Source organism: Ranitomeya variabilis, chromosome 1 (assembly GCF_051348905.1).
Source record: "Ranitomeya variabilis isolate aRanVar5 chromosome 1, aRanVar5.hap1, whole genome shotgun sequence".
Taxonomy (NCBI): Eukaryota; Metazoa; Chordata; class Amphibia; order Anura; family Dendrobatidae; genus Ranitomeya; species Ranitomeya variabilis.
This window is the reverse complement of record NC_135232.1, coordinates 718,572,596-718,716,774: the sequence shown is the minus strand read 5'-3', so window position 1 is coordinate 718,716,774 and position 144,179 is coordinate 718,572,596. Positions and strand designations below refer to the sequence as shown.

The window sequence follows — 144,179 nt, the reverse complement described above, 5'->3', positions numbered from 1 at the left end:
CTCTATCCTGGAGACCGTGTTACCTTCACTCGGCATTAGGGAGACAAAGTGTGGTACGCTCTGCACATCCACAAGTGTGTACTAAAGGTCACTAAACTGCCAGCTCGTGACCTTGAATTACCACCCCAAGTAGCTCAGCCATTGCTACTAGCGGCTCCATATTACCCATCATCGCCCCCACCTGGCCAGGTGACCCCTGCACCTGTCACCATGTGCACAAAGGCCACACAGACCACCATCAGACAGACCTCAGTGGGCACACAGACGCCTATTCAGAGTGTGGACTCCTTGTATGTACTGCGTGGGGATCACCCAAATCCACATGTGCTGCCATGGAAACTACCACAGCCCAAGTAAAATACGCCCAACTTGAAAATGACTGTACATAGTTAACTTATCTCTTTTGCTGCAAGTTCCCAAAATGATTGTTACCATTACAAGTTCATGGAACCCGACCAGGGTTTCTGCTTAAAGGGGTCCCCTGTTAAAAGGGATCCTATGTTTTGCACAAGTTGCCTTCTTGATTAAAGAAACGTGAATCATGAACTGTGCATGATCAAAACTTTGCTTGTAAATAGTTTGAACCTTCTTAAAGGTGCTTCCTACTGGTTTTACAAAGAAGTTTTAAAAAAGACTGCTAACGTTACTGTGAAAGTTGCTTTGTTTTCCAGAGACCTGAAGAAAAAGCCGTCCGGCGTGGCAGGATTCCAGGTCTGGATACACCCTTTGTAGCCTGCCCAAGAGCAATGTTGGGGGTTAATGACGGGTCCCTTGCATCTTTGCTGCTGTTCTAGAGTTAATGATTGACATGAATATTAATTGCACTAGCTCAGTATTAAAAGAAAAAGGACTTGAATACTGTTTGCGCCCTTAAAGGGAATGTTCGCTTGTTGCATTTTCCTAAAGTGATAATGTTTGAAAGTTAGATAACGTTGCATTTTATATAGCAGTTAGTACATATATTAGTAAGCTAGTATAGTGAACCAGAGTGAATTGAGACTTTGATAGTAGTAATGCACTTTTGAATAAAATGAAGATGATGCAGTGAACCCGTAGGGGTTAGTCGAAAGTTTTGCACTTGAAGAAGAGTAAAGATAAAATTCTTGTTTTGCACTTTGAAGCTTTAAGATAGTATACCCGTAGGGGGTAATAGAATTTCATAGTTAGTTATTGTATTGTTTTCTATTCCCAAAAGTACGCATACCATGTAAATATGTTCTGCAACGTTCAAGTGTTCTCACCTCCCATAAAGGGAAGCTCTAGTTTATATTGTATTAATATAGTATTAATTTGTTTACTTGTTAAATAGCATTTCAAAAATTGTTTGTCTTTTTTCTAATTTGTATTGTTGTTCTTCATTTCCCAGTCCGGGAGTACTGGATTTAACGGGGGGAAATGTGGCGCCCCAGGGTCCTGGTCGTCACAGTAATGTCGCTTTCCTCACGGGGAGAGCATGGCGTGACGTTAGGATGCAAGAAAGGATAACTGTAACCAGGTACCACAAATATGTAACACATTCACACTCCAGGCCACCAGGGGGAACTTTTGATCCTATTTACTAGGTGACCCCCATTTATATATAACTGGTAGTCTGTAGGGAATGTTAGAAAGTTCCAGACAGCAGTCTGAGGAGGACAGAGGGTTTACGGAGCTGTGCATGCCCCCAGAGCAGCAGCTCCCAGAAAGAGACATGTTAGAAGGCAGAATTGCAGCGAGCGTGCAGGAAAGCAGAGCACAGGAGAGGATATCAGAAGGGGACCAGCCCTGAGCAGGCTGCCTCCTTCTGAGGTGCAGAACACCGGTAGCTGGAATACCGAGGTTGTAAGGAAATCCACGCCTTACATCAGAGACCGGCAGGACCGCTAATTTCACGTTACCTGACCACACCAACACCCAGGAGGCACGGTGACACCCCGCAGAGCCGGGTCATCTAAGAGACCCTATAAACAGGCTCAAATCACCAGTCATACGGGTTTTGTCCTATCCTAACCGGGGGACAGAGAGAAAGAGATAACATCTGTGAGGACCTTATGTGAAGCTTCAAGCAGTAAGGGACTACACCACTACAGCGCAAAGGAAAGCTTTTACTTTCCACCTGGATAAGGGGACTCTGGACTTGCCTCCAAACCGGCTGGACCCTACCTGCTCTGTGGTCCAGTGCTCTGGACTGTGGCTGCCGGTCTTCAGTAAACAAGGTAAAGAGACTGCAAGCCTGTGTCCTCGTTCCTTACTGCACCCCTAACCACAGTGGGAAGCCCTGGGGACATACTTCACCTGTGGGAGTTATGCTATCTATCTGCCATAACATCACCCCAGAGGACCCCTTAAAGCAGCGTCGGTCACCTTGACCCAATACCACAGGTGGCATCACGAACATAAACTTTATTCCCTTTAAAGACCTTCCCCTTTTACATGGGCGCCCAGGGCCAGGGACCAGGTCGCAGCCACCGTGACATCCACCTGTGAACGCCGGACCCAGTACCGAGTACCCCACGGTACTGGCGGGTGACTCATACATACATTACATTACTGATCCTGAGTTACATCCTGTATCACTGTGTACATACATTACATTACTGATAGTGTACTGATCCTGAGTTTTATCCTGTATTATTCTCCAGAGCTGCACTCACTATTCTGCTGGAGCATACACTGTGTGCATACATTACATTACTAATCCTGAGTTCCATCCTGTATTATACTCCAGAGCTGCACTCACTATTCTGCTGGTGCAGTCGTTGGGTACATACATTACTGATAGTGTACTGATCCTGAGTTATATCCTGTATTATTCTCCAGAGCTGCACTCACTATTCTGCTGGAGCATCCACTGTGTACATACATTACATTAATAATCCTGAGTTCCCTCCTGTATTATACTCCAGAGCTGCACTCACTATTCTGCTGGTGCAGTCACTAGGTACATACATTACATTACTGATCCTGAGTTACATCTTGTATTATTCTCCAGAGCTGCACTCACTATTCTACTGGTGCAGTCACTGTGTACATACATTACTGATCCTGAGTTACAGCCTGTATTATACTCCAGAGCTGCACTCACTATTCTACTGGTGCAGTCACTGTGTACATACATTACTTATCCTGTACTGATCCTGAGTTACCTCCTGTATTATACTCCCGAGCTGCACTCACTATTCTGCTGGTGCAGTCACTGTGTACATACATTACATTACTAATCCTGAGTTCCATCCTGTTTTGTACTCCAGAGCTGCACTCCCTAGTCAGCTGGTGCAGTCACTGTGTACATACATTATATTACTGATAGTGTACTGATCCTGAGTTATATCTTGTATTGTTCTCCAGAGCTGCACTCACTATTCTGCTGGAGCATCCACTGTGTACATACATTACATTATTAATCCTGAGTGACCTTGTTTATTATATTTTAGAGCTGCAATCACTGTGTACATACATTACTTTACTGATCCTGTACTGATCCTGAGTAACATCCTGTATTATTCTCCAGAGCTGCACTCACTATTCTGCTGGTGCCGTCACTGTGTACATACGTTACTGATCCTGAGTTACATCCTGTGTTATACTCCAAAGCTGCACTCACTACACTCACCGGCCACTTTATTAGGTACACCATGCTAGTAACGGGTTGGACCCCCTTTTGCCTTCAGAACTGCCTCAATTCTTCGTGGCATAGATTCAACAAGGTGCTGGAAGCATTCCTCAGAGATTTTGGTCCATATTGACATGATGGCATCACACAGTTGCCGCAGATTTGTCGGCTGCACATCCCAAAGATGCTCCATACAAGGCAGGATGGATCCATGCTTTCATGTTGTTTACGCCAAATTCTGACCCTACCATCCGAATGTCGCAGCAGAAATCGAGACTCATCAGACCAAGCAACGTTTTTCCAATCTTCTACTGTCCAATTTCGATGAGCTTGTACAAATTGTAGCCTCAGTTTCCTGTTCTTAGCTGAAAGGAGTGGTACCCGGTGTGGTCTTCTGCTGCTGTAGCCCATCTGCCTCAAAGTTCGACGCACTGTGCGTTCAGAGATGCTCTTAGGCCTACCTTGGTTGTAACGGGTGGCGATTTGAGTCACTGTTGCCTTTCTATCAGCTCGAACCAGTCTGCCCATTCTCCTCTGACCTCTGGCATCAACAAGGCATTTCCGCCCACAGAACTGCCGCTCACTGGATTTTTTTTCTTTTTCGGACCATTCTCTGTAAACCCTAGAGATGGTTGTGCGTGAAAATCCCAGTAGATCAGCAGTTTCTGAAATACTCAGACCAGCCCTTCTGGCACCAACAACCATGCCACGTTCAAAGGCACTCAAATCACCTTTCTTCCCCATACTGATGCTCGGTTTGAACTGCAGGAGATTGTCTTGACCATGTCTACATGCCTAAATGCACTGAGTTGCCGCCATGTGATTGGCTGATTAGAAATTAAGTGTTAACAAGAAGTTGGACAGGTGTACCTAATAAAGTGGCCGGTGAGTGTATAGTGCTGGTTGAGTGAGTCACTGTGTACATGTAATACCCCTGGAAGCCGGCTGTTACAGTGGTGTCGCTTTCCTATTGGGGAGGGTGATGCCATGCCTGGAAGTGAGGAGGATCCCTTTAACAGGTGCTACATATATGCAACATGTTCTGACTCCAGGCCAGAAGGAGAATCTCTAGATCCGTTCAGGGGAGCTTCCCTAGATATATATTCTGGCTTGGAGGAGGAGTTAGTGAGTTGGTGTCAGACAGACAGTGGGAGGAGAGAGAGGAGCTGGGGCCGTGCAGCCATGTGGTGCTGCAGCTACAGGCTAGAGAGGAGAAGCAGACAGCGTTGTATCTGTAGAACGTACTAGAGGGGAGAAGCACAGGAGAATTAAGGAGCTGGAAGGAAGCTGCGACTGAGCTCCTTCCAGGCTGAAGTGCAGGAACCGGGCACCAGGAGCCCGAGGCTGTGTGGAACTGTTTGTCCCGTAGCAGAAACCGGAGGGCAGAAGATTCTAAGTCATCTGTCCGCACCCACACCCGAAGGTACAGCAACATACACAGCCTGGAGTCATCTTGGAGACACCTGTAAAAAGGTTCGCGTTGCCTACCATGCGGGTAATGTCTTAGGACAGGGAAAGAGAGGACCTTGTGTGGAGCCTTAGGCAGCAAGGGGCTCACTTTAAGGCACAAGAAGGAAGGCTTACAACCTCAGCTGGAAAGGGGGATCCATAATTGCTTCCAGGCCGACTGGATCTCACCAACACCTGTTAGGCCGGTTTCACACGTCAGTGATTCCGGTACGTGAGGTGACAGTTTCCTCACGTACCGGAGACACTGACACACGTATACCCATAAAAATCAATGCATCTGTGCAGATGTCATTGATTTTTTGCGGATCGTGTCTCCGTGTGCCAAACACGGAGACATGTCAGTGTTCGTGGGAGCGCACGTTTTACACGGACCCAATAGAGTCAATGGGTCCGCGTAAAACACGGACCTCACACGGACATTCTCCGTCTGGGGTCCGTGTGCGTGCCGGAGACAGCGCTACAGTAAGCGCTGTCCCCCCCACATGGTGCTGAAGCCGGTATTCATATCTTCCCTGTAGCAGCGTTTGCTATAGAGAAAATATGAAGAATAGTGTTAAAAATAAAGATCCATGTGTCCGCCGCCCCCCCACCCCCTGTGCGCCCCCCCGCTGGTCAGAAAATACTTACCCGCTCCCTCGCTCCTTCCTGGTCTGGCCGCGCCTCCTACTGTATGCGGTCACGTGGGGCCGATCATTTACAATCATGAATAGTCGGCTCCGCCCCTATGGGAGGTGGAGCCACATATTCATGACTGTAAATGATCGGGCCCATGTGACCGCATGCAGGAGAAGCCGCGGCCAGACCAGGAAGCAGCGAGGGAGGCGGGTAAGTATTTTCTGACCAGCGGGGGGGCGCACAGGGGGTGGGGGGGCGGCGGACACCTAAATCTTTATTTTTAACACTATTCTTCATATTTTCTCTGCAGCAAACGCTACTGCAGAGAGGATATGAATCGCAGCTTCAGCACCATGCAGAGTGGGTACCACACGCTCCGTGTGGTACCCACTCGCCATACGGGCGGCACACGTGTCCCGCTCGTATGGCCTCCGTGAGTTCCCAGGCACACGGACACGGATAACTCCGGTACCGATTTATTCCGGTACCGGAATTATCTGGACGTGTGGGACAGCCCTTACCGGTACCCTGGACTGTGGGCGTGAATCACCTGTAAACAGGTAAAGAGACTGCAACCTTGTGTCCTCTGATTATTTCTGGCACCACACTATATCTGCCAAATAAAACGGGAGCACTGGGGACCCAGCTTGACCTGTGAGAAGCCCTACCATCCATGCATGCAGCATTGTCATCACTCCCCAGAGGACCCCTTTAAGCAGTGTTGGTCATCCCTGACCGAAAACCACAGGTGGCGTCACAAACATTCTTATTTCTAATAACCCCTTTAAAGACCTTCCCTTTAATTTGGACACCCAGAACCACGGACCGGGTCGCTGCCATCGTGACCACCCCTTTAATGACGACAGGACCAGGTACCGAGTACCCCTAGGCCCTGGCGGGCGCTACATACATACATTACATTACTGATCCTGAGATACATCCTGTATTATACTCCAGAGCTGCACTCACTATTCTACTGGCACAATCAACATGTACATACATTACACTGATAATCTGGACTCTGCTACTTTGTTTCGCTTTTTCCATATGAATCATGAATTTGCGATACAACTCTAACTTCCCATCAGGATGTGTCGGTGTGGGCTGTGACCACAGAGATGAGCGCTGACTCTCTGTACGTGACAGTCCTCATATGTCCATCTGTCAGGACTGTGACAAGATCTCATTCCTTCCTCACTCGCAGATGAGGAGATTTCATTACTCGCTGTCGCTCCGGTCATCAGACGCTTCTCTATTTGCTTATTCAAATTATGTTACCCTGGAAACCGTGAGGAAGGGAAAAAAGTGGAGATTTACCCAATTGTATAAAATGCACTGCACAGGTGAATGTGACCCAGGTGGAGGAGCGATGTTCTGCAGAACTGTAGAGGTCAGTGGTGTAATAATCACTATATATCACTATGTATCTGTCAGGAGGTGGAGGAGCGATGCTCTGCAGATCTGTAGAGGTCAGTGGTGTAATACTCTGCAGGATATATCACTATATGTCAGGAGGTGGAGGAGCGAAGTTCTGCAGATCTGTAGAGGTCAGTGGTGTAATAATCTGCAGGATATATCACTATGTATCTGTCAGGAGGTGGAGGAGCGATGTTCTGCAGATCTGTAGAGGTCAGTGGTGTAATAATCTGCAGAATATATCACTGTAGCTGTCAGGAGGTGGAGGAGCGATGTTCTGCAGATCTGTAGAGGTTAGTGGTGTAATAATCTGCAGGATATATCACTGTAGCTGTCAGGAGGTGGAGGAGCGATGTTCTGCAGAGGTCAGTGGTGTAATAATCTGCAGGATATATCACTATGTATCTGTCAGGAGGTGGAGGAGCGATGTTCTGCAGATCTGTAGAGGTCAGTGGTGTAATAATCTGCCGGATATATCACTATGTATCTGTCAGGACGTGGAGGAGCGATGTTCTGCAGATCTGCAGAGGTCAGTGGTGTAATAATCTGCAGGATATATCACTATGTATCTGTCAGGATGTGGAGGAGCGATGTTCTGCAGATCTGTAGAGGTCAGTGGTGTAATAATCTGCAGGACATATCACTATGTATCTGTCAGGAGGTGGAGGAGCGATGTTCTGCAGAGCTGTAGAGGTCAGTGGTATAATAATCTGCAGGATATATCACTATGTATCTGTCAGGAGGTAGAGGAGCGAAGTTCTGCAGATCTGTAGAGGTCAGTGGTGTAATAATCTGCAGGATATATCACTATGTATCTGTCAGGAGGTGGAGGAGCGAAGTTCGCCAGATCTGTAGAGGTCAGTGGTGTAATAATCTGCAGGATATCTCACTATATATCTGTCAGGAGGTGGAGGAGCAATGTTCTGCAGAGCTGTAGAGGTTAGTGGTGTAATAATCTGCAGGATATATCACTATGTATCTGTCAGGAGGTGGAGGAGCAATGTTCTGCAGAGCTGTAGAGGTTAGTGGTGTAATAATCTGCAGGATATATCACTATGTATCTGTCAGGAGGTGGAGGAGCGATGCTCTGCAGATCTGTAGAGGTCAGTGGTGTAATAATCTGCAGGATATCTCACTATGTATCTGTCAGGAGGTGGAGGAGCGATGCTCTGCAGATCTGTAGAGGTCAGTGGTGTAATAATCTGCAGGATATATCACTATATATCTGTCAGGAGGTGGAGGAGCGATGTTCTGCAGAACTGTAGAGGTCAGTGATGTAATAATCTGCAGGATATATCACTATGTATCTGTCAGGAGGTGGAGGAGCGATGTTCTGCAGATCTGTAGAGGTCAGTGATGTAATAATCTGCAGGATATATCACTATGTATCTGTCAGGAGGTGGAGGAGCGATGTTCTGCAGAACTGTAGAGGTCAGTGGTGTAATAATCTGCAGGCTATATCACTATGTATCTGTCAGGAGGTGGAGGAGCGATGTTCTGCAGATCTGTAGAGGTCAGTGATGTAATAATCTGCAGGATATATCAGTATGTATCTGTCAGGAGGTGGAGGAGCAATGTTCTGCAGATCTGTAGAGGTCAGTGATGTAATAATCTGCAGGATATATCACTATGTAGCAGTTGGTGCCCCTGACAGATTTGCTGTGTGATACATTAGGTGCAAGTAGTTTGTTCCATTCTGTATGTCAGCACTTCTCTGCTGCTGATGATGATGGTGGTCGTGAGGCGGCTCAGACCTGTGAGTGATCCAGGTGAACACCATTAATTGAACCAGAGGCATAGCTAGGGTTTTGGTTCAGGGGGTGAAGCTTCTGAGTGGGCCCCTAACCAGGTAACCTTGAATACAGCTGGGTGATGCACCCTAATAGTGGAGGAGAACCTCAGCAGATGACCGCGCTGTTACTGAAGATAATCTCTATAAAGACCAACATGGATATTACCGCCATGTGGTCAGTGGTAGATACCAGTCCTACAGAACATATAAGGCTACGTTCACATTTGCGGTCGGCGCCGCAGCGTCGGGCGCCGCAGCGTCGCCGCATGCGTCATGCGCCCCTATATTTAACATGGGGGCGCATGGACATGCGTCGCACTTGCGTTTTGCGCCGCATGCGTCCCTGCGGCGCCCGCGTCCGGGCGCAGAGGACGCAGCAAGTTGCATTTTTGCTGCGTCCAAAATCAATGAAAAAAAGGACGCATGCGGCGCAAAACGCAGCGTTGTGCATGCGTTTTGCTGCGTTTTGGTTTGCGTTGTGCATTGCGGCGCCGACGCTGCGGCGCACAACGCAAATGTGAACGTAGCCTAACAGATCACTGCACAGTTACAGATGGTGACTTACCGCTGGCATTCTTTCTGATGGAATCGTTCACTTTTCCCGTCTTTTCCATCTGGCCCAGACCGACATGACAACTTCTTCCAGCAACGACTCACCTGCAGAGAATACAACAAAGACACGTTTCACTTCTCATATTCCATCCCCATCACCATCTATTCCCAACCTGCACAAACTCCTCATCCTGCTGATACCCCAATACTGAGCCGCTGCTGCCGTATGTGTCCTTATTACTGCACCCGATACCCCAATACTGAGCCGCTGCTGCCGTATGTGTCCCTATTACTGCACCTGATACCCAAATACTGAGCCAGTGCTGCCGTATGTGTCCTTATTACTGCACCCGATACCCCAATACTGAGCCGCTGCTGCTGTATGTGTCCCTATTACTGCCCCTGATACCCAATACTGAGCCGCTGCTGCCGTATGTGTCCCTATTACTGCCCCTGATACCCAATACTGAGCCGCTGCTGCCGTATGTGTCCCTATTACTGCCCCTGATACCCAAATACCGAGCCGCTTCTGCCGTATGTGTCCCTATGACTGCACCTGATACCCCAATACTGAGCCGCTGCTGCCGTATGTGTCCCTCTTACTGCCCGATACCCCAATACTGAGCCGCTGCTGCCGTATGTGTCCCTCTTACTGCCCGATACCCCAATGCTGAGCCGCTGCTGCCGTATGTGTCCCTATTACTGCCCCTGATACTCCAATACTGAGCCGCTGCTGCCGTATGTGTCCTTATTACTGGACCCGATACCCCAATACTGAGCCGCTACCGCCGTATGTGTCCCTATTACTGCACCTGATACCCCAATATTGAGCCACTGCTTCCGTATGTGTCCCTATTACTGCACCTGATACCCCAATACTGAGCCGCTGCTGCCCTATGTGTCCCTATTACTGCACCTGCTGTGTGGTTCTGTGTGCCCTCTAAATTCTAAAGCAACCCTCTATAATATAGTAATGTCGGGTGCAAGTGCTCTAGAAAACAGTGCCATATTTTGCCCCCTAGAAAGTAATAATGCCCTCTGTGTGCTCCTTTTATAGTCACAGTAACCTGAGTTCCCCTATAACAATAAGTGCCCACTTTACATTTAATAATGTCCAGAGTCTCCTTCCTGCCTATACACGGCATGATGCTCTTATACACAGTATAATGCCCCTTCAATGAATAGTACCACCCACACAGTATACGGACGCCTAAGTAGCCTCCAAACTGTTTGATGGCACCAACACTGTATGATGGCCCCTTCACTGTAATCCCCACACTGTACGATGGCCCTCCTCACTGTAATCTTCACACTGTATGATGCCCCCCTAGATAGCCTCCATATAGTATAATGCACTCCCCATAAGCCTCCATATAGTATAATGCACTCCCCATAAGCCTCCATATAGTAAAATGCACACCCCATAGGCCTACTCTATATTGTATAATATACCCCCATAGGCAGACTTTATAGCACAAGGCAGCACCCCATAGGCAGACCCTGTAGTATAAGGCAGCACCCCACAGGCAGACCCTGTAGTATAAGACAGCACCCCATAGGCAGACCCTGTAGTATAAGGCAGCACCTCCATAGGCAGACCCTGTAGTATAAGGCAGCACCCCCATAGGCAGACCCTGTAGTATAAGGCAGCACCCCCATAGGCTGACCCTGTAGTATAAGGCAGCATCCCACAGGCAGACCCTGTAGTATAAGACAGCACCCTCATAGGCAGACCCTGTAGTACAAGACAGCAACCCTATAGGCAGACCCTATATTGTAAGGCAGCACCCCATAAGCAGACCCTGTAGTATAAGGCAGCACCCCATAGGCAGACCCTTTAGTATAAGGTAGCACGCCCATAGGCTGACCCTGTAACATAAAGCAGCTCCTCATAGGCAGACCCTGTATTATAAGGCAGCACCCCACAGGCTGACCCTGTAGTATAAGACAGCACCCCCATAGGCAGACTCTGTAATCTAAGGCAGCACCCACATAGGCAGACCCTGTAGTGTAAGGCAGCACCCCATAGGCAGACCCTATAGTATAAGGCAGCACTCCCATAGGCAGACCCTGTAGTATAAGGCAGCACCCCCATAGGCAGACCATGTAATATAAGGCAGCCCCCATAAAAAATAAATACTCACCTCTCTTCTTCCTGGTTCCTCTGCAGCTCTGAGCGCCGCTCATCTCCTGACAGCGTGAGATGATTAGTGATGACATTGCGCCCATTGTTAGTGTCTACGTTGGTGACGTCAGATGCTGACGAGGGATGATGGGAGAAGGAGCATAGTGCTCCTTCAACCATCAATCCGATCAGCTGTATTGGCTAAATGCCAGTACAGCTGACCTTGCGATGATGGGTGGGGGGCCCACTGCTGGCATCGGGGCCCCCCGCCTGCTCAAGGGCCCCATAGCGGCCAGGTGGCAGAGCAAGGAGATCGATTCTCCCTGCTCTACTGCAGAATGTAACTGTATCGGCGAGCTGCGTGTGCCGACAGTTACAGTAGCGTAGCTCCGGGTGGGCCTCCTCAGAGCGCCGGGCCCTGGGCGACCGCCTTCTCTGCCTTGCCCCCGGTAGCTACGCTACTGAATTAAGCTAATCATGCAATTGCGCTCTCATGAGCCAAAGATCATCTCCGGGGCGTCTCTGCTCGTTTCTGGAGGGTCGGAAGATGATTCTATAAATGCCAGCTCTTATAGTGTGTAATCAGCATGCCGGAGTGCCCACCCGTGCATTCGTGTGCCAAAACGCCCCATAGGGACACCGCAGTGAGCAGGGAGGATATTAATAGGTGCAGAAAGAACAACGACAGAAAAGTGCAGATTATCTGTTTTATGTCACATCCGACAAATACTGATAAGTTTATGATCACAAAAGAAATCCTAAAATGTGTAACCCTGGATTATAATACAGTCAGAAATACGGACAGTCAGTGATCATACAAGGATCCGATCACTATATAGGGTTACAGCTGTATCCAGGAGAAGCACTGCTCCTTCACACAATATGATGCCCCCACTGTGCTCCTTCACACGGTATGATGCCCCCACTGTGCTCCTTCACACAGTATAATGCCCCCACTGTGCTCCTTCACACGATATGATGCCCCCACTGTGCTCCTTCACATAGTATGATGCCACCACTGTGCTCCTTCACATAGTATGATGCCACCACTGTGCTCCTTCACACGATATAATGCCCCCACTGTGCTCCTTCACACGATATGATGCCCCCACTGTGCTCCTTCACATAGTATGATGCCACCACTGTACTCCTTCACACGGTATGATGACCCCACTGCGCTCCTTCACGCAGTATTATGACCCCACTGTGCTCCTTCACACAGTATGATGACCCCATTGTGTTCCTTCGCACATTATGATGCCACCACTGTGCTCCTTCACACAGTATGATGCCCCCACTGTGCTCCTTCACACAGTATGATGCCCCCACTGTGCTCCTTCACACGATATGATGCCACCACTGTACTCCTTCACACGGTATGATGACCCCACTGCGCTCCTTCACGCAGTATTATGACCCCACTGTGCTCCTTCACACAGTATGATGACCCCATTGTGTTCCTTCGCACATTATGATGCCACCACTGTGCTCCTTCACACAGTATGATGCCCCCACTGTGCTCCTTCACATAGTATGATGCCACCACTGTGCTTCTTCACACGATATGATGCCCCCACTGTGCTCCTTCACATAGTATGATGCCACCACTGTGCTCCTTCACACGGTATGATGCCCCCACTGTGATCCTTCACACGGTATGATGCCCCCACTGTGCTCCTTCACACAGTATGATGCCACCACTGTGCTCCTTCACACAGTATGATGACCCCACTGCGCTCCTTCACACAGTATGATGACCCCACTGCGCTCCTTCACGCAGTATGATGACCCCACTGTGCTCCTTCACACAGTATGATGACCCCATTGTGTTCCTTCGCACATTATGATGCCACCACTGTGCTCCTTCACACAGTATGATGCCCCCACTGTTCTCCTTCACACGGTATGATGCCCCCACTGTGCTCCTTCACACGGTATGATGCCGCCACTGTGCTCCTTCACACGGTATGATGACCCCACTGTGCACCTTCACATGGTATGATGACCCCACTGTGCACCTTCACATGGTATGATGACCCCACTGTACACCTTCACACATTGTGATGACCTCACTGTGTTCCTTCACACAGTATGATGACCCCACTGTGCACCTTCACACAGTATGATGACCCCACTGTGCACCTTCACACATTATGTTTGATGCCCCTGTACATGATGCTGCCTTGTGTTGTATCTGCCCCTCCTGGGACAGCGGCACAGTTTTCCAAATCCGGGAATGTCCTGCTGGATGGATTCGGGGCGGATGGGGTGTACGGCGTCATCAATGGCATCTGCAGTTTTCAGGTAATTTATCACTAGAGCTGTTTCCTAATGTTGAGCCTTCAGGGGTCTATGTTGCTACCTTCTAATAGATCTGCTCAGCTCTGCCTATAAAGTAAGTGACCCCTGCAGTATGGAGCCGGTACTCTGCGCCCTGTCACTTTCATCAGACTCGTTTCATCTTCTATTACACACTCCCGTCCTGTTTGTGGCTTTTCCTCTGAAATTCTAGATTGTATTTTTTTCAGTTTTTCCCTTTGTGGATTTTTCTCTGCTGTGTCATAAACCGCTCACATTTGTCTCTTTCATCTCGCATCGCCCACTCATATGTGCTGGAAAGTAACCCCTGCCTGGCCATCACCCACCCTGACATTCCCAAGTGGGTCCCCCCTGCACTGTCTGGGGGGGCGGTTCCTATCCAGTCGCATACACAGTCCACAGAGTCATAATCGTGGAAACAAATTTGTTACAAAGTAGCAACAGAGAGCAACATCTTTCTCAAAGAAAGAAGAGCAGAATGTGGAGCTCGGACAGCCGAACATGTGCAAGGATGGTAGACATCACACCCGAACCCAGGGTCCGAGAGGCCCGAATGACCCTGTCCTACAGAAGATAACAAAAGTTAATAAAGAACCCGTGGACGATGGGGAGATTCTACTTTGGTGTCTTGGATATATCCCAGCATGAGAAGATGACCTGTCACTATAAGTTGCTAAGTTGCCAGGTTTTGCTCTTAATCAACATTTTTATTTATTTTTTCATCCACCATATGGTCCAGAGATATGGGCTTTATTATGTTGTGGAATTTTTTTTAATGGTCTTTACCAAAGGGGTGGTGCTCGTAGGATAACTATGTAACACAGCCTAAGGCCACTATAATACTGTCCCCCTATGTACAAGAATATAGCTACTATAATGCTGTCCCCTAGGTACAAGAATATAACTACTATTATACTGCCCCTATGTACAAGAATGTAACTACTATAATACTGCTCCTATGTACAAGAATATAACGTCTATAATACTGCCACCTATGTACAAGAATATAACTACTGTAATACTGCCCCCTATGAACAAGAAAACAACTACTATAGTATTGCCCCTATGTAAAATAATATAACTACTATAATACTGCTCCTATGTACAAGAATATCACTAATATAATACTGCCCCTATGTACAAGAATATAATACTGCTCCTATGTACAAGAATATAATTACTATAATACTGCCCCATGTACAAAAATATAATTACTAAAATACTGCTCCCTATGTACTGGAATATAACTACTATAATACTGCTCCTCTGTACAAGAATATAACTACTATAATCAGCGTTGGTCTGGAGCACATTGGGCGCACCAGAGAAAATTATTCTTGGGGCCCACTATATAGCTACATATAAATAAATACAAGACCACCAATTATGTGGTAAAACACGCTAATATCAGCGTATAATATAAGGTATTACACATCTTAATAGAATATAATGTAGCGCCCTCATAGAATGTAATGCAGCCCCCTCATAGAATATAAAGTAGCCCCCCTCATAGAATATAATGTAGCCTCCCTCATTGAATATAATGCAGCCCCCCTCATGAAATATAATGTAGCCCCCCTCACAGAATATAATGCAGCACCCTCATAGAATATAGTGCAGCCCCCCTCATAGGATATAATGCATCACCCCACAAAATATAATGCAACCTCCTCATAAGGTATAATGCAGCCCCCTATAGAATATAATGCAGCACCCTCAAAGGGTATGATTCAGCCCCCCTCATATAGTATAATGCAGCCCCTCCACAGAATATAACGTAGTCCCCTCAGAGTATAATGCAACCCCCTCATAAGGTTTAATGCAGCCCCCATAGAATATATTGTAGCCCCCTCATAGGGCATATTGCAGCCCCCCTCATATAATATGATGTAGCTCCCCCAGAATATAACATATCCCCTGAGAGAATAATGCAGCCCCCACACAGAATATATTGCAGTCCCCCACAGAATATAATGTAGCCCCCTTAAAGTATAACACAGCCCCCCTCATAGGGTATAATGCAACTCCCCTCATAGGGTATAATGCAGCCCCCTCCACCTCCATCATTGTCCTCGTCACCACCTCCATCATTGCCTTCTCAATCACTACCCCTATCATTACCCTTTCCACCACCTCCATCATTGCTTTCTCCCATACCATCCCCATCATTTCCCATTCCACCACCTCCATCATTGCCTCCTCCCTCACTACCATTGTCCTTTCCACCACAACCATCATTGACTTTTCCCCCACCACCCCATTATTTCCTATTCCACCACCAACATTGCCTTCTACCCCACCATCCCCATCACTGCTCTCTCCTTCACCCATATCATTGCCAATCTCTCTAATACACACATCTCCAATACACACACAGTACCACACACACACACACACACACACACACACACACACACACACACACACACACACACACACACACACACAGCACCACACCACATACACGCACGCAGGCAGTCAGATACCTTAACTCTCTGCATGCTCCCTATGTACAAGAATATAGCTATTATCATACTGCTACTATGTACAAGAATATAACTACTATAATACTACCCCCATGTACAGGATGTTACTGATGCTACCAGTACAGTGTCTTTGCCCTTGAGGTATATTAATATTTATATTGTGTTGGGGGAATCATTCCATTTCTAGTGGAACCAGGATGAAATACGAAAAGGTTAGTTGAGCAGCAGAGAAGAAAACATTTTAGGTCATTTACTGTTTTACTGAGCAGAACAATATTATTGACCTTGAGCGAGGACGTCTCTGCATCTTGTTTGTTGCGTTTGACACCGTGAAAAACAACAATCCTCATATTTCTCCATCTTCCACACTCAGTTTATGGTAGCAGAATATAACTGCTGCCAAATAAACATAACCTGAGTGATGTGAAAATTTGAGCAATAATGAAACATACAGGTGCTTCTCACAAAATTAGAATATCATCAAAAAGTTAATTTATTTCAGTTCAATACAAAAAGTGAATCTCATATATTCTATAGAGTCATTACAGACAGAGTGATCTATTTCAATTGTTGATTTCTGTTAATGTTGATGATTATGGCTTACAGCCAATGAAAACCCAAAAGTCTTTATCTTATTAAATTAGAATAATTAACAATAAACACCTGCAAAGGCTTCCTAAGTGTTTAAAAAGGTCACTTAGTCTGTTTAAGTAGCTCCACAATCATGGGGAAGACTGCTGACTTGACAGATGTCCAGAAGACAGTAATTGACACACTCCACAAGTAGGGTAAGCCACAAAAGATAATTGCTAAAGAAGCTGGCTGTTCACAGAGTGCTGTATCCAAGCATATTAATGGAAAGTTGAGTGGAAGGAAAAAGTGTGGTAGAAAAAGGTGCACAAGCAACCGGAATAACCGCAGCCTTGAAAAGGATCGTTAAGAAAAGGCCATTCAAAAATTTGGGGGGATTCACAAGGAGTGGACTGCTGCTGGAGTCATTGCTTCAAGAGCCACCACACACAGAGGTATCCAGGACATGTGTCACATTCTTTGTGTCAAGCAACTCATGACCAATAGACACCGCCAGAAGCGTCTTACCTGGGCCAAGGAAAAAAAGAAAAGAACTGGACTGTTGCTCAGTGGTCCAAGGTGTTTTCAGATGAAAGTAAATTTTGCATTGCATTTGGAAATCAAGGTCCCAGAGTCTGGAGGAAGAGTGGAGAAGCCACAATCCAAGCTGCTTGAGGTCTAGTGTGAAGATTCCACAATCAGTGATGGTTTGGGAGCCATGTCATCTGCTGGTATAGGTCCACTGTGTTTTATCAAGACTAAGGGTACCGTCACACATTGAAATTTTCATCGCTGCGACGGCACGATTCGTGACGTCGCAGCGTCGTATAATCATCGCTCCAGCGTCGTAGACTGCGGTCACACGTTGCAATCACGGCGCTGGAGCGATGCCGAAGTCCCCGGGTAACCAGGGTAAACATCGGGTAAGGGCCGCGCTTAGTAACCCAATGTTTACCCTGGTTACCAGCGTAAACGTAAAAAAACAAACCGTACATACTCACCCGTCGGTGTCCTTCAGGTCCCTTGCCGTCTGCTTCCTGCTCTGAGTGCAGCCGTACAGTGAGAGCAGAGCGCAGCACCGCTGTGATCTGCTCTCACTTTCCGGCCGGCACTCAGAACAGGAAGCAGACGGCAAGGGACCTGAAGGACACCGACGGGTGAGTATGTACTGTTTGTTTTTTTTACGTTTACGCTTGTAACCAGGGTAAACATCGGGTTACTAAGCGCGGCCCTGCGCTTAGTTACCCGATGTTTACCCTGGTTACAAGCGAAGACATCGCCGGATCGCTGTCACACACAACGATCCAGCGATGTCAGCGGGTGATCAAGCGACGAAAGAAAGTTCCAAACGATCTGCTACGACATACGATTCTCAGCAGGGTGTCTGATCGCAGTAGCGTGTCAGACACAGCGATATCGTAACGATATCGCTAGAACGTCACGAATCGTAACGTCGTAGCGATGGAAATTTCAATGTGTGACGGTACCCTAATGTCAGCGCAGCCATCTATCAGGAAATTTTAGAGCACTTCATGCTTCCCTCTGCCGACAAGCATTTTGGAGATGGAAATGTCATTCTCCAGCAGGACTTGGCACCTGTCCACACTGCCAAAAGTACCAATACCTGGTTTACAAACAACAGTATAACTGTGCTTGATTGGCCAGCAAACTCGCCTGACCTTCTAGGGAACCTGTCACCCCCAAAATCGAAGGTGAGCTAAGACCACCAGCATCAGGGGCTTATCTACAGCATGCTGCAGATAAGCCCCCAATGTATCCTGAAAGATGAGAAAAAGAGGTTAGATTACACTCACCCAGGGGTGGTCCCGCTGCGGTCCGGGTCCGATGGGCGTCGCGGTCCGGGGCCTCCCATTTTCTTACGATGACGTCCTCTTCTTGTATTCATGCTGCGGCTCCGGCACAGGCGTACTTTGTCTGCCCTGCTGATGGCAGAGCAAAGTACTGCAGTGCGCAGGCGCCGGGAAAGGTCAGAGAGGACCAGCGCCTTCGCACTGTAGTACTTTCCTCTGCCCTCAGCAGGGCAGACAAAGTACGCCTGCGCCAGAGCCGCAGCGTGAATACAAGAAGAGGACGTCATCGTAAAAAGATGGGAAGCCCCGGACCGCGACGCCCATCGGACCCAGACCGCAGCGGAACCGCCCCTGGGCGAGTATAATCTAACCTCTTTTTCTCATCTTTCAGGATACATCGGGGGTTTATCTACAGCATTACAGAATGCTGTAGATAAGCCCCTGATGCTGGTGGGCTTAGCTCATCTTCGATTTTGTGGGTGACAGGTTCCCTTTAACCCCATAGAGAATCTATGGGGTATTGTCAAGAGGAAGATGAGAGACACCAGACCCAACAATGCAGATGAGCTGAAGGCTGCTATCGAAGCAACCTGGGCTTCCATAACCCCTCAGCAGTGCCACTGGCTGATCGCCTCCATGCCACGCCACATTGATGCAGTAATTGATGCAAAAGGAGCCCCGGCCAAGTATTGAGTGCATTCACTGAACATACATTTCAGTAGGCCAATATTTTGGATTTTAAAATCATTTACTATCTAATTTACTGAGATAATTACTTTTGGGTTTTCATTGGCTTTAAGCCATAATCATCAACATTAACAGAAATGAACACTTGAAATGGATCACTCCGTTTGTAATGACTCTTTATAATATACTAGATGGTGGCCCGATTCGAACGCATTGGGTATTCTAGAATATGCCTGTCCACGTAGTATATTGCCCAGCCACGTAGTATATTGCCCAGCCACGTAGTATATTGCCCAGTCACGTAGTAAATTGCCCAGTCATGTAGTATATTGCCCAGCGACATAGTATATTGCCCAGTCACGTAGTATATTGCCCAGCTACGTAGTATATTGCCCAGTCACATAGTATATTGCCCAGTCACATAGTATATTGCCCAGAGATGTAGTATACAGCACACACACGTAGTATACTGCCCATAAAATACTAACAGCACTGATAGAGTAAATAAGATGAATGCTACTGTGTCCTGAGGTCGCAGCATGTCTGCCGTGCACACCGTGCAGCCTGGAGATGCCGCCAGGGGCGGAGCGTTCCCAGACACGTGCTCCACACCGGGGGTCCCGGGATAACACGGCCGTGCTTCCCCGTGCTGGATGAGAGGAGCGCCCCCTGCCGGCGGCTGCTGGCAGTGGAGGCTCCAGTTCAGCACATGTAGTGCTCTTACCGTTACCAGAGCGTGTATTCCTTCGCAGAAGATGGCGGGACTGAGGCCGGTGCTACAGCCGCGGCCAGCATGACGGTGCCCTTGGCCGAGAGGTACATAGAGCACCCGGTCTGCCCCAGGGACACCGTGCAGGGCATCGCTCTCAAGTACGGGGTGACGGTAAGCAGGGGACGGTCCTGGGAGGCTGAAGGCGGTGTGCCAGGCTGGTGGGAGTGTGGAGCCCACCACCTGAGCTGTTTGCGGGCAGGAGACTGGCACTGCCAGGGTCTGCGGGGGGAGACCGGAGGGGAGTATTCAGGCGGCGGGCAGTGACTGCAGGGGAGTAGGGAGGGACTAATGAGACTGTGGCCGTCGCTGATTGGTCGCGGCAGCCATGACAGGCAGCTGGCGCGACCAATCAGCGACTTCATGGATTCCATGACAGACAGAGGCCTTGACCAATGAATATCCGGGACAGACAGACGGAAGTACCCCTTAGACAATTATATATATAGATGAGCTTCACTTTTTGTATTGAAAAACTGAAATAAACTTTTTGGTGATCTCTCAAAATCTAATTTTGTGAGAAGCACCTGTGGCACCCCAGGAGTTTGGGTACCACAGTAGTGCTGCCTTCTTCTCGGGGAGGGTAGTGTTATGCCTGGAAACAAGAGGGATCTCTTTGGCAGATAAATCACACACACAACACCTTCTGAATCCAGGCCAGGAGGGGGAGCTCAAAACCAGGTTTTAGGGCAGCTTCCCTGAATAAAGATCCTGGTCTGGAGGAGCTAGTTTAGTCTGGAGCAGACAGTGACAGGAAAGGAGCACAGAGGAGAGAATAGGGCTCAAGGAGGCTGCAAGTGGGCCTCCAAGGAGCCAGAGTGAAGAGACTGGGCAACGGGAGCCCGAGGCTGAGGAGAGCTGCAAGCCCCATAGCAGAACCGGAGAGCACAGAACTACACGTATATTGCCCAAATTAAGCCTGTGGTACAGCAGCATTCTGGAGCCTGGAGTCACCGTGCAGAGTCCCCAGAAGGAACGGCTCAAGCTGCCTACCATAGAGGTACCTGTCCCAGGACAGGGGAAAAAATCAGGACCTTGTTAGGACATTTCACGCAGTAAGGGACTTATAGCGAGCGCAAAGTGGAAGGCTCCCAACCTGACTTGCCAAGGGGATTTCACTTGTTTCGGGCCTGCCTGGACACCTAATGTACTTGTTGCCGGTACCCTGGACTGAGGCCTGTTACATCTTCAGTAAACCAGGTAAAGACTGCAATGCTGTGTCCTTTACTTATTGACTGGCATACACCATCATCGCCATACACCTTGGAAGCCCTGGGGCCCATGCTTCACCTGTGAGAAGCGTCACCATCATTGCTGCAACAATATCCCCCAGAGGACCCCTTTAAAGCAGCGTCGGTCCCCCTATTGACTGAACTCCACAGGTGGCATCATGACAGACTTTATCACAATTCCCTTTAAAGACCTTTTACAGAGTCCCAGGGCCACAGACCGGGTCGCAGCCACCGTGACATCCCCTTTAATAGCGACAGGACCCGGTGCTGAGTACCCCGCTGCCCTGGTGGGCGATTCACACCTGTATATGTAATTATAAAATCTTCAAAACAGAGCAAGCCGGACTCAATAATAAGTGGGGTCCACACTCCTTATACTACAGCACCAACTCCCCATTTATCACTGCTGACAACCCTCCCGTAGCTGCTGTGTGAGGTTGTCACAGCCCAGCTTTAGGATCAGTGGGGAGGATACTGGTGGATTATTGATATTTATTGATGTGAATCGTTGGTGTGACGGTGTGATATGGTGTGTTGGGTATCATTGTGTTCATATTTTTACTGAGTTTAGGAGTGTTGTCTTATTTTTCTGTATCATTCTGTGTATTCCTTGTCTTGTATAGAGTCTTATCTTACAAAAGGTCCGATTATTGAATTAGCTCAGTTACCATGTGCAGCCTGAATGTGTCCATGCCTCTTGATGAACCCCTGCTGACATTTCCTGATTGTCCATTCATGACCCCTCTGCTCTCCAAATGCAGCAAATCACCCCCTGTAGTGCCTTGATCTCTGAGGCACAGTCCCTAGGTCTGGGGAGCCTGAAAACCATTGAATCTGTCTGCCTACCCTGGATATATGTGCTTGAGGAGGACATGAGACTAGTACATACAGGCTCGGACTGGCCCACCGGAGAACCGGAGGATCCTCCGGTGGGCCCAGGCACTGACACCTGCTGGCAGGGCCCCCACTGCTCCAGGGCCCCCTCCGGCCGCCCGCCCTCCTTGAAGACGATACTCACCCTTCTCCAGCGATGGTCTCGGCGTCTGCACTGCAGCTCGTCCTGCTTGTGAGGTCACGTGGTACCGCTCATTAAGGTAATGAATATGCGCATATTCATGACCCTAATGACAGTATCACATGACCGCACAAGCAGGAAGAAGATGCTGCGCCACAGCCGGAAGTCGGGACAGAGCGCGAGGGATGTCGGCACGGGCCGGCCGTGCAGTGTGTGGGACAGGTGAGTATGACTATGAGGGACAGGGGGACTGGGGAATGAAGGAGGACATAAGCCGGCGCGCTGTGCAAGATGGGAGCGGGTGCGAGGGGGGGTGGAGAGAGATAAGCCATGCATGCGTGGAGGGGGGGTAATAGTCTGGGGCAGATTGCTGGGGGCAGTGCTGGACACTGGGGCAGATTGCTGGACACACTGGGGGCAATGCTGTACACTGGGGGCAATGCTGTACACTGGGGCAGATTGCTGGACACACTGGGGCAGATTGCTGGACACACTGGGGGCAGTGCTGGACACACTGGGGGCAGTGCTGGACACTGGGGCAGATTGCTGGACACACTGGGGGCAGTGTTGGACACTGGGGCAGATTGCTGGACACACTGGGGGCAGTGCTGGACACTGGGGCAGATTGCTGGACACACTGGGGGCAGTGCTGGGCATACTGGGGCAGATTGCTGGACACACTGGGGGCAGTGCTGGACATACTGGGGCAGATTGCTGGGCACACTGGGGCAGATTGCTGGGCACACTGGGGCAGATTGCTGGGCACACTGGGGGCAGTGCTGGACACACTGGGGGCAGTGCTGGACATACTGGGGCAGTGCTAGACATACTGGGGCAGTGCTGGACATACTGGGGCAGTGCTGGACACTGGGGCAGATTGCTGGACACACTGGGGCAGATTGCTGGACACACTGGGGCAGATTGCTGGACACTGGGGCAGATTGCTGGACACACTGGGGGCAGTGCTGGACACTGGGGCAGATTGCTGGACACACTGGGGGCAGTGCTGGACACACTGGGGGCAGTGCTGGACATACTGGGGCAGATTGCTGGACAACCTGGGGGTAATATGCTTGACATACTGGGGAAGATTGCTGGACACACTGTCTGGGGGCAATATGCTGGACACACTGGGGGCAATATGCTGGACACACTGGGGGCAATATGCTGGACACACTGGGGCAGATTGCTGGACACACTGGGGGCAGGACTGGAGGCATGGGCAGAATGTAGACACGGGGCAGAATGAAAGACATGGGGCAGGATCGGATCATGGGGCAGGATGGATACGATGGAGACAGATGGGGCAGGATGGGGAGATCATATGGTGTAGAATGGATAGTCATGAGGGCAGGATGCGAGAACATATGGCTGACGCCAGGAATGAGATAAACGGGGCCAGGATGGGGAATATTATTACCATAGGGGCTAATTAAGGGATATTATTACTGCAGTGATGTATTTATTTTATTTTTTGAGGACACTGTTTTAAATGGGGGGGGCGGTCCTGTTAGTGTGCAGAGTGACACTATATCGCCTCTGTTTCTTCATGTGGTGTAATGTAGAAGTTGTGAAAAATTAAGTAATGTGTTCTGCAAGCGGAGCTCGAGATAACTGTTATTTCCTGCAGAAATGAGTCCTGGCTGGAAGAAATGATGGCGGTCTGTGCTGGATGAAAGATGAAGGACTTCACCTAGAGACGTCACTGGTGAGTCAGTGTTACCTATACACTGACACTATACACTGTATACTATATACAGAGGTCCTGTGTATAATATCACCAGTGATCTCTGTATTACCTCTACACAGACACTGCATACTAAGTACAGGTCTCCTGTGTATAATGTCACTTAGGGTATGTTTCCACTGTCAGGATGGCCGGCGGTATTGCCGCAGCAGCGAAGCCGCTCGGCGCTAAGCCCCGCCCCCTTTCTGGGACGCGATCATGCCGGATGTGTTAACTCTTCACATCCGGGATGATCGCTCTCTCCCATAGCGCCCTGTGATATGCCTTGCGGGGACACTGCGTCCCCGCAAGGTGTACGGATCTGAAAAGACGCGCAGCATGTCCGTAGTCGCAGGGCCGCCGCGTGCGGGTTTCCACGCATAGTGGAGACGGGATTTCATAAAATCCCCTCCACTATGCTGGAACATCTGGACGTTGCTTGTTTGACGCTGCAGCTCTGCGCAGCGTCAAACAAGCAGCGTTTCCTGACCGTGGAAACATACCCTTAGGCTGCCGTCACACATTCAGTATTTGGTCTGTAATTTACATCAGTATTTGTAAGCCAAAACCAGGAGTGGGTGATAAATACAGAAGTGGTGCATATGTTTCTGTTATACTTTGCCTCTGATTGTTCCACTCCTGGTTTTGGCTTACAAATCCTGATGTAAAATACTGACCAAATACTGCTAGTGTGACGGCTGCCTTATGGTGATAGTATTGTGTTTTGGGTTTTTTTTTATTTCTGATCAGTATTGTAGTATTCAGTCACTATGTGGTGGTAATATGTGGTCTGGAAATGGTGTTGTGGTATTTGTCCCTTGTATGTGCTATTTGGTCACCAAGTGGTGGTAATATGTGGTCTTGACATGGTGCGGTGGTATTTGTCCCTTGTATGTAGTATTATTCGGTCACTATGTGGTCTGGTCATGGTGTGGTGGTATTTCTTCCTGTATGTGGTATTATTGGTCTTGGTATAGTGGATTGTGTTGTGTATGGCGGTCATTTGTTCTCTCTGATATTAATTAGGAGAAGATTCTTTATTTCCATTAGAGTTTTAATGCTTTGTACACAGCGGCGGAGATGCACTTACAGGGGTTTCCTGTGGAAAAAAGTAATCACCTCTCCACAGGATAATTGATAACGTATTGATTGGTGGGGGTCTGACTGCTTGGACCCATTCAGCAAAATGTGGAACTTTTTATCCCCATTAGACTGGAGTGGCATGTCCGACTAGATCACTGATCCATTCATTCACTCTGTGGCTGCACTTGTTTTTTTCTGGAAGCCCCAAAGAGAATGAATGGAGCTGCGGTCAGAAATCCCACCTGCCGCTGCATTTTAAAATAGTGATAAAAGTGTCCTGTCAGGGATAAAACTTCCCCATTCTTCCGATCGGTGCAGTTTCTAATAGTCGGATCTAAGCGATCACCTATCCTGTGGAGCCCATGGATCGGTGATAACTTGTTTTAACCAAGAACCCCATTAATGTAAACTACCGTAATTATACATCCCAGTTATTGGGGCACACGGTAGATGTGCAGCAGCCGCCGGTGTTTTACAGCCGATGGTCCACTATAATGACAGATATTTGCATATAGCTGTAGGGTGGGCCCCTAGAGTCCATTCCTCTGGTGGGCCCCAGACACCCCAGTCCGACGCTGAGTACATAGATCTTTTGTAGGATGCTGATGCTAAGGCCAACACCCCAGAGAGACTTGGAGAAATCCCGATTGCCCTGGAAAATACTGAATACTGCTGGAGGATTGTGACTCTCTTCTCCCGGGGCATTTATCCCGTTACTGGACTGTATCCGTGTTCTTAGAATATTTTATCCTCTGTGTGGTGGACTGCTTTATGGACCTTTCGGTTTGCATGTAATAATGGTTGTTGGGACTAGTCGCTCATGTCTCGCTCTGTTGATTGTGTGATATCGGTGTAGGACACCATGACAGTTGGGTTATTATCTTATAATATTACACATTTCTGCACAGTTCCCCTCATTGTTTGGCACCCGGGAGGTTAATGACAACACGGAGCGATCTGTTGTCAGCAAAATTGGGCGGGTGTCTAATAATTAGCAAATAATGTGCTATTAGCGTCTCTCGCGCGTTTTCGCCATTGAAGATACAAGTAATTAGTTGGTTATTTAGCAGCTATTAAGAGGTGTTAATTGGCATCGCTGTGCAGATCAGCGGCTTTTATACAAACAAGTGGAAAACCTTTCACTGACAACACAAAGCAGCTCGACCCTGGCGGGGGCCGGGGCTCTAGGAGATATACTTCTAGAGCAAACACTCAGCCTGCCACCTTGTCCCTACTTACAAATCAAGGAAATAGAACTACACTGGATTATGCACGAAAATCATTGACAGATATTGCTCCAAATGCCTGTGCTTGGTTTGAGCAGTCGTTCTGTGCTGACGGAGTCCATGTAAATTGTAGGCTGTTAGCGCTCATTTTCTGGCACATTACACATCCAGCGCTCTGATCTAAAGACATGTGCCCCAATGTCTAGGAGAAAGTGGTACTACATCATCACCAGACCTTGGCAACCTCTCCAACTGCTCCCCACATCCCATCCGTATCCTCATCACATCACCTCAGACTAGTGTTCCCACCATGTCCCATCCGTATCCTCCCCGCATCCCAACACATAGTCTCTGCATCCCACCATGTCCCATCCGTATCCTCACCATGTTCCAAACACATAGTCTCAGTGTCCCCACCATGTACCATCCGTATCCTCACCGCATCGTGACCACATAGTCTCTAAGTCCACTCCATGTCCCATCCATATCCTCACCGCATCCCAACACAGTCTCTTCATCCCACCATGTCCCATCCGTATCCTCACTGCGTCCCGACCACATGGCCTCTGTGTCCCACCATGTCCCATCCGTATCCTCACCGCATCCAACACATAGTCTCTGCATCCCACCATGTCCCATCCGTATCCTCACCATGTTCCAAACACATAGTCTCAGTGTCCCCACCATGTACCATCCGTATCCTCACCACATCTTGACCACATAGTCTCTGCATCCACTCCATGTCCCATTCATATCCTCACCGCATCCCGACCACATAGTCTCTGCGTCTCACCATGTCCCATCCGTATCCTGACCATATATTCTCTTCATCCCCACCATGTCCCATCCGTATCCTCACCGCATCCGTCCCGACCACATAGTCTCCATGTATCCACCATATCCCATCCATATCCTTACCATGTCCCACCCGCATCCTCACTGCATCCCATCCGCCCCACCATGTCCCGATCATGTCCCATCCGTATCCTCATCACAACCACATCGTCTCCTCTTCCACATCATGACCCATTGGCATCCAAACCACGTCCCACCCATATCCTAACGACATCGTGTCTACGTTCCCATCATGTGCTATCCGTAACCTCATCGCATCCCCACCATATTGTCTACTTATCCCCAACACATCCCACCCCCATCCCCACCACTTACAACCCCCTCCATCCGTACTTCTCCTCCCCAGATGTCTGTACACACGGCTAATACGTTTCCATAGACACCTGGTGATTTCAGATTCAGAAAGTTCCACGTGAATCATCTTCTTCATTGCCGCAGTTTATTTTCATCTTTTAACATTTCATTGACTTTAATCTGATGCCAAAAAGGTCAAATGTTTATTTTTGCCTCTTGCAAGAATCAGCAGCTCCATATCTGCTGCGTAGTCACTGCACGTGGCCGACCCATTCATCTCCTGCATGTATATAGCGGCCATGTATTCTGCAGCGCTGTACAGAGTAGGGAAAACGCTCTCATCACACCTGTCCCAACAGCTCTCCATCTAATTTTCCCCGCTCAGGCCCCAACACCAGATCATTTTATACAGCAGCAAGAAACCTGAGCACCTGAGATTATGCAGCAATTTACAAAAGCTTTAAGGAAGATGTGAAAAAAATGCAGCAATGTAAAAAGAAAAGAGAAATGTAAGTGTCATTAGTATCTGGTGACCAAACCATCACCTCCATCATCAGTATCTGGTGACTGCCCGTCATCTCCATCATCAGTATCTGGTGACTGCCAGCCGCCTCCTCATCAGTATTTGGTGACCACCCCTCACCTCCATCATCAATATCTGGTGACCGCCCGTCATCGCCATCATCAGTATCTAGTGATCGTCCGTCACCTCCTCATCAGTATCTGGTGACCGCCCCTCACCTCCATCATGAATATCTAGTGACCGCCTGTCACCTCCTTCATCAGTAGCTTGTGACCGCCCTTCTCCATCATCAGTATCTGGTGACTGCCTGCTGCCTCCATCATCAGTATCTGGTGACCCCCGTCACTGCCATCATCAGTATCTGGTGACTGCCCGTTGCCTCCATCATCAGTATCTGGTGACTTCCCTTCGCCTCCATCATCAGTATCTGGTGACTGTGGAATGTCCGGCAGGGCCGTGGGGTACTCGGTACTGGGTCCGGTACTTGAAGGGATATGTCATGGAGGCGGCGACCTGGTCCGTGGCCCTGGGCGCCCAAGTAAAAGGGACGTTCTTTAAAGGGGTTTGTGAAATAATAAAAGTTCGTGATGCCACCTGTGGTACTCGGTCAGGGGTGATCGATGCTGCTTAAAGGGGTCATCTGGGGTGGTGTTATGGCCGCAGGGATGGTATGGCTTCCCACAGGTGAAGCTGGGTCCCCAGGGCTCCCAATGTGTTTGGCAAGGATCGTGTGGTGCCGGAAAATAAACGGAGGACACAGAGTTGAAGTCTCTTTACCTGGTTTACTGATAGTAGACAGCCACAGTCCAGGGTACCGAATCACAGGTGCTGATATGGTCCGGCCATCTTGGACGCGAGTCTGGAATCCCCCTAACCAGGTGGGGTTGGAAGCCTTCCCTCTAGAGCTGTAGTGTTGTAGTCCTTTGCTGCCTTCACACAAGGTTCTCACTTTTTCTCTCTGTCCCCCTTGTTGGTAGGACACTACCCATACAACAGGTAACTTGAGCCTTTTTACAGGATCTCTATCACGACCCGGGCTCTATCTGCTACTGTGTCCTTGGGTGTTAATGGTGGACAGATGGCTTGAAGTCCAGCCATCTGCCGATTTCTGCCGTGGGGCAGAGAGTTACCCCCACAACCTCGGTCTTCCGGCTACTGGTATCTGCACTCAGCGTGGAGGAAGCTCAGTCGCAGCTTCTCTCCAGCTCTTAACTCTCCTTTGCTCCTTTTCCTCATTCACACTCAGTCTTCCTGACTCTCTCTGTCTCTCTCACAGACTGACTGTGCTCTGTCCCTCTGACAGACTCCTCTACTTTCCCTCCAGCCATAATATATCATAATATATAGGGGAGCAACTCACAAACTGGATCAGAGCTCCCTCTTCTGGCCCGGAGTAATGACATGTTGTATGTTTGTGAATACCTGATAAAAGCATTCCTTCCTCGCTTCCAATCAAGACATCACTCTCCCCGTGTGGAAAGCAATGCCACTGCAACAACCAGGAACCTAGGGTGTTACAACTGCCCTTCACCTCCATCATCAGTATCTGGTGACCGCCCATCATCTCCATTATCAGTATCTGGTGACTGCCCTTCGCCTCCATCATCAGTATCTTGTGACTAGATCTGTGGTAGTGGTACATAATCACATCTGGGGGTTTTAGCGCCAGGATTTTCGGCCTTGGGAAACCAGAGAAATGTATCAACCCCAATTTTTAAATTCTCATAGTTGTGTTCATTGTGTCTAGGCGTGATGACTGGAAACGTGACGTCACATTATTCCGCGAGGAGTTTCCTGTTGGAATATATGGCAAAGTAGAATCATATTTTTGCGTCCATCTATCCATGCATACAATGAGCCAGGAGGAGGGGGTGCAGGGTGTGGATGAGACCCCTTATTATATCGCCTCCATTTGCGATTAGTAGATCTGTCATCATTCCTGCTGTGATCTTCTCTGGAAAGAATTGCCCCTGATATAAATATAGAAAGCTTTTCCGCTTAGATTTCTTTGATTTATACGGTTTTGCTTTGTGTCTTTATTATTTCATCTTTTTGTAACTTTTTAAAGCTCTGTATTCTTCTGTTCTAAGCTACATATAGAATAGAACACGTTTTTTCCTTGCTGCACTAAATCGTACCCACAACCCTGAAGAGGGAAAGTATATTCTGCTTCTTTTACCCTGTGCGCCAGAAAGCAAACAGCAGACCTGTTACTAAGTGTCACCCAGGGCAGGCATCTCACAGCCTACCAAATCAGCAAGATGTCTGGGGCGGATGTGGGGTCCTGGCAGCGGATGTGGGGTCCTGGCCGTGGGTGTGGGGTTCTGGTTATGGATGTGTGACTGGGGGGTGTGGGGTCCTGGCTGCGGGATGTGGGGTCCTGGCTGCTCCAGTGTTTTTTTTGGTTGAATCTCTGACAGACCGCTGCTTACGTTCTGGAGAATAAAATAATTGGCAGTCCGACACCAGACATCCTGGACCCTTTTATCCTCAAACATCTGGGGGGAGTCAGGAGGCCCCCATACATGAGACTGTCAGCCGATAGCGGTGGGCTTGATCTAAGCTCGTCTAATGTGTATTGGGGTCTTAACTCCTCTCCTATCAGGCCACAGACTTCTCTTTGCACAAGCCATACCTGCTGTACAATAAACTACCTCCTAGTGCCGCACAGGCAGGTGTTTACTTGTATTTCACTACACAATTGAGTGCCGCTACATGCTGCACAGGCTTCTTTATCTGCTGTATAACAGATTGCCTCTCCAAACTACAAAGGTTTTACACATACACCCTTATAACATTGCCATCTCTACTCTGTTGCACATTTATGCTGCACAGACTTGTTTCTCTGCATTATAATGCACTGCCTCCTTTTGCTTTGTGGATTTATTTTATCTGCTCTATAAGACATTGTCTCTCCATGCTATATACATTCATTTTATCTGCTCTATGATGCACTGCCTCTTTGTGCTGCACAGACTTGTTTTATCTTTTGTACAATACACTCTTCATTCTGCAGACACGTTCTCTGCTCTACAGTAGACTGCCTCTCTTTACTGCACATTTTTTTTGCTGAATAATATACTGTTTCACCTTACAGCACAGACTTGTTTTCTTTTTTTTTGTGAACAATATATCGCGTTTTCATGTTACCGACTTATTTTTCTCCACTCTATAACAGACTGTCCCTCCATACTGCACAGGCTTTTTCATCTGCTCTTTAATGCACTGCTCCTTCATGCTGCACAGACTGAGTGTAATGAATAGAGCCCTTGTCCCAGTGTCCACCAGTGTTGGTGACCCTCCTTCCTGCCTTTAGCCGCCCCAGAGGACGCTTACCGATCCCCCGGCCAGGCACACGCTCTATTGTGTTCACACTAATTAAGATTCTCATAAAGATGATGGGATGAAATGTGGCTGTTTACACAGGAAACGAGATGTTAATCAACATTTCACTGCAGACGCGGGCGTGATGACTGAATTGTTTATTGGGCGATATAAAGCGCCAGCGTTTATCACCGCTACATTGTTACCAGCCGCACGCTTTACCGCCATCGCTGCAAATTCTTCATTCAAATATATAATGATGATGTGGACGTTTATTGGCAAAATAGCTGGGAGTGAGCGATGGCGGGTGTAGCGCAGTCCTGGCAGTGACGGGGGGACTGCCAGCCCCGCAGATATGCAGAACGGCGGGATATAAAGACATTAAATGACGCTATCAATAAAAGCGGAAAACATGGAGACTAATCCCATATAACTAAGCTCTGACGGATCATCGGCCGCAGGCGCCCGCATAATGTAATCCGCAGATAGATCGTCCGTGATCACCGCTCCATCACTAGCAGCCGCTATACCACCCCCATCATCCATTCAAGGGGTATTCACACCATAGGAAATTATGCTGATATACACCATCCCTTTATGGGGTCCAGTCCAGGTGGTGTAGAGCTATGACCCAGCTAAAGTGTATGGGGCCAATGTGTCTGAAAAATATCACCAGCACCGCTGCCCCTTCATTTTGGGGGTCCAAGACCTCAGACAGTCACTCATCCTGATGTCATATAAAAGGGAATATCCCTTTAATCCCACCATTAACTGCTGTCCAATGACAGGAATATACTTCTTAATATACCTCATAAGTCTCCAACCAACACCCCCTCCATCTTGACCCCAAGAAATATGTGTCCCACAAACTAGTTCACCCCACAGGAGGACAATGCCCGTTTGGCCCTAATTTCTATCAATGGGGCCAATCTAATGGGGCCCCTCTGTGTGACCTCCATAGACGCAGGAGCTGCCCCTGTGCCATGTGGAGCTTTAGCTCAGCGCCCTCTGGTGCTGACATGGACACTGTTTGTACAACATGATGAACCTTTGTTTCTTTTTTACTGATACATTGTATGCACCATTAATACAGTGTTGCAGGGCGCCCTCCCCGATCCTGCCCCTTACTCACTGCTGCTGCCCGATCCCACAGGTTACTAAAATGTTTACTTTACATGTAGAATTAGAGCTCGGGTCAAACACTCCTTAAATATCTGCAAAGTTTCAAACTTTCTAAAATTCCATTTTTCAGATGTCAAAGACACATATGGAACGAATTCATCGTGTGACGGCGGTAAGAGAGCAGGAGATACGTGAGAGTCCCCACTATGTTACTGCTGTCACTCTGCGAGACATCTGCTGATACATCATCCATCATGGTGGAAGCTGTCAATAGTCCGCCATACAGTCCCCAGACAGGAGGCTCCATCCATGTCAGACGTCACATGCGATGCGCGCTATCCTCCACTCTATGGCGGTGGTGGAAATAGTAGTTATATCCCCTCTTATGCCCCCGACTGTGAAAGACAAGAAAAGCGACACGCAGCGCAGCAGCAATTTATATTGTACTCTGAGCCCGTCCCCAATCTCCCCCCCCCCCATACTGCGTATACCCCAACCAGAAATATTCTCCTAGTGAAGCCCACACAGTACAGTAATGCCATGGCCCCCCACACAGTATAATGACCCTGCAATCCACCACAGAATATGATGCCCACAGTGCCCCCACATAGTATGAGGCCCTCAGTGCCCCCACATAGTATGAGGCCCTCAGTGCCCCCACATAGTATGAGGCCCTCAGTGCCCTCAACATAGTATGCCACCTCAGCGCCCCCCACATAGTATGCCACCTCAGCGCGCCCACATAGTATGATGCCACCTCAGCACCCCCCACATAGTATGCCACCTCAGCGCCCCCCACATAGTATGATGCCACCTCAGCACCCCCCACATAGTATGATGCCACCTCAGCGCTCCCCACATAGTATGCCACCTAAGCACCCCCCACATAGTATGATGCCACCTCAGCGCCCCCCCACATAGTATGCCACCTCAGCGCCCCCCACATAGTGTGATGCCACCTCAGCGCCCCCCACATAGTGTGATGCCACCTCAGCGCCCCCCACATAGTATGATGCCACCTCAGCGCCCCCCCACATATACTATGATTCCCCTTACACAGTATTTATGGACTCCATAGGCCCACACACATTGTAAAGCCCCCATAGACACACACAGTTTGATGGCCACAGTGCTTCCATATAGTAGGATACCCTCACAGTATAATGTCCCTGCAATCCCCCCACGCATAATGCTCCGCATTCCACCAACAAGTATGATAGCCACAGTGCCCTACACACAGAATGATGGCCACAGTGCTCCCCACATAGTATGATGCTGCGGCGCCCCAGCGTCCTGGTCGTTGCAGTATTGTCGCTCTTCCACCAGGGGGAGTGATGTTACATCTGATTGTACTAAAGGAGTTCACCTGACCAGGTATCACAGTCACACACTACAATTCACACTCTAGTCCACCAGGGGGAGCAAAGGTTCTATCTACTAGGCCACTCCTCACACACGGGTAAAACTGATGGGTTGGATAGGAAGTCAGACAGAAAGCTACCTGGGTTTGACCCAGAGAGGACCTGTCAGGCAGACGGGGAAAGGAGGAACATCTGAGCTGCAGACAGAGGGTCCCTGTCAGGGGTGGGATCCTGACAGAGGCCAAGTACGAGATAGAACGTTACGGAGCTGCACCTGCACTTCATTGCGGCAGCATCCTAAGAAAGGACACGAAGCGAAGTATATTGTGGAGAGTGAGAAACGAAGTCACAGCACAAGGAGATAATACCGGGAGGAGTCCTGCCCCGAGATCGGCAGCCTCCTTCCGAGGCGCGTAGCCGGTGGCCGGAACACCGAGGGAGTAATAGGCTCTACGCATTACTTCAGAGACCGGCAGGACAGTCAATTCCAAGTTGGCTGCCCGACCTTAATACCTATGAAGACAACGGAGGCAAATTGTGGGAGAGGGGCGTCTCTAGGGTCCCTATACATCAGAAACATCCACGAAAGTTGTGAGGACTATCCCGTGGTGCTCAGCAGGGAGGTACTATAACACACAGGCGCTAGTAGGAAGGCTACTGATTTCCACCTGCAAAGGGAACTCTGGATGTGCCTTCGGACTGGCCAAACTCTGCCAGCCCTGTTAGCAGTGCTCTGGATTGTGGACGCTGAAGTCTACAGTAAAAGGCAAAGAGACTGCAACCTTTGTGTCCTCGTTATTCATTGCGCCTTACGACGTCCACCATCACCACCTACACATCTGGGAAGCCCTGGGGATATACTTCACCTGTGGGAAGGTACACCATCTAGCTGCCATTCCATCACCCCAGCGGACCCCTAGCAGCGTCGGTCACCCTGACCGAATACCACAGGTGGCGTCACGAACACCATACAAACAACTACACCTTTAATTGGGCGCCCCTTAGAAGGGCCACGGACCGGGTCGGGCTACCGTGACATCCCCAGAACTGAGAGAGACAGACCCGGTACCGAGTACCCCACTGCCCTTCGCCTGGGGGCGATCCAATGCCATCACAGTGCTCCCCACATAGTATGATGGCCACATTGCTCCCCACATAGTATGATGGCCACAGTGCTCCCCACATAGTATGATGCCATCACACACAGTATGATGGACCCCACTGGCCCCACACAGTGTAATGCCCCCATAGACACCCCACACTATTATGCCCCCATACAAGCATCCCATTTGCCAGAGTATCTCCTCTGATTGGGAGCCACTCTCCGCTGCCAGTCACCTGACCTAATGGTCTCTGCAGATCTACAATGGGTCCCCAACTTGGGTGGTGGAGCAGGGATCTGTCGGCTCCTTCTCCACCATGACATACAGCTGTGTCTGACCATACTGGTACAGCTGAAGCTGTGACATTTCCCCTTGGAAAGCTCCCCAAATATTTGGGACTTTTAGGGCACCCTGACAGATTTACACCCACTTCACCAGGAGAGGTAGAGCAATAGTGAACTATCATTACGCCATTGACGATCTGCATGGCACCTGGCAGAATTGTGAATGCAGCTCTGGATGTGACTAGAGCATAATAGCTGGAACAGCTGTATCTGTGGCTGCTGTGCGGTGCAGGTATATGCAGTCTTTGGGCGGTGGATTCAAAGTCCCTTCTCCATGGACTTGGCCCTTGACTGAACCCTCCTGGCAGACAAGCCTCAGGCATTGGAGGGTCCCGTCCTGCCCTCTGCCCTGTACATTCCTCCAGAAGTTTAGTATTTCATGGAGGTCCTGGGCTGTGAAAAGATCTCATCTTTCTTACAAATGTCTCTGAGGTTCCAGTGTGACTTCTCACAACACTGAGCTCTGGTACATGGGAGCGACAGGTTATGGGCCCCCAGGGGATCCCGGCTCAGATTTAGGTCCCCGGACCCCTCACCTTCATTCTGGTCTTTATCAGTTTGCAGACTGAAGCCATCATGCTGAGATAATAGGGGGCAGGTTGTGGCCGGGATCTGGTCAACGGCCCCCAGAATTCCCTGAAAAGACAATACATGATAAAGAGCACCCACCCAGGGGACCCTGTGTACATGTCCCCAGTTATCGCACCTGTGGAAAATGTGAGGGTCTGGATCTCATAGTGTGAATCTCTTGGGCCATGATTGACGCCTGCAGGTTCTGGGGTCCAGGTTCACTACATCTGAGACCCCCAAAATTAAAACCACTGGAAACCCATTGTAATACCCCCACATTGCCGCCAATGCAGAAACCCAAATCTGCTGCACTGGTGGATATACAGTCAATGCCGAAAATGTTGGCAACCTTGACATTGATCCAAAATTAAATATTTCTCCCAGAACATTATTACAGTTCCCCATGTTTTGTTATACACATGTTTATTTCCTCTGTATGTATTGGAACAACATAAAAACTAATGAGAAAAAAGGCAAATTAGACATAAATTCCCACAAACCCCCAAAATAGGCCGGACTAAATTGTTGGCACCCTCAGCCTAATATTTGGTTGTGCCCGTTATAATAAATCGCTTCCTATAACCATCCACAAGCTTCTTACTCCTCTCAGCTGGGATCTTGGATGACTCTTCTTACAAACTTCTCCAGGTCTCTCATATGTGAAGGCGCCTTCTCCCAACAGCAATTGTAAGATCTCTCCACAGATGATTAGTGGGATTTAGATTCGGACTCGGTGCCACTTCACAACTCTCCAGTGCTTTGTTTCCATCCATTTCTGGTGGCTTCTTGAAGTATGTTTGGGGTCATTGTCCTGCCGGAAGACCCATGACCTATGACGCAAGCCCAGCTTTCTGACAATGGCCACTACATTGCCACCCAAAATCCTTTGGTAATCTTCAGATTTCATGATGCCTTGCAAACAGTCAAGGCACCCATTGCCAGAGGCAGCAAACGATCCCCAAAATATCTGTGACCCTCCACCATATCTGACTGTAGGTACTGTGTTCTTTTCTTTGTAACCTTGAGATTTTAGAGATTTTTGAATCATTTTGGTTCTCAAGTCCTCAGACAGTTCTCTTCTCCTCTTTTAGTGGAGAATCATATGTAGTGTGACACACACACACAATGCAAAAATTGAGGCAACGTCTCCCCTTTTTATCCGGTTTCAGGTATTCATATTGCTCACACTTGATACTTGTCACAGGTGAGTGTGAACCAGCATCACATGCTTGAAACAAAGTTGTTTACCCACAATTTTGGAAACGTGCCAACAATTTTGTCTGGTCCGTTTTTGAGTTTTGTGTGAAATTATGTCCAATTTTTTCAGTTTTTTGTGCTGTTCCAATGCACACAAAGGAAATGTCCAGATGTCATCTTCCACGGATACTGAGGGAGCTGAGCTCAGTAATTGACAGAACCCTGTATCTCATATTCTTGACATTACAATATTACAGGATAATCTGAATAACATGTCTGATGGGCAATGCACCGAGAACAGAGTAATCCTATTGCTGCATATATTTTAGATGGGAGAATACTCAGGATTACAGAACAGGAGACGGACGGGGGATTCTGGTTACAAGAAAGCTGAGCAGCAGCACTCAATGTCAGGAAGCAGCTGCAAAAGCAAACAAGATTTTAGGGTGTATAAAAAGAGATAAAATCCCGGAGGCCTCTCCTATATTACACAGGATGGAGGCCTCTCCGATATTACACGGGACGGAGGCCTCTCCTATATTACACGGGATTGAGGCCTCTCCTATATTACACAGGATGGAGGCCTCTACTATATTACATGGGATGGACATCTCTCCTATATTACACAAGATGGAGGCCTCTCCTATATTACACGGGATTGAGGCCTATCCTATATTACACAGGATGGAGGCCTCTACTATATTACACGGGATGGACATCTCTACTATATTACACAGGATGGAGGCCTCTCCTATATTACACGGGATGGACGTCTCTCTTATATTACACAGGATGGTGGCCTCTGCTATATTACACAGGATGGAGGCCACTGCTATGTTACATGGGATTGAGGCCTCTCCTATATTACACAGGATGGAGGCCTCTACTATATTACATGGGATGGACATCTCTCCTATATTACACAAGATGGAGGCCTCTCCTATATTACACGGGATTGAGGCCTCTCCTATATTACACGGGATGGACTTCTCTCTTATATTACACAGGATGGAGGCCTCTGCTATATTACACAGGATGGAGGCCTCTGCTATATTACACAGGATGGAGGCCACTGCTATATTACATGGGATTGAGGCCTCTCCTATATAACACGGAATGGAGGCCTCTCCAATATTACACAGGATAGAGGCCTCTACTATATTACACGGGATGGACATCTCTCCTATATTACACAGGATGGAGGCCTCTCCTATATTACACGGGATGGACATCTCTCCTATATTACACAGGATGGAGGCCTCTCCTATATTACACGAGATGGAGGCCTCTCCTATATTACACGGGATGGAGGCCTCTCATATGATGAAAGGTTAGAAAAGTTGGGCTTCTTCAGTGTAGAAAAAAGATGCCTCAAAGGGATCTCATTTATATGTATAAATATATGTGTGGCTAGTACAGAGGATGGCACAGGACTCATTCCTTCCAAGGACCATACTAAGGACCAGGGGGCACTCATTACGTGTGGAAGAAAGGTGATTCCGGCAGCTATATAGGAAAGGGTTCTTTACAGTTAGAGCAGTCAGACTGTGGAATGCCGACCACAAGAGACAGTAATGGCTGAAACTATAACAGCTTTCATACAAGGGCCGGATGATTTCCTCATTACACAGAACATTGTCAGTTGTAGTTAAATTAGTGACAAAATGTACAATTGGTGGAGAAAGGTGGAACCCGATGGACCGGGGGCTTTTTCCAGCCTATGTAACTATGAAATAAATATGTATAACAAAATATGTGTAATTGCAATAATTCTCCGGTAGAAACGCTTCATTCTCTGTAACCACTTTGGGCGTGCCACAAGTAGGTAGGGAGCCATTATGGAGCCGCTGTCCTCTGATGATGTCACTGCAGTGATGATGTCATCAGGGCCGTTGACCCCATTAGTGGCTCATGGGGCCGTGGACGAGGCGGACAGGTTTATTCTTGGCTCAGCACACGTTTTATTACAGATGGAAGTAATGTCCTCTCCTGCTGGATGGAGACCCCCGCCTCGCCTGTGCAGGCAGATAACGCAGCGCACGGCTCCATGCACGGCCCTGTCATTAGGCCTCCATTACTGGGGATTGCTGGAGCAGAGAAGATTTGTGTGTAATTTGCTCCGGCCGAGGGTAATGAGGGCGTCCATTAGCCGCAGCTCGTTCCTTACACCTCGCTGCCGACTACAGAGGTTGCCATTTTCCAGGAAAAGTAAAAACATTTAGAAATTAAATTCCTAATTGTGTGGATATTTGGTCATTAGTGTCTGCGTGATATTAACCCCATCACTGACCCAGGCTGGCGCACAAGCGGACGACAACCTATCGAGGCTCTGCCTGCTCTTCTGCCATCTCCGCTCCTGTCCTTGACATTTTCCATTTATTATCTCCCCCTATAAACTTTTAAGAGCCGTCATGTTGTGAACAGCACAGCCCACTGCAGATGTAATGTCTATATTCACGCCATCGATTTAACGCAGCCGAGGTCAGAGCTGGATTATTTCTGGAGCACAGTACGTTATTACACTCAGTCCTCGGGCTCGTCCGCCCCTCGCAAGACACCACGTATTTCCAGAACTCCGGAGCATGGCTATTTCTGCACAGGGAATCATCTCATGGGTAACTAAAGGCGGAAAATGCTTGATTATAACCGCAGATATGTACAACTGAAGGAGGACCCAGAACACGGGGTACAGGACATAAGATCCTTTCTGCAGCCACCACTAGGGGGAGCTCCCTGTATACAGAAATACATGATAAGATTCTGTCTGCAGCCACCACTAGGGGGAGCTCCCTGTATACAGAGATATATGATAAGATCCTGCCTGGAGCCACCACTAGGGGGAGCTTCCTTTATACATAGATACATGATAAGATTCTGTCTGCAGCCATCACTGGGGGGGGGGGGGGGCTCCCTGTATACAGAGATACATGATAAGATTCTGTCTGCTGCCACCACTAGGGGGAGCTCCCTATAAACAGAGATACATGATAAGATCCTGCCTGTAGTCACCACTAGGGGGAGCTCCCTGTATACAGAGATATATGATAAGATCCTGTCTGCAGCCACCCCTAGGGGGAGATCCCTGTATACAGAGCTACATGATAAGATTCTGTCTGCAGCCACCACTAGGGGGAGCTCCCTGTATACAGAGATATATGATAAGATCCTGCCTGCAGCCACCACTAGGAGGAGCTCCCTGTATACAGAGATACATGATAAGATCCTGTCTGCAGCCATCACTGGGGGGGGGGGGGGGGGGGCTCCCTGTATACAGAGATACATGATAAGATTCTGTCTGCTGCCACCACTAGGGGGAGCTCCCTATAAACAGAGATACATGATAAGATCCTGCCTGTAGTCACCACTAGGGGGAGCTCCCTGTATACAGAGATATATGATAAGATCCTGTCTGCAGCCACCCCTAGGGGGAGATCCCTGTATACAGAGCTACATGATAAGATCCTGTCTGCAGCCCACCACTGGGGGGAGCTCCCTATATACAGAGATACATGAGATCCTATATAAGATTCTGCAGCCACCACTAGGAGGAGCTCCCTGTATACAGAGATACATGATAAGATTCTGTTTGCAGTCACCACTAGGAGGAACTTTCTGTAAATAGAGATACATGATAAGATCCTGTCTGCAGCCACCACTAGGGGGAGCTTCCTGTATATAGAGATACATGGTAAGATTCTGACAGCAGCCACTACTAGGGGGAGCTCCCTGTATAAGAGATACATAATAAGACCCTGTCTGCAGTCATCAGTAGGGGGAACTCCCTGTATAAGAGATACATAATAAGACCCTGTCTGCAGTCATCAGTAGGAGGAGATCTCTGTATATAGAGATACATTATAAGATCATGTCTGCAGCCACCACTAGGGGGAGCTCCCTGTATACAGAGATACATTATAAGATCCTGTCTGCAGTCACCACTAGGGGGAGCTCCCTGTATACAGAGATACATGAAAAGATCTTGTCTGCAGCCACCACCAGTGGGAGCTCCTTGCATACAGAATTACATGATAAGGTTCTGTCTGCAGCCACCACTAAGGGCAGCTCCCTGTATACAGAGATACATGATAAGACTCTGTCTTCAGCCACCACTAGGGGGAGCTCCCTGTATACAGAGATACATGATGAGATTCTGTCTACAGTCACCACTAGGGGAGCTCCCTGTATATAGAGATACATGGTGAGACTCTGTCTGCAGTCACCACTAGGGGGAGCTCCCTGTATACAGAGATACATGATGAGATTCTGTCTACAGTCACCACTAGGGGAGCTCCCTGTATATAGAGATACATGGTGAGATTCTGTCTGCAGCCACCACTAGGGGGAGCTCCCTGTATACAGAGATACATGATGAGATTCTGTCTACAGTCACCACTAGGGGAGCTCCCTGTATATAGAGATACATGGTGAGACTCTGTCTGCAGCCACCACTAGGGGGAGCTCCCTGTATACAGAGATACATGATGAGATTCTGTCTACAGTCACCACTAGGGGAGCTCCCTGTATATAGAGATACATGGTGAGATTCTTTCTGCAGCCACCACTAGGGGGAGCTCCCTGTATACAGAGATACATGATAAGATCCTGTCTACAGTCACCACTAGGGGAGCTCCCTGTATATAGAGATACATGGTGAGATTCTTTCTGCAGCCACCACTAGGGGGAGCTCCCTGTATACATTATAATAATGCGCAGTTTGCCTTCTCTGTGTGGTCACTGACTACATTACAAGTGCAGATATATAGTCCCATCAGTCCCTTTGGTCTCTTGCTCATCCTGGGGAAGTTTTTTGTGGGTTTTATAACTGAATGAATATGACGTCCCTATCCCTTTTGCTCCATGTTCTGTCCCATGGTGCAGAAGACATTTTTTCGCTTTTCTCCTTTGTTCCTTACCAAGGGAAACAGAGAAGTTGGGGTGTTGTGGACGGGAGGTGACGACGGGCTGTGAGTGCTGGTTCTGTGTTCAGCGGTAATCTGCGGAGACGGCTCCGGCTGACTGCGGAGCAGGGTACATGTGTTCTGACTTAGTGCCCGCACAGCGGATGCTTTGATATTTCTGATTGATTGGTTTCTGCAATCTGTAGATATCTAGTCCAACATGGGGGAAGGGGAGACATGAAATAGACTTGGCTGAGGAGGCAGCACTGCTGTCCATGCGAGTAACATCACGGCTCATACTCCAGTCACATCCAGAGCTGCAGCTACAGTTTTGCTGCTTTGTTAGCTCTCAGGTTGCCCGTTTCATGTGTTTTGCTGCCTCTTGGTAATTTATTACTTCTATGAGGCAGACCCTGGTCAGAGCGTCATCAGAAGTGCAGGATGCGAGGCCTTGACGTGACCTCATATTATACAACCCCTGGCAAAAATTATGGAATCACCGGCCTTGGAGGATGTTCATTCAGTTGTTTAATTTTGTAGAAAAAAAGCAGATCACAGACATGGCACAAAACTAAAGTCATTTCAAATGGCAACTTTCTGGCTTTAAGAAACACTAAAAGAAATCAAGAACAAAAAATGTGGTAGTCAGTAATGGTTACTTTTTTTAATCAAGCATAGGGGGAAAATGATGGAATCATGAAAAACAAACAAACAAAACTATTTTTTGCCAGGGGTTGTACGTACACCTGACCTGGTACAATCTGATGATACAAGATGCAGGATGTCCTAACATGCTGCATGTACGAGCAGATGACGCAATGCTGTGTCTTTCTTTTCGTATTTCCCCTCCTTTTTACACTTGATAACTTTCTGACTGTATAGAATGTTGGGAGTTGTGGTCGCCGCTCCAGCCGCTGTACTCAGATGCCCGGGATATCTATTAGCGGCTGGCAGGATTCTCCACAGTACAAGTGATTTGCCGCCTCGGCTCCTGCACTAAACACATCCAGATGTTACTTTGATTTGTACATCACACTTTGCAATCAGAGACGGATAAAACGCTAAAAACTCCGGCTTTAAATCTCAGCCTCCCACTCCCATCTTTTGTCTCCGCCATGAGCAGCGCTCACCGGTATTTTTGGTGTCGGTGTCTATTAATAGAAAGAGACCTGAAACGACACGATCCTCAGCGTTCACCTCCTCCGTCCGTGATGGTAAAATGCCGCAGCCGTTCTCTTTCATTCAATGAATCAAATAATAACCGGCCCCGTGAAATATCTCAGATTGGCATGACATGTGCCACCGAAAGAAATCATGTGCCACCAACTGGTCTCTGATAAACTTCTGCCACCTATTTGACAATGAAGATATTATATCCTATCAGCTACAAAATGACATCATGTGCCACAAACTAGAAAATGATGTGCCACCACCTAGTGAATGGAGACATTCTGTGCCTCCACCTAATGAATGGGGACATCATGTTCCACCACCTAGTGAATGGGGACATCATGTGCCACTACCTAGTGAATGGGGACATCATGTGCCACTACCTAGTGAATGGGGACATCATGTGCCTCCACCTAGTGAATGAGGACATCATGTGCCACTACCTAATGAATGGGGACATCATGTTCCACCACCTAGTGAATGGGGACATCATGTGCCACTACCTAGTGAATGGGGACATCATGTGCCACTACCTAGTGAATGGTGACATCATGTGCCTCCACCTAGTGAATGAGGACATCATGTGCCACTACCTAGTGAATGGGGACATCATGTACCTCCACCTAGTGAATGAGGACATCATGTGCCACTACCTAGTGAATGGGGACATCATGTGCCTCCACCTAGTGAATGAGGACATCATGTGCCACTACCAAATGAATGGGGACATCATGTTCCACCACCTAGTGAATGGGGACATCATGTGCCACTACCTAGTGAATGGGGACATCATGTGCCACTACCTAGTGAATGGGGACATCATGTGCCTCCACCTAGTGAATGAGGACATCATGTGCCACTACCTAGTGAATGGGGACATCATGTACCTCCACCTAGTGAATGAGGACATCATGTGCCACTACCTAGTGAATGGGGACATCATGTGCCTCCACCTAGTGAATGAGGACATCATGTGCCACTACCTAGTGAATGGGGACATCATGTACCTCCACCTAGTGAATGAGGACATCATGTGCCACTACCTAGTGAATGGGGACATCATGTGCCTCCACCTAGTGAATGAGGACATCATGTGCCACTACCTAGTCAATGGGGACATCATGTGCCTCCACCTAGTGAATGAGGACATCATGTGCCACTACCTAATGAATGGGGACATCATGTTCCACCACCTAGTGAATAGGGACATCATGTGCCACTACCTAGTGAATGGGGACATCATGTGCCACTACCTAGTGAATGGGGACATCATGTGCCTCCACCTAGTGAATGAGGACATCATGTGCCACTACCTAGTGAATGGGGACATCATGTACCTCCACCTAGTGAATGAGGACATCATGTGCCACTACCTAGTGAATGGGGACATCATGTGCCTCCACCTAATGAATGGGGACATCATGTTCCACCATCTAGTGAATGGGGACATCATGTGCCTCCACCTAGTGAATGAGGACATCATGTGCCACTACCTAGTGAATGGGGACATCATGTGCCTCCACCTAATGAATGGGGACATCATGTTCCACCATCTAGTGAATGGGGACATCATGTGCCTCCACCTACTGAATGAGGACATCATGTGCCACTACCTAGTGAATGGGGACATCATGTGCCTCCACCTAGTGAATGAGGACATCATGTGCCACTACCTAGTGAATGGGGACATCATGTGCCTCCACCTAGTGAATGAGGACATCATGTGCCACTACCTAGTGAATGGGGACATCATGTGCCTCCACCTAATGAATGGGGACATCATGTTCCACCATCTAGTGAATGGGGACATCATGTTCCTCCACCTAGTGAATGGAGACATTATGTGCCACCACCTAGTCACAGGAGACATCAGTATTCCCCATGCTCAGCATAGATAGGTGATAAATTTGGGGTCTGTGGACTGGAACCACCTCAAACGCTCGGATGTTTTGGCATTTCCAATTGAGTTACATGGAGCGGAGCCAGGAGTGCCTATTGTTTAACCCTCACTTTAGAATTTGCCTTATTTAATGGCCAGCCATATTTTCTGGGCCGTGGTCCCCATTCAAAAAGCCATCACAGTAGTTGGCCCCTTCACCCTATAGCTCACTGGTAAATGTTATTCATAGGAAGTCTCCTCACTAGATACATTCCATAGATATTTATCTTCTACTTTACAATCCTTGTCTAGAAGTTCATAAACTATTACAAAACTCAATCAGTATAAAACATACAAAGTAACAAAGCTCCTGTGGATGGGGCCAGATTGACAGGACCTCCCATGGATCAGGTCCGGTCGCCCCCGTCTGTGGACAGTTCTGGACCTCCTACTTCGGAGTTAATTCTGTTTTCACAGTGATGATTCGAGTTCTTCGCTCGCTACAAACGACTTCCCTAATAATACCCCACTAGTGACGCCCGTGTCAGCTCACCCTCACTTTAATTTACTTTTTGAAAAATATTTTTGTTAATAGCATTTGGTGGAGGGTCTGAGCAGAGGTGAAATAACAAGGTTCATAAGGAATAATTAGTTAATTGGTTTCCCCCCATTAAACCTATGACCCATCTTCTGAGAGCTTCGCAATGTTAGCCTATTAAAGGCGCAGCAAAAGCCTAAACACCAGGTGGGCTCCCCGCCATTAAATCCCACATCCGCCTCATCCATCATCCGCCAGTGCTTCCCTCTCCTGATACATGCCATTGACCCCGAGGTCAGAGATTTCTCCACCTTGCTCCAATCCACTTAGCAGAGAGTCCCCTGTGCACGATACAATCAAAGTGGAGAATTAGAGAGGAGACAACCTCCACCCACTAATGTACCGCAGCGTCCCCATCCACAGCCACTGCAGTCCTATGTAAATAATGATTCACAACAAAAGTACAAAGTAAAGGCTGATACTTTGTAGACGTTCTTTGTGAACTAATCTCTATCCTGCCCTAGATTTGTTACAATGTATAAGTGAAGGTAACAATGTATCATGTCACAGAGGATAGCGATACATTGTAGGAAACAATAAGGGAGAAGTGTTGTGCGCTTCCCCTGCAGATCTGATCCCCTCCACGATGGCTTCCCCCGCACGCTTCCACCGCCTGCTCCACTGCCCTCCCCTCTGTGGCTTCCACCACCTGCTCCACTGCCCTCCCCTCTGTGGCTTCCACCGCCTGCTCCACTACCCTCCCCTCTGCGGCGGCTTCCACCACCGGCTCCACTCCCCTCCGCAGTGGCTTCACCCCCGCCCGCTCCACTCCCCTCCCCTCTGTGGGGGCTTCCACCACGGCTTCACTTCCCTCCACGTCGGCTTCCATCGCCCGCTCCACTCCCCTCCGTGGCGACTTCCACCGCCCACTCCACTGCCCTCCCCGGTGACTTTCCCTGGCTGCTCCCCTTTCCTCCCCAGCAGCCTCCCCCACCCGCTCCACTCCCCTCTGTGGGGGCTTCCACCACCGGCTAAACTCCCCTCCACAGCGACTTCCATAACCCGCTCCACTCTCCTCCGCGGCAATTTCCCACCAACTCCACTGCCCTCCCCGGTGACTTCCCCTGGCCACTCCCATTCACTCCCCGATGCCTTCCCCCAGCCGCTCCCCTTCCCTCCACAGCGGCTTCCCCCACCCGCTCCACTGCCCTCCCCAGTGACTTTCCCCGGCCACCCCCTTCCCTCCCCGGCAGCTCCCCCAGCCGCTCCCCTTCCCTCCCAGGCAGCTTCCCTCAGCCGCACCCCTTCCCTCCCCGGCGGCTTCTCCTGCCCGCTCCACTGCCCTCCATGGTGACTTCCCTCAGCTGCTCCCCTTCCCTCCCTGGCGGCTTCTCCTGCCCACTCCACTGCCCTCCACGGTGACTTTCCCCCGCTGCTCCCCTTCCCACCCCGGTGGCTTCTCCTGCCCGCTCCACTGCCCTCCCCGGTGACTTTCCCCCGCTGCTCCCCTTCCCTCCCCGGCAGCTTCTCCTGCCTGCTCCACTCCACTGCCCTCCCCGGTGACTTTCCCCCGTTGCTCCCCTTCACACCACGGCGGCTTCTCCTGCCCGCACCACTGCCCTCCCCGGTGACTTCCCCCGGCTGCTCCCCTTCCCTCCCCGGCGGCTTCTCCTGCCTGCTCCACTGCCCTCCCTGGTGACTTCCCCGACTGCTCCCCTTCACTCCCCGGCTTCCCCCACATGGGAGCTGTGTATATGAAGCAAATGATTCTCCATTGTTTGGCTTAGGGCTCCTGCAGACGAGAGTATAAATCGGACATTTGCGGACAAATTTCTATTACATACCTTAGGAAACTATTTGATATTGTACATTTTTTATGTAGCCGTATAATAACTGATCACACACACTCAGACGTAAAAAAAAGTACCCAAAGATGAAAATTAGAAATGAGAAACATTCAAGTTTTCTGGATGAAACCTGGGCAATTTCTTATACTCTGGTCTGCAGCCGCTCTTCAAAACATTAAGCCCTTTAAACTTAATTTATATAGGACTGACTGTTGCCTGTGGCATAGAGCTTGAGTGCAGCTTTGGAGTATAATACAGGATGTAACTCATGATCAGTAATGTAACGTATGTACACAGCGACAGCACCAGCAGAATAGTGAGTGCAGCTCTGGGGTATAATACAGGAGGTAACTCAGGATCAGTAGTGTAATGTATGTACACAGTGACTGCACCAGCAGAAGAGTGAGTGCAGCTCTGGAGTATAATATAGGATATAACTCAGGATCAACAATGTAATGCATGTACACTGCAGCGCCCCAGAGTCCTGGTCGTTGCAGTACTGATGCTCCGCCGCTAAGGGGGGCTATAGTACGTCTCATGACACTGAAGGAGTTCACCTGACCAGGTATCACAGACACCAATACACTTCACAGTCTGGCCTCCAGGGGGAGCTAGGGCTAGTATTCATTAGGCCACTCCTCACAATCTGGTAAAACTGGCGGTTGGATAGGAAGTTAGTGAGAAGCTGACTGGGTTGGAACCAGGCAACATCCTGTGGCAGAGGGTGTTGCAGGGGAAGATTCAGGGGGGTCCCTGTCAGGGGTGGGATTCTGACAGAGGCCTAGCGAACAGAAAGAACGTTACGGGACCGCGCCTGCACTTAATCGCGGCGGTACCCCAAGAAAGGACAAGAAGCGAGGTTTATTGTGCTGAGTGAGAAACGAGATCAACGCAACAAGGAGAAACACCAGTAGGAGTCGTGCTGTAAGACGAGGCAACATCCTACTGAGGCGCGCAGCCGGTGGCCGGAACGCCGAGGAAGTATAGAGCTCCAGGCCTAACTTCAAACCTACGGCAGGACAGTCAGTTATAGGTGGGCTGTCTCACCCAAATCACCTAAGAAGACATAGGGGGCAACAACAGGAGAGGGGCGACACTAGGGTCCAGGAAGAGCTCCGAGCCTACCCGTCATATGGGTGCGTCCTAGCCATATCATCTGGGGGACGAAGAAGAACATCATAATCGAGTTGTGAGGGAACTTCAGAAACAGACACAACAGTTGTGGGGACTATCCCGTAAGCACAGCAGGGGAGGACCGCAACACACAAGCGCTAGAAGGAAGGCACAGATTTCCACCTGCAAAGGAAACTCTGGAGGTGCCATCGGACCGGCCCGACTTGCGCAGCCCGGTTAACCGTATTCCGGACTGAGGATCCTGAAGCCTTCAGTAAAGAGGTAAAGAGACTGCAACCTGGTGTCCTCGTTATTTACTGCGACCTGCACCGCACCATAACATCATCACCACCCACACCTTTCATTGGGCGCCCCTCAGCAGGGTCACGGACCGGGTTTAGCCACCGTGACAACCCCAGAGCAGAGACTCAGAGGCCCGGTACCGGGTACCCCTCGGCCCTGCGGCAGTGGGGGCGCTACATACACAGTGACTGCACCAGCAGAATAGTGCGTGCAGCTCTGGAGCATACCTCCCAACCGTCCCGATTTCAGCGTGACAGTCCCGCTTTGGCACCGGGGTCCCGCTGTCCCGCTTCGGGCATTTAAAATCCCGAATTTGCGGCCGCCGGTGAAGCCCCGCCCACTTCCGGGACGTAGAGAGAGCCCGATTAGGACTCCCGCACTCCGGGCGGGGTCAGGAAGGAGTGACGTAAGCGGCCGGCATGATCTATTGTCTGGTCATGCTGCTGCATCACTCCTGATCGTTTCCGGAGGTCTTGGTGGCGGGCAGCCCGTGCAGTAAGCAAAGTGCGGTGGAAGATTCTGGAGGCGGCGGAGAGGTGAGTAATGGGGAGGGGGGTCGGCAGCATACGCCACTGCACATGAGCCCTTAGATGCAGACACATTGTGTTCTGCAAGTTAGAATGATATCGAGAGATCTAACATAAGATAATGTTTCTGCTATTCCTAGTTGATCCCTTTTTTTGGTATGATATAAGGTCAGTAGTTAGAATATGTTCACATTAATTGAAGTAGGTGGAGTGTGGGATGGGTGTGGCCAGGGGTGGGGTTATGAGGGTGGGCGGGGCTTGGTTGTCCCTCTTTCCGTTCCTGTAAAGTTGGGAGGTATGCTGGAGTATAACTCAGGAGGTAACTCAGGATCAGTACAGGATCAGTAATGTAATGTATGTACACAGTGACTGTAGCAGCAGAATAGTGTGTACAGCTCTGGAGTATAATACAGGATGTAACTCAGGATCAGTAATGTAATGTATGTACACAGCGACTGCACCAGACTAGTGAATGCAGCTCTGGGGTATAATGCAGGATGTAACTCAGGATCAGTACAGGATCAGTAATGTAATGTATGTACACAGTGACTACACCAGCAGAATAGTGAGTGCAGCTCTGGAGTATAATATAGGAGGTAACTCAGGATCAGTACAGGATCAGTAATGTAATGTATGTACACAGTGACTGTAGCAGCAGAATAGTGAGTACAGCTCTGGGGTATAATGCAGGATGTAACTCAGGATCAGTACAAGATCAGTAATGTAATGTATGTACACAGTGACTGTAGCAGCAGAATAGTGAGTACAGCTCTGGAGTATAATACAGGATGTAACTCCGGATCAGTAACGTAATGTATGTACACAGTGACTGCACCAGCAGAATAATGAGGGCAGCTCTGGAGTATAATACAGGAGGTTACTCCGGATCAGTAATGTAATGTATGTACACAGTGACTGCAGCAGCTGAATAGTGAATGCAGCTTTGGATTATAATACAGGATGTAACTCAGGATCAGTAATGTATGTTCACAGTGACTGCACCAGCAGAATAGGGAGTGCAGCTCTGGGGTATAATACAGGATGTAACTCAGGATCAGTAATGTGATGTATGTACACAGTGACTGCACCAACAGAATAGTGAATGCAGCTCTGGATTATAATACAGGATGTAACTCAGGATCAGTAATGACATGTATGTTCACAGTAACTGCATCAGCAGAACAGTGAGTGCAGCTCTGGAGTATAATACAGGATGCAACTCAGGATCAGTAATGTAATGTATATATACAGTGACTGCACCAGCAGAATAGTGAGTGCAGCTCTGGGGTATAATACAGGAAGTAACTCAAGATCTGTACAGGATCAGTAATGTAATGTATGTACACAGTGACTGCACCAGCAGAATAGTGAGTGCAGCTCTGGAGTATAATACAGGAGGTAACTCAGGATCAGTAATGTGATGTATGTACACAGTGAAAGCAACCAGCAGAATAGTGAGTGCAGCTCTGGAGTATAATACAGGATGTAACTCCGGATCAGTAATGTAATGTATGTACACAGTGACTGCACAGCAGGAAGAGGTGGAGCCTGCTTGCCGTGTGCTCTGTGTGCTGCATAGAGAGAGCTCCTGGGAAGGGAGGTAAACTTTTTCATCCAGGACTTTTTTGTCTGCCCCCTTCCCAGGAAAGAAGGCTCATTTTGGGACTGGCCTCCGGGGCTGGGCCCCCGGCTCCCGCCTCCCGGTCCAAGCCGGCAGGGGGTGGGAGGACTCCAACTCCGGCTAGGGCCACAAGATCTGGCCAAGGATCAGGCAAGGGATCCAGCATGAAGACCCGTAGGACCCCTGAGGCCGCGGCGGCTCCTTCCCCCGGAGGTAGGCCGAGTACGAGCAGGGGTGCTGCAGCGGTGCCCCTTGGTTGGGGTACTAAGGCGGCTAGAGAATCCGCCGTGGTCTATGGTTCACGTATCCATGCGCACCTCTGCGAGTATGAGGACGCCTCAAGGAAGCTAAAATCCCTCTGGGGGGAGTTGAGGGTAGCTAAGGACAGGTCTGACAGGGCCTCCGGCAATAGGAAGGCCGAGCTATCCGCCGCGGTCAAGAAGATAAAACAATCCATACAAGACCTGGAAAGCCGGAGGTGTGAGATCCTGGATGGCAGCGGGCCCTTCCGTGAAAAGCTGGAGAACGACGACCGGTTCAGAGCCATGACCGGTGGGGCTCCGGAGGGGTCACGGAGCTCCAGCCAGGTGGTGGAGGAGGATGATGAGGAATGCGAGGAGGAGGTCGCGCCCTACCCACCGCCTGGTGGCCTGGTAAGAGATCTCCAGGCATCGCATAGCGGGATAGCCCCCGAGCAGGTGGCTCTCCCGTCAGATTCTGGCCCTTCAGGGGACAGCGGGAGCGAGGGGGAGGATGAGGATGGTGGTAGTAGCAGCGAGGGGGGCTGCCTCGTCATGCAGCAGATCCGGCAGATCGAGTCCCCGGTCCGTTTTAACCAGCTGAGGTTCGGGGATGAGATCTGTGAGGACGAGGCAACCAGGAGGGGGATGAAGAGAAAGGCAAAGAAAAGTAAGAAGAAAACATCTACTGTAGAGAAATATGTGTATGTCCCCCTCTCTGGGGCCCCCCGATCCCGCTGTGCGGCACCCGCTACCCACCCCGGCTCGGACTCTGTTGTGGGTCCGCAGCGGGGGAGCGGGGAGATTACAGGCCATGACACGCAGGGCGCTGCCTCTGTTTCTGGTAACGGAGGGGGTAGTGATGTGTCTGATATGGAGCATGGTGTGGAAGGTGGCCCAGAGGTGGGCAAGAGAGTGGCAGCCGGGACCGCATCTCCGGCGGTGAGCGCTGGGGTGTCCGGGTCCCCCACTTACGGATCCGCTAAATCTGGATCGCTTCTGGGGTCCCAGGCACCTAGTAAAGTAAAGGGGGAGGGGCCTGCGGCTTCGGCATTACAGGCTCATAAAAAGAAAATGGTGGGGCCTCCCCTGGCGGGGTCTGCGGTGAAGTCGGGGTCTCCTGCATTGGGGGCACCGCCGCTGGTGGATGATGAGGGGGAGTGGCCTAGCCTGGGGCCAGCCGCTGGAGTTGCTGTGGCCAGGCTGTTTGTGGCCCAGGGTGTGGTGGTGGGGGGTGCTGTGCCTCAGGGGACTGGTACCGCTGGGGGGATTCCTGGGGGTGGATCCAGCTCTGGGTCGGCTCTGGGGGTCCCGCTGCGGCCGGTCTCAGGGGGCGTGGCCTCCTCGGCACCCGCTGCCCATGTAGGAGCAGCTTTGGAAAGCTCTGCTGTGCGGCTGAAGGCTGGGGGCGTGGCTTCCCAACGAAAAGAAAAAAAAATGGTCTTAGCCAGCAATGGAGCAGGGACTGCAGCAGACAGCAGCAAGGGCGCCTGCCTGGTGGGGTCCCCTGAGTCTGGGGGCTTACCTGTGGTGGGGGCTCCGGTGACAAGGCAGGATGGAGCTGGAGGTGGGTCTGCACCTGGCTTCCTACCTGCCAGTGAGGGAGGAGACTCTGTGCCTGCTATGGTGGAAAGTCAGGCTGTGCTGCATAAGTCCTATGGCAGCAGGACTCTTAAAGAGACAGCAGCGCTGTGTGTGTCAAACCCCCCAGCAGGGAAGATGCCACCAGTAGGTGGCGGTAGCAGTGAACCTGGAAATACCCAAAAGGTGAGGCAAAATAAAACTGACCCCAGTGTGCATGTGAGTGAGAGTGGGGTGACTGATGGAGTGGATGAGGAGGGTGCGGGTATGGAAGTGTCTATGGTTGAGGATGCGAGTGGCAGTGCGTCTAAGGTGGCAAGTGTGAGTACGGTGTCTGATGGTAGTGGGAGAAGGGGGGAGGGGGCCGGTCCATCTGCCCCCCCAGCCACAGGTTCTCGGAGTTATTCGGGGGTGGTGGCTGGAGCCCCGGGGTCTAGTCAGGGGGTTTCCTCGCCTCTGGACCTCAGGGATAGCGTTTTGCGGCGCCGCTTCCTGGAGGCCCTCAAAAAGGGAGAACGGACGATCGAAGTAGAGGGAAGAGTGGTGGACTTGGCCTTTTGGCTGGATAGACACGGCCAGGCTGCCTTCCAAGATAAAAGGGAAGGGGAAACGGTTTGGTCCCTCCCGACAGCCGGGCAGGGGGTGGCCAGGCGGAATGTGGTCCGTCTTCGGTGGAGGGGCAGTGAAGCGTGCCCGCCAAGGGCGAGGGTTGTGGAGCTCCTTCTGAAGATGGACTTCAGGGCGACGGACATCTTTGCCCTGATTCATCCGTTTGGCACCTCCTTCTTCGATGTCAGTTTTGTTCGGCCAGAGGGCTTGGAGCTTTTCTGGTCGAATTTCGAACTGGCAAAGGGGGAGCCCGGCTGGCGAGACTTTGCCGTGCAGGCGGTGTCTCGCCAAAATAGTGTAAAGAGGGTGACCGTTCTGACAAGTAACGAGTCACTCTCTGGGGTCGACATAATGACGTGGCTTTCCCGTTATGGGGAAGTCACCGAGGTCCCTAAAAAAAATAGGGACGAGTTTGGCATTTGGTCAGGGGGCTGGACCTTCATGGTAAAGTTGAAGGTTTCAGGAGGTACGGTCACCCACATCCCTTCCTCAGCATTTCTGGGGAGGGACAGAATCCAGATCTTCTACCAGGGGCAACCGAAGGTCTGCCACAGGTGCGGTGATCCCCGCCACTTCAGCGCAGGCTGCAAGGTACAGAAATGTGCCTTGTGTGGCGGGGTAGGCCATCTTGCCGCGGCCTGTGGTGACATTAGGTGTCACCTGTGTGGTGACCTTGGTCACCCGTATAGCCGCTGCCCCCGTTCCTTTTCCAGCACCATCTCTGGCCCGGCAGGGGGGAGCCAAGGGGGGGTCCCCGGTGGTGCAACTTCTGCTGTGGCTGAGGGTGGAGGCATGAGGGGAGCTGAGGGGTCGGTGAGGAAAGGCGAGGCTGGTACATCTGCCCACCAGTGGCAACAGGTGAGGAGCCGTAAGGGCAGGGGGCAGGATAAGCCTCAGGCAACTGGGGTGATGACTGCCCCCACCCTGGAGACGGCAGCCGAAGCCTCTGAGGCCCTGGGGGAGAAGGCGGTGAGCGAGGAGATCCGGAGGATGGAGAGGGAGGAGTTGGCTGCTTCTGATAACTCTTCCCAGTATGAAAGTCTGGATGAAGAGGTGGTGGAGCAGCCTAAAAAAACGGGTGACAATCGTACCAGTAAGAGTCGGAAGAAGAGGAAGAACAAGGCTAAAAAATCTAAGCCCCCCCCCCTGGCCACTGGGGTGCCTACGGAAGGGCTCGCTGACTCCCCTCTGATCCCCCTCTCCAATCGGTTCCAAGCCCTCGATGACTCTGCTGTGTCGGAGGTCGGGGGTGAGGGGCCGGTCGCAACATCTGGGGTGCCTTCGGGGAGTGGTGAGGTCTGTCCTCCGGGGGATTCACACTCCTCTGGAGGGGGGACTACCTCGGGGTCCAGGGGCAAGGAATCTATTTCTGGGAAATCCAGTGCTATAAAGGAGGATATGGACACCTCGGTATCTTTAAAGAGGAGGGGTGAGTCGGGCTCCTCCTCAGAAGGGGAGAGGAAAACAGGGGGTACGGTTAAAAAACAGGCCATCTAACTCAATCACCCATGATGGCGGAACCTACCCCGTTGACTCTGGCGTCGATTAATGTCGCCAGCATAAAGTCAGATACGGCTAGATTTACGGCCTTTGATTTTTTCACCCGGGTTGAGGCTGATATTTTATTTTTGCAGGAGACCAGACTAACGGACCTGGGGTCCATCTACAAAGCAAAGAGGGAATGGAGGAGTGGGCCCTCATACTGGTCTCTTGCGGCCGAGCCGTATAGCGGGGTAGCGGTCCTTTTTAAGACCGTGGAGGTGGAATGCAGACGGGTGATCGAGGTAGAAATGGGGAGATGTTTGGTCCTTGACGTCTTCATGAGGGGACAGGAGCTTCGGCTCATCAATATCTATGGCCCACAATCCAAGTGGGACCGTAAATGTCTCTTCCTGAGGATCAAGCCCTATCTTTTTACGAGCCGGCAGGTGGTCTTCGGTGGGGATTTTAATACTGTAACCAGACTCCGTGATAGGGGAGGCCCCGGAGACCGGCTGGCTTATGATAGCGTAGCCTTGAATAGCATAGTAAGCGAAGCTCGCCTGGTGGATGTCCACATCCGGCACACCCCAGGTCACGAGGGTTTCACCTTTTTTAGGGGAAGCAGTAGGTCTAGGATAGATAGGTTTTTTTTAAAGGAGGAAGCCGTCTCTTCTGCAGTGTCCGCTGTTGAGGTGGAGTTCTCCGATCACTGTTTCATTTTCTTTACTTTGAATGTTACAGAGACCCCCCGGATGGGGAGAGGCCTATGGAAGCTGAATTCGTCCCTTCTGGAAGAGGCGGAAGTAAGACAGTCCTTTGAGGAATTTCTTCAGAGCCAGGTACCTCTCTTGGGTCTTTGTAGCAGTAAGTCTGAGTGGTGGGAGATCTTCAAAAGAAGGATCGCAGGGTTCTTCCGTCAGCTCTCGAGCCTCAGAGGCCTGAACAGGTACCGCCTGTATCGGGAGCTGGGGAGGAAACTCGAGCAGCTCGTCTCGACTGGAGGGGACCGAGAGGAAATCTCCAGGGTGAAGACCTTGCTCAAGGGGTGCCAGTATGATAGGCACACATCCTTGGTTTTTGAGAGGGATTTCGGGAGGTACCGCTCGCCCGACCCTTACAGAAACTGCAGGTTGTCAGTGAATTGTAAGATGGTGAGAGGACTGATTGACAGTACGGGGTCCCTGAACAGATCCAAATCAGGGATCCTGGAGGTGGTCAGATCCTTCTACTTGCACCTCTTGGGGAGGAGGGATCCTGATCGGGATGAGATGTCGGCTTTCCTGACTGAAACCATCCCTGAGCCAGGGGATGACCCCTCTCTTCATGTTTTGGCAGAAGCAATCAGGGAAGAGGAAGTGAGACGGGCGATTGATGGGCTCCGGCCCAAAAAGTCGCCCGGTCCGGATGGCTTAACATCCGAGTTCTACAAGACTTTTAGGGACTCTTTGGTCCCCCTCTTGACTGAGGTTTTTAATGAGTGCCTCTCCTCGGGCATTCTACCCAGTTCAATGAGGAAGTCAGCCCTGATTATCCTGTCAAAGGGTAAAGACTCGTCCCGTATTGAGAATTGGCGTCCCATAGCGCTTCTCAATACGGACCGAAAGGTTCTGGCAAAGGTGCTTTTTAATCGGCTGGTGCAGTTTGCGCCCCGGCTCCTTTCGGGGGCCCAGCACTGCTCTGTTCCAGGCCGCAGTACATTTAGTGCTGTGCTCGGTGTCCGGGAGGCAGTGGAGCAGGGCAGGGCAGGTCACTGGAAGGGGTACTTGCTGTCCTTAGACCAGGCGAAGGCCTTTGACCGGGTTAACCATGAGTACCTCTGGTCCGTCCTTCTGAGGTATGGTCTGCCTGGGAGGTTTGTTGATTGGTTGAGAGTTTTATACAATGGGGCAGAGACTTTTCCGCTCGTGAACGGTTGGGTCGGACACCCTTTTGAGGTGAGGTCTGGTGTCCGCCAGGGCTGTCCTCTGAGCCCGCTGTTATACGTGTTTGCGATCGACCCCCTTTTAAGGAGGGTGGAGCGTGGACCGTTGGTGGGAGTCAGGATGGACCAGGCGGAGCCAGAGGCCGCCTTGAGGGTAGTGGCGTACGCTGATGATGTTTCCCTTTTTGTATCCTCGAGAGAGGAGGCAGATTGGGTGATGTCTGAGGTTGAACGCTACTCGGTGGCATCCGGTTCCATGATCAACCGGGACAAGTGTGAGAGTCTCTGGCTGGGAGGGGGAGATCCAAGTTTTGATCTCCCGGACACCCTTCCAGGGCCTCAGGCCACAGCAAAAATATTAGGCATCAGTTTCGGCCCCGGGGGACTATCCCCAGCAAAACTGGGAGGGCAGACTTAAGATTGCCGCCCAGAAGGTGGATCAGTGGAAGGGTTGGTCTTTGACCCTAAGGGAAAGGGTTAGTCTTGCCAAGGGCTATTTGCTTCCTTTGCTAATATATTTGGGCAGCGTCTGCATCTTGCCAGAGCCTCTTTGGACACGGGTCTACAGCCTGTTTTTCCAATTGTTATGGGGAAATAGGCTGAACCTAATCAAGAGGGAGGTCACGTACCGCACGAGGAGACTAGGAGGGTTGGGTATGGTCAACCCAGTGGTGTTTCTAGTAAACACCTTTCTTAAGGCAAACATCGCCAACCTCTGGTCAGAGAGGGCTCCTCTGTGGGTATTCTCCTGTAGGGGGTGGTTTCGGCCTTTCTTCCAGGAATGGGAGACAGGAGGGCAGGTAAAGGACCTTCGAACACCTCATGGGCATCTTCCGGCTTATGCTACCCCGGTTCTGAAGGTGATCCGTCGGTGGGGTCTGGGAGTGTGGGAGATCAGGACCATGTCGAGAAGGTTACTTGACAATAGGGTCCTGTTGACCCACTTTCAGAAGCCCCTGGCGCTCAGGGATTGCCCAAGCTGGGATCTGGAGGTAGGGCTCGGGTTATTGAACTCTAAGCAGATCCCCTTGAAGTTTTGGGACTTGGCTTGGCGCTGCTTCCATGGGAAGCTGTATGTGAGGGACAACCTGAAGTGCAGATGCTCTGATGACCGGGATTGTCCCCGCGAAGAGTGTGGCGGTATGCTTGAAAGCATGGAGCATTTCCTGCTTCGGTGTCCCTTTAATACAGAGGTCTACAGCAGGGTGGGTGCTTCCATTGGCTGGCCTAGGCTGGCAGGCCTTTCCTATGCGGAGTGGGCCTATGGGGCATTCAGGTCCCTTGGTGGCCGAGATCGGGGCACTGTTTTCTTAGTTAGTTTAGTAACTAGGTTCCACACGTGGAATGCACGGTGTCTAGTGTCTACTCAGCGGAAAGTCCTCCCCAGGGAAGAGGTGATTAGGAACATCCTGGGTGACCTGGCAAAAGTGCGCTTGCTGGAGTTTGAGAGGCTGGGTGCAGGGAGGGCCTCTCTTCTTTGGAGGGGTTTCTCCTTTAATGTGCCCTAGGGAGAGTTAGGTTCTGTGTGCCTGTGATAGGGTTGAGTTAGTCTTTTTTATCTTTTTATCTTTATTTTGTAGGGTCAGATAGATGTGTAGGGACAGGGAGGGACAGATAGGGACAGTCTTTAGGGACAGGTAGTTAGTATTAGGTTGGTAGTGAGGGTCAGTGAGGGACAGGTAGGGGCAGGTAGGGAGAGATTGGTAGGGCTATAGGGACAGGATTTTCTCTTTTGTGTTGTTAGGGAGGGTCAGGGTGATGTGCGGTAGATTAGGGTGAGAGCCTCTATGGTCTCCAGTTCCTGGTGGTGGGCTGTAACCCTCACTTATAGATTTTTGTTTTGTAATTGGTAACCCGGGTATAGGGCTTGCAAGCATTGAACTTGGGCCTGTTCTTTGGTCATGGTTAAGGTGTGTATTGGTTATTATTATGTTATTATTGATTATATGTTATTATAAGGTTGTATATATGTTACATGTGTACTATGATGCGTGTAGGGGGGATTTAGTTTAGGTGGGGTGGGGGGTTTCTTGGGGGGTGGGGAGATGGGTTTTGGAGAATGGACGTCCGGCGGGATGCCAAGAAGAGGAAAAAAGGGCCATAAACTTCTGTGGACCTTGTTGTATAGTGAAGGCCACAAACTTTCGTGGGACCTTGTGTGATAGGCCACAAACTCTCGTGGGACCTGGTGTGATAGGCCACAAACTTTCGTGGGACCTTTGGGGGAATGGTGGTGGTTTAGTTTAGGAGGTTAAAAAAAAAAAAAAAAAAAAAATAATAATATATGATTAAGTTTTGGCCAGGTGGCCTATTTGCTTTCTTTAGGGCAGTTGGCCGACTTTTGTTTATTTTTCTAGGGATGAATGCATGGGTATGTGTGTATGAGGGAAAAAGGTACAAGGGGAGAGGAAAAAGGATATAGGTTGAGGTCTCTTCCCTTGCTGGGGGTATTAATGAAATGGAGGAACATTTTGTTTGTATAAATATGCTGGACATTGGACTTTTGGGGACTGTGAATAATTTGTTTTGTTATTGAGTTTGTCTGTAAGCTTTGCCTGTAAGTTTTGTTTTGTACTTTTATAATAAAAAAGAGATACAGGAAGTAACTCAAGATCTGTACAGGATCAGTAATGTAATGTATGTACACAGTGACTGCACCAGCAGAATAGTGAGTGCAGCTCTGGAGTATAATACAGGAGGTAACTCAGGATCAGTAATGTGATGTATGTACACAGTGAAAGCAACCAGCAGAATAGTGAGTGCAGCTCTGGAGTATAATACAGGATGTAACTCCGGATCAGTAATGTAATGTATGTACACAGTGACTCCATCAGCAGAATAGTGAGTGCAGCTCTGGAGTATAATACAGGATGTAACTCCGGATCAGTAATGTAATATATGTACACAGTGACTGCACCAGCAGAATAGTGAGTGCAGCCCTGGAGTATAATACAGGATGTAGCTCAGGATCAGTAATGTAATGTATGTACACAGTGACAGCACCAGCAGAATAGTGAGTGCAGCTCTGGAGTATAATACAGGATGTATCTCCGGATCAGTAATGTAATGTATGTACACAGTGACTGCACCAGCAGAATAGTGAGTGCAGCCCTGGAGTATAATACAGGATGTAGCTCAGGATCAGTAATGTAATGTATGTACACAGTGACAGCACCAGCAGAATAGTGAGTGCAGCTCTGGAGTATAATACAGGATGTAACTCCGGATCAGTAATGTAATGTATGTACACAGTGAAAGCAACCAGCAGAATAGTGAGGAGAGCTCTGAAGTATAATACAGGATGTAACTCCGGATCAGTAATGTAATATATGTACACAGTGACTGCACCAGCAGAATAGTGAGTGCAGCCCTGGAGTATAATACAGGATGTAGCTCAGGATCAGTAATGTAATGTATGTACACAGTGACAGCACCAGCAGAATAGTGAGTGCAGCTCTGGAGTATAATACAGGATGTAACTCCGGATCAGTAATGTAATGTATGTACACAGTGACCGTACAGCAGAATAGTGAGTGCAGCTCTGGGGTATAATACAGGAGGTAACTCAGGATCAGTAATGTAATGTATGGACACAGTGACCGTACAGTAATGGCTGGAGCAGGGCCGCCCAACCCCCTCAACCAAGGCCTGAGCGGAGGCCAGCATGACAGGGGGTTGGAGGTGGGTATTTAGGGTAATTGGGAGGAGGAACTAAGGATGGGGGGTTATATGGGGTAGTTAGGGGTGGGGCCTGTCAGTTCCCGCTCTTCAAGCCCCCGGAGCATATCTCCTACCATGTCGGCGTTGAACCGGGTCTTGGAGAGCCTCAGGGCAGCGGCTGCTGTACACCCTGATGGCTGGCTGGAGGCGCAGGTGGCAGGAATCCTCAGCGGGAGCACGGTGGCGACAGCGGCGTCCCCGCCAGAGCGGCGTGCGCGGAGATGCAGGCCCCCGGAAAGATTGTCCCCAGATATGGCTCCCAGGGCCTCCCGCAGGCGCAGGAGCCCCTCCAGGGACCCTCCAGGCCGGGCGCCGGTGAGTACTGTTGCCAGCAGGCCCCGGCCTGGGAGGAATCCTACCGCCGGGCAGGCCTCATCGGCGGCTGCTGGGCCTCAGTCTCGCGCTAGAAGGGGGGCGGAGCCAGCGCGCGCCGGGCAGCGAGGGAGGCGCAGCAGTGCGGGGGGCCGCAGCGGCGATGCTCCTGTCGCACGGCCTGTCCCTCTTCATGTGAGCAGCGGTGGAGCCAGCGTGGGGGCGGACGGTGATGGGCGGCCCAGCCAGGTGCCGGTCCGGTCGCCGGGAGCAGGGAGCTATCCTGCACAGCAGCGGGGGCGCAGCAGCGCTGCCTGATCGGGCGTGTGTCACACAGCGGGACTCGGCAGGAGCATCAGGACCTGCGAGCACGTCGTCCGGAAGCGGAAGGACACCCTATTCGTCAGCGGTGGCACCGGGTCCTTCGTACGAGGTGCAACGATCGCAGCAAGTTTCGCCGAGGCAGGAGTGCGGGCAGCAGGGACGTCAGGAGACCGGCATTCCGGCTGGAGGAGTCACAGCCTCCTCGCAGCCTGGTGAGTATATGTCTGTGTCTAGTCCAAGTATTTCAAACGTGTCCGTACCGGTTGTTGGTGGTACGCGGGGTAGTATGGCTGGTGCGGATGTAGTGCATGGGGCTGCTGTTGCGGGGGGCGCTGGTGTGCAGGAGGTGTTAGAAAGCGTTCAGGCTTTATTGACTAGGTTCGATAGGGGTTTATTGGAGCAGAGGCAGTTAGCTGCTTGGGTAGCCCCTTGCGGGCCCACAGTTGGTGTGGTGGCGACAGCACAGGTGCAGGCGTCGCCGGTTTCCGTGTCGGTGCAGACGGAAAAGGAGAAGGAATGCAGGGTGCATCTTGACGATAGGGCTCACGGGGAAGTCTATGTATGTTTTGAGGGTCCTTTGGGGGCCCATCTTAAAAAGGAAGTGAAAGAGAAAATTGGTAAGGATGAATACGTTGAGATATTTTCGTTGCTTCCGCTTGAGAAGTTTCATTTGGATAAGGGGAAAAAGGAAGAAAGCAAGAAAGATGATGAGGAAAAGCGGAGGTGGCGGCTGATTCCGCAGACGTTTTCGAACTGGCTGCAGGCGTTTGCGATTTTCGCCAGCGTGATTGCCGAAAAAGCTCCGGAGAACGGCGCTGGGTTGTTTTGTTATATGGATGCCATTGGTGAGGCTTATCGGGTTTACGGGGGGCAGGCATGGCTCAGGTACGATGAGCAATTTCGGCAGCGGAAAGCTATCCGGCCTGCTATAAGGTGGGATCAGAAGGATATCGGTTTGTGGCTGCGGGTCATGGCGCAGTACAAATTCGGGCATTCCTTTCATGGGGGATCCGGATCCTCGGGTCAGGCTAGTCAGGCCGGTGGGTCAGGTTCCGGGTCACACAGTCGGGTAATTCGGGAGAGCGTAAGCCGGGACTATGCTGGCAGTTCAATGAGGGGCAATGCAAGTTTGGGTCCAACTGCAAATTTAAGCATCTCTGCTTCCATTGTAGCGGCTCTTCCCATGGGGCCACAAAATGTTTTAAAAAAGGCAAGCCCAAGTCAGGGGCTGGTAATACCCAAGGGGGCGACTCCGGTGAGTTTGGAAAAGATGGCCCCTTATCTAAGTAGATACCCGGATAGGGAGAAGGCCGAATTAATATTTTCAGGTTTTAGGGATGGCTTTGTGATACCGGCACCTAATTTTGTGGTACCACAAGGGGTTAAGAATTTACGTTCTGCTTTGTTGCACGGTGCGGTGGTCACTGAAAAGTTAGGGAAGGAAGTGTTGTTGGGTCGTATGGCGGGCCCGTTTGAGGTGCCACCTTTGCCGGATTTAGTGGTGTCACCACTGGGGGTTGTGCCTAAGAAAGAGCCGGGTAAATTTCGTCTGATTCATCATTTGTCCTACCCGCGGGGGTTGTCCGTTAACGATGGTATAGCACCAGAGCTTTGCTCGGTGGTATACGTATCTTTTGATGAAGCGGTGGCGTGGGTGCGCAGGTGTGGAAAAGGGGCGCTGTTGGCAAAAACGGACATTGAATCAGCTTTTCGTTTGCTGCCGGTTCACCCCTCCAGTGTTAGATTGTTAGGTTGTTTTTGGAATGGGTTTTTTTTTGTGGACAGGTGTTTACCAATGGGTTGTTCCTTGTCATGCGCCTTATTCGAATCGTTTAGTTCATTTTTGGAGTGGGTGGTCCGTGATGTGTCCGGTTGTGATTCTATCATCCACTACCTGGACGATTTTTTGTGCGTCGGCCCAGCAGGGTCCGATTGTTGCCGGAGGTTGTTGAGCGCGGTTCAGTGGGTGGCTGATTTGTTCGGTGTCCCGCTGGCACCGGAAAAGACTGAGGGTCCGGACACGTGTCTTTCTTTTTTGGGCATTGTGATCGACACGGTGCGGTGGGAGTTTCGATTGCCGATGGAGAAGGTGGAAGGTCTTCGGGCCGACGTGGCCAGGGCCTGTCGTTTAAAGAAGTTATCTTTGCGGGAGGTGCAGTCATTATTGGGGAAACTTAATTTTGCATGTCGGGTCTTGCCCATGGGGAGAGTTTTTTCCAGAAGGTTAGCTAATGCGACGGCTGAAGTTCGTGCCCCTCATCATTTCATCAGATTGTCTGCAGAGGTGAGGGAGGATTTGGTAATCTGGAACAAGTTTTTGAAGGACTATAATGGGCGCTCATTGATCATGGATGAGGTGATGGATAGCGACACGCTGGAGTTGTTTACGGACGCCGCAGGGGGGATTGGTTTTGGAGCGTATTGTTGCAGGCAGTGGTGTGCGGAACAATGGCCTGAGGCTTGGATTGCTGCCGGCTTGGTTAGGAATATCGCGTTGTTGGAGATTTTTCCCATCCTTGTGGCGGTCCAGTTATGGCAAAAAGATTTCCGTGACAGGCGTGTGCGCTTTAATTGTGATAACATGGGGGTCGTTTGCGCTATCAACGGGCTTTCAGCGTCATCGCCGCCTGTGGTGCGCGTGCTGAGGCAGTTGGTTTTGTTATGCTTAGCGTTGAATGCGCATGTGACAGCATCCCATGTGCCAGGTTCTCACAATTCTATTGCTGATTCTCTTTCTCGTTCGCAGTTCGACCGTTTTCGTTTGTTGGTCCCGGAGGCAGAAGTCGTCGGCTTGAGATGCCCTGCGGAGCTTTGGCAGGTGGTGTTCGAGACGCAGAAGGTTTGATTAGGTCTTCGCTCGCGCCTAGAACGTGGGATGCCTATCAGGCAGTGTGGTCGTCTTGGGAGGGTTTATTGGCAGCAAGGCACTTTGAGGCGAGCACAGAGGATCAGGTGGGGGCACTATTATCTTGGCTAAGTGTTTGGGCATTTGAAGGTTGGTCTGCGGCTAAGGTGTCACGTACTTTAGCGGCGCTAGCCTTTGGTTTTAAATTAAGGGGGCAGAGAGATCTGTCCAAGGTCTTTTTGGTTAGGCAGGTGGTAAAAGGTTTTCGGAGGCGGCAAGGTCAGGTGGACTCTAGGCGCCCGGTTTCGTTTGCCCTGTTGGAGCGATTGGGGGAGATTTTGCCTTCAGTGTGTTCGTCGGAGTTTGAATGCAGTCTTTTCAGGTTGGCATTTTCGTTGGCATTTTTCGGGGCGCTTAGACTTGGGGAGCTGGTGTCTCCCAGTAAACATGTGTCGGGGGGCATTCTAGCGAAGGATGTGTTATTGTCTCCCGAGAGGGTGGAATTTTGGTTGCGAAGGTCAAAAACGGATCAGGAAGGTCGGGGTCAGCGAGTGGTATTGGGGAAGGTTGCGAGTTCGGTTATGTGTCCAGTGAGTTGTTTAGCTAATTTTTGTAGGCTGCGGCCGATGGGGGAAGGTGCTTTATTGTGTCATGCTGATGGTACGTTTCTGTCCAGATATCAATTTACGGTGGTTTTCAGGAAGGCGGTGCGATTTTTGGGGCTGGACAGTTCATGCTTTGCTCCTCACTCTTTTCGGATCGGGGCGGCAACTGAGGCCGCTTTGGGTGGTTTGGGTAGTGAGGACATTCGACGAATCGGACGGTGGCGGTCCATTCGGTATCGTAGTTATGTTAGGCCTCAGTGGGTGACCGCAGAATAGTTATGACTCGTGATTTAGGGGTATTTGCTTGCCTTGATGTTTTGTTTAGTGTTGTTTTTTGTTGTTTCAGGGTCTCCGCCGGTATTGGTGTGGATCTTTGGTCACTCGTTCGTTCACTGGGGAGCCTTGCGTGCGGACGTACGGAGAGAGGGGAGACAACTGGGTTTTGAGCGAGCGGTGGCTGTGGTCCGGTGGTTGGGTTTCCGGGGTATGCTCTGGAACGGAGTTTTGAAAGAAGTGCACAACAGCGTGAGCTTGGACAGGGCACCGGATATTTTGGTGTTGCACGCCGGGGGAAACGACCTTGGAGTACGACCTTTCAGGGAATTGGTTAGGGACATCAAACAGGATTTGTTGCGGTTGTGGGTGTTGTATCCTGGCCTTACTGTCGTTTGGTCGGATATTGTGCCACGTTCTCGTTGGCGGAATATGCGATCTTGTGTTAAAATTAACAAGGCCAGGGTGAAGGTGAACAGGGCTGTGTCAGCGTTTGTGTCACGGAACGGGGGCGTGGCGGTGCGCCATTTTGAATTAGAGAAGGCCGAAGGGAGTTTTTGGTTGGGGGACGGTGTGCATTTAAATGCGGTGGGTAGTGATCTGTGGGCTTTAGGCCTGCAAGAAGGGATTGAAAGGGCTATGGCTTTTCGGTCTGGGGGGGTCTCGGGCCTTTGAGGTGGTCATCGGCCCTCGTGGTGGCGGCTGGGGGGAGTCCTTGGAGTTGGTGTAAATTGGTTCTGGGGATCCATCGGTATATGGGTCCCCTGTTTTTCGGAGTTTAACAGGTGTTGGATCTGGTGAATTGTGGTGGGGACTTTCGGCCGGGGTGGCCGAATCCCCGTGAAGTTTTTGTGAACAGTTAAACCTTTGGGTTTATTGGTGCTCCCGAGCCAGGGTGGTAACGGCTGGGAGTAATTATGTGTTTATTGTTATGTTCACAGTTATGTTTTGGATATTCGCCAGATCCTTTGTAGCTTCAAGGACTCCTCCTAGTACAAGAGTAATATTTACATTGTTGTTATTTATTTTATGTGTTAAATAAAAGGCTGCTGTGGCCAAATTATTCCAAAGATAATTCTTGTCACTTGTCTTTGTGTGAATGGGAGTGTGGAGGGGTAACGGAGGAAAAGAGAGGTGATCAAGGGGTGGGTCGTGGGGTAAGAGGCGCTCACCCGGTATACCCAGGGTCTCGACAATACCAATGTCAAGCAGAATGAGTGCAGCTCTGTAGTATGCACTGGCTTATTATCACAGTAAATCAGCCAACCATAGCGGTGAGCTGGTTTATCATCCTGGATCGCCGACTTATTATCAGAGTGAATGATCTAGTCCTTGCAGAGCACTTCTCTCAGCTGGGGGGGATCTGTTACTTGTTACATTGGTTGTACTATTGGCTAAAAAATAAAAATTGTAACGAGGCCGATGAAGTCCAAGATGGTTTTGCACCTGCGGATGAATGACCATTCGTCGTCCCTGGTCTCGTGTGAACAGGGGCCTATACCCAAATATTTGGCCGTTTGACGCCATCAGTAGAGATTTCTCTAATTGGAAAATCTATGCAGCCCCCAATTGTAAACTCTCAGTGATCAGAGTGCCCCCAGTGACAGGACTAGACCCATGTGGTATCCAGAGCTGCGGGCCTCACCCTGGGCTAATAACGGGGGCGCAGATGTACAGCCTGGTGGTCCGCAGCCTGGGAGCCCTTCAGTAAAATAATCTTGTCATTACCTTGCTGTATAAACACAATTATAAGGGTCCACACACAGACCACACATGGCTGACACGGGGCCGTTCTCCTGCCATCACTCACTACTGGAATGTAGGAATATATAATGTCCTGTCCGCACAGCTGAAGGTTTGTTACAATGCATCAGTGCAGGTAAGAGCCATCGGCTAGGGGAGCTTTGGGGCAGAAGATTGACCACGCTGAGACATTGTAACCGAATGTGTTATTTTGTCTTTATTGTCGGTACATGTCCCCCTCAACTGTACAGCACTGCGCAATATGTTGGCGCTATAGAAATAAAATTATGTAAGCAGCATCAGAACGCTCCCATTTACTGACAGCAAGCAGAGATCCTGAAAACAAGTGAATGGTACATGGCGCATCTGAGACAGGACTGGTCGGTTCTGGTTGATCTCCTCCGATCACCGGTGATTGACATTGGCCGATCCCAGCCTCATCCACCGGCAGCTTCTCCGGTCACGTTACCGCTCAGCAGGCGGCAGTCACATTTATCGCCTCGTCTGCAGGTTCTCACTCGGCAGCCGGTTCTGGACGTCAGTCATGAGAATGGCAGAATCCATCACCGGATCCATCCCCGAAAATGCAGAATCTGCAGCCGGACGCCGTTAACCCTTCACACAGATGTGCACAACCGGGTTCAGCTCTGCCGGATCCCCCAGACCCCATGCACTGAGGATCCTCCTTATGCCTATGCCCCACAGAGGGGCCACACAGGCTCTTGTGTCCTTGCTTCTCCCCTTAGATCTGGATGACAGAGCCTACAGCGGGCGCCGCGCCAATCCGGACTAATTAGGTGGTAATTAAATTTAATTACTAAAAATGAGAAGGAAGAACAGATTTTTGTGCTGTGTCAGGGATCTGGAAGGTGAGGACTTTTCGGGATATTCTTGGCCACGACGCAGGCACCAAGGTATATAATACATATTAATAATAACAAGTTTTATTTCTATAGCGCCAACATATTCTGCAGCACTGTACAGTCCAATATCATACATACAGTATATCCTAATGGTACATATCGCACTCGCCCTATGGCTCAGGTCTGCCATATGCGCCTCCGGAGGATGGAACATCGAGGTGATCCCCCATAATTAGAATGGTACAATCCGCCATTACTACAAATATATGGTTAAATGTATCAAAGTTTCGTTTGTGCCAACTGTCAGTGTTGCTAGGTTACCAGCTGTCAGGGTGTCAGACTCAGCACCATGTTCTACTTGTATGTCATGTTATTAGTAAGGACACATGCCTGGCAGGAGGCTACAGTGAGACATGGGCACGGCAAGGTATCCGGGGGTCATCTGTAGGGATTTAGTATTCCCACCCCCGCATTATCTGCCCAGTGTGCTAGCATCAGTACAAGGGCACCAACCTACTATAGTATCACATGGCATTACACCCGCCACAATCCTGGCAACCAAACCATCAATATGGGGAGGTGTATGCAAGACCTGCCCGAAAGTAGGTGGTCCGGGATGTCCTAGGTGGTCTCAGGACAGGGCATTGTAATGTTAGTAAGTCTAGAATTATCCAAACTATCGGTGCCCATATACCAGGGGTGGACATATCATTGGTGCAGCTGCACAGGGCCAAGAGGTGAGGGGCCACATGCATCTACATAAGTGGGACTGGGCATTATGAGGAGCTATTGGGCTGCAGAGGGCCCCTATACTGTTCCTGCACAGGGGCCCATATACTGTTCCTGCACAGGAGTCCATATACCATTCTTGCACAAGGGTCCATATACTGTCCTTGCACAGGGGTCCATATATCGTTCTTGCACAGGAGTCCATATACCGTTCTTGCACAGGGGTCCATATACTGTCCTTGCACAGGGGTCCATATACCGTTCTTGCACAGGGGCCCGTATACCGTTCTTGCACAGGGGTCCATATACCGTTCTTGCACAGGGGCCCATATACCGTTCTTGCACAGGAGTCCATATACCGTTTTTGCACAGGGGTCCATATACCGTTCTTGCACAGGGGCCCATATACCGTTCTTGCACAGGGGTCCATATACCATTCTTGCACAGGGGTCCATATACTGTTCTTGCACAGGGGCCCATATACTGTTCTTGCACAGGGGTCCATATACTGTTCTTGCACAGGGGTCCATATACTGTTCTTGCACAGGGGTCCGTATACTGTTCTTGCACAGGGGCCCGTATACTGTTCCTGCACAGGGGCCCGTATACTGTTCTTGCACAGGGGTAAGTATACTGTTCTTGCACAGGGGCCCGTATACTGTTCCTGCACAGGGGCCCATATACCGTTCTTGCAGAGGGGCCCATATACCGTTCTTGCACAGGGGCCAATATACCGTTCTTGCACAGGGGTCCATATACTGTTCTTGCACAGGGGTCAGTATACTGTTCTTGCACAGGGGCCTGTATACTGTTCCTGCACAGGGGCCCATATACCGTTCTTGCACAGGGGTCCATATACCGTTCTTGCACAGGGGTCAGTATACTGTTCTTGCACAGGGGTCAGTATACTGTTCTTGCACAGGGGCCCATATACCGTTCTTGCACAGGGGCCCATATACCGTTCTTGCACAGGGGCCCATATACCGTTCTTGCACAGGGGCCCATATACCGTTCTTGCACAGGGGTCCATATACCGTTCTTGCACAGGGGCCCATATACCGTTCTTGCACAGGGGTCCATATACTGTTCTTGCACAGGAGTCACCTCCTGACATATGAGATTATCCATCTCGGCTGCACAATCATCAGCCCCAATATCCCAGAAGAAACGGAGCCAGTGACATAGAAAAGCTGCAGATCAGGATGACCTGGGTCAGCACTATGAGAGCACTGGACATGGGGAGATCTGCGTGTGCTGTGAACAACCCACCACTAGGGGCGCTGTATTGGTGGATGCTGGACATGCTCCCTGGGCCCTGCGTCCAATATGGCAGGCTATGTGCACGTCACGCTGCTGATCAAACCTTCATCCCATTTGGGGTGGATGAAATTATTTTCTCCCCAATAGGTGGCTGCTGCTTTCCCTCCTACTTTTGAATCAACATGGATGAACTTGTGCCACTGTCACTACATGCGTTTGCCACTAGAGGCGCCATTTCAATAAATGATAGTGATGTCGTAGCCCGGCCTCTAGGGGCGCTATAAGAGCAGTCCCAACTTCTCAATTTACTAAGTGAATGCCATAAAATGAAAGATGATAAGTATATAATTCCTGGTTTATGATTTAAATGCTGCAATCAGAGCCCCCTCCCCAAGCCGCCAGGTCTCCTGGGCGCAGTTAGACAGATCCCGTTAACCTCCAGTTTTGTGATTAGAGGTTGGAGCCTGCAGGATGCTGTAATATTAATAGGAGCTGTGATGTCTCTTGCACAATATTCAGACAAGAAGAAGAATCTAAAATTACAATCTCATTTGCTGCTTCATTTACCGCTCTTCTCTCGTGCTGCCCTCGCCATATACCAACAAATTACACAACTCAGAAGGGATAATATCACTTATCGCGCCCACACGGAGGAATCCATTATACGGCATCGCTGAGAGACGTTCGCAACAGCAGAGGGAAGGGGAACGGTGCTGGCAGTGCTGCTGGGGGACCACAAGGCCCAGCAGAGCTCTAGGTGAGCATTATTCCACCAGATCCACAGTTACATAAACATTCCACATTGATACATTGTTGCATTTAATATAAATAAACGGACACTGACACAATGTAGCAGAGCGAATCGATTCTAAGCTAAGTGAGTTAGTTTAGAATTTCCCAAATTCCTGGATTCCGGTGAATCGCCCAGCTGGCCTCCATTGTGCAGAACTCTAAAGGGCAGAAAAGGGTTAAAAAAGTTTTTTTTTAAACTTAGTCATTTAATTCACATCGGATACATCAAATTTCCTGGCCAAAGTGGAGCGGAACCACTGGAGTCGGCGGAGTCGCTCTTCACTAGATTCGGGCGACTACATTCCTCCGCTTACTTTCTCATCCAGAAGAAATAACATTAGCAGCCATATTGCAGATTCGCCATTGTCAGAGCGTCATCTGCGGAGTAGAAGGCTCCGCGTTTGGGGAATTTTAGGTCAGAACGTGGCCACCGCTTTCGGACCCAGTTCTTATGTTTATGACGCCGTTTGCGTCGCACTCTTAAAGGGGCTTGGCTTAATATTCAACTTTCTGGGGCATAAAATAGCTTGAAAATAAATCCAAATTAAAAAAAATGTAAAAAATGCTGCACAACGATTTTCAGCCAGCACGGTCCGCTCTGATAAATGCGGAGGACTTCCAGAGTTATGCCGTCTATTGCACAGGATCAATAACCCAATCGTCTCTTATTATAGGGTAAGACGTCGTTTGTAGTATGATCTGTTATAATGAGCTCCATCCTCGAGAACAAGGACGAGTCTGTACAGTAACTTCCCTGCAACACTCCACAGGTGCAGCTAGAACTGCTGGTGACTTACAGGAGGCTCAGCCAATGAGAGTGCAGGATCCCACCACTAGCCCAGCAGGGAGATGTGACAACGAATAGTAAACTAAGAGATTGCAGCTCTGGAGGTGACTGGAGGATAAGACACAATATAACAGCAGAATAGTGAATGCAGCTCTGGAAGTGTCTGGAGGATAAGACATGATGTATCAGCAGAATAGTGGGTGCAGCTCTGGAGGTGACTGGAGGATAGGTGCCCACAATCAGTCACACCCTGCTAGGAGCAGCACCCATCTTGTGAGCTCCAGCACTTCCAGCAGGAGGCCCAGAGTCTGCCTCTCTTCTCCCCAGGGAGAGGCAGGCTTCCTGGGAGGCCGGCATGGCTTCCCAGGCTTCTGTTCCCCGGTCTGTGCCGGCGGGGGACAGAGAGCAGCAGCAGCAGCAACCGGCCCAAGAGGGACTGAGGAGGTCAGGAAGGGTGAAGAAAACCTTACCCACCTACTCCAACCCTGAGACGGCTCATCGTCCGCCCAGAGAGGGAGACAGGGGCACCCCAGGCCCCAGGAAGGAGAGCCCAGGAACATCCTGGGGGGAGAGGAGCTCCGGCGAGTCCACGAGTACCTTCTCCTCCCGAGTGGTCGCCATGCTACGTGAGTACGAGGACGCCGGCAAAGCACTGACCGGGCTGAAGGAGAAGCTGCAGGAGGCACGGATCCTGAACACCCGAGCCTCTAGCAAGGAGAAACCCGTGACCTCCCAGAGGTTAAGAGCCCTCAGAGATGAGGTGGCCCGGTTGGTGCTCCTCCGGGAGGGGATTGAGAAAAGCGCAGGTCCCTTCCTGGAGAGGTTTAAGAACCAGCGGCGGTTCTCAGAAATGAAGGGGTTAAATACCTCAGGAGAGCCGCCAGCCGGCGTCCTAAGCGACGAGGAGGAGGAGGACAACGACGTGGCTGTGACTGGAGTCCTACAAGCTGCAACCAGCCGGGAGAGTGAGTCACAGAGCCGACAACAGGGGAGCGGCCTCCCGGCACGGCAGAGGACTCCGACAGCACAGGCTGGAGTGTCAGCGGAGGAAGAGGAGGAGGGCGGTCTGCTACAGGAGATCCGACAGCTGGAGTCTCCAGTGAACCTGGACCGCTTCTCCTTTGGTGAGGACGAGCCAGCAGAGGAAACCCAGAAGAGGAAGAAGAAAACGAAGGAGACCGCACGGGAGGTGGTGAGTTACAGATATGTACTGATGGATGATGTTACACCTACCACCTCCTGTGTAAACCCCACCAAACCTAAAGGCACGGGCTCTGCAGTGGGTCCGGGGCATAGGCAAGGTGGGGAGAGGAGGAGGACGTCCGGCGGTGCTGCCGTCTGTGCGGGGAACAGTGCAGGGGGCGAGGCTGTGGAGGTACTCACGGCGCCGGACATAGGGGACCCCGAGGAGTTTCCCTCTCTGCCCTCCGCGGCTAAGCCGGTTATCACCGGGGCTGAGGGGGGCGGGGGGGATGTCCACGCCGTTGCGAAAGGGGGACGGTGTGGGCAGACTCCATCCCTGCTCGCTACGGCTGAGCCGGCCGACGCCGGGGCTGTGGGGGGCAGGTTCGAGAAACTTGGTTCGGCGAAAGGGGGGCGCACTGTTGTGACAGGGGCGCAGTGCGCCTCAACAGAGAAGAGGCACGCGGCTGCAATAGGGGAGCAGCGAGTCCAAAAAGGAAAAAAAAAGCAGGAAACATCATCTGCAGGGAACACTGGGCGCCCTGCTGCGACGGGAGGACAGAGTGCTCCAGCACCCAAATGTGACACCGGGACCCCGAAGGCTGTGGGTGCGGGGCAGGCGGCGCCCCCCAACAAGCAGCAGGCCCAGAATAATAAAATACAAACTGCTGCAGTAGGGGGGCAAGGAGCTCCAGAGAAACAACAAAACACCAATGAAGGGAAAACGGGTGTGGTGCTGCACCCCTCCCCCGGTCCAGCAGGTGTGAGTGCAAAGAAGCCAGACACAAGTGAGGAGAAAATGGATGTTACTGTGGAAGGTGCAGAGAACAGTTTTACAAATAGTGGTGAGAATACTGGAAAAAAAGTGACGGGAAGTGGTGGCAATGGTAAGAAGAATGAAAGCAGCTGTGCAGGAAATGATGGGAGTAGTAGTGGAGTGAATGATGGGAGTAGTGGTGGAGTGAATGGTGGGAATAGTGGTGGAATGAATGATGGGAGCAGTGGTGGAGTAAATGATGGGAGTAGTGATGTTGCAGATGATGGGAGTAGTAGTGGAGTGAATGATGGGAGTAGTGATGTTGCAAATGATGGGAATAGTGGTGGTGGTGGAGTGAATGAGGAGAACATTACCGGTGTTGGTGGAGGGGAAGCAGGTAGTGGTCCCGCTGCCTCCCCAGCGGTGGCGGGGTCTTCAGCCCCAAGCTATTCAGGAGCTGTCACTGCTGGGGGTAGTAGTGCGTCCTTGTCTGGTGACCCTGAGAATGGTGACTTGCAGCAGCGCTTCCTGGACGCCCTGAGGAGAGGGGAGAGTTCCATCAATGTAGAGGGGAGGGAGGTTGATCTGTCTTTCTGGATAGAGAGACACGGTCTTTCCGCCTTCCGAGATAGAGGGGCAGAGACTGTCTGGTCTCTGCCGACACCGGGGCAGAGGAGTAACCGTAGGAACGTGGCCCGTCTCCAGTGGGTAAGCAAGGATGCCTGTCCTGATCGGTCAAAGGTTGCTGAGCTCCTGCTGGGGATGGGCTTCGTGGCATATGACATCTTTGCCTTGATCCATCCCTATGGGACCTCCTACTTCGATGTCAGCTTCGTGAGACCGGAGGGCCTTGAGCTTTTCTGGTCTCGCCATGAGCTGGCTCGGGGTCGCCCCGAATGGCAGGGTTTCCTCGCTGTAGCAATATCCCGCCAGAACTCGGTCAGGAAGGTGACCGTTTTGACCAGTAACGAGTCACTTTCCTGTGTCGACATCTCCACCTGGGTTGGACGATACGGCGACATCGTCGGTATTCCCGAGAAGACCCTCGATGAGCATGGTATCTGGTCAGGAGCCTGGACCTTCATGGTGAAATTGAAGGTTTCAGGAAACACCGTTACCCATATCCCTTCCTCAACATTTTTGGGGAGGGACAGGATCTTGATTTTCTACCGGGGGCAGCCTAAGGTCTGTCACAGGTGTGGCAGCCCCACACACTTCAGTGCGCAGTGTACCACCCAGAAATGCGCACTGTGTGGGGACCTCGGCCATCTTGCTGCTACCTGTGGCAGGATTAGGTGTAACCTGTGTGGTGAACTCGGTCACCCGTTCAGTCGCTGTCCGCGTTCCTTTGCCAATGCGGTCCTGAAAGCGGCGAGTGCGGGACAGGCGAAAGCCGGGACTAATCTCGCCGGTGAAGGGACCAGCAGAGGCGGAGGAGGCAGGGAACCGGTGAGGAGCAGGCTGCCGCCATCCAATATCAGGCGGCAGGAGCAGCGCCATGGGAAAAGGGGGCGGGGAGTAATGACCCTAAACTCTGACCCGGGTGCTTCACTTGCAGCTGAGGATCCTAAAGACAGCGAATTGAGCGAGGAAGTCAAGAGACTTGAAAGGGAGGAGCAAAAGGACGCCATGTCTGCCCAGGAACCTTCATCCGGTGACAGTCTGGATGAGGGAGATGGGGAGTGGTCACAGCAAAAGAAAAAGGGTAACAGGAAAACAACCAGGGTTAAGAGGGGGTCCGGGCCTCGAGCCTCCTCCTTGGAGTGCGACCCCTCTGACTCTGTAGCCCTGATCCAGGTGCCTTTGGAAGGTCCAGCCGCCCCCCCTCTGGTGGATCTCTCTAACCGGTTCCGGGCCCTCCAGGACTCCCCTCCAGAGGGGGGCGATGGGGACCCGGGGCCGGAGGTTGCGGACAAGGTTGTTGGGGCTCAGGAGGTCGCTGGGTCTTCTTCTCAGGGGGCAAATACAAAGCCTTCTGGGGGGGGGACTACCTCAGGACCACCAGACAAGGGCCAGAGTGTATGTAAGGAGAGAATGGATGAGTCTGTTTGTCTTAAGCGCACTAAAAACTCATCATTGTCAGAGGAAGAGGGTGAAACTGTTGGGGGTGGGAAGAAAAAGGCTATCTAATTCAATCAATCATGATGGCGGCACCCACCCCATTGACGCTGGCAACCATTAATGTTGCCAGCATAAAGTCAGATGTGGCAAGGTACACGGCCTTTCATTTTCTCGGCCAACTTGACGCCGACATTTTGTTTTTGCAGGAGACCAGGTTGACCGACCTATCAACCATGCATAAAGCAAGGCGGGAGTGGAGGCACGGGCCCTCCTACTGGTCTCTTGCGGCCGAGCCGTATAGCGGGGTGGCGGTCCTTTTTAAGACCGCAGCGGTTGAATGCAGACGATTGATCGAGTTAGAAATGGGGAGATGCTTGATCCTAGATGTCTCCATTGGGGGACAGGAGCTTCGGCTCATTAACATCTACGGTCCCCAGTCCAAGTGGGACCGCAAGTGTCTCTTCATGAAGATCAAACCTTTCTTATTTTCGAGTCGGCAGGTGGTCTTTGGAGGGGATTTCAACAACGTCACGAGACCCTGTGATAGAGGAGGTTCCAGAGACCGGCTGGCTTACGATTGCGTCGCGCTAAATAGGATAGTAAGTGAGGCACGCCTGGTGGATGTCCACATCCGGCACAACACAGGCCACGCGGGGTTCACCTTTTTTAGAGGTAGTCAGTGCAGGTCTAGGTTAGACAGGTTTTATTTGAAGGAGGATGCCGTCTCCTCGCCGTTGTCGGTTGTGGAGGTGGAATTTTCCGATCACTGTTTGATTATGTTTTCTCTGAGCGTTACAGAGACTCCTCGGATGGGAAGAGGTTATTGGAAGCTGAATTCGTCACTCCTTGAGGAAGAAGCTGTAAGACGGTCCTTTGAGGAATTTCTTCAGAGCCAGGTACCGCTGCTGGGCCTAAGTAACACTAAGTCTGAGTGGTGGGAGATGTTCAAACATCGGGTGGCGAGATTCTTCCGGCAACTCTCGAACCTCAGAAGCCTGAACAGGGATCGCCTGTATCAGAGCCTGAGGAGGAAACTCGAGCAACTTGTCTCGACTGGGGGTAGCCGCGAGGCGATCTCCAGTGTGAAATCCTTGCTAAAGAGGTGTCAGTACGATAGGCACGCATCTTTGGTTTTTGAGAGGGACTACGGGAAGTACTACTCGCCCGACCCTTACAGAAGCTGCAAGATGTCAGTGAATAGTAAGATAGTGACGGGGCTGATGGACAGTACGGGATCCCTGAGAAGGTCCAGATCAGGGATCTTGGAGGTCGTCAGTTCATACTACTCGCACCTCTTGGGAAGGAAGGAACTGGATCGTGACAGGATGTCGGCTTTCCTGGCTGAAGCTGTTCCTGAGCCAGGGGCTGACCTCTCGCTTGGCGGTTTGGCAGAAGCGATCAAAGAAGAGGAAGTGAGACTGGCGATCGATGGGCTCCGGCCCAAAAAATCGCCAGGTCCGGATGGCTTAACGTCCGAATTCTTTAAGACCTTTAGGGACTCCTTGGTCCCCCTCTTGACTCAGGTATTTAATGAGTGTCTCTCCTCGGGCACTCTGCCGAGATCATTAAGGAGGTCGGCTTTGATCATTTTGTCAAAGGGTAAGGATCCGTCACGCATTGAGAATTGGCGTCCCATATCACTTCTCAATGTGGACAGGAAGGTTTTGGCTAAGATACTCTTCAATAGGCTGGTGAAGTTTGCACCGCGGCTCCTTTCGGAGGCCCAGCACTGTTGCGTTCCTGGCCGTAGCACTTTCAGTGCTGTTCTGGGTGTCCGAGAGGCCGTGGAGCAAGGCAGGGCGGGCCTTTGGAAGGGGTTCTTGCTGACCCTGGATCAGGCAAAAGCCTTTGATCGGGTCAACCACGAGTACCTCTGGTCCACTCTTTTGAGGTATGGTCTGCCTGGAGGGTTTGTGGACTGGCTTAAGACCTTGTACGCAGGGGCTGAGACTTTCCCTCTGGTAAACGGGTGGATTGGACAACCTTTCAGGGTGGGATCTGGTGTCCGCCAGGGCTGCCCTCTTAGTCCTTTGCTTTACGCGTTTGCGATCGATCCCTTCCTCAGAAGGGTTGATTGTGGACCGTTGGCGGGGGTGGGGATGGGCGGGTTGGCGCCAGAGGCTATCCTGAGGGTAGTGGCCTACGCGGACGACGTTACTGTCTTTGTTTCTTCGCAAGAGGAGGCGATGGTGGTGATGTCAGAAGTGGAGAGCTACTCGGAGGCATCCGGGTCCAAGGTCAACCAGGACAAGTGTGAGAGTCTCTGGCTGGGAGGCGGGGATCCCACGTTTGATCTTCCGGACACCCTCCCCGAACCCCAAGAACATGCCAAAGTCCTAGGCATCGAATTTGGCCAGGGTGATTACCCCACGAAAAACTGGGAAGGCAGAATCAAGGGTGTCGCCCAAAAAGTGGACCAATGGAAGGGTTGGTCTTTGACCCTGAGGGAAAGGGTTGACCTGTGCAAAGCTTTCCTGCTCCCCTTGTTAATCTACCTGGGCAGCGTCTGTGTCTTGCCGGAGCCTCTCTGGACACGGGTCTACAGTCTGTTCTTCCAGATGTTATGGGGGAATAGACTAAACCTAGTCAAACGGGAGGTCACTTATCGCACGAGGAGACTAGGGGGGTTGAATATGGTAAACCCCGTGGTGTTTCTAGTGAACACCTTTTTGAAAGTTAACGTGGCAAACCTCTGGAAAGAGAGGGCTCCTCCGTGGGTATTCTCCTGCAAAGGATGGTTTCAGCCTTTCTTCCAGGAATGGGAGACAGGGGGAAGATTGAAGGATCTTCGCACACCGCACGGGCATCTCCCGGCTTATGTTACCCCGGTTCTGAAAATGATGCGCCGGTGGGGTCTGGGAATGTGGGAAGTGAGGTCCCTCCCGAGGAAACTCCTCGACATGCGGGTCTTGCTTTCGCATTTTCAGAGACCATTGGTCCTCAGGGACTGCCCGAGTCGGGATCTAGAGGTTGGGTTAAGTTTGTTAAATTCTAGTAGGATCCCCAAGAAGTATTGGGACTTGACTTGGCGCTGCTTCCAAGGTAAGTTGTATGTGAGGGACAATTTGAAGCACAGGAGCTCCGTGGACAGGAATTGTCCCCGTGAGGATTGCGCTACCATGCTGGAAAGCATGGAGCACTTCCTGCTTCATTGTCCCTTTAATACAGAGGTGTACAACAGGGTGGGCGCTTCCATTGGTTGGCCGCGGCTGGCCACTCTGTCCTATGCCGAGTGGGCCTATGGAGCGTTCAGAGACCTCGGGAGAAGGGACCGAGCCACTTTATTCTTAGTCAGCGCAGTGGTCAGGTACTTCACGTGGAACGCACGAGTTTTAGTTACGACGCAGAGTAAAATCCTCCGTGTAGATGAAGTTTCTAGCAGCATCCTAGGTGCCCTGGGGAAGGTGCGTTCTCTGGAGTGCGAAAGACTGGGTGCCCGGAGGGCGGCCCATCTCTGGAGGGGTTTCTCCTTCGGGGTGCCTTAGTCCGTTAGCGCTCCTATATCCTGGTGGTGGGCTGATGTCTTTACACCCTAGATTTTTGTTTTGTATCTCTGTTCCTTGAATAGAAGGTTTGCAGGCATCGAACTTGAGCCTTGGGTGGTGAGTATGTAGGTTGTGTTCTGTGATGTTGGTTTTTGTATATATTGTATATATTGTATATAGTGTATTGTATATATTGTATATAGTGTGTATAATAGAGGGTCTTAGTTAGGTTGGGTGGGGGGATTGGGGGGTTCAACGGCGGTGATAAGAGACTGATCTGGCCTGGCCCAGGCCCCGCCTGGGGAAAAACTTTGGGGCCTGATCCTAGCTCGGATAATTCCTGAACTTTGTGGCCAGAGCTGGATCAGGGGTGGCGGGATAGTTAGAGTAGCTGTGTGTATATATATATATTAAAAAAGAAAAAATATATAGTAAAAAGAGAAAAAAAAATAAAAAATAAAAAAAAAATAAAAATAAAAAAATAAAAAAAATAAAAAAAAAAATGTGTTAATGTTAATCTTGTACACTGTATTGTATTTAGGTTTGTTGTAGGGTGAATATGGTGGTGTAAGGGGGTGGCTGTAAGGTAAGGCAGTGGGACCGGTAGGGTTTTGTTGTGTTTGCGGTGTTGTATAGTGTTTAGTTTAGTATAATGTGTTTATAGTGTATATATGTATATAATATTGTATATAGGACGGTGTGGATGTAGTTGGGGTTGTATATAGTAGTATGAATGAAGCTGGGCCGGGGGTCTTACGTGATTTTATACTATTATTTATATTTATATTTTTTACAGGGGTATTCATGTTGTTATGAGTATTTTGTTTGTCGTCTTTTAGTTTTTGCTTTCTTTATTTTTATTGGAATTTTTCTTTCACGTCCCTGATTTATAGGTCATGAACTTTCTCCATTTTGGTTCCATTTCCGGTTTATGTCTTTGTGATTTTTGTCTTTTGTTGTCGCCTGATTGGAGCTCTGTTCTTATGTTTTGTTCTGTTGTGTTTTATTTGTAATGTATCTTTGTTATTATCATGTAAAGTATTTTATTTTATTCAATAAAAGACCTGGAGGATAAGACACAATATAACAGCAGAATAGTGAATGCAGCTCTGGAAGTGTCTGGAGGATAAGACATGATGTATCAGCAGAATAGTGGGTGCAGCTCTGGAGGTGACTGGAGGATAGGTGCCCACAATCAGTCACACCCTGCTAGGAGCAGCACCCATCTTGTGAGCTCCAGCACTTCCAGCAGGAGGCCCAGAGTCTGCCTCTCTTCTCCCCAGGGAGAGGCAGGCTTCCTGGGAGGCCGGCATGGCTTCCCAGGCTTCTGTTCCCCGGTCTGTGCCGGCGGGGGACAGAGAGCAGCAGCAGCAGCAACCGGCCCAAGAGGGACTGAGGAGGTCAGGACGGGTGAAGAAAACCTTACCCACCTACTCCAACCCTGAGACGGCTCATCGTCCGCCCAGAGAGGGAGACAGGGGCGCCCCAGGCCCCAGGAAGGAGAGCCCAGGAACATCCTGGGGGGAGAGGAGCTCCGGCGAGTCCACGAGTACCTTCTCCTCCCGAGTGGTCGCCATGCTACGTGAGTACGAGGACGCCGGCAAAGCACTGACCGGGCTGAAGGAGAAGCTGCAGGAGGCACGGATCCTGAACACCCGAGCCTCTAGCAAGGAGAAACCCGTGACCTCCCAGAGGTTCAGAGCCCTCAGAGATGAGGTGGCCCGGTTAGTGCTCCTCCGGGAGGGGATTGAGAAAAGCGCAGGTCCCTTCCTGGAAAGGTTTAAGAACCAGCGGCGGTTCTCAGAAATGAAGGGGTTAAATACCTCAGGAGAGCCGCCAGCCGGCGTCCTAAGCGACGAGGAGGAGGACGACGACGTGTCTGTGACTGGAGTCCTACAAGCTGGAACCAGCCGGGAGAGTGAGTCGCAGAGCCGACAACAGGGAAGCGGCCTCCCGACACGGCAGAGGACTCCGACAGCACAGGCTGGAGTGTCAGCGGAGGAAGAGGAGGAGGGCGGTCTGCTACAGGAGATCCGACAGCTGGAGTCTCCAGTGAACCTGGACCGCTTCTCCTTTGGTGAGGACGAGCCAGCAGAGGAAACCCAGAAGAGGAAGAAGAAAACGAAGGAGACCGCACGGGAGGTGGTGAGTTACAGATATGTACTGATGGATGATGTTACACCTACCACCTCCTGTGTAAACCCCACCAAACCTAAAGGCACGGGCTCTGCAGTGGGTCCGGGGCATAGGCAAGGTGGGGAGAGGAGGAGGACGTCCGGCGGTGCTGCCGTCTGTGCAGGGAACAGTGCAGGGGGCGAGGCTGTGGAGGTACTCACGGCGCCGGACATAGGGGACCCCGAGGAGTTTCCCTCCCTGCCCTCTGCGGCTAAGCCGGTTATCACCGGGGCTGAGGGGGGCGAGGGGGATGTCCACGCCGTTGCGAAAGGGGGACGGTGTGGGCAGACTCCATCCCTGCTCGCTACGGCTGAGCCGGCCGACGCCGGGGCTGTGGGAGGCAGGTCCGAGAAACTTGGTGCGGCAAAAGGGGGGCGCACTGTTGTGACAGGGGCGCAGTGCGCCTCAACAGAGAAGAGGCACGCGGCTGCAATAGGGGAGCAGCGAGTCCAAAAAGGAAAAAAAAAGCAGGAAACATCATCTGCAGGGAACACTGGGCGCCCTGCTGCGACGGGAGGACAGATTGCTCCAGCACCCAAATGTGACACCGGGACCCCGAAGGCTGTGGGTGCAGGGCAGGCGGCGCCCCCCAACAAGCAGCAGGCCCAGAATAATAAAATACAAACTGCTGCAGTAGGGGGGCAAGTCGCTCCAGAGACACAACAGAGAGCCAGCACCAATCAAGGGAAAACAGGTGTGGTGCTGCACCCCTCCCCCGGTCCAGCAGGTGTGAGTGCAAAGAAGCCAGACACAAGTGAGGAGAAAATGGATGTTACTGTGGAAGGTGCAGAGAACAGTTTTACAAATAGTGGTGTGAATACTGGAAAAAAAGTGACGGGAAGTGGTGGCAATGGTAAGAAGAATGAAAGCAGCTGTGCAGGAAATGATGGGAGTAGTAGTGGAGTGAATGATGGGAGTAGTGGTGGAGTGAATGGTGGGAATAGTGGTGGAATGAATGATGGGAGCAGTGGTGGAGTAAATGATGGGAGTAGTGATGTTGCAAATGATGGGAATAGTGGTGGTGGTGGAGTGAATGAGGAGAACATTACTGGTGTTGGTGGAGGGGAAGCAGGTAGTGGTCCCGCTGCCTCCCCAGCGGTGGCGGGGTCTTCAGCCCCAAGCTATTCAGGAGCTGTCACTGCTGGGGGTAGTAGTGCGCCCTTGTCTGGTGACCCTGAGGATGGTGACTTGCAACAGCGCTTCCTGGACGCCCTGAGGAGAGGGGAGAGTTCTATCAATGTAGAGGGGAGGGAGGTTGATCTGTCTTTCTGGATAGAGAGACACGGTCTTTCCGCCTTCCGAGATAGAGGGGCAGAGACTGTCTGGTCTCTGCCAACACCGGGGCAGAGGAGTAACCGTAGGAACGTGGCCCGTCTCCAGTGGGTAAGCAAGGATGCCTGTCCTGATCGGTCAAAGGTTGCTGAGCTCCTGCTGGGGATGGGCTTCGTGGCATATGACATCTTTGCCTTGATCCATCCCTATGGGACCTCCTACTTCGATGTCAGCTTCGTGAGGCCGGAGGGCCTTGAGCTTTTCTGGTCTCGCCATGAGCTGGCTCGGGGTCGCCCCGAATGGCAGGGTTTCCTCGCTGAAGCAATATCCCGCCAGAACTCGGTCAGGAAGGTGACCGTTTTGACCAGTAACGAGTCACTTTCCTGTGTCGACATCTCCACCTGGGTTGGACGATATGGCGACATCATCGGTATTCCCGAGAAGACCCTCGATGAGCATGGTATCTGGTCAGGAGCCTGGACCTTCATGGTGAAATTGAAGGTTTCAGGAAACACCGTTACCCATATCCCTTCCTCAACATTTTTGGGGAGGGACAGGATCTTGATTTTCTACCGGGGGCAGCCTAAGGTCTGTCACAGGTGCGGCAGCCCCACACACTTCAGTGCGCAGTGTACCACCCAGAAATGCGCACTGTGTGGGGACCTCGGCCATCTCGCTGCTACCTGTGGCAGAATTAGGTGTAACCTGTGTGGTGACCTCGGTCACCCGTTCAGTCGCTGTCCGCGTTCCTTTGCCAATGCGGTCCTGAAAGCGGCGAGTGCGGGACAGGCGAAAGCCGGGACTAATCTCGCCGGTGAAGGGACCAACAGAGGCGGAGGAGGCAGGGAACCGGTGAGGAGCAGGCTGCCGCCATCCAATATCAGGCGGCAGCAGCAGCGCCGTGGGAACAGGGGGCAGGGAGTAATGACCCTAAACTCTGACCCGGGTGCTTCACTTGCAGCTGAGGATCCTAAAGACGGCGAATTGAGCGAGGAAGTCAAGAGACTTGAAAGGGAGGAGCAAAAGGACGCCATGTCTGCCCAGGAACCTTCATCCGGTGACAGTCTGGATGAGGGAGATGGGGAGTGGTCACAGCAAAAGAAAAAGGGTAACAGGAAAACAACTAAGGAAAAGAGGGGGTCCGGGCCTCGAGCCTCCTCCTTGGAGTGCGACCCCTCTGACTCCGTAGCCCTGATCCAGGTGCCATTGGAAGGTCCAGCCGCCCCCCCTCTGGTGGATCTCTCTAACCGGTTCCGGGCCCTCCAGGACTCCCCTCCAGAGGGGGGCGATGGGGACCCGGGGCCGGAGGTTGCGGACAACGTTGTTGGGGCTCAGGAGGTCGCTGGGTCTTCTTCTCAGGGGGCAAATACAAAGCCTTCTGGGGGGGGACTAACTCAGGACCACCAGACAAGGGCTAGAGTCTATGTAAGGAGAGAATGTATGAGTCTGTTTGTCTTAAGCGCACTAAAAACTCATCATTGTCAGAGGAAGAGGGTGAAACTGTTGGGGGTGGGAAGAAAAAGGCTATCTAATTCAATCAATCATGATGGCGGCACCCACCCCATTGACGCTGGCAACCATTAATGTTGCCAGCATAAAGTCAGAAGCGGCAAGATACACGGCCTTTCATTTTCTCGGCCAACTTGACGCCGACATTTTGTTTTTGCAGGAGACCAGGTTGACCGACCTATCAACCATGCATAAAGCAAGGCGGGAGTGGAGGCACGGGCCCTCCTACTGGTCTCTTGCGGCCGAGCCGTATAGCGGGGTGGCGGTCCTTTTTAAGACCGCAGCGGTTGAATGCAGACGATTGATCGAGTTAGAAATGGGGAGATGCTTGATCCTAGATGTCTCCATGGGGGGACAGGAGCTTCGGCTCATTAACATCTACGGTCCCCAGTCCAAGTGGGACCGCAAGTGTCTCTTCATGAAGATCAAACCTTACTTATTTTCGAGTCGGCAGGTGGTCTTTGGAGGGGATTTCAACAACGTCACGAGACCCTGTGATAGAGGAGGTTCCGGAGACCGGCTGGCTTACGATTGCGTCGCGCTAAATAGGATAGTAAGTGAGGCACGCCTGGTGGATGTCCACATCCGGCACAACACAGGCCACGCGGGGTTCACCTTTTTTAGAGGTAGTCAGTGCAGGTCTAGGTTAGACAGGTTTTATTTGAAGGAGGAGGCCGTTTCCTCGCCGTTGTCGGTTGTGGAAGTGGAATTCTCCGATCACTGTTTGATTATGTTTTATCTGAGCGTTACAGAGACTCCTCGGATGGGAAGAGGTTATTGGAAGCTGAATTCGTCACTCCTTGAGGAAGAAGCTGTAAGACGGTCCTTTGAGGAATTTCTTCAGAGCCAGGTACCGCTGCTGGGCCTAAGTAACACTAAGTCTGAGTGGTGGGAGATGTTCAAACATCGGGTGGCGAGATTCTTCCGGCAACTCTCGAACCTCAGAAGCCTGAACCGGGATCGCCTGTATCAGAGCCTGAGGAGGAAACTCGAGCATCTTGTCTCGACTGGGGGTAGCCGCGAGGCGATCTCCAGTGTGAAATCCTTGCTAAAGAGGTGTCAGTACGATAGGCACGCATCTTTGGTTTTTGAGAGGGACTACAGGAAGTACTACTCGCCTGACCCTTACAGAAGCTGCAAGATGTCAGTGAATAGTAAGATAGTGACAGGGCTGAAGGACAGTACGGGATCCCTGAGAAGGTCCAGATCAGGGATCTTGGAGGTTGTCAGTTCATACTACTCGCACCTCTTGGGAAGGAAGGAACTGGATCGTGACAGGATGTCGGCTTTCCTGGCTGAAGCTGTTACTGAGCCAGGGGCTGACCTCTCGCTGGGCGGTTTGGCAGAAGCGATCAAAGAAGAGGAAGTGAGACTGGCGATCGATGGGCTCCGGCCCAAAAAATCGCCAGGTCCGGATGGCTTAACATCCGAGTTCTTTAAGACCTTTAGGGACTCCTTGGTCCCCCTCTTGACTCAGGAGTTTAATGAGTGTCTCTCCTCGGGCACTCTGCCGAGATCATTAAGGAGGTCAGCTTTGATCATTTTGTCAAAGGGTAAGGATCCGTCACGCATTGAGAATTGGCGTCCCATATCACTTCTCAATGTGGACAGGAAGGTTTTGGCTAAGATACTCTTCAACAGGCTGGTGAAGTTTGCACCACGGCTCCTTTCGGAGGCCCAGCACTGTTGCGTTCCTGGCCGTAGCACTCTCAGTGCTGTTCTGGGTGTCCGAGAGGCTGTGGAGCGGGACAGGGCGGGCCTTTGGAAGGGGTTCTTGCTGACCTTGGATCAGGCAAAAGCCTTTGATCGGGTCGACCACGAGTGCCTCTGGTCCACTCTTTTGAGGTATGGTCTGCCTGGAGGGTTTGTGGACTGGCTTAAGACCTTGTATCCAGGGGCTGAGACTTTCCCTCTGGTAAACGGGTGGATTGGACAACCTTTTGGGGTGGGATCTGGTGTCCGCCAGGGCTGCCCTCTTAGCCCTTTGCTTTACGCGTTTGCGATCGATCCCTTCCTCAGAAGGGTTGATTCTGGACCGTTGGCGGGGGTGGGGATGGGCGGTTTGGTGCCAGAGGCTATCCTGAGGGTAGTGGCCTACGCGGACGACGTTACCGTTTTTGTTTTTTCGCAAGAGGAGGCGATGGTGGAGATGTCAGAAGTGGAGAGCTACTCGGAGGCATCCGGGTCCAAGGTCAACCAGGACAAGTGTGAGAGTCTCTGGCTGGGAGGCGGGGATCCCACGTTTGATCTTCCGGACACCCTCCCCGAACCCCAAGAACATGCCAAAGTCCTAGGCATCGAATTTGGCCAGGGTGATTACCCCACGAAAAACTGGGAAGGCAGAATCAAAGGTGTCGCCCAAAGAGTGGACCAATGGAAGGGTTGGTCTTTGACCCTGAGGGAAAGGGTTGACCTGTGCAAAGCGTTCCTGCTCCCCTTGCTAATCTACCTGGGCAGCGTCTGTGTCTTGCCGGAGCCTCTCTGGACACGGGTCTACAGTCTGTTCTTCCAGATGATATGGGGGAATAGACTGAACCTAGTCAAACGGGAGGTCACTTATCGCACGAGGAGACTAGGGGGGTTGAATATGGTAAACCCCGTGGTGTTTCTAGTGAACACCTTTTTGAAAGTTAACGTGGCAAACCTCTGGAAAGAGAGGGCTCCTCCGTGGGTATTCTCCTGCAAAGGATGGTTTCAGCCTTTCTTCCAGGAATGGGAGACAGGGGGAAGATTGAAGGATCTTCGCACACCGCACGGGCATCTCCCGGCTTATGTTACCCCGGTTCTGAAAATGATGCGCCGGTGGGGTCTGGGAATGTGGGAAGTGAGGTCCCTCCCGAGGAAACTCCTCGACATGCGGGTCTTGCTTTCGCATTTTCAGAGACCATTGGTCCTCAGGGACTGCCCGAGTCGGGATCTAGAGGTTGGGTTAAGTTTGTTAAATTCTAGCAGGATCCCCAAGAAGTATTGGGACTTGACTTGGCGCTGCTTCCAAGGTAAGTTGTATGTGAGGGACAATTTGAAGCACAGGAGCTCCGTGGACAGGAATTGTCCCCGTGAGGATTGCGCTACCATGCTGGAAAGCATGGAGCACTTCCTGCTTCATTGTCCCTTTAATACAGAGGTGTACAACAGGGTGGGCGCTTCCATTGGTTGGCCGCGGCTGGCCACTCTGTCCTATGCCGAGTGGGCCTATGGAGCGTTCAGAGACCTCGGGAGAAGGGACCGAGCCACTTTATTCTTAGTCAGCGCAGTGGTCAGGTACTTCACGTGGAACGCACGAGTTTTAGTTACGACGCAGAGTAAAATCCTCCGTGTAGATGAAGTTTGTAGCAGCATCCTAGGTGCCCTGGTGAAGGTGCGTTCTCTGGAGTGCGAAAGACTGGGTGCCCGGAGGGCGGCCCATCTCTGGAGGGGTTTCTCCTTCGGGGTGCCTTAGTCCGTTAGCGCTCCTATATCCTGCTGATGGGCTGATGTCTTTACACCCTAGATTTTTGTTTTGTACTTCTGTTCCTTGAATAGGTTTGCAGGCATCGAACTTGAGCCTTGGGTGGGGAGTATGTAGGTTGTGTTCTGTGAAGTTGGTTTATGTATATGTTGTATATAGTGTATTGTATATATTGTATATAGTGTGTATAATAGAGGGTCTTAGTTAGGTTGGGTGGGGGGATTGGGGGGTTCAACGGCGGTGATAGGAGACTGATCTGGCCTGGCCCAGGCCCCGCCTGGGGAAAAACTTTGGGGCCTGATCCTAGCTCGGATAATTCCTGAACTTTGTGGCCAGAGCTGGATCAGGGGTGGCGGGATAGTTAGAGTAGGTGTGTATATATATTAAAAAAGGAAAGAAAAAATAATAATAATAAAAAAAAAAAATATAAAAAAAATAAAAAATAAAAAAAAAAAAATTTGTACACTGTATTGTATTTAGGTTTGTTGTGGGGTGAATGTGGTGGTGTAAGGGGGTGGCTGTAAGGTAAGACAGTGGGACCAGTAGGGTTTTGTTGTGTTTGCGGTGTTGTATAATATTTGGTTTAGTATAATGTGTTTATAGTGTATATATTGTATATAATATTGTATATAGTACGGTGTGAATGTAGTTGGGGTTGTATATAGTAGTATTAATGAAGCTGGGCCGGGGGTCTTATATGATTTTATACTATTTATTATGTAAAATTTTTACAGGGGTATTCATGTAGTTATGAGTATTTTGTTTGTTGTCTTTTAGTTTTGCTTTATTTTTATTGGAATTTTTCTTTCTCGTCCCTGATTTGTAGGTCATGAACTTTCTCCATTTTGGTTCCATTTCTGGTTTATTTCTTTGTGATTTTTGTCGTTTGTTGTCGTCTGATTGGAGCTTTGTTCTTATGTTTTGTTCTGTGGTGTTTTATTTGTAATGTACCTTGGTTATTGTCATGTAAAGTATTTTTATTTTATTTAATAAAAGACCTGGAGGATAAGACATGATGCAACGGCAGAATAGTAACTGTAGTTCTGGAGGTGACTGGAGCATAAGCGGTAGCTACTGGGGGGGCAGAGGGGGCGGTCACCCAGGGCCCCGCGCTCTGAGGGGGCCCACCCGGAGCTATGCTACTGTAACTGTATCGGCACGCGCAGCAGGTGTGGGGGCCCCGATGCCAGCAGTGTGCCCCCCGCCCATCACCGGAAGGTGAGCTGTACCGGCATTTAGCCAATACAGCTGATTGCATTGATGGGAGAAGGAGCGTTACGCTCCTTCTCCCATCATCCCCCTCTCAGCGTCTGACGTCACCGATGCAGACACTGACAGGGGGCGTGATGACGTCACTAGCTGGCGCCTGCTGTCAGGAGATCAGCGGGCACTCAGAGCTGCGGAGGAAGAGAGGTGAGTATTTATGTATTTTTTACAGGTGCTGCCTTTTACTACAGGTGCTGCCTTATACTGCAGGGTCTGCCTATGGGGGTGCCTGCCTTATATTACAGAATCTGCCTGTAGGGGTGCTGCTTTATATTACAGGGTCTGCCTATAGGGGTGCTGCCTTATATTACAGGGTCTGCCTATAGGGGGACCCTGCAATATCAGGCAGCACCTCTATAGGCAGATTCTGTAATATAAGGCAGTACCCCTATAGGCAGATCCTGTAGTATAAGGCAGCACCTGTAAAAAAAAATAAATGAATAAACACTCACCTCTCTTCCTCCACAGCTCTGAGCGGCCGGCTCATCTCCTGACATCATCGTGCCCCCTGTCAGTGTCTGCGTCGGGGATGATGAGATAAGGAGCATAGCTCTCCTTTTCCCATCAATGCGATCAGCTGTATCGGCTAAATGCCAGTACAGCTGACCTTCCGATGACAGGCGGGGGGGGGCCCACTGCTGGCATCGGGGCCCCCCGCCTGCTATGGGGCCCCATAGTGGCAGGGCGGCAGAGCAGGGAGATTGATTCTCCCTGCTCTGCCGCAGAATGTAACTGTATCAGTGCGCTGCACACACCGATACAGTAACAGTAGCGTAGCTCCGGGTGGGCCCCCTCAGAGCGCGGGGCCCTTGGCGACCACCCCCTATGCCCCCCGGTAGCTACGCTACTGGCCCCTACCCAAACCATCATGACTTCTGCTCCCCTCGAAGTATTGATGATTGACTACCTGACTGTGGGCCCAGCTCATCTTGGATTCGAACACTGTCTGGTAATGACAGACCACTTTACTAAGTTTGCTATGGTGACTCCAACCCGGGATCAGACTGCTGAGTCAGCGACACAGGCCATTTGCAGAGACTTTATCCGGGTGTACAGCTGCCCGAAGAGGATTCATTTGGACCAGGGCGCCTGTTTTCAAGGACGGGTGATGGAGGAGTTACACCGCATGTATGGAATTGAGAAATCCAGGACGACTCCCTACCATCCACAGAGAAATAGGGCCTGCGAGCGGTTTAACTGGTCACTGATTCAAATGTTAAGAACGCTGGAGGAAGATGGGAAAGTTCGCTGGCCTAAGTTCGTGGATGAATTAGTCTGGGTGTACAACAACAGAGGGCACCGCAGAACTATATATACGCCATACACTCTGCTATTCGACTGAAAAGGGTGAGAAATCACCAAGCAGGAACTGAATCCAGAGGAGGACTACCCATGGACTGGGGTGTCCACCTGGGTCCGTGAACATCGATACCGTCTGCAGACTCTACATCGACTTGTACAGACGAAGTTTTATGAGCCCCGCGGACAGGGGGTGTCCACCTGGGTCCATGAACATCGACACCATCTGCAGACTCTACATCAACTCGTACAGACCAAGTATTATGAGCTTGAACACCATGAGACGGTTCCCCTACGAGGGACAGCTCTTAAAGCCAGGGACCGGGTGCTGGTCTGAGACAAACATCCTCGAAGCAAGTTGAAATGCCAGTGGGAAAAGACTCTGTGCTGGGTAAAACGCCAGATCGGCCCCGAAAGTCCTGTCTACGAAGTTCAATTTGAAGACGTCTCCACTAGGGTAGTTCATTGAAACATGCTATGCCCTTGCTTGTCACGAGACCCCGACCAGCCAGAGAGAACACCAAGCGTCCCTGAAACACTCCCTCCCACAGCTTTTGAGTATGAAGAAGAAGTCTTCAGCCCGCTCCTCATCACGCCAGGAGGGGCAGAAGAGCCTGCAACTCCCGAAATAGATGCTCCATTAAACCTGGGCGCGTGCCCGCCCTCACCTTTTCAACCCGACTCCACTACTCTCCTTGACCCGACCACTCAACCTGACTTACGCCGCATGGAGTGGACAACATCTGGAATACCCCCCAATCGATATGGACAGGACCAATTTATTTGGCAGCGAATCACTGGAGAAATGGAAGTGTGTCAACGTCTTTTGCAGGAACTCTCACCAGCGGGTACCTATTCTGTGCCGGGCCCAGAACTGTCGGGGCTGGCTGTCACCTCTGTTATCTGGGGTAATGTCTTAGGGATTGGACCAATTTTGGTATCCGAGAGCAAGGGGTGTGACTAGAGTGGGGTAGTTGGAGCGTGCGCAAAAGTGGTCAGTTTTGGGGGGAAGAGACAGCGCTCAGGGAGCAGAAGTGTGTGCTTGAGTCTACAAGCATCATTGCAGCGCAAACCCGTGCCCAAGCTTCCCTGCCACTTACAGGCGAGTCCGTGAGGAGAGATGTACGGCACGTTCTTTAACCACCACGAACCCAGGTGCCCAGCGCTCCAGGTCTGCAAGTAACACGCGTGTGCCACCAAAGAGAGACGGGGCTCAGGACCAGGATCTGCTCCCTGACCCCATAGTGTATATCTGCCGGGTATGTTGGGCTCAGACAGAGTTGCCGTTTTCTCCCTCTCATCCACATTAGTATATGGACTAGGGGCTCAGCAGAAGGTACCGGACACAGACTGCTGCCGCCAGAAGATGGATCATCATTACCCTCAAGCGGGCGGGCTCTAATGGGCGCAGCTGGATGGAAGCCCCCACATGACTGCGTTGCTGAGAGGAGGAGTTTGAAAGAAAACAAGTATTGTCCTGGGATTGGTGGGGTTATGAATAGGGGGGCATTTTGGTAGGACAAAGAGGTGGGGGCTAGGAAATGTGCGGGAAGAAATCAGTACTGCGGTGCCAGAGGAAGTGAGAAGACCTACTACCCGTAGCAGGACTTACCATGGCCACAGTGGACAGCCTGGATGCGCAGCTGAGGAGAGAGGCACGGTCCAGGAGGGACGGATGGCTGCAGGAGCAGCTCACCGGGCTGCTCGGAGACAGCGGGAGCCGGGGCAGCAGGACACAGAGGACAAGGCCGCCTGAAAGGTTGTCCCCCGACATGGCACCGCGCGAGGAGGAGCCCAGCGGGTACAGCAGCACCACGGAATGCGGAGGCAGGGCGTGCAGCGGCGGGCACACCGGGATCACGGTCCCCGGGTGTACCTGGCTCTGGAACCGGACGGCAGAGCAGGGTGATGGGCAGGCTGAATGCAGCGTTTCAGCAGGGCTCGGGACGCGGTCGCGCTGTGGGAGCGGCGGCTAGCAGGGCCAGTCCGGCTGAAGGGTGCAGAGGACTTCCGGCAGTTACCAGGTCTCGATCCAGCAGGAGGTCAAGGGACCAGAATGTCTAGCCAGCCTCGGTCCCCCCTGGTGACGTGGAGGCCAGGGGCGCGGGTCTGGGGCAGCAGAGTGGAAGCGACGACTCCGGATCTGGGATCGAGCATCGAGACGAGGGAGAGCAGCAGGATTCCAGAGGCACGGCTGGTGGGGACACAGCACCCGCGCAGCCTCGTGAGTATATGTCTAGTCTTTTTCCGGTGCCGGGTGGGGCGGGGTTATCGGAGCAGGTGGGGGATGGTAGCTCAGGATTTCCTGGCGTTAGAGAGCATTTGGCGGGCATGTCGCATATTTTGAGGAGACTCGATGGTGGGGTGGTGGATAGCGTGGGGGCGTCACCCGTGGGGGCTTGGTTGACAGATTCGGGTTACGGAGTGGGGGGGGGCTGGCGATATAGCGAGGTCTGGTGGTGCACCATCGGCTGGGGTGTCGGTTCAAACTGAAACAGGGAAGGGTGATGCGGTGAAGTTAGACGATAGGGCGAAAGGGGAGGTTTACGTGTGTTTTGAGGGTCCTCTTGAGGCCCATTTAAAGAAAGAGGTGAAGGAGAAAATTTGGAAAGATGAATACGTGGAGATTTTCTTCCTCCTTCCTTTGGAAAAATTTAACTTGGACAAAGGAAAGAAAGATGATAGCAAAAAGGAAGAGGAGGAAAAGAGACGTTGGCGCCTGATTCCACAGACGTTTGTAAACTGGCAGCAGGCTTTTGCTATTATGGCAAGTGTTATAGGAGAAAAATTTCCAGAGAATTGCTCGGGTGTTTTTTGTTACTTCGATGCTATTGGGGAAGCACATCATACGTATGGGGGCCAGGCTTGGCTGCGCTACGATGAGCAGTTTAGGCAGCGGAAGGCGGTTAGGCCCGAGATTAAATGGGATCAAAAGGACATTGGATTGTGGTTGAAGGTTATGGCCCCGGTGCGGTATGGCCAGTCCTTTCATGGGGGCGGGGGGGGGAAGCAGTCAGCAGTCAGGACAAGGGGGAGGAGGACAAGGGTCACAGGGTGCAAAAGAGAAAACGGGTACGTGTTGGCAATTTAATGACGGCCAGTGCAAGTATGGCAATACCTGCAAGTTTAAACACGTATGCTCCCATTGCAACGGGGCCTCGCATGGGGCATCTAAATGTTTTAAAAAAGCAAGGGGCAAGCCATCAGTGGGTGGCGGTCAAGGGGGTGATGCCAGTGAGGCTTCAAAAGATGACCCCCTATCTAAGTAGATACCCGGACCGATTAAAGGCGGAGGTTATTAGGGACGGTTTTGCTGAAGGTTTTAAGATTCCTCGCCCGACTCATGTGGTCCCCTTTTCTACAAAGAATTTGAGGTCGGCAAGTTTACATGCGGATGTTGTTATGGCTAAGCTGGCGAAAGAGGTGGAGTTGGGGAGAATGGCGGGGCCATTTAGTTCGTTGCCCATGGAGGGGGTGATTGTTTCCCCATTGGGAGTGGTACCCAAGAAAGAGCCGAACAAGTTTCGTTTGATTCAGCATCTGTCATATCCCAAGGGGTGCTCTGTGAATGATGGCATCGCGGAAGAATTGTGCTCCGTAGTATACACGTCATTTGACGCGGCGGTGCAGTGGGTGCGGAGGTACGGGGCAGGGGCTTTACTGGCAAAGACAGATATTGAGTCAGCTTTTAGGCTGCTTCCGGTGCACCCGGAGAGTATTCCTTTATTGGGTTGCTGTTGGGACGGGGTTTTTTATTTGGACAGATGTTTGCCTATGGGCTGTTCGATTTCTTGTTCGTTGTTCGAGACTTTCAGTACTTTTCTTGAATGGGTTGTTAGAGACGTTTCTGATGTTCCTTCGGTCATTCATTACTTGGATGATTTTTTGTTTGTAGGTCCACCAGACTCGGCCGTATGTGGAAATTTACTGGCTACCATGGAATGGGTGGCTGGGCATTTCGGTGTCCCTTTGGCGCAGGAAAAAACAGGGCCCCTGCACGGTTTTAAGTTTTCTCGGGATTCTTATTGATTCGGGAGAAATGGAGTGTAGGTTGCCGGACGACAAGTTGTTGTTGCTTAAGCAGGAGGTGCTCAGAATTGGAAAATTGCGGAAAACGACATTGAAGGAGTTGCAGTCGTTGCTGGGTCGCCTGAATTTTGCGTGCCGTATTATGCCTATGGGCAGGATTTTTTGCCGTAGATTGTCCAGAGCTACGGCGGGAGTTCGGGCAGCTCATCATTTTATCCGTTTGAATAGAGAACATAGGGAGGATTTGCTCGATTGGCAGCGTTTCTTGGAAAATTATAACGGCAGGACGTTGATTCAGCAGGAGGATTTGAATGCCTTTGATTGCGAGATCTACACGGACGCAGCGGGAGGAGTTGGTTATGGCGCTTATTGTGGAGGTAAATGGAGTGTCGGGGTGTGGCCGGAAGAGTGGCGAAAAAATGGGCTTACCAAGAATTTGGCGTTGTTGGAGTTGTTCCCAATTGTGGTGTCGGTGTTTATTTGGGGCAGTGCAGCGCCCCAGAGTCCTGGTCGTTGCAGTAATGTCATTCTTCCACCAGGGGGAGTGATATTACGTCTGATGGCAATAAAGGAGATCTTCTGTCCAGGTATCACAACCACACACAACACACTTCACACTCCAGTCCACCAGAGGGAGCAAAGGTTCTATCTACTAGGCCACTCCTCACAGTTAGGTAAAACTGGTGGGTTGGTTAGGAAGTTAGACAGAAGCTGACTGGGCTTCACCCAGACAGTCAGATCCCGACAGAGTTTAGCAGAAGCTGGCTGGAGTGGGTTCCAGCCAGATCCAGACTGCGGTCTGAGGAGGACGAGGGTCCACGGAGCTGCGCCTGCCCCATGTGCGGCAGCATCCAAAGAAAGAGACATTGAAAGGATGTGTGTTGTAGTGAGTATGAAACGAAGGCATAGCAACAAGTGGATACCAGAGAGGATAGTGACCGAAGAGAAGCGGCATCCTTCTGGTGCGCGGTCCGGTAGCCAGAATACCGAGGGAGTAAAGTGCTCTATGCCATTGCTTCAGAGACTGGCAGGACAGTCAATTCCAAGTTGGCTGCCCAACCTTAATACCTAAGAAGACACGGTGGCAACTTGTGGGGGTCGGGAGTCTCTAGGGTCCCTATAAACAAGCCTCAGGCCATCAGTCATACGGGTTTTGTTCTATCCCACCACAGGGAACAGAGAGAGAAGAGTAATAACAGTGAGGATCTTATTAGAGCTTAAGCAAGTGAGGACCTACTGTGTTACTGTGCGCATAGGAAGGCTATTGCATTCCACCTGGACAAGGAGACTCTGGATTTGCCTTCAGACCGGCCGGACTCTGCCTACCCTGTGATCCGGTGCCCTGGACTGTGGACACTGAAGCCTTCAGTAAAAGGTAAAGAGACTGCAACCTTGTGTCCTAGTTATTCACTGCGCATCACAACATCCATCACCTACACCTCTGGGAAGCCCTGGGGACATACTTCACCTGTGGGAAGGTATACCATCTAGCTGCCATAACACCACCCCAGCGGAGCCCTAAGCAGCGTCGGTCACCCTGACCGAATACCACAGGTGGAGTCACGAACAATATACAAACTTTTCCTTTTATTGGACACCCCTCGAAGGGCCACGGACCGGGTCAGGCCACCGTGACATCCCCCGAAACAAAGGACCTGGTGCCGAGTATCCCATTGCCCTTACTGTGGGGGCGCTCCAGCGACATTTTTAGGGACCGCCGTGTGCGTTTTCATTGTGATAACTTGAGCGTGGTGTCGGTGATTAACAGCCTTCTTCCTCCCCCCGGTGATCAGGTTGGTCAGGGAATTGGTGTTGAAGTGCCTGAAATTGAATGCATGGATTTCGTCTGTACATGTGCCAGGTGTTCAAAACTCTATAGCCGATGCTTTGTCTCATTTGCAGTGGGAACGATTCCGGGAGTTGGCACCAGATTCGGAGGCTACAGGAGCAGGATGTCCTTCGCATTTGTGGCAGATTGTTGCGGACAGAGAGGTCGGTTGATCCAAGCCTCGGTGTCGAGCTGGTCATGGTCAGATTATCAAGCGGCATGGGGTATGTGGGAAAGTTGGTTGGTCCAATGCGGCTCGGTCGAGTCTGACAGCGATAGGACACTGGCGTTATTGTCGTTGATAGGTAAGGTGTCTGAATGGGGTTGGTCTGTGTCGAAGTTAAACAGATTTATTGCGGGTTTGGCTTTCGGTTTTCAGCTGCAAGGGTCGGTTGATGTGACAAAGGATTTTGTGATAAGGCAGGCGTTGAAGGGTTTTCGGAAAGGCAACGTGACTTTTGATAAGCGTAGGCCCATTTCCTTTGGGATGTTGGAGCTGTTGGGTGAGGCCTTGGGGAACATTTGTTGTTCTTGGTTCGAGGTGGTACTTTTTCGGTTGGCCTTTTCGTTAGCATTTTATGGGGCTTTGCGCTTGGGGGAGTTGGTTTCCCCGAACAAAGACAAGGCGGGTGGTCTTTTAGCGGAAGATGTTGATTGGGTACGGGAAAGCGGGTGGTGTTGGGAAGAGTTGGCGGTAGCGGGATGTGCCCGCAACATTGTTTGGAAGCATGCTGGAGTCTGTGGCCGGTGAGGTCAGGTCCTTTGTTAAGACACCAAAAGGGGGATTTTTTGTTGCGTTTTCAATTTACGGCGATATTAAAAAAAGGTTTGGGGTAGCTGGGTGTTAACCCAGATAGTTTCGGGTCACACTCGTTTAGAATTGGGGCTGCGTCCGAAGCCGATGGTTTGGGCTTGGGGCAGAGGTGATTAAGAGAATAGGCAGATGGAGTTTGAATCGTTATCTGTCTTATGTTCGGCATTGAGTCAAGGGTACTGGGGCAAGTTATGGCGTGGTGTTAATTGTTGTTATGTTTTCCAGGTCGGACCCCCCTCTTGGCTTGGATTGTTGGACATTCATTCGTTTACTGGGGTGCACTCCGGGCTGATGCTAGTCCGAATGGTAGGCAATTAGGTTTTGGTAGGGATGACGTGGTTATTAGATGGTTGGGTTTTCGGGGTATGTTGTGGTGTAGGTTGCTGTCGGAATTTTCTTGCGCCGCTCGTTTGGATCGATCCCCGGACATCGTGGTGGTTCATCTTGGAGGAAACGATTTAGGAGCAAAACCAGTGAGGGAATTGATTCGGGATATTCATTTCGATTTTTTGAGATTGTGGGTATCTTTTCCTGGTGTATTGACGGTTTGGTGAGACATTGTGCCACGGCGGAAGTGGCGGGATGCACGTTCTCAAAAAGGGATTAATAGGGCCAGGGTGAAGCTGAATAGGGCGGTGGCGAGTTTTGTGTCTCGGAACGGGGGTATTGCCGTGAGACATTTCGAATTGGAGTCTGGGATTGACAATTTTTGGAGGGATTATGGAGTGCATCTCAATGACATAGGTATGGATTTGTGGGCGCTCGGTTTACAGGACGGAGTGGAAAGAGCTATGGCGGTGTTGGGGCACTCACGAGCCTGAGGTGGTCAGGGCTGTTCGTGTGTGGCGGGGGGTGGGGTTCTTGGAGTTGATGATGATGTTTTTATGGGGTTGATCTGGCTTTTGTTTATGGGCTCTGGACGGGGTGTTTACCTCGGGAGCTTTGGGGTTTGTTTGCCCGAAATCGGGTTACATGGTGCCCTCGAGCTGGTGGTTACGGCTGAGGGTAAAAAAGTGTTTGGTTTTAAATTTTTGTGGTGGCTTTCTGCCTATTGTGAGCCAGATTTTTTAGCTCCAAGAACCCTCCCCTCAAAGTTTTACATATGCAGTGGTATACATGTTGTTATTCATGTAATTGTTTGTTTAATAAACTGTGGCCAATTTATCCAAAGAAATTAATGTGTTTCGTTTTAATTTCAATAGTTGGCAAGCGGAGTTGTTTCCAGGGGGCAGGGTAGTGGGGGCGGAAGAATGCCTACGGAGAAGACCCAATCTTGGCGATACGCGGTCAAGCTCACGTCGGACAAGCATCTTACCAGTCATCATTGGCCTGCCCTGGAACCTCCGCAGCCTGCAAGACAACTGACAGGCTGAGTGGATTTAGCCAGAACTACTATCCCAATATCCTTTGTTGTTCTTCATTGACTTTGCATACTATTTTCCCACATTCAATTGGCCTTTCATCTTCCCATTTAACTGTTGTCCTCCCTGCCTGGAGTATCCCTGTATTAGTAAAACCGTTAACCCTTGCTCTGTCTCCTGCTCTTTGCTGCATCCCGCAATCTGCTCACAGCTTTTTGCCAGGGCAGCTCCACACCCCCCTACCCTGCATGGAACGAGTGTGTGCATCGGAGCCCCTCGGCCGCTCCATACACCCTCTACTTGGAAATTTGTGAAATAACATTAATCTTTATATAGTGCCAACATATTCCGCAGCGCTGTACAAGTCTTGCCCTCTCCAGGGTGCCATGTGCTCCCGTGTCCAGTGTGACATCTCCTTAGGCAGAAACATGCAGACTGGTGGGGAGATGATCAGTCAGTGCCTTATTGGCGCCATATTATTCAGCCATTTCCTCGCCATCCTGACCCCTGTGTGATGTGTATTGGGTCTCTGTGATACTGAGAGCTGTCACCCAGCTTTCCCCGGATCCTGAGCGCTCTGCAGACCTGCATTGATCTCTACGAGTGTCTTGTAGTGCTCTGTTCTGCTTCCATGTCAGTATCACCTCCATGTCTGCAGCAATGAGAGGTTTCTGGATTCGTTCCCCCCATTTCCCCATGAGACCCTCCCCAGAGAACAGTGGCCCTTTGTTCTGCGCCCGCTTGTAGCCGCTGCTCCTGAATCCGATGCCTCGGGCACAAGTCACACCAGGAATTGTGGGGATCAGGTTCTGCTCTTGGCACGGCCGCCCTGACACAGAGCAGAAAGTTTGGGTCTGTCGCAGCTGTTTGACAAATGTGATGACTCCCTGCACTCGTGCCCCCCCGCTATGGGGCGAGGTGGGGGGCTGTAACCGTAACCCTTCCAGGGAAATGGAAGCACTTTGCATATTAATAGGACATCATTTCATATTCATCCTCATAATGGCTGGCGTCGCTCTGAGATAATTACAGCCGATCTCGCTGACAGGTTACGGACACGGGGGCGGGGACAATTTTGCTTTTTATGCCCAAGAAGCAGAATTTATTGGGATTAAATCTTTTTTTTGTCTTTTACCGTCCCAATTTGTTTCTTTTTCTCTGTTAGAGAAGTTGGAGATCTTTGACATTTGTGACGGAGGGAGAGAGAATCCTTCCCGGAGACTGACAGCGCCATTATTACCAGCCCTGGGTACTTATTACGGCTGCACGCCGAGATTATAACGGATTGCTGCGCTGACACAAAATAGCAGCTCGGAAGGTAACATTTGTGTGACATTTCTTCATGTCACGTCTGCCGGGATGGAGATTTTCACCTTCGCTATCATCAGTCATTAGATTAACCCCTTCTGTCCCGCACAAAACGCTGAGGCCGCGTTCACACGTAGTATAAATAATTCATTTTTTCTGCTGCTTTTTTCTTGCAGGTGTCCGCACTACACCATGCAGTAAGAACCTCTCTGATAATTGTGGTTTTCTTTTCTGCGTTTCCCCCTTATTTGATGCATTTTCGGTGCAGATGTGAATCCGCATTTAACACTTTTTTAATAATGCAGAAAAGTTTTGGTTCTGCACTTAAAAATGCAACGGTAATTTTTTTTTTTTAGATTCGTTTTTCAAGCTCTACAAAGAGAAAAAAAAAATGCATGAAAACCACAGCGTCTTTAGATGCATCGAGGGCGGAGATTTCATGGAATCACGTCCACTTTGCTTAGACATTTAGGCTCTGTTCACATGTAGCGATTTCCTGCTGCTTTTTTTTCCACAAATTTCATGAAAACTGCGCCCCCTGTGGTCTAAAGACACCGCTGAACTGTGCGGTTTTGGGGCTTTTTTCTCTCTGGAGGCTTTTATGTGGAGCCTGAAAAAAAAACACATGTAGAAAAAAATGCAGATCAAAGCTTTTTCTATATTATAAAAAAAAAAAAAATGCGGCTTCACATCTGGACCAAAAAGGCATCAAATAAAGGTGGAAAATGCACAAAAAATGCAGCAAATGCAATAATCAGAGAAGATTGTTATTGTGTAGTTTGGTGCAGATCCTGCAGAAAACAAAAAACACAGGATTTCTGCACAGTGTGAACACGGCCTTACAAACACCAAAGGCCGGATGTCATATAGTGACGCTGCATAAGGCCTGTCCCACACGTCCAGATAATTCCGGTACCGGAGTTATCCGTGTCCGTGTGTCCATGTGCTCACGTGGCACATCAGTGTGGCACACGTGCGGCAGCCGTGTGCCGCCCGTGTGCCGACTGGGTACCACACGGACCGTGCAGGAGACAGCGTTAGAGATAAGCGCTGTCCCCTGCATCTGGTGCTGAAGCTGCCATTCATCCCTTCTCTCCAGCAGCGTTCGCTGGAGAGAAGGAATGAAAAATCATTGTATTTTTATTTTTTTTGTGTTTAAAATAAAGATCCTTGTCACCACCCCCCTCCCACCCCCTGTGCGCCCGCCCGCTGGAAATAAAATACTCACCCGGCTCCCTCGATGCTTCCTCTCAGCGCCGCAGCTTCTTCCTGTATGAGCGGTCACGTGGTACCGCTCATTACAGTGATGAATATGCGGCTCCATCCCTATGGGAGGGGAACAGCGCTTACTGTAGCTCTGTCTCCTGCACGGCACACGGACGGCACACAGACAGCATCCGTGTGCGGTACGTGTTTTACACGGACCCATTGACTTTAATGGGTCCGTGTGATACGTGCGCTCCCACGAACACTGACATGTCTCCGTGTTTTTCAAATGGACACACGATCCGTAAAAACACGCTGACATGTGCAGAGACACATTGATTTTAATGTGTCTACGTGAGTCAGTGTCTCCGGTACGTGAGAAAACTGTCACCACACGTACCGGAGCCACTGACGTGTGAAACCGGCCTAAAGATGAGAAAGTTTAGGCGGCGCCGACTGTGAATGAAGAACAAAAAATAATCCCCAGGTCCCAAGAACAGATGAGAAGGATGCACAGGTGACATCACTCTGGCCGGAGGGTTCAAAAGCCGCGATGGGGACGCCGGATGTTTAGAGATTCGGGCCGCCAAGTATTACCGGAGTCCCATGAATCGATCAGCTCGTCTCTAGTCCCAAATCACGGACACTATTTTGTATATGTTTACACAGACTTTTTTTCAGGAGTGTTTTTTTTTTGAGCGAATCCTCTCCAAAATCCTTCTCAAATCCTCTTGAAAAAATATTCCAATCTATTTCTATGGGAAATCCACTTTGTTCTTCATATGCGGGATTAATGTTTCAAACTTTGATTCCTTGAAGTGTTAAACATCCGTTGAAAAGAGCGAACGTGCATGTGACCTACTGGGAGAGATTCCTGTACAAATCCTCTTCAAACGAGGCACTGTCCAATCAAAAGGCTTAAAAAACTCAAGAAATTAAAATATTGCTCCCAAGAGTCTGAACACAGAATTTTTGGGTCAAAAACCAAGCAGAAATTCTTCAAACCCACCTCAAAGTTTTCTAACACTTGAAGGTTCTGCTCAATTTCTGCTCCAAACCCACTGCACACAGAATCGTGGGCACAAACGCCCAGGGATAGATCAGCGAGGGCGGGATGAGAAAGAGATTGGACATTCCAAAAAATAATTGGATGTATCTATTAAAGGGGACAGAGTGCTCCGCCCCAAGTAATATGTATTCATTTATTTAAAGGGAATGTCCATCTTGGATTAAAATGTTGGAAGATATGTGGATTTTTGGGGGGCACTCCAGCACCCTGATTAGATCTAGAGGGGGTAGAATATCTATTGTCGGCTCCATACAAATGCCCCTCTAGTTTCTGGACTGGTTCAGCTTGTGTCAGGTCATTATTACATATTAGATATTTTAGGTCACACCAACCCATTCGTTGACCTCCCCCTCATTTTCCGTTATATCCTGTAAATGAAATCCAAGTGGGGTGCTGCGCAGAGTCCCACCAGCCATTAGGCGGGGGCCTCCTGCGGTCACCGCTCGTACTGGTCTTAGGTTACGTTGCTGGGGTCTCGTTTTCGGGTCCCACTCTCCCCTCTGAGCTGCAAATTTCTCGTGCAATCACCAATTTCTTCACTTTCTCATGTGACAGAATTTTTTATTTTCCCCCCGGAATCCTCCATCTGCGGCCGAGCAGATAAATTAGATTTCTGAGTGTTCATTAGAAGGAGGGAGACTGTTTACACAGACGTCGATTACCCCAGAGTTTACATTCCGACCATTGAAGACATTGATTAGAGCAGACAGGGCGAGCGAGCGGGAAATGGAAGACACATGCTGCTGTGACAGCGGCAGGCAGATAGTGGGCGCCCTGTAACTGACAGCGGCAGGCAGATAGTGGGCGCCCTGTGACTGACAGCAGCAGGCAGATAGTGGGCATCCTGTAACTGACAGCGAAAGGCAGATAGGGGGCATCCTGTAACTGACAGCGGCAGGCAGATAGGGGGAATCCTGTAACTGACAGCGGCAGGCAGATAGTGGGTGCCCTTTAACTGACAGCGGCAGGCAGATAGTGGGCGCCCTGTGACTGACAGCAGCAGGCAGATAGTGGGCATCCTGTAACTGACAGCGGCAGGCAGATAGGGGGAATCCTGTAACTGACAGCGGCAGGCAGATAGTGGGAATCCTGTAACTGACAGCAGCAGGCAGATGAGGGGAATCCTGTAACTGACAGCGGCAGGCAGACGGGGGGGGGGGGGGAATCCTGTAACTGACAGCGGCAGGCAGATAGGGGGCGCCCTGAAACTGACAGCAGCAGGCAGAAGGGGGCACCCTGCAACTGACAGCGGCAGGCAGATAGGAGGCGCCCTGTAACTGACAGCGGCAGGCACTTAGGAGGCGCCCTGTAACTGACAGCGGCAGGCAGATAAGAGGCGCCCTGTACCTGACAGCAGCAGGCAGATAGGAGGCATCCTGTAACTGACAGCGGCAGGCAGATAGGAGACATGTTGCATGCATGCCACTCACTATATGAAGGTGATACAAAAGGAAACATGAGTTCTTTTTGGAATCCTGGAGAAATCTTACTCAGGGCGACCAGTAATTGTAATTCATCACAGTAGAGGAGAGGTTATGGTTTACAGGCACACAGCTATGACACAGTTCTGAGCTGAAGTTGATCTGAGTCGCCCACCAGTACCCGGTACTGGGTCCGGTGTTCACAGGGTGATGTAACGGTGGCGACCCGGTCAGTGGCCCTGGGCACCCATGTAAAAGGGAAAATTGATTAAAGTTTATGTACGTGACGCCACCTGTGGTATTTGGTCAGTGAGGACCGACGCTGGTTTAAGGGGTCCTCTGGGGTGATGTTATGGCAGCTAGATGGTATAACTTCCCACAGGTGAAGTATATGCCCAGGGCTCCCGATGTGTAGATGGAAGATGGTGAATGATGCAGTGAAGAACGAGGACACAGGTTTGCAGTCTCTTTACCTGGTTAACTGAAGACTTCAGGCAGCCACAGTCCAGGGTACCAGATCACCGGACAGGCAGGGTCCGGCCAGCTTGGAAGCGAATTCAGAGTCCCCTTTACCAGGTAGAGTTAAAAGCCTTCCTCAAAGCGCGGTGGTGTTGTAGTCCCTTACTGCCTATGGCTTCTGATAAGGTCCTCACCGTTCTCTCTGTCCTCCATAAATCCGTATGGCAGGTGACTCGAGCCTTTTTACAGGATCTCTATCATGACTCTGTTACTGTGCCTCCTAGGTATTAGGACGGATGTGGGTGATGTGTAATCCAGCTGTCCTGCCGGTTTCTGCTGTCAGTCTTAAGAGTCCCTCACAACCTCGGTGTTCTGGCTATCGGTAATCTGCGCCAGCCAGGGAGGTAGCTAATTCACTGCTCTACTCCACTGGTGTTCCTTCTCCTGTGCTTCACTCTCCCACACGCTCACTACAATCTTTTCGGCTTTTGGTATTACCTCTGTCCAGGAGATGCAGCACTTTCTCGTGGCTGCATGGCTCCTCGTACATTCTTCCAGCCTCAGACTGCTCCAGTCTGCTCTCCGGCACTATCTGACTAACTTTCCCTCCAAACCACAATATATCTCTATATGCAGGGGAGTCACTTAGAAATAGAATCAAAAGCTCCCCCTTGTGGCCTGAATTGTGAACATGTTGTATTTTTGTGTTACCTGGTGAGAGTTATCCTTCATCGCTTCCCAGCGTAACATCACTCTCCTCGTGAGGAAAGTAATGCCACTGTGATGACCAGGACCCTGGGGCGTCACAAATCCCTTGTTTTATTCAAGCTTCTTTTCATCACACAATCACTTCTCTTCATGAAATGCTTCATCAACATTTATGAAAGTCGCTTTACAGATAACTTCTCTTCATACACAGTATATTAACCTAAGCAGAACTGTACCTTTCTCATGCAGTGAGGTGGGGGGAGGGGAATAAGTCCGGTGCTGTAGCTCTCTCACTTCTATCTTGAGGTAATAAAGATGCTCCTGGCTGTCCTGACTGCTTCTATGGTTACAGTAATCTCTTCCCAGGAAGAACTGGTCTATACAGCTTGTCTGATTTCAGTTTGACAGGAGACTCTGTAACACACACACCTTACTCTTGAATGTCCAGGACACAATAACAATATTCATAATAACCCCTGGGGCTGAGATAACCTCTCCCTTTTTGCTATAACCATTTGTACCCCTATAGTTTCTAGATTATTCCAAATCAACAGTGCAGGTTCTATCTGACACAGATGCCGTGTAACTGACAGCAGCAGGCTGATAGGAGGCGCCTTGTAACTGACAGCGGCAGACAGAGCAGCTAGGAAATGCTCTGTAACTGACAGTGGCAGACAGATAGTGGGCACCTATCCCACCACAGATCCCACATGTCACCAGTTTGTCAGTGAACACAACTCTGCTGCCTGAGGAAGGATGGAAAAGGCTGTGACTGCTTCTACTTCTAGATCGGTTATTGATATATACCCAGATACGGTCACAGCCAGCTACACAGTAACAAAAAGAAACTATTCATTGCCACCACCAATCATTTATACAGGCCAATTGGACACCCATTACAGGTAGCGTATGGCTTCAGGGGTGCAGTTTACAGAGCAAGATGCATTTTATATATTTAATCAAAAACGATAGGCAGTATTTATAAAAAATATACAAGATGAAATAAAATGGGAACAAAACAATACAATATATAGAATTACATAAAATATAAAGGCATAACGAAAGAGAATTACTAAACCTGATGTTGAAGGATTTGCTCTTATCTTTGTGGAGGGAAGCGCTCGATTAGAAAAATGGACAGAACCTAAACAGAGAACTGTGTCTTCCAGAATGCGCCCTTCCCTTGGTAAGCTCATGTGGGGGCTGATTTTGGGGTGGGCTAGGTCCCTTCAAATTTTAGGAGATCCCCAACTTACAAGATATCTTCACCCCTGGAGGTCCCAGGCGGTAGATATCATCATCGTGTTTCTTATCACAATTTTATAGAGATGAAACATGGCCTGGATAGTATCATCCATTGGACCAATATTAAGTTGGATGGGATAGAAAGGTCTTATAGGGGTGTGAGCAAAGGCGTTATGTTCGTCCCTTTGCTACAGCGCTGAAAATATATCTCTTTTAAATATCGTATCAATGCAAACCCCAATATTGATCACAGACCATTGGCGCCAAAAAGTCTGGAACATTCTCAGAAAAATCCTTTGAACAGAGGAAGCTGGCTCTAGATAAACAAATCCCAGCCTTGGTATCTTTTTCCCAAGGCCAAATCTCCTGTTGTTGCAGGAGGCCCCTACTACAATGGAGGCTAAAATATCATCTCTCTCACTTCCTTAGTTATAATTAGTTTATCTCTTCCCCAGTTATAATTAATCCCATATGCTCAATGAGTGGGGGACATGTCCTCTCTCTGGAGTGGTCTTTTGGATTTTAATTTTTTTTCTCTGTGACAAGAAACATTTATTTTCATCATGCAATGTGACCGAGTCTTGCTCCCAGCTGAGGTTTTGGCACGAACCACAAACACTTTCCTGTCCAAATAAAAAGCCTGGACGATCCCTTGAGACATTCCAGGATGACGCGACTCTGATGGAAATCGTCACTTTGTATTTTTATTTTTCATATCTTTTTGTCTATTTCTTTGTTGAGCAGAAAGTGGAAATCCGCCAAAATCCAACCCATAAAACTGCGGCGTGGTAACGAGCGGGGAGAGGAGCGAAAGATACAAATCTACATTTGTCATAAAGAGGAGAATTTACAGCTCCATAAGATCTGATATGAAATCTCCAGTAATAAATAGATGTAACGAGAGACATAAATCAGCAAGAGAAACAAGGAAATAAAACCTCAGAATAAGCAACGCTGCCACTGGGGGACTACAACTCCCAGCATGGACAAATGATCTACACTGGAGTCAGCTCCACGATGTCCCATGGGGATTGGATAGAATACTAAGTGAGAGGAGTCTGACAACTTTTACAACACTATTGTCCCAGAGCGTTATCAGAACAACTTTAATGCAAGATGTCCGACCTTTCAGCTTAGGTCTTGCTCTCCTGCTCATGGGATTCTGCCAGCAAAGTCCGTTCTACTGTCACGCTTATAAAACATGTTGTTGGCTATTAATGTAGAAACAATTCTGAAACGTCTCTTGTCTCAGCCCCACTCACACAGCTGAGGGTTTGTTACAGTGATCCAGTGAAGCCTGAACACAGCAGCAGCACAAATCTCTCATCGTACCATCAGACTGCGAGTTTTACCACCACTGATCAGAGGCTGCAGGATGTCTCAACGCTCACATTGTCCTGCTAGTGTGGATTGCAATTAATTGGTGGTGTTGCCTTTTAAGAAAAGTTTTTTTTCCCCTCATTTTCAGTTTATGCCGGTAATTAGAGGCTTTCGCTCCTGTCACAAGTTCTGGTGATGATTGCTTATTAGGCGTCATTCTCACATGAAGCGTAAATTCGGGATTCACAGGCCGCGCCATTTCTTTCTGTGCAGCCAACGTGTCATGGCGTAAAACTATGCACCAAGGCGCGATGCTGCCGTGTTCTCCAGCGAATCATCTCCAGTATATCTATTCATCATTCGCTATGCTAATGAGTAGAAATGCTCACTACCATCACCAGAGAGGTGCAAGCAGCAGTGTTGATGGCGACCACAACACGTCCCCCACAGCCCGATTCAGGGCAGAGGGGGGATGGGTTATGACCTTGGTGAGCAGTTAGGGGACTTGAATTTTTGGGAGGATTCTTAATTGGCTTCTATTAAACTTGCTGAGCAACTTCTGTATGAGAAATAGTGGGCTGTCCTCCTTTGCTGGAGCCGCCCTGGGTCGTCATCCTCTGCCGAAACCGCGCCATGCCATCCTCCTCTGCCGGAGTCGCCCCGGGCCATCCTCCTCTGCCGAAGCCGCCCTGGGCCATCCTCCTCTTCCGGAGTCGCCCCGGGCCGTCATCCTCTGCCGGAGCCGCCCCAGGCCGTCATCCTCTGCCGGAGCCGCCCCGGGCCGTCATCCTCTGCCGGAGCCGCCCCGGGCTGTCATCCTCTGCCGGAGCCGCCCCGGGCTGTCATCCTCTGCCGGAGCCGCCCCGGGCTGTCATCCTCTGCCGGAGCCGCCCCGGGCTGTCATCCTCTGCCGGAGCCGCCCCGGGCTGTCATCCTCTGCCGGAGCCGCCCCGGGCCTTCCTCCTCTGCTGGAGTCGCCCTGGGCCATCACCCTCTGCCGGAGCCGCCCGGGCCGACCTCCTCTGCCGGACCAACCCTGGACCAACCTCCTCTGCCAGAGCCGCCCCGGGCCATCCTCCTCTGCTGGAGTCGCCCCGGGCTGTCATCCTCCTCTGCTGGAGTCGCCCCGGGTTGTCATCCTCTGCCGGAGCCGCCCCGGGCTGTCATCCTCTGCCGGAGCCACCCCGGGCTGTCATCCTCTGCTGGAGTCGCCCTGGGCCATCACCCTCTGCCGGAGCCGCCCGGGCCGACCTCCTCTGCCGGACCAACCCTGGACCAACCTCCTCTGCCAGAGCCGCCCCGGGCCATCCTCCTCTGCTGGAGTCGCCCCGGGCTGTCATCCTCCTCTGCTGGAGTCGCCCCGGGTTGTCATCCTCTGCCGGAGCCGCCCCGGGCTGTCATCCTCTGCCGGAGCCGCCCCAGGCCATCATCCTCTGCAGGAGCCGCCCCGGGCTGTCATCCCCTGCTGGAGCTGCCCTGGGCCATCATTCTCTGCCGAAGCATCGCCAGCCGACCTCCTCTGCCGGAACTCTTCTACGAGAGATGCCCCGGGCGACCTCTTGTGCGGAAGTCGCAACTGCTCATCTCCTCTTTAAACATGGCAATATCGGTTGTCGCCCGTCTTGCCCAAACATAAAACTGAATTTGTGATTTGATTGGAGACGACTTCAGGATCTTTCTTCACTAGGATTTCAGGGTTATGGGGAGAAGACAAGGAACCCTACAAGACAAGCGTCTCGGAGGAGAGAGGTAAAGAGTTCAGGCAGTTTTCGGAATTCCTGGTTCTGATTACTTTCTGTTGTTGTAGTATTTTTCCGCCCTATGTAACCCCGGCAGCTGAAGCCGGGGATTCGCTCAGACAGGAAACCTCGCTCCCTCCATAAATCCAACAATGCCTCATAAAAATATCAGATCACAGATCCCAGCGCAATGTCCTCGAGGCCGAGGACAAAGAAAAACACGGCTACCATGGCCGGCGGAATCGCCACGGCCGCAAATCAAAGGAAACGGGGCGCAATTAGATTCTGTTATTAAGAATTAGCGAGCGTCCACGCAGTGATTGATCGTTAATAATAATGGAGCTCAATCGGCGATGCCAAGCACAACAAGAGCGCGGGGAGTCGTTACACGGGAGATTAATGAGCACCAGAAATTATTGTAATTTTCAGACATTTTTAGATTCTCGGGGAAAATGACGGAAAATCAGAAGCTCGTTCTCCACTAAATGGGAATTAGATTGGATTTCACGAGACGTTTTGCGGTCGGAGGTTTCACGTATAAATCTGCTCCGTTCACTCACAATTCCATAGGAAAAATAATGTGAAAATAAATACAAGAAAATGTTACAATGTTACAAGGTCGATTTTTTTCCATGTGCCGAGTAATCGGAGGCCATACTGTGCAGACGGCGGCGTCACAGGTCAGAGGTCGAGCAGACGATTCACTTTTTGTCTCTAGTCATTAGGTCACTGCACCTAGTTGGATGTAATTGTAACAAACCCTCAGCTGTGACAACATGGTGAAGAGGGTTTTAGCACGCAGAGATCTTGAAATAGCAAAGGTGGTCAGATCTTTTAATAATACAATGATTATTCAGAAAAGATGTGGAGAGAAGCGGAGGAAGACGGATCTTCATCACAATCATATTCATGTGAGAAATTCGGGAGCCACCGACCTCACCCCGCGATGTACAATAAGTCTCCCGTTCTGCGCGCACGTCTTGGAGCCTGACAATAGCGCGACAAATGCTTAATGCGCCATTACTGGGATGGAAGACATCAATTCTGAGGCTTTCATGACATTGAATAATTCATCAGTTGCCTCAAACTCGCAATTTTCTACAAAGGATTTTAGAATTTTACAAAGCAGAGACTTGAAAACAGCTGTAAACAGCGCAGGAGATCCGTATCTGACACTTCAGATGGATTATTAATTCCGTACCTCGGTGATCCTGGCATGATGGAGAGCAGTGAAACACGGGGAAATGGCGCTGAAAGCGAGATCAGGAGGTTTACACATCATTGTACGTATAATAAAGAGCAGCAATATACGGTAGTACGCCGATCACATCCAAAGCTGCACTCACAATTCTGTTACTTTCCTGTTAGCTCCCACTCTACAGGACCTTTCATCCCCTTACTCCCTATAGTGTGAGCCGATTTTAAAGTGGGGCCCTGGGCAAAAGTTTAACATGAGGCTCCAAATGCTCACATATTGCGCCATCACACAAACATTTCGGTTGTATTTCCATGCGCTGAGTTCAGGCTGTTAAACGAGCATGATCAACAATATTGAAGTCGTTCAACACTTGTTTCCTCTTTACACCAGCTGAGGAAGAATGATGGGGACACAAAAATCACTAGTAAATCAATGTGTCCCCATACATATCATGTTATCAGCAGCATATCTGCTGTGCTGCTGAGAACAGTGATTTCTGTTGCAGCATAAACATATAGTATAATGCACCCCAAAGTCCTCCATATTGTATAATGCACCTCATAGTCTTCCGTATAGTATAATGCAGGTCCAAAATAGTACATATAGCATAACGCATTGCCCATAGTCCTCAACGGAGTATAATGCAGCCCCCATACAGAATAATGCAGCCCCCATACAGTATAATGCAGCCCCTTCTCGTAGTATAATGCATGCCCCTATATAGTATAATGCAGCTCCTCATAGTATAATGCAGCCTTCCCATAGATTATAATGGAGTCAGCCCAGAGTATAATGCAGGCCCCCCATGGAATATAATGCAACCTCACATAGAGTATAATGCAACCCCTCCTCATAGTATAATGCAGCCCCCCATAGAGTATAATGCAGCCCACCTATAGAGTATAATGCAGAGAAAATACAAAGCTGCATTCTGGATTGTTTAGAATGGTAAATCTAGAAAATTGGAACTACATTACTGCCATAGGACATTGGTTAAGTGCTATATTACAGGTGCTTCTCGCAAAATTAGAATATCAAAAAGTTAATTTATTTCAGTTCTTCAATACAAAAAGTGAAACTCATATATTATATAGCGTCATTACAAACAGAGTGATCTATTTGAAGTGTTTTTCTTCTGTTAATGTTGATGATTTTGGCTTACAACCAATGAAAACCCAAATGTCATTATCTCAGTAAATTAGAATACTTTATAACACCAGCTTGAAAAATTATTTTAAAATTCAAAATGTTGGCCTATGAAATGTATGTTGACTAAATGCCCTCAGTACTTGGTCGTGGATCCTTTTGCATCAATTACTGCATCAATGCGGCATGGCATGGAGGCGATCAGCCTGTGGCACTGCTGAGGTTTTATGGAAGCTCAGGTTGCTTTGATAGCAGCCTTCAGCTCATCTGCATTGTTGGGTCTGGTGTCTCTCATCTTCCTTTTGACAGTCCTCCATAGATGCTCTATGGGGTAGGTCAGACGAGTTTTCTGGCCAATAAAGCACCGTGGTACTGTTGTTTGTAAACCAGGTATTGGTACTTTTGCCAAGTCCTGCTGAAGAATTAAATTTCCATCTCCAAAAAGCTTGTCGGCAGAGGGAAGCATGAAGTGCTCTAAAATTTCCTGGTAGACCGCTGCGCTGACTTTGGTCTTTATAAAACACAGTGGATCTACACCAGCAGCTGACATGGCTACCGAAACCATCACTGATTGTGGAAACTTTACACTAGACCTCAAGCAGCTTGGACTGTGGCCTCCCCACTCTTCCTCCAAACTCTGGGACCTTGATTTCCAAATGAAATGCAAAATTTACTGAAAACAACACATTGGACCATTGAGCAACAGTCCAGTTCTTTTTCTCTGTGGCCCAGGTAAGACGCTTCTGGCGTTGTCTATTGGTCCTGAGTGGCTTGACACAAGAAATGCGACACTTGTAGCCCATGTCCTGGATAAGTCTGTGTGTGGTGGCTCTTGAAGCAATGACTCCAGCAGCAGTCCACTACTTGTGAATCTCCTCCAAATTTTTAAACGGCCTTTTCCTAACAATCAGTTCAAGGTTATCCCGGTTGCTTGTGCACCTTTTTCTACCACACTTTTTCCTTCCACTCAACTTTCCATTAATATGCTTGGATACAGAACTCTGTGAAGAGCCAGCTTCGTTAGCAATGACCTTTTGTGGCTTACCCTCCTTGTGGAGTGTGTCAATGACTGCCTTCTGGACATCGGTCAAGTCAGCAGTCTTCCCCATGATTGTGGAACCTACTGAAACAGACTAAGGGACCTTTGTAAACACTTAGGAAGCCTTTGCAGGTGTTTATGTTAATAATTCTAATTTACTGAGATAATGACTTTTGGGTTTTCATTGGCTTTAAGCCATAATCATCAACATTAACAGAAATAAACACTTGAAATAGATCACTCTGTTTGTTATGACTCTATATAATACATGAGTGTCACTTTTTGTATTGAAGAACTGAAATAAATTAACTTTTTGATGATATTCTACTTGTGAGAAGCACCTGTATGTACGTATGAAATTTTGGAAAATTGGAAATGCAATATTGCTGTAGGAAAATTTACAGTAAAAAGAAGGTACTTAGCACATCAATTGGCCAATGTATATGAGCCCAACTGCGATGTCAATGCATACCTTATAGTTGGGTCCCTATCCTGATAAGATACCTCTCTTGGACTAAAAAGCCAGAGTGCACCTTTGTATTTCCTTAGAATTGTTATGTTAGCTGGCACCTGTTCGCACTAGTTGGAATGTGCTGGTCAGTTTTTCTGTTTATAGAGTATAATGCATCCCCACCATAGAGTATAATGCAGCCCCACCATAGTGTATAATGCAGCCCCACTATAGTGTATAATGCAGCCCCACCATAGAGTATAATGCAGGACCTCCATAGAGTATAATGCAGCACCATCAGAGAGTATAATGCAGCCCCTCATAGAGTATAATGCAGCCACATCATAGAGTATACTGGAGCCACCCAATGGAATATAATTTAACCACCACATAGAGTATAATGCAGCCACCCCATAGAATGTAATTTAACCTCCATATAGAGTATAATTCAACCATCCCATAGAGTATAATTAAGCCACCCCATATAGTACAATTCAGCTGCCCCATAGAGTACACTGCAGCCACCCCATAGAGTATACTGTAGCCACCCCATAGAGTATAATGCAGCCACCCAATAAAGTATAATGCAGCCGCCCCATAGATTGTAATTTAACCATCACATAGAGCATAATTAAGCCACCCCATAGAGTATAATGCAATCTCCCACATAGAGTATAATGCAGCCCCAGCATAGAGAATAATACAGCTTGTATAATGCAGCCACCCCATAGGGTATAATGGAGCACCCATAGGAGTATACTGCAGCCACCCAATAGTATATTATTTAACCACCACATAGAGTATAATTCAACCACCCCATTGAGTATAATCCAACCACCCCATAGAGTATAATGCAGCTCACCTATAGAGTATAATGCAGCTAATGCAGCCACCCCATAGATTGTAATTTAACCACCACATAGAGTATAATTCAACCATGACATAGAGTATAATTAAGCCACCCCATAGAGTATAATGCCATCCCCCACATAGAGTATAATGCAGCCCCACCATAGAGTATAATGCAGCTTGTATAATGCAGCCCATCCATATAGTATAATGCAGCCCACCCATAGAGCATAATGCAGCCACCCAATAGAGCAGGGCCAGACTGGGACTAAAATTCAGCCCTGGTATTTGAAGTTACACAGGCCCACTTGTCGCATGGTGAATATATATTTGTGCACTGCCAATCGCAGTATACTGCCATTGTTCTCTCATGCCGATTCAGCATGAGAAAATAATCGCTGAACTGCTCTGCCCCATAGAATAACACTGGGCCAAGTGCTATATGATAAAATATCACATAGCACTACGCCCCAAACAAACTGCACTTTATTATTCACACTCCGCAGATCCAGTGTTTACAGTTCTGATGTCACGTCAATAGTGCTGCAGCCAATCGGGGAGCTCAGCAGCTAATCCTCTGTAGCACTACTGACGTGATGTCAGAGATGCAGACAATAATAGACGCCAGCGCAACAGAAGTTTGTATTCTTTTACAATAAACTTCAGAGGGGTAAGTCTTCAATTGTATATATGTATGTGCAATATAATATATATGCATAATATATATATATATATATATATATATATATATATATATATATATATATAGATATATATATATATAGATATATATATACGGTATATTTGTTTTTTAAGCTGACTGTGAAGTATAAATGACAAGTTAACTTAATTCTGACTTTTCATACAATTACAAAGATATCAAGTTTATATATATATATTTTTTTTTCTTTATATTTTTGTTTCTACAAAGAAGAAATGAAAAAAAAAAATCATTGACCACTAACTGTAATTTTTCTGTTTAGAGTTGCTATTGTTATACAGTTGGGTTAAAGGGTTTCTCCAGCTCTGTTTATTTCCACATTGGGAACTGATTGGTGCTGATATCCTATGTGAAACCATACCCACAAGACACGGCCATGATAGCTGCCATTCATGCATCTGTTCTGTCAGGTATCTGTAGAATGTCTTCAATGCTGCTCACCTCCCAATGCAGAAGTAAGCAGTGCTGAACAAACACTTTAGGGTATGTTCCCATGGTCAGTAAACACTGCGGGTTGGACGCTGCGTATACCTGGAGCGTCCAACCTGCAGCGTCCAGATGTTACAGCCTAGTGGATGGGATTTCAAGAAATCCCATGTCCACTATGCGTGCACCGGCGCCTGCGGCTTCCCTACGGAGACGGACATGCGGCGCGTCTCTCCAGACCGCAGCATGTCAATTTCTCTTGCCAAGATGTGAGTCTCCACACGATAAATATCACCCATACCATGTATTGGATGTGGTGATTCCGCACAGTTCAGTTGACACATGTGGATTCATCTGCGTTCAGAAGCCGGCAGCGTTTTGGACACAGCGGACATGCACTGCGTCCAAAGCACTACCTAATACTGAATGTTTACACATACCCTTAAAGTGAACCTGACCGTTGATATCTGCTGTGTGACCCATGGGCAGCATGTGTCCGGCACTGGCTGTATGATCTAAGTCAGGTATGTTTGTCTCTGAAACGCTGCGGCATCACAGAGAAAAGCATGTCTGACTTCTCCCCTCTGGCTGCCAATGACTGGTGTGTTTCTGTACTCGCACGCAGGAAGAAACTTGTCGCTCAGTGGGAACGGATGGGGAGAAGCCACCAGGGACCCACCTATCGGACTAGTCACCCGTGTGGCCTTGGTCCTTGGTGGCTTTTAAAGTATGTTTTTCCCTGTAACGCAGCAGCAGTCAAACATAACATACCTGACACATGCGGCCTGTGGAACCAGCAGCATGCATCAGCCATCAGATTCCCTTCAAGATTCCATAGGTGCTATCGCATTGGGAGTGCGGTGAAATAAACATCTGTGGATGCTTAGTGGTGCTGACAGGAGCAGTGGACATGTCTCACATCGTTTGCGCTTTCCAACATATGTTTTATATGATCCCTCTGCATTTTTGTGCAGGCACAGTTTGTGGCCTTACGGCCATGAACTGCACCTGCGCAAGTGACATACACGTCACCGCTATTCCCGAGCATGCGTAGTAACGACACAGTGGGAATAGCGGAGATGTATATGTCACTTGCACAGGCGGCAGCACAGCACTGAGACAGTCTCTTCAGCACAGCATCCTCTCGTGGGATCTCGCTGGGCTCTCGTCCGCCATATTCTGCCCTGCTAGTATTTTCGTTTTGTCTCCTGCCTGGAAGCAGAGGAGTCATAGACAGAACTGCAGCTAAAGGAGGGACTGTTATGTTCCGGGACCTGTGACATCAGAGGTGCTTGGCTCCGCTGGCGGAGCGCGGGACATTCTGGACTGATTTTGAGGCCGGGACTTTGCAGTGTGGCTGAGGGGGAGAGGTGACAGTGAGATTGCCAGGTCGGGGCAGCAGAGGCGATGCTTGTCCCCCTCCCCCCGCTGGACCGAGTTGGCTCCACTAGGAGGCTGACGAGAGGTGTCGCAGGCTCCGTATCCGAGCTGGTGGCAGAGGAGAAGGCTGTGAGGTGAGTGGGGCTGCAGTGTAGGGTGTTGGGCCAGGCCAGAGTGACACTGACGCGCTGCCTTATGAGGTTTGGGGACAGTGGCCGGAAGTCCCAACTGGCGATTATTATATTAGATGGTTGACTATTATCCTTATCCCTTTGAGGAGAACTATAACTCCCAGCATGTACAGAAGCTCCTATGGCGTGCTGGGAGTTATAGTTCACCACAGGAGTGGTGATTTCCTTTTGAGTTTGGGTACGTTTCTACGGTCAGTAAACGCTGTGGATTGGACGCTGTGTACAGCCGCAGTGTCCAATCCGCAGCGTCCAGATGTTACACCATAGTGGAGGGGATTTTATGAAATCTCATCTCCACTATGTGTACAAAGACGCCTCCAGCCTCTCTATGTAATCGGACATTCGGTGCTTCTTTCCAGACCGCAACATGTATATTTATCTTGCAGAGACGCTCAGTCTCTGCAAGATAAATAGCGCAGTCCAATGTATAGGATGCGGTGATTCCGCACGGTTCTATGAACACATGCGGAATCACCGCACGTACAGAAGCCGGCAGCGCTTAGGATGGAGCTGCGTCCAAAGCGCTGCTAATACCGACCGTAGAAACATAGCCTTAGTGGTGTGGGAGCAGAGAGGACACATCTTTTTCTTTTCTTCTTAATTCTATTAATGCTCGCCTTTCAACAGCTTCTTTTCTCCTAGGTAAAACTCCGGGGCTTTCTGTGCTTCTGCTCAGGACACTCGTTTATCAGCAGCTCCTAAATCTTTTCTGTCCCTGCCACCGCGCTGGACAGGAGGAAGTGGGCGGTCTGATGTCCTGATCACCAGCTGCAGTAAGTGGCAGGATCGGAGCAGCACAGAAGAGCAGAGCGTGCCTCCCCCTCCCCCCTGCCTGTCTCAGTTACCTCACTGCAGCTGGTGATCAGGACATCAGAGGGCAGCCGCCAACTTCATCCTGTGTGGTGGCAGTGATTTTAATAGAGCAGCTCGATCGCTTCTGACTGCAGGAGCTGACAGCATGAAGGGGGGCAAAAGATCGAGAGGCCCACTAGAGGGACTGGCCGTACTGGCATTTGCCAGAACTGCCCGATGGCCAGTCCGGCCCTGCCATAGAGTATAATGCAACCACCCCATAGAGTATAATTAAGCCACCCAATATAGTATAATTCAGCAACCCCAGAGTATACTGCAGCCACCGCATACAGTCTAATGCAGCCACCCCATATAGTATAATGCAGCCCCCCACAGAGTATAATGCAGCCCCTCATAGAGTATAATGCATCCAGCCCATACAGTATAATGCAGCCACCCCATAGAGTATAATTCAGTCCCCCATAGAATATAATTTAACCACCCCATAGAGTATAAATATATACTCCATAGAATACAATGCAGCCACCCCATAATATATATATATATATATTCAATCCTCACCTCCCCGTTCCCCCTGCCACTCTGGTCTCTGAAGAGCATCTCAGCAACTCAGAAGCAGAGATGAATGATTGGGGAGGGGGCAACATCTGAGGCACTCTCCTCCATCATTGCTTTAAACTGTATCGGCATCTATGATGCTGATAGTTGTTGAATGCGGGGGGTGGCGCTGGCGCCGGGGCTCCCTGGTTTACGGTCTCCATAGAGGTTGCGTGGTGTGCCACTATTAGCGGCACACCACTGGCTGGAGGCCCCTGGGGACACGGGGCCCTAGGCAGATGCCTATTCTGCTTGCCCCTAACGCCAACCCTGCCTATAGTAGAAGGAATAAACCCTCAAATTAAATTAAAAAAAAAAGGGGTCACAGAGTGCAAGGGGCCCAAAAACTAATAGAAAACCTATAGATGTCATCAGAAAAATAAACCACATACACTAACCAAAAACATAAATACAACACTGAGTTCAGCTCATGAAAAATGGGAGCAAAAATAAAAGATCTAAGACTTTTCCTCTCCAATGTTGATCACTGTGTCTAGATCGGTGTTAGTGAGATCTCCCCGAAATCATCGTCCACCTCACAGTGTTGCAGATCCCGATGCTGATTACACACATTCTACTGGTGAAATTTCTCTTGTGGAGACGCTAGAAATTGACATGCTGCGGTCTGGAGAAATGCATGTCTGTCTCCATGGGTGAGCCATAGGCGTCTGTGGATACTTCGTGGACATGGGATTTCTTGAAATCCCATCCACTATGCTGTAACAGCTGGCCGCTGCGGGTCTGACGCTGCATAAATACACAGCGTCCAACCCACAGCAATTCCTGAAGTGGGAATGTACCCACAGGGAACCCAGAGGAAAATCGATAAAACCGAAGATGCAAAATATATCAGGAGGCCAATGAAAAACTGACTAGAACAAGTGTCTTGCAACAAGGACTCAGAAAAATCCAGTATAATGGATCCCAGAGCGGAACCGATATCACAGAAGAAGCCCATCCTCCCAACGAGGAATAGGACAAGTAGCTGTATACTGTACAGGTCCTTCTCAAAAAATTAGCATATAGTGTTAAATTTCATTATTTACCATAATGTAATGATTACAATTAAACTTTCATATATTATAGATTCATTATCCACCAACTGAAATTTGTCAGGTCTTTTATTGTTTTAATACTGATGATTTTGGCATACAACTCCTGATAACCCAAAAAACCTGTCTCAATAAATTAGCATATTTCACCCGTCCAATCAAATAAGTGTTTTTTAATAACAAACAAAAAAACCATCAAATAATAATGTTCAGTTATGCACTCAATACTTGGTCGGGAATCCTTTGGCAGAAATGACTGCTTCAATGCGGCGTGGCATGGAGGCAATCAGCCTGTGACACTGCTGAGATGTTATGGAGGCCCAGGATGCTTCAATAGCGGCCTTAAGCTCATCCAGAGTGTTGGGTCTTGCGTCTCTCAACTTTCTCTTCACAATATCCCACAGATTCTCTATGGGGTTCAGGTCAGGAGAGTTGGCAGGCCAATTGAGCACAGTAATACCATGGTCAGTAAACCATTTACCAGTGTCTCCATAAAGCATTTCAGCCGATGGAAGCATGAAGTGCTCCAAAATCTCCTGATAGCTAGCTGCATTGACCCTGCCCTTGATGAAACACAGTGGACCAACACCAGCAGCTGACATGGCACCCCACACCATCACTGACTGTGGGTACTTGACACTGGACTTCAGGCATTTTGGCATTTCCTTCTCCCCAGTCTTCCTCCAGACTCTGGCACCTTGATTTCCGAATGACATGCAAAATTTGCTTTCATCAGAAAAAAGTACTTGGGACCACTTAGCAACAGTCCAGTGCTGCTTCTCTGTAGCCCAGGTCAGGCGCTTCTGCCGCTGTTTATGGTTCAAAAGTGGCTTTACCTGGGGAATGCGGCACCTGTAGCCCATTTCCTGCACACGCCTGTGCACGGTGGCTCTGGATGTTTCCACACCAGACTCAGTCCACTGCTTCCTCAGGTTCCCCAAGGTCTGGAATCGGTCCTTCTCCACAATCTTCCTCAGGGTCCGGTCACCTCTTCTCGTTGTACAGCGTTTTCTGCCACATTGTTTCCTTCCAACAGACTTACCATTGAGGTGCCTTGATACAGCACTCTGGGAACAGCCTATTTGTTGAGAAATTTCTTTCTGGGTCTTACCCTCTTGCTTGAGGGTGTCAATGATGGCCTTCTTGACATCTGTCAGGTCGCTAGTCTTACCCATGATGGGGGTTTTGAGTAATGAACCAGGCAGGGAGTTTTTAAAAGCCTCAGGTATCTTTTGCATGTGTTTAGAGTTAATTAGTTGATTCAGAAGATTAGGGTAATAGGTCATTTAGAGAACCTTTTCTTGATATGCTAATTTATTGAGACAGGTTTTTTGGGTTATCAGGAGTTGTATGCCAAAATCATCAGTATTAAAACAATAAAAGACCTGACAAATTTCAGTTGGTGGATAATGAATCTATAATATATGAAAGTTTAATTGTAATCATTACATTATGGTAAATAATGAAATTTAACACTATATGCTAATTTTTTGAGAAGGACCTGTATATATAGACAACAAAACCGAAAGAAAGAACCTTCACTCAGAGACCAAAAATTATTGGAAAATATACGAATATTTATTGAAGACAAACATACACAGAAATAAAAACATAATGAATGCCACCAGTGCAGAAACAACGGTGGGACCAACACGGGCCTGACCTCAATACAAATATACACAGCAATAATGAAGGATACTAATAAAATACAGCCTCAGAAAGTGTATATAAATACATATACCATAGGTAAGTACCATATAAGACATAACATAAGTACAATAAAGTGCTAATATGCAAAGGTGCAATAAATATTACTGTATTGTGCTAATGTGCACTAGTGCAGAAAATACTGCTGCACAGGATGGGCTCAAAAAACTAAGCAACTAGGCTGAAATAAGTAATAAAACAGACATATTATAAGTGTATATTTGGCACAAGTGTGCAATGTAATATGTAGGTATAGTTACCAAGAGGATGAGAACCGGGGACCCACCACACCCGACGCGCGTTTCGCACGGAAATGCTTCATCCAGGGGTGGTTGGGTACTGGCCAGATAGGGGTTTTATGTTGGTCATGACCAATGGGAGAGAAGAGGTAGTAAAGAGTAAAATACCGACACCTGAGATGAGGACGGAGCGCCATATGGAAAGCGAAACAAAAAAGAAAACCGGAAGTAAAGACCGAAATATCGTGAGAAGAGTGCGCAAGTGCAAGGATGAGAGAGCAACAGTTGCTACAACAATAAACTTGGAAAAGCCAAATGAGGCAATAATGATGCAACACAGAAAAACAATAGCGCATGATGTTAACATAATGGACAATACAAATATAGTGCAATAAATAAAGACGATGACCAAAGAAACCAGGAGTAAAAGTTGCATACAGAGAAATACAGGTTGCGCAGGCGCACATGTAATTGCAGACAGAGGTGAAAGTGTGCTGCATTACCGGCGCATGCTCGCTAAAAAACGTGGACATAGCAACAATTGCTACAACAATAAACTTGGCAAGGCCAGATGAGGCAATAGTAATGCAAAACAGAAAGACAATTGCGTATGATGTTACTGTGACAAACCATAAAAGATATAGTGCAGTATGATCCATAAAAACGAGAATAAAGGATATGTGCAGAAAAATCCAAAGTGCGCGTGCGCACATGTGATTACAGACAGAAGTGATGGTATGCAGCACTGACGGCGCATGCTCAATAGAAAGCATAGACATAGCCGTGTCTTGCCTGAGTCGCGTGTGCGCAGATCAAAGAAAGGTGCTGTTCCTATCACAAAGACAAAAATAGGTGTATATATAGACATATAGGGAACGGAAATGTGCCCTATTAATGACGCCCAGAGTAGAAGAACAGCAAAGACAGAAGAGTCAGAGCCACAGGTCCAGTAATAAAGCAGATAACAGGGACAGAACCAACAGAACCTGCACATATAGGCAGACACTGACCCAGACCCATGTTCCCGCCCTCCTACCGCACCACGTTCCCATGCTCCCATTGCCCCACGCTCCAGCCACCCCAAGCTCCCGCCACTCCACATCCAGAGCTGAGCTCACAATCCTGCTACTTTCCTTTCTTCTTCTAAGAGGCCTCTCACAACTACTGGTTTAATTTCTCTCGCCCCATAGACCATCAAGTGAGGTGTATTATGGGACAAAAAGGTTTAGACAAGACACAGCATCACATACACATTCTCCTGTGTGAAGACACAGCATTGCATCTTAAATAACCAGATGACGATGACATTGGTATTGTCGATAACTAGGTAAGGGCGGAGCTCCCCACCAACCAAAATAACGACAGGACTCCAAAATTGGATAATAATTTGCCACAGCGGCCTTTATTGTAAAACGTACAAAAACACGTAACAGTAACATAAGCTGGGGAGGGTCCTTGAAGCTCAAAATCTGGTGTTAACCATACGATAAAATTTGTGGACAGGAACCAAACCATAATTTACTCTCAGCCGTTACCGCACTGGCTCGAGAGCACCAAAAATACACTGAAGGGTTACCATTGTCCACTTACTGGATCGCCCCCAGTAGGGCCGTAGGGCACTCGGCGCCGGGTCCTTCGGTTCTCAGCGGGGATGTCACGGTGGCTGACCCGGTCCGTGGCCCTAAGGGCGCCCGTTGATAAATGGGGGGAAGGTCTTTAAAGGGATAATGTTCATGACGCCACCTGTGGTATTCGGTCAGGGTGACCGACACTGCTTAGGGGTCCGCTGGGGTGATGTTATGGCAGCTAGATGGTATACCTCCCCACAGGTGGAGTGTATCCCCAGGGCTTCCCAGAGTGTAGATGGTGGATGGTGTGAGGCGCAGTGAATAATGAGGACACAAGGTTGCAGTCTCTTTACCGTTACTGAAGGCTTCAGTGTCCGCAGTCCAGGGCACCGGATCACAGGGTAGGCAGAGTCCAGCCGGTCTGAAGGCAAATCCAGAGTCTCCTTGTCCAGGTGGAATGCAATAGCCTTCCTATGCGCACAGTAACACAGTAGGTTCCCACTTGCATGAGCTCTAATGAGGTCCTCACTGTTATTACTCTTCTCACTGTTCCCCGTGGTCGGATAGAACAAAACCCGTATGACTGATGGCCTGAGGCTTGTTTATAGGGATCCTAGAGACGCCCCGACCCCCACAAGTTGCCACCGTGTCTTCTTAGGTATTAAGGTCGGGCAGCCAACTTGGAATTGACTGTCCTGCCAGTCTCTGAAGCAATGGCGTAGAGCACTTTACTCCCTCGGTATTCTGGCTACCGGAACGCGCACCAGAAGGATGCCGCTTCTCTCAGCCACTATCCTCTCTGGTATCCACTTGTTGCTATGCCTTCGTTTCTCACTCACTACAACATGCTTCCTTTCAATGTCTCTCTCTTTGGATGATGCCGCACGTGGGGCAGGCGCAGCTCCGTGGACCCTCGTACTCCTCAGACCGTAGTCTAGATCTGGCTGGACCTCGCTCCAGCCAGCTTGGTCTGGAGACCTTTCTCTCTCAGTCTCCAGCTAGGAACTCTCTAACTTTCTAACCAACCCACTAGTTTTACCTAACTGTGAGGAGTGGCCTAGTAGATAGAACCTTTGCTCCCCCTGGTGGACTGGAGTGTGAAGTGTGTTGTGTGTGGTTGTGATACCTGGACAGGAGATCTCCTTTATTGCCTCCAGGCGTAATATCACTCCCCCTGGTGGAGGAATAATACTACTGCAGCAACCAGGACTCTGGGGCGCTGCACTTACAACTTGGGAATCTGGCCCACCATTGCCAAAATTCCCCCAAATCACCAGACTCGAACCCAAACTTTATACCAACTGAAGAATCCATATCCCGAGGAATCTCCAAGGCCAATTTACCACCAACTCCAAGGATCCCTCCCATCGCCTAAAGCCACTATGACCCAAAGCCATTCAATCAAGCAAACACTAAAGTACAATCACACAACAAGTGTGCGGGAAGGCGGGACTGCTCAATGGCCACCAGAGCGGGAAGTGACTAAACCCCACCCCTTAATTCCCTATAAACTCCTTCTCATGCGTGATCCTCCCATCTAGATAACCCCACCCCCTACCCTTCTCCTCCAAACCCCGTCATGCCGGCTTCCACGTACACCACCTGTGGGGGAGCGTGGGGAAGCTCGCTTCAGCCTGTCCTTGAAATTGGTATTGTCGATAACTAGGTAAGGGCTTACATCCCTAAAAACTACAAACCCCCCAAGCCCCTAATCGGAGGTCCCCACCAACTAAAATAACGACAGGACTCCAAAATTGGATAATAATTGGCCACAGCGGCCTTTATAGTAAAACGTACAAAAACACGTAACAGTAACATATGCTGGGGAGGGTCCTTGAAGCTCAAAATCTGGTGTTAACCATACGATAAAATTTATGGACAGGAACCAAACCTGTTATGGTTCTCAATGGCAAGAGAACATAGCCCAGCAAACATAAGAACTAGCTCTTGGAAGGATGGAAACTAAACTGACCATGAACTAAACCTGCCGCACAACTAACAGTAGCCGGGTAGCGTAGCCTGCGTTTTATCCCTAGACGCCCAGCGCCGGCCGGAGGACTAACTAATCCTGGCAGAGGAAAATATAGTCCTGGCTCACCTCTAGAGAAATTTCCCCGAAAGGCAGACAGAGGCCCCCACAAATATTGGCGGTGATTTTAGATGAAATGACAAACGTAGTATGAAAATAGGTTTAGCAAAATTGAGGTCCGCTTACTAGATAGCAGGAAGACAGAAAGGGCACTTTCATGGTCAGCTGAAAACCCTATCAAAACACCATCCTGAAATTACTTTAAGACTCTAGTATTAACTCATAACATCAGAGTGGCAATTTCAGATCACAAGAGCTTTCCAGACACAGAAACGAAACTACAGCTGTGAACTGGAACAAAATGCAAAAACAAACAAGGACTAAGTCCAACTTAGCTGGGAGTTGTCTAGTAGCAGGAACATGCACAGAAAGGCTTCTGATTACAATGTTGACCGGCATGGAAGTGACAGAGGAGCAAGGTTAAATAGCGACTCCCACATCCTGATGGAAACAGGTGAACAGAGAGGATGATGCACACCAGTTCAATTCCACCAGTGGCCACCGGGGGAGCCCAAAATCCAATTTCACAACAGTACCCCCCCCTCAAGGAGGGGGCACCGAACCCTCACCAGAACCACCAGGGCGATCAGGATGAGCCCTATGAAAGGCACGGACCAAATCGGAGGCATGAACATCAGAGGCAGTCACCCAAGAATTATCCTCCTGACCGTATCCCTTCCATTTGACCAGATACTGGAGTTTCCGTCTGGAAACACGGGAGTCCAAGATTTTTTCCACAACGTACTCCAACTCGCCCTCAACCAACACCGGAGCAGGAGGCTCAACGGAAGGCACAACCGGTACCTCATACCTGCGCAATAATGACCGATGAAAAACATTATGAATAGAAAAAGATGCAGGGAGGTCCAAACGGAAGGACACAGGGTTAAGAATCTCCAATATCTTGTACGGGCCGATGAACCGAGGCTTAAACTTGGGAGAAGAAACCCTCATAGGGACAAAACGAGAAGACAACCACACCAAGTCCCCAACACAAAGCCGAGGACCGACCCGACGCCGGCGGTTGGCAAAAAGCTGAGTCTTCTCCTGGGACAACTTCAAATTGTCCACTACCTGCCCCCAAATCTGATGCAACCTCTCCACCACAGCATCCACTCCAGGACAATCCGAAGATTCCACCTGACCAGAAGAAAATCGAGGATGAAACCCCGAATTACAGAAAAAGGGAGACACCAAGGTGGCAGAGCTGGCCCGATTATTGAGGGCAAACTCCGCTAAAGGCAAAAAAGCAACCCAATCATCCTGATCTGCAGACACAAAACACCTCAAATATGTCTCCAAGGTCTGATTCGTCCGCTCGGTCTGGCCATTAGTCTGAGGATGGAAAGCAGACGAGAAAGACAAATCTATGCCCATCCTAGCACAGAATGCTCGCCAAAATCTAGACACGAATTGGGTACCTCTGTCAGAAACGATATTCTCCGGAATACCATGCAAACGGACCACATTTTGAAAAAACAGAGGAACCAACTCGGAAGAAGAAGGCAACTTAGGCAGGGGAACCAAATGGACCATCTTAGAGAAACGATAACACACCACCCAGATGACAGACATCTTCTGAGAAACAGGAAGATCCGAAATAAAATCCATCGAGATGTGCGTCCAGGGCCTCTTCGGGATAGGCAAGGGCAACAACAATCCACTAGCCCGAGAACAACAAGGCTTGGCCCGAGCACAAACGTCACAAGACTGCACGAAGCCTCGCACATCTCGAGACAGGGAAGGCCACCAGAAGGACCTTGCCACCAAATCCCTGGTACCAAAGATTCCAGGATGACCTGCCAACGCAGAAGAATGAACCTCAGAAATGACTTTACTGGTCCAATCATCAGGAACAAACAGTCTACCAGGTGGGCAACGATCAGGTCTATCCGCCTGAAACTCCTGCAAGGCCCGCCGCAGGTCTGGAGAAACGGCAGACAATATCACTCCATCCTTAAGGATACCTGTAGGTTCAGAATTACCAGGGGAGTCAGGCTCAAAACTCCTAGAAAGGGCATCCGCCTTAACATTCTTAGAACCCGGCAGGTAGGACACCACAAAATTAAACCGAGAGAAAAACAACGACCAGCGCGCCTGTCTAGGATTCAGGCGTCTGGCGGACTCAAGATAAATTAGATTTTTGTGGTCAGTCAATACCACCACCTGATGTCTAGCCCCCTCAAGCCAATGACGCCACTCCTCAAAAGCCCACTTCATGGCCAAAAGCTCCTGATTCCCAACATCATAATTCCGCTCGGCGGGCGAAAATTTACGCGAGAAAAAAGCACAAGGTCTCATCACGGAGCAATCGGAACTTCTCTGCGACAAAACCGCCCCAGCTCCGATTTCAGAAGCGTCGACCTCAACCTGAAAAGGAAGAGCAACATCAGGCTGACGCAACACAGGGGCGGAAGAAAAGCGGCACTTAAGCTCCCGAAAGGCCTCCACAGCAGCAGGGGACCAATCAGCAACATCAGCACCCTTCTTAGTCAAATCAGTCAATGGTTTAACAACATCAGAAAAACCAGCAATAAATCGACGATAAAAGTTAGCAAAGCCCAAAAATTTCTGAAGACTCTTAAGAGAAGAGGGTTGCGTCCAATCACAAATAGCCTGAACCTTGACAGGATCCATCTCGATGGAAGAGGGGGAAAAAATATATCCCAAAAAGGAAATCTTTTGAACCCCAAAAACGCACTTAGAACCCTTCACACACAAGGAATTAGACCGCAAAACCTGAAAAACCCTCCTGACCTGCTGGACATGAGAGTCCCAGTCATCCGAAAAAATCAAAATATCATCCAGATACACAATCATAAATTTATCCAAATAATCACGGAAAATGTCATGCATAAAGGACTGAAAGACTGAAGGGGCATTTGAAAGACCAAAAGGCATCACCAAATACTCAAAGTGGCCCTCGGGCGTATTAAATGCGGTTTTCCACTCATCCCCCTGCTTAATTCGCACCAAATTATACGCCCCACGAAGATCTATCTTAGAGAACCACTTGGCCCCCTTTATGCGAGCAAACAAATCAGTCAGCAGTGGCAACGGATATTGATATTTAACCGTGATTTTATTCAAAAGCCGATAATCAATGCACGGCCTCAAAGAGCAATCTTTCTTAGCCACAAAGAAAAAACCGGCTCCTAAGGGAGATGACGAAGGACGAATATGTCCCTTTTCCAAGGACTCCTTTATATATTCTCGCATAGCAGCATGTTCAGGCACAGACAGATTAAATAAACGACCCTTAGGGTATTTACTACCCGGAATCAAATCTATGGCACAATCGCACTCCCGGTGCGGAGGTAATGAACCAAGCTTAGGTTCTTCAAAAACGTCACAATATTCAGTCAAGAATTCAGGAATCTCAGAGGGAATAGATGATGAAATGGAAACCACAGGTACGTCCCCATGCGTCCCCTTACATCCCCAGCTTAACACAGACATAGCTTTCCAGTCAAGGACTGGGTTATGAGATTGCAGCCATGGCAATCCAAGCACCAACACATCATGTAGGTTATACAGCACAAGAAAGCGAATAATCTCCTGGTGATCCGGATTAATCCACATAGTTACTTGTGTCCAGTATTGTGGTTTATTGCTAGCCAATGGGGTGGAGTCAATCCCCTTCAGGGGTATAGGAGTTTCAAGAGGCTCCAAATCATACCCACAGCGTTTGGCAAAGGACCAATCCATAAGACTCAAAGCGGCGCCAGAGTCGACATAGGCATCCGCGGTAATAGATGATAAAGAACAAATCAGGGTCACAGATAGAATAAACTTAGACTGTAAAGTGCCAATTGAAACAGACTTATCAAGCTTCTTAGTACGCTTAGAGCATGCTGATATAACATGAGTTGAATCACCGCAATAGAAGCACAACCCATTTTTTCGTCTAAAATTCTGCCGTTCACTTCTGGACAGAATTCTATCACATTGCATATTCTCTGGCGTCTTCTCAGTAGACACCGCCAAATGGTGCACAGGTTTGCGCTCCCGCAGACGCCTATCGATCTGGATAGCCATTGTCATGGACTCATTCAGACCCGCAGGCACAGGGAACCCCACCATAACATCCTTAATGGCATCAGAGAGACCCTCTCTGAAATTCGCCGCCAGGGCGCACTCATTCCACTGAGTAAGCACAGCCCATTTACGGAATTTCTGGCAGTATATTTCAGCTTCGTCTTGCCCCTGAGATAGGGACATCAAGGCCTTTTCCGCCTGAAGTTCTAACTGAGGTTCCTCATAAAGCAACCCCAAGGCCAGAAAAAACGCATCCACATTGAGCAACGCAGGATCCCCTGGAGCCAATGCAAAAGCCCAATCCTGAGGGTCGCCCCGGAGCAAAGAAATCACAATCCTGACCTGCTGAGCAGGATCTCCAGCAGAGCGAGATTTCAGGGACAAAAACAACTTGCAATTATTTTTGAAATTTTGAAAGCAAGATCTATTCCCCGAGAAAAATTCAGGCAAAGGAATTCTAGGTTCAGATATAGGAACATGAACAACAAAATCTTGTAAGTTTTGAACTTTCGTGGTGAGATTATTCAAACCTGCAGCTAAACTCTGAATATCCATTTTAAACAGGTGAACACAGAGCCATTCCAGGATTAGAAGGAGAGAGAGGAAGAAAGGCTGCAATATAGGCAGACTTGCAAGAGATTCAATTACAAGCACACTCAGAACTGAAAAAAAAAAAATCTTCAGCAGACTTCTCTTTTCTCTCCTTTCTCTGTCAATTAATTTAACCCTTTTTGGCCGGTCAAACTGTTATGGTTCTCAATGGCAAGAGAACATAGCCCAGCAAACATAAGAACTAGCTCTTGGAAGGATGGAAACTAAACTGACCATGAACTAAACCTGCCGCACAACTAACAGTAGCCGGGTAGCGTAGCCTGCGTTTTATCCCTAGACGCCCAGCGCCGGCCGGAGGACTAACTAATCCTGGCAGAGGAAAATATAGTCCTGGCTCACCTCTAGAGAAATTTCCCCGAAAGGCAGACAGAGGCCCCCACAAATATTGGCGGTGATTTTAGATGAAATGACAAACGTAGTATGAAAATAGGTTTAGCAAAATTGAGGTCCGCTTACTAGATAGCAGGAAGACAGAAAGGGCACTTTCATGGTCAGCTGAAAACCCTATCAAGAAGAATCAAATCACTGCACTCATCATAGTTCAAGTCAAGTTGAAGTGAATATTTATTGAAGGTGAACACGAAGAAATAAGGCAACAAAGAATATTTAACGTTTCGGCCACTCGGTGGCCTTGATCACAACTGATGCCTTAGTAGGTAATTCGTATACCGTCATGTGATAGTAGGGTAGAAAACTCAAAGTAGGGGTGGCCCAGATATTTCCAGAAGGAGCTTTAAAGTTCAATTGTATTTGTCCAGGACAGAGTACCACTCGTTTTAAAATATCTGCCGTATGTTGGATAGACTTAGTAGTCTACGGCCCGTATCCTATAGTCATGGGAAGCCCAGGAGTGGGTAGGGGAAATAAGGTTCTCCACACCAAGTAGGGACCCTCAGCATAGGATGGATCTGCATGGATTGGTGGCGCAGTGTATGCGCAGTCCGGGACCGAGGAAACGCCGACACAGCACGTGTCTTGGCGGTGGAAGCGGCCGCTTCCACCGCCAAGACACGTGCTGTGTCGGCGTTTCCTCGGTCCCGGACTGCGCATACACTGCGCCACCAATCCATGCAGATCCATCCTATGCTGAGGGTCCCTACTTGGTGTGGAGAACCTTATTTCCCCTACCCACTCCTGGGCTTCCCATGACTATAGGATACGGGCCGTAGACTACTAAGTCTATCCAACATACGGCAGATATTTTAAAACGAGTGGTACTCTGTCCTGGACAAATACAATTGAACTTTAAAGCTCCTTCTGGAAATATCTGGGCCACCCCTACTTTGAGTTTTCTACCCTACTATCACATGACGGTATACGAATTACCTACTAAGGCATCAGTTGTGATCAAGGCCACCGAGTGGCCGAAACGTTAAATATTCTTTGTTGCCTTATTTCTTCGTGTTCACCTTCAATAAATATTCACTTCAACTTGACTTGAACTATGATGAGTGCAGTGATTTGATTCTTCTGGACGTTTTGGGGTCTTGGGACTCCGTTCACTTGCACCACCAACTTCCACCTACGGTCGAGTGCTAGCTCTTTGTTCATTCTACTAGAAAACCCTATCAAAACACCATCCTGAAATTACTTTAAGACTCTAGTATTAACTCATAACATCAGAGTGGCAATTTCAGATCACAAGAGCTTTCCAGACACAGAAACGAAACTACAGCTGTGAACTGGAACAAAATGCAAAAACAAACAAGGACTAAGTCCAACTTAGCTGGGAGTTGTCTAGTAGCAGGAACATGCACAGAAAGGCTTCTGATTACAATGTTGACCGGCATGGAAGTGACAGAGGAGCAAGGTTAAATAGCGACTCCCACATCCTGATGGAAACAGGTGAACAGAGAGGATGATGCACACCAGTTCAATTCCACCAGTGGCCACCGGGGGAGCCCAAAATCCAATTTCACAACACAAACCATAATTTACTCTCAGCCGTTACCGCACTGGCTTGAGAGCACTAAAAATACCCCGAAGGGTTACCATTGTCCACTTACAACTTGGGAATCTGGCTCACTGTTGCCAAAATTCCCCCAAATCACCGGACCCAAACCCAAACTTTATACCAGCTGAAGAATCCATATCCCGACGGATCCCCCAGGCCAATTTAGCACCAACTCCAAGGACCCCTCCAACCACCACAACGAGGGTACTTGACCACCTCAAGTACCCAAGATCCCCGACCCTTAACCGCTATGCCCCTCTCTATGCCATTCTGTAACCCGAGGGCCCACAAATCAATGCCCACAGCGTTCAAATGTACGCCATCTCCCAGAAGAAATTCATCACCCCCATTCTCCAACTCGAAATGACGAACTGCCAGGCCCCCGTTCCTGCCTACAAAGCCAGCTACCGCCCAATTCACTTTGATTCAAGCTTTATTGATCTTGACCACCGATCTAGCATGCCTCCAACACTTCCTCGGAACAATATCTGACCACACTATAACCAACTCACATAACACGAGCAAATAATGCTTAATATTCCTTAACTCACGAAACAGACGAACACCCAAATCGTTTCCCCCAATGTGCAACACCAAAATGTCAGGAGGCCTGTCTAACCTAACTCCATTATGTACCTCCTGCATAACTCTGTTCCAATTCATACTTCTGAAACCCAAACACCTGATGACAGCCACCTCCCTGGAAAAACCGAGTTGTCTTCCATCATGCCGAACGTCCTCACGCTTCGCGCCCCAATAAACGTAGGAATGGCCGACAATCCAAACCAACAGAGAATTGGAACCTAGAAAAAACATAAACAACTTAGAATTGACACAAATGAAAACAGAGAACACAGCCCATAAAAAACATCCTTCAAGGCCTAATGTAACTCCTGTAACGGCCAGAATACCATCTCTCTATCCTCTGTACCACGTCAGGAGCCAAACCTCCCAACGCCGCCTCAGTCGCAGCCCCGATCCGAAAAGAATGAGATGCAAACCGAGACGAGTCGAGACCAATAGCCGACAGGGCTCGCCGAAAAACTGCGACAAACTGGAATCTAGAAAGGAAGGACCCATCCTCGTGACACAATAAAGGCCCATTTTTCCACGGCTGGAAACTATGGACACAAGGCAGAACCTGGAACAGCACCCAACACCACCTTTTTACCCTGTCCTGCTTGGTCCATCTTAGACCGCCGTATCCAAAATTGAAACTGGCCCCCAACAATCAACATGTCCCTAGCCCACAGCCCCCTTGCCTGCACGTAGTAAGTAGGAGACACAATCTTCCCAACCCTCAAAGCGCCAAAAAAGGCAAGGGAAAAGGCCAAACGAAAAAGGGCCACCTCAAAACTAGAAACACAAATTTCATCCAAGCGTGCGCCTAAAAGCTCCAACACCCCAAAAGAAACCGGGCGCCTGCGATCGCCTCGGTTCCCCGATCTTCTAAATCCCTTAACCACTTGCTCCACCAGAAATATCTTCGTCAAATCCCTAATACCCCGAAGCCGAAAACCAAAAGCCAAAGCCGCTGTAATTCTATCAACCTTCGCCGCCAACAATCCTTCATCAGCCCCACGCCTTAACCACAATAACAAAGCTCCCACTTGATCATCACCAGAATCAGTAGCCCCGCATGACACCAACCAAGACTCCCACAAACACCATACCGACCGATAAGCAGACCACGTGCTGGGAGCCAACGATGCCTGAATCAAAGGTTCTGCAGCCCGGATAACACATTCCAAAGCTCCGGCGGGCATTTCTGACCCCGCTTCTCGGCATACGGAGCCAGCGACCAGAAACGCTCCCACTGAAAACGAGATAAAGAGTCGGCAATGGAATTTTTTACTCCAGGCACATGACGCCGTAAAATACGCATTAATGGACAAGCAAGACCAAACCAACTGTCGTAGGACCCTAATAACTGGAGAGGACAATGTTGTTAAACTGTTGATGGCACAGACAACAGCCATATTGTCACAATGAAAGCGGACCCGTTTGTTCTGAAAGTCACCTTTCCACAGATGGACCACAACCAGAATTGGGAAAATCTCAAGGAGAGTAATATTCCTCACCAACCCAGTTGCAAACCATTCCGCGGGCCATCTAGCGGCACACCACCGGCCACTAAAAAAGGCCCCAAAACCAACACCGCCAGACGCATCAGTAAAAAGATCCAAATCCACGTTACCCACCACCTCCTCCTTCAACAATGAATGACTGTTGTAGCATGGCAAAAAATGGTCCCAAACTTCCAAGTTGGCCTTGTGCTCACACGATAAGTGAACAAAATGATGTGGGGCCTTAACCCCAGCCGTAGCACTTGCCAGCCTGCGTGAAAAGACCCTCCCCATTGGGATAATCCTACACGCAAAATTCTGTTTTCCAAGAAGCGACTGAACTTCACGCAGAAGCAACTTCTTCAAGCATCTTGCTCGAGCCACTTCACACCTCAATCTTATCACCTTTTCATCAGGCAACCTGAAATCCCAATTAACCGAATCAATAACAATGCATAAAAAAGAGAGGCTCGTGCACGGACCCTCCGTTTTCCCCGGCGCCAACGGGATGCCAAAGTGCTCGGCTATCCAGACAACCGTCTTTAATAAAGCTTCATAACGCCGGGACTGACCCAGCCCAATACACAGAAAATCATCCAAATAGTGTATCATGGAATCCAAACCAGACACATGTTGAACCACCCATTCAAGAAAAGAACTGAAAGTTTCAAAATACGCGCACGACAACGAGCAACCCATCGGCAAACGTCTATCAACGTAAACCCCCCCCGTTCCAATAACAACCTAGCAACCTCGCGCTATCGGGGTGAACCGGTAACAAACAAAAAGCAGACTCAATATCTGTCTTAGCCAACAACGCGCCCCTGCCGCAACTATGCACCCATCGTGCCGCCTCATCAAAAGATGTATAGACCATGGAACTAAGCTCCGAGTCTATCCCATCATTCATGGACCTCCCCCAGGGATAAGACAAATGCTGTATCAACCTAAACTTGTTTGTTTCCTTCTTCGTAACCACGCCATGGGAAGAACCATTGCAGTGCAAGCACATGTGCTTGAACTTACAAGTGGTTCCAAACTTACACTGGCCTTCATTCAACTGCCAGCATACCCCGTGTTTTTGACCTCCTGTTTGTCCTGACTGACCCCCGATACCTGAAGAACTGCCTTGCGAAGCGGACTGGCCGGAAATTCCGACCCCGCTTTAAAAGGAATGACCAAATTTAGTTGGAGCCATAACACGCAACCACAAACATGTCCTTCTGATCCCACCGAATAGCGGGCCGAACCGCCTTCCGCTGACGAAACTGCTCATCATAACGGGTCACGCTTGGCCCCAATATGCCCTATGGGCCACCCCTATTGAGTCCATATAGCAAAACAAGGCGGAACAATTGTCGGGAGCCTTCTCGCCTATTACGCTTGCCAGAATCACAAATGCCTGAAGCCAATTCACAAAAGTCTGAGGAATAAGACGCCATCTCTGTTTTTCCTTGTCCTCCTTCTTACTGTCCTCCTTCTTACTGTCCTACTTCTTATTCTTATCCAAATTAAACTTTTCCAACGGAAGAAGTGAAAAAAATGTCAACATATTCGTCCTTCCAAATCTTCTCCCGCACTTCCTTCTTCAAATGAACCCCCAACGGCCCCTCAAAACAACATACACCTCACCACGCGCCTTATCATCCAAACGAATCACGCCTTCTTTCTCCTTTTCAGTCTGCACAGATATCGATACCAGCGCAGATGACCTGTCCTGCGCCACAGAACCGCTACCCGACAACCCAAGACCCAGATCCCACCCAATCTGCTAAAGGAGACGGTCCAGGCCTAACGCCCCCCAATCGTGACAACAGCTCTTGAACGTTAGACAATAGCTCACCTACCCCTTCCATCCCCAAATTGGACCGAACTCCACTCCCTCACCCTGACCTATAGACCCCACAGCCTGACTAATGCCAACTGACGGAGACAGAGAAAACGCCGGTAACATACGAGACACAGACTCATGCTCACCAGGTTGCATGGGAGCTGTGATCGCCCCAGCCGCAAATGTCACGCTCGTCCAGCGGTCTCTCGACCCCGATCCAATCCTTGGACCCTCCTGAAGCTGAGGTCCGCTTCCCGAAGAAGATCTCGACGTCCCGGCCAATTCAGGGGTCACCGACACCGATCCATCAGCCGTGGGTGCCGCGTGATGGGGGGGGGCCCTGGACACAGGCCCACCGCCCACTCTACTCCCCTCCGATCCTTGCAGGCAGTACAGTCCAGTACCAGAAGGTGAGGAAAAGGATCTGGAGTCCGCAGCCAGGTCCAACAGGCCCGCCACACCTGGGGCGCTGCCTGCCGCCACATCAACAGAAGATATCCCCCGTCGTCTGCTTCCGCCGGATGAGGCATGCCGCCTGGCCGGGTCATCACCACGGCGACCCGCTGCAACATGACGAGGGGCAACAGTAGATCCGGTGCGCACAGGCTCCACCCCCCGGAGCGTGGGAGAAGGCCTGACAGCCGCCGCAGGGCCCAGCGCAGCTGGCGGATTCCTCCCGGACCAAGTTCTGCTTGGGAGTTTGCAGGCAGGTACTCAGTCTGGAGGGTCCCTGGAGGGGCTCCTGAGGCATCACTGGGATGCGTGAGGCAGGTCGGGAGATAAACGCTCCGGAGGCCTGACCCGCCAAGAACACCGCTCCCCCAAAGCGCCCGCCGGGGGACCCCTGCTGCCTCCACCCAGGATACCGGACACCTGGGACTCCATCCAGCCAAGGGGCTGGTTCTCAGCAGCCGCCCGCAGCCTATCCAGCACCTGGTCAATGGAACACATCTTCGGTGAGTAGCGATGTCCTGCTCAATGGCCTCCAAAGCAGGAAGTGACTAAACCCCTTAATTCCCAATAAACTCCTTCTCATCCGTGATCCTCCCATCTAGATAACCCCGCCCCCTTCCCTTCTCCTCCAAATTCCCTGTCATGCCAGCTTCCACGTATGCCGCCTGTGGGGGAGGGTGGGGCGGCTCACTCCAGCCTGTCCTTTATTTCAAGTAGTAGAGAAAGTGAGAGATTCAACCAAGATATCCAAATATCTAGGGGACCCTACAGGACTGCTACCAGTACATCATGGCTCCATCTCGAGGGACACGGATCTATCATTCCACAGGAAACAACCTATGGGACCTCAGCTCCGGTTGGAAGAATACAGATCTGCTCCATTGACCATCGCTGACCCATGGATACGTTTGGAGAAAGCCAGAATTGGGACCCGCCGGTCGCCTGGCTCCATGTAGATGTTCGGAGAAGCCAGGTTGTGACCTTCGGGTCAACTGGCCTTGTACCTGAATGAACTATCGTCTTCCTACGCTTGTCGTTAACTCCTCTCTGTGCATGCCACAGGTGGGGTAGTGACCCTGAAAGATCTAAAGTCACAGCTTCTCTTATCCCGGCGGTTCAGCGGAAGGGTGTGACTCTGTAATGTGCACCATCTTGGGTACCGGTATGTGCTGGGACTGTTCTATGTGTTATCTGCCTGTTTTGTGGTTCTATAAAGTATTGTCACACTGTTTTACCCTCACGCTGTGTTGTCTGAGCAGTGTGATGCCCACGTTAAGGGGAGAGCGGGAATTCAGTGGGAGGATACCTAGTCCATACGGTTTCGGCTAGTAGCCCATGTCTCCACATCCTGTCACCCCCAGAGCAGCACTCAAACTTCTGCTGTCATTAGCGCTGAGCAAAGATCTACAATACTTATTGTATTATTATATTATATATGATATCTCCCGAAGCAGCTACTCTCTGTACTGCCACAAGTAAGCAGCAAGCAGAGAAGCGGGGTCAGGATCCTGAGAGCTAACAGAAAGCAGCAGCCTGTATCTGCAGCTCGGGATGTACATTGTATCGGTTATCTATAAATGACTAAGTGCATCATGTGTGTAACATGGAATTAACCCCTGAGGTGACTGGAAACAATGGCAGGTGGAAAGGTCATGGGCCCCCGGAGCTTGCACTCCATCCACAGAGGACGCGGCTTCCATCCAGGGATCTCCAACAGTAATTACTGGGTGGAATAAGGAGAGATGACATTATGTCTGACTCGCCATCGCCACCGCTCTTATCAAAACAAGCGCCCCGAGCCCCCGCTAAACGCCACGTTCACTAAGTGCAAGAGACATTGGCTGCTAAGAGCTGACAATTAACAGTTAATAGAAGTCGGCCCCTTCTACATTGATTCCTGAGATTGTCCAGCTGCAAAAACAAGCGGCGGCCCCTTCTCTCACCGCGTTTACAGCACTTAACCATGCGCCATTATTCAATTAAATATAATGAGGAAAAAGGAGGAATAAAAACAGAAAAGTCATTATCCAATCAGGGCCGGAGTCCGCCTCACCCCGAAATATCATTATCTCTGCCAGCTCGCCCCATGAGTTACAGCTCGGGCACTCGAGCGACGTCCGTCTGGGATTTGCACTAATGAAACCTGTGATGGAAGAGGTGGGGAATGTTTCTATACCTGAGCGCGGTCACGAGGACAAGGCTGCGGAGCAAAGTCCCAGCCCTACAGAGTGCGAGTGCCCACCTGGTCACTGCACCGCTGCATTCACAACTCTGCAGCTTCAGAGCTGAAATCTCCCCATATGTCAGCAAGTTCTCCAAATATATGTAAAGGAGAGCAAGGACCAGACTCACTGACCCCTGAGACTGACAACCCCACTTATAACAAAACCAAAGAAATAAACTGGAACATGCGCAATGCGGACCAGGACGAGAGAAGGTGGGGACACAGGCATCAGGACCAGGGCGGGGGGCATGGCACCAGGACCAGGGCGGGGGGCACAGGCCCCAGGACCAGGGCGGGAGGCACAGGCGCCAGTACCGGTGGGGGGCACAGGAACCAGGACAGGGGGCACAGGCTCCAGGATCGGGGGGGGGGGGCAAAGGCACCAGTACTGGTGGAGGGGCACAGGCACCATTACTGGTGGGGGGGCACAGGCACCAGGACCAGGGGGGATACAGGCACCAGGACCAGGGGGGCACAGACACCAGGACCAGGGGGGCACAGGCACCAGGACCAGGGAGGACTTGGGCCCTCTGCAGTTCAATCATGCACCCTTAATGTGCTGCAATACAGGACAAAGTGTCCCCCCAACATTGTGGGCCCTGGGGGGCTGCTCAGGTTGCGCCAATGGTATGTCCGCTTCTGACCAGGACAGGCCACATCTTCAGCTGCTTTATTAATCAGATTTTTAGGGAAATAAAAGATTCCAGTGTGCAGAGTTCTGAAAATTCTCCTACAGACAGTAACGGGGTAGGAAGGTGCTCTTAAAATTAGAGAAACTCACACAGCTGACAACTATTATTCCTACCTCCATGTCATTACTGAAACTACCACTCCCATCATGCTCCGACAGCCCCTGGCTTGCTGGGAGTCATGGGATCACATGTTCACAAAAGGGTGAAGGAAAAGTTGCAGATGTCACATGAATAACCACAGCCAGCAGGGGGCCCCCCATAAACTCTGAAGCTTCTCTCTCCGCGGTGCAGTCCTCCGGATGCTGTAATAAATGCCCCCATTATAAAATGACCTAAAGATTCCACTCGCTAATTCATTACCACTGCGAGCGATTCCATTTGGCGCAATAAAACCACCTTTTAATCCAGTAAAAAGGTAATAAAAATATCAGTAATGAATTACAGGTTTTCTTGTCCTCCGCGTCACCTCTGCGCCCGATGAAAGGAAAACACAATCGAATAATCTGAAGAAACGTGGAGAAAAAAGATCATTCATGGTAACATTTAAAGACGCGCAAATGTTAGTTCTGAAAAGAAGAGGATTCAGGTCCAAAAAGATGAAAATCCTTGGTGCCAAGTTATGAGATCGATGGGACTGAGTGACCGTGAACAGGAGCCTTAGTGTCAATTGTTACATTGGTGTAATCCCCCTTTTACTAGGACGCTCCTTGGGGACCCCCGGATCGCAGGTTATTTGTGCTGCAATCGAAAGGTTAAGGCAGGAAGGTGTGAAGCGGCAGATGGCGGTGGCTGCTTTACTCGCACAGTAACCTTGGCCCGGAGCGAGATGTCACCGGGGGGATAGTAAAGCCATCAGGCCGCGGCCCTCCATTATCTCACACACGGGAAAGCTTCAGCCCCGGCCACACGGCTACAATAACAATAATTCATATTGCCACGGTATTGACGCTGAAGGAATTACGCAGCCGCGTTCAGAGAAAGAATACCGCTGAATTTCCATCTGAAAACATCGTAATAATTCACCGCCCCAAAGAGAGGATGAATGAATACAAACTGTGCAGCGTCCGACGCTTGCGGCTCAGGAACCGAGCAGCACAATCGCTTTCATTTCGCTTTTAAGAAATTTTTAAAAATTATTCATCCTGAGGAACACATTAATTTTCTGTCTCAGTCAGGACGGGAAGTGTTTAATGCGGCGGCCGAGGACGGATACATTGTATCTATTCCATATTCAAAAGCCATTATTATATCGAGCGTTCTCGGTATTGTATGTAGTAATGGAGACGGAGCGGCCGGGGGGAGCGGATTGTGCGAGATCCTGACGAAGCGAAAGTTTAGAACTGACGAAGAGGTCTGAAGAAATCAGACAATGAGTGATATGTGCAGTACTGATTGCGGGGACTCGTCAACTAACGGCATCGCAGAAGAGAATCGCACGTTACTTACTGCTCATGGATTATAGGAGGGAAAGGAGAATTTGGAAGAAATTGCCCCATGTGTTCAGAACAAAGGGAGTAATCCCAGAATCTCCGCCGCAGCAAGAAACGGGAAAGATTCTCCAAACTTCACATACGACACTTATACGAACATCAGAAATCGGCTAATGTGAAAATTCTTTAGCTGCACAGAAATTTTGCCAAAATTTGAATTACCCTCAAGAAGTACAAGCACTCCAATTGTCCTGGAAAGATGTATACACCCCAAGGTCTCCTATGCCCTTTCAGGCACTTAGACACAAACACAGTCTTAGCAAAGTCAAAGTGACTTCACCATGTCTGGCTAGGAGGTAACGGATAGTAACCATTCTTCACTATTACGCTGGCACACACTATCTGTAATGTTTATTAGGTATTTTATTGCTTTCCCTCCATTTCTTTATGACTGAGCTGTGACTGGTTCTCTCACTATCCAGATTCATTTTTAAAAAAAAGGCTGCTGCATTCCCTACCTCGGCTTTTATACAGCCTCTGATAATTCCTATTGATTGAAGGCATTATGTCACAGGGAGGCCATGTGGGCTTTTTCTGGTTGATGGAATCTTCTGCATTGTGTAAAATGGCACAGAACATATGTGGTCATTGCAAATTGTTCAAAGTCCAAACAAACTGCTAAAAATTCACCCCCCACTAAAGAGCATTTATAAACACTGGGGATGAAGTGAACTCGTCTGTTATATGTGGTGAGCCGTCCAAAGTAAGGTCATAAGAAGTTGCTCCTTATTATGTATATTTCAGGGACTTTAAAGAATTTGAGAAAATATTTTGCAAATTAAAATGTACACAATTCGGATGAAGGCTGGCGCTGTGGATTGTCATCTGCAGTCCGGGGCTTTGTGCTGAGTTCATGCTTACGTTATAGGCCTATTTAAAAAAAAAAAAAAAGATTGTCAACTGATGCACCCATGACAACTCTTCCTGCAGTACTTTGGCCGCTCGGTCCTATCATAGGGACTCCAAGGCTCATTTACACTAATCAAATCCATATGTTCATCATTAGTGCAGAAAAATAAAAGCTGCATTATAATTGGTTACTATGAGGCCATTGCTACTATGACAACACTGAGAAGGCAGAGAGTAAGACCAGGACGTGTTGACATGAGCCAAGCGACCGAATTAAGAAGCCATTGACGAGGAGATAAAATATGATATTGAGTCCAATCTATATGTGTCGGCCACCTAAGGACACAAACAAATGGTGTTTTCTGCTGCCAGATCTGCCGGCTGCTGGTCGCTGGTATTAAGCAGTGAGAATAATGCAGGTTTCATGTGATGAGCTCCCGATGCGCGCTGATCTATGGCTCCAGGCCTCCATGTGGAATGGTGATAAATCTTACTTTCTTATTCTCATATACTTAATTCACTGACTTTCTGGAGGGCAAAATTGCAAAGAGCGAGAAGATTACACAGATAAGACGAATGGCTCGGAAAATATGGCTTTAATTATTCTGCGTCCTCCTTGCCAGTTAGCAGGGGCGGACTTCAATGAGAACATTTAGTGATTGCTGTTCACATTAATGGATAAATGGCCCAATGGAAAATGGACGCCACGTACAAACTCAACAGATTTCGGTGAATGGCTGCCAACGTTTCATGGCTAGCTGTCACTGCTACGAATTGGAGCCGTCTTCTAATGGGTCATTTTTTTCTTAATGTACTTGACAAATACTCCAACCATTCACCTCTCACATCCCCATCATCACAGCCAATCAGGACAAATAATAGGGGGAGCCCCGAAGACCGAGGGCAAAGGGATTCCAGCCGGGATGACCTTCCAGTAATTGGGACATGATAAATGCAGTGTCACCAAACAGGACAAATAGCGACACGAGGGGACGTCCAACACTTACATCTGTCAGAGCTGTGATTTAATAAGTGCATGGTAAATTATAATGTGGAGCAAAGACTGAGATAAAAAAAAGCTGTAAGAAAATTAATGTACGCCGGTAACTAAAGAGAACCAATGAACAAGTATAACACTACTATAATACTAGCCCTATGTACAAGAATATAACTACTATAATACTGCTCCTATGTACAAGAATATAACTACTATAATACTGCCCCTATGTACAAGAATATAACTACCATAATACTGCTCCTATATGCAAGAATATAACTACTATAATACTGTCCCTTTGCACAAGAATATAGCTACTATAATACTGCCCCTATGTACAAGAATATAACTACTATAATACTGCCCCTATGTACAAGAATATAACTACTATAATACTGCTCCTATGTACAAGAATATAACTACTATAATACTATCCCTATGTACAAGAATATAACTACTATAATACTGCTCCTATGTACAAGAATATAACTACTATAATACTGCTCCTATGTACAAGAATATAGCTACTATAATACTGCTCCTATGTACAAGAATATAACTACTATAATACTATCCCTATGTACAAGAATATAACTACTATAATACTGCTCCTATGTACAAGAATATAACTACTATAATACTGCTCCTATGTACAAGAATATAACTACTATAATACTATCCCTATCTACAAGAATATAACTACTATAATACTGCTCCTATGTACAAGAATATAGCTACTATAATACTGCTCCTATGTATAAGAATATAACTACTATAATACTGTCCCTATGTACAAGAATATAACTACTATAATACTGCTCCTATGTACAAGAATATAACCACTATAATACTGCTCCTATGTACAAGAATATAACTACTATAATACTGCCCCTATGTACAAAAATACAAAAATATAACTACTATAATACTATCCCTATGTACAAGAATATAACTACTATAATACTGCCCCTATGTACACGAATATAACTACTATAATACTGCCCCTATGTACAAGAATATAACTACTATAATACTGCCCCTATGTACAAGAATTTAACTACTATAATACTGCTCCTATGTACAAGAATATAACTACTATAATACTGCTCCTATGTACAAGAATATAACTACTATAATACTGCCTCCTATGTACAAGAATATAACTTCTATAATACTGCCCCTATGTACAAGAATATAACTACTATAATACTGCCCCTACGTACAAGAATATAACTACTGTAATACTGCCCCTATGTACAAGAATATAACTACTATAATACTGCTCCTATGTACAAGAATATAACTACTATAATACTGCCCCTAGGTGCAAGAATATAACTACTATAATACTGCCGCTATGTACTGGAATGCCCGCCAGGGCAGCGGGGTCCTCGGTACCGGGTCTGGTCTTAAAGGGGATGTCACGTGGCTGTGACCCATTCCGTGGCCCTGGGCACCCAATTAAAGGGGAATGTCTTTTAGGGGTTTTATGAATAAAGTCTATTGTTCATGACGCCACCTGTGGTTCTCGGTCAATAGGGACTGACGCTGCTTAAAGGGGTCCTCTGGGGTGATGTTGTTGCAGCAAGATGGTAACGCTTCCCACAGGTGAAGCAGGGTCCCCAGGGCTCCCAAGGTGTGTGGCAAGGATGGTGTATGCTGATGAATAAGTGGAGGACACAGAGTTGTAAATTCTTTACCTGGTTTACTGGTGATAGTCCACAATCCAGGGTACCAGGTGCAGGTGTCCTGTAGTCCTGCCCCGTCTTTTCTGTTGGGGTTACAGGTGCAGGCTCCGGATCTGTCGCTGGCGCCATCTCCTGCAGCAGCATCGCTCCCTCCAGCTCCGCTGGGGCTGTGAGGACTGGTGGTAAGCTCCGGTTGGTTTTGGTCTGCATTCTGTGGATCAGGGATTCCTTCTAGGCTGCCACCGCTGTCATCTGGGTCCGCAGGAGTCGTTGGGTAAGTTCTTCTACCTCTCTCCGCAGGATGTCATGATCCAGCTTTGGTGACGGGTACGGTTCTTGCAGGTTCTGGCTGGGGGAGTCCTCCTGCTCCACCCCACGCTCCGGTGCTCGCTTACCTCCCTCCGCCATGTTGCTTTCCAGCACTTCCTCCTCGGTCTCTTTTCCTGTGGTTTCTCTGCACCACGCCCATCTTCGTGGGCGGTTCCTTCTTTTCTTCTCACCGCCATCCCAGATCAGGAGGCGGACTTCTCTAGTTGATGGGCATATTTCTCGGACATAGTAATACTGATAATAATAATAATCTTTATTTTTATATAGCGTACCCGGAGGAAACCCACGCAAACACGGGGAGAACATACAAAAAGGGGCCGCCATGGTTTTCGCGCCGTTCCTCCAGGTGCCACCCACGACAACGAGCCCATTTCCTCCTGCACGCCAAATCGCGCTATAATGGTGGTGGTTTTGGCGCAATTTATAGTGCACAGTCTCCCAGCAAATCACAGTCTCTTAGGCGCACATGATCCACTTCAATGGGTCGGTCCATCCTGTTCGTGATGCCAAAGTGGAACGCCAGCCAGGGCAGCGGGGTACTCGGTACTGGGTCCGGTCTTAAAGGGGATGTCACATGGCTGCGACCCGGTCTGTGGCCCTGGGCACCCAATTAAAGGGGAATGTCTTTTAGGGGTTTTATGAATAAAGTCTATTATTCGTGAAGCCACCTGTGGTTCTTGGTCAATAGGGACCGACGCCGCTTAAAGGGGTGCTCTGGGGTGATGTTGTTGCAGCAAGATGGTAACGTTACCCACAGGTGAAGCGGGGTCCACAGGGCTCCCAAAGTGTGTGGCAAGGATGGTGTATGCCGAATAAGTGGAGGACACAGAGTTGTAAAGTCTTTACCTGGTTTATTGGTGGTAGTAGTCCACAGTCCAGGGTACCAGGTACAGGTGCCCTGTGGTCCGGCCAGCTCGGAGGCAATGGGAGAATTTCCTTCCCAGTTTAAGTCAGTGAGCCTTTCCTCCTTGCGCTGTTATATGAGGTCCCTGCTGCCTGAAGCTTCCTAACAAGGTCCTCGTTCTTTCCCAGTGTCCTGGGACAGGCACCTGTATGACGGGCAGCTTGAGCCATTTTACAGGGACTCTATCATGCCCCGGCTCTTCAGGTGCTGCTGCGTCTCAGGTGTGGTGTGGGCCAATTATATACAGTTCTTGGCCATCTGGTTCTGCTTTGTGTCTTAAAGTGCCACAAAAGCCTCGGGCTCCCGGTATCCGGCTGCTGTGCTCTGGCTCTGAGGGTATCCAATCGCAGGTCCCCTCTAAGCCCTTTTTCTCTCCTTTGCTCCTTTTATCTGTGGCTCCACCACATACAACCCTTCGGGTTCTCTCACTCCTTCCATAGGCTGCAGCTCCCTTGTGGCTGCTC

The 144,179-nt window shown here is 49.6% G+C and overlaps 1 protein-coding gene across 1 annotated transcript; it reads left to right on the top strand.

Annotated features, from left to right (window-relative positions):
- The first annotated feature begins 72,751 nt into the window (after window positions 1–72,751).
- On the top strand, window positions 72,752–134,081 carry LOC143798575 (uncharacterized). Its single transcript, XM_077281118.1, has 3 exons — window positions 72,752–73,442; window positions 81,548–82,203; window positions 133,938–134,081. The coding sequence occupies exons 1-3, from the start codon at window positions 73,142–73,144 to the stop codon at window positions 134,079–134,081; spliced, it is 1,101 nt and encodes a 366-aa protein (XP_077137233.1). The 5' UTR covers window positions 72,752–73,141.
- The last annotated feature ends 10,098 nt before the right edge of the window (window positions 134,082–144,179 follow it).

What these genes read in the sequence shown, in the direction of transcription:
- LOC143798575 (XM_077281118.1), top strand. Translation starts at nt 73,142, where the DNA reads ATGGATGTTACTGTGGAAGGTGCAGAGAACAGTTTTACAAATAGTGGT. An exon ending in TGCAAATGATGGGAATAGTG is followed by an intron (nt 73,443 to 81,547) that starts GTGGTGGTGGAG and finishes CCGGTCCAGCAG; the next exon opens with GTGTGAGTGCAAAGAAGCCA. An exon ending in ACGTGGCCCGTCTCCAGTGG is followed by an intron (nt 82,204 to 133,937) that starts GTAAGCAAGGAT and finishes TCTCCTTTTCAG; the next exon opens with TCTGCACAGATATCGATACC.